Genomic DNA, 114,125 nt, shown 5'->3' on the forward strand with positions numbered 1-114,125 from the left:
AGCAAATGATACAGGAAAACTTCAGGTTTGCCTGACTACCTCTAAAGCCCATGCTCAGGTACCAGCCTACCTGGAAATCTCAGAGCTATTTGTGAAGCATGTCAGTTAGAAGGAAACCCCAACGTGGAGTAGGAAACCAAGGCAGGGGTGCCGTTTTGCATTTACAGGAAAGGGAATGTACTGTTCTGAACTATAAAGGAAGGACTATAAACAAAACAAAAGGACTCTCTCAGAATTGGTGTTAATCCTTGGTTGGAGGTTGATTTCAGAAAAAAAAAAAAAGGCCTTTTTGTGTAGCCTTTGACTAACAAGCATGACCTTCAAAACACTAAAAGTGGCAAGAGTGTCTCTTTTGTGAGTGTACACATTTTAGGTGGTTTATCTTTTCCTAAACAAATGGTTTCCTTGCTTATATCAGGTCTCGAATACTTGCTGAGCTATTTAAGAATTCCAAGGAAGGCTGGGATGAACTTTTATAAGGAAAATTCCAGAGCTGACATTTGTTGATGAAAAGTAATTTTACAAATTTGACAGAATGATCTCGGTCCTTCGAATGCCATCCATTTCAGATTTTTTTTTTTTTTTTTTTTTTTTTTTTTTTACTTCTAATTCTTTTAATCATCAAGGTAGGAAAGAAAACACCTAGAAAAGTAAGTACTGATTCATTCTATGAGATTCCAGATTCTTCTAAAACTCCAAAGAAAATCAAATGCTTGTTACTGACCATTTCAGATTTTCAACCACTTGTAGATGGAGCAGAGAGATGGAATTATATGAAGGACTCCAGTAGGTATGACCCTTCATTCAAACACAATAAATACACAAGTCAAGATCACGAAGTCTCTGAAAATGTTTCATTTACTTCAAATGAAAATGCTCATCTGCAAAAATTCAAATGTATCTTCTAATATTTTATTTGTAATGAAGGCTTTAATAACTTATAGATTCAAATGAATTCATAAGATATGCCATGAATTCATTAGTGTTTGCAACTTGTCAGTTTCTACAAGTATTATCTTCTTTAATCCTGACAACACCTTGTCAGTTTGTGAGAAGGATTCTCGTGTCTGTGGTACAGATGTGGAAACTGAAATCCAGAAAGGTTAAGTCCACAGAAGTCATCAGTGACTGAGGTCTCTCTACTTCCAAAGACAGGCTTTCTCACTTTTCTGAATAACACATCTAGCCCAATTGTACAATTACCAGCTGAGAAGCAGCAAAATTTCAGCATCACTTTGAAATTTCTGTTCCTCTGAGGCATCCAAGGAATCCTTGAGAAGAGAAAAAACATTTTTTTATGTACAAACAGGTTCCTTCTTTATTTACACACATCATCCTTTATTACCCCACGTTGCACCCAGACCCAGAGTCTACCATCTATTGTGTCTACCATTGATCACAAAACTCCCTTTCTTTAAGCTTCAAGAATTTGCCCATAATTTTCCATATGTCATAAGATTCTTAGCTTTTATTATTGAGTCCCTTCACACCCTTAGCAATGTGGAAGCTTTTGGCTTTTCAAACTTAAAGACATTACCATGAAAAAGTAAAAGTATAAAAATGTGTCCTCGGTTGAAAGATCTTCCATTCATTTGATCACAGAAATTTCTTTCTCTTCCCCAAAATCACTGGGGCAATTCTGGCAGCATTCAGGAGTAGGGATTTTATGTGCTACTGTCTGTATGTGGGGAAATGCTATCTCTTTTCAATTTCTTTTGTCCTTCCCAATGATACCTACAGGGCTTGATCCTTACCAGTGCTGACCATGGGGGTGCAACCAGAATCACAAAGAATGGATGTTAGCTGCAAGGTCGGAGCTTCTTAACCTCTTCCTCATTCACCTAACTTCGTTGCAGCTGGAGCTAAGGTAATCCAGCATGTTCTACCTGTTCTCAGGATCTTGAAAAGTCTTCCTATAATTTAACATCATTTTTCAGTTCCTGGGAGATTTTAATGACACTATAGACTTGGAAAATTCATCGAATAATCCTACTTCCTAATTCTTTCTGAAAATGTTAAATAACACCAATTTCAGTGTTCCCTATTCTCAAGAGATCACAGTGTCAAAATTTCTTTGTCTGGAGTGCATGGAGTTTGAAGATGGGAAACAAACGCTATCTTTCTTGCTCCAAAACCCAGGGAAACCGTTGTCTTAATGGGCTTCTTTAAAGTCTTTCCATACATACGTATTGCCCACTTCCCCTATGACAGAACTTATGGGCAAGAATCCTTATTCAAATAGCATGGCCTCCCTCCACATTAAAACACATTCAGGTTTGGAGCTTCAGAATACCAATCCAAAGAAAACCTGGTACAAATCTTCTGCGGTGGTTAATAATTTGCAAAGAGCCTAAGTAAGAAGCTCTTTCTTACCAGGTCAAATCCTTGGGATGAGGAAATAGAAGAGGAACTAATAGAAATTCCAGACAGCTGAAGGAGGTGGCGCAAGCCTGTAAACCCAGGAAATCGGGAGCCTAAGGCAGTAGGTTCTCAAGTTCAAAGTCAGCCTCAGCAAAGGCGAGGGGCTAAGCAACTCAGTGTGACCCTGTCTCTAAATAAAATACAAAATAGGGCTGGGGATGTGGCTCAGTGGCTGAGTGCCTCTGAGTTCAACTCCTGGTACACCCCCCCCCCACCAAAAAAAAAAAAATTAGGAATGAATTTTAAAGAATATAAGACAATCTATATCTTTTTAAAATGGCAAGTAACACAAACATAAAATGCAGACGCTTAAGATTTTTCATTAATTAACTGCTTAACACACCTTTTTTCACGCATTTCCATACATTTATTAGCTACCTATTTTATGTCATTTTTAATGAAGAGAACAGAATTATAATGCTGACTTTTCTCTATATAGTTGATCCAAAAAAAATTTTATCATTGAGAAGTTTGAGAAAGTTTCTTTCAGCTTCACAAGTTTGTTATTGATAGTGTCATATACATTTTTGGATTGCTTTCATGTTTGGGAAAACCTCTGTGGTCTTTCTTTCATGTAGGACTTGTTATAGATGCATTCACTCTTCATACAACTGTTACAGATTGTCTCCAAATAACAGAAAGTCTGACAAATTCTATTTCATAAAAATTCTATTAAAAGCTAAAAAATAAATATGATGAGTTTAAAATAGCATATTCCTCATTGCCAACGTTATTCTTAATGGGAAAGAACTACACTTTTGAATAGGCATCATTGAGAATGAAATTCTCTATTGACTTTGATGAAGGAAGAATTTCCCACTGACTAGCTGCTGGCTGCACACATTTCAAACACTGTTTCTCCACCACTCCCCACTTCTTCCAGTCCTGGTGCAAATTGCCATGTGTTCTCTGGCCCTGCACATTTATGTCTTGACACCGGGTAAATCAGTACTGTGGTCTCAGGGAGTATTCCTGGAAGTCATTCCTCATCACGATGGCTATTCATAACTCCGTCAAATTGTCTGAAAACCACATAAATATATCCCATTTAACCCAAACTAAATATATCTCCAACCATACTCCATTAAAGCAAAAAAAAAAAAAAAAAAAAAAAAAACACTCAGGACCACTCCCAACACCAACAGAAGAAAAATAGAAACAGAGAGGAAGTCAGAGCAGAAAGAGGCAGCAGTTTTCACTTGTAGTTTAAGTATCTTACTTTTGCAAATTTTACAAACGTTATGACCATTTGAACACATTTGAAAGCCTCTCCCAGGGTCTTAGAAGAAACCCAAGAAAGTCAAGGACCCTCTAGTTTAAGCATCAATAGCTTCATGGTCAGTATCCCTGCAATGCCAGAAAAGACAGAGAATAGCTGTAGGTACTATACCTCTCTCATCGCTGCTAGGCACTAAATGAATCTCCCCTCCCGGAACCCCAAGCCTCACATACCACCACATAAAAGAATGCAGAACATAACACTTAAAGCAAGGTAAACAATTGAAAAGAGGTTGCGGTTTCATTTATTTTTGTATAATAAGCTATCCTAATACTTAGTAGTATGAAGTAACAACTATTTTATCATGCTCCAAGATTCTGTAGGTCAGTGCTACAGTTTGGATACTGAATATACCCCAAAGGCCCATGTATTAAAGGCTTGGTCCCCAGGGTGGCATGATTGGGAGGTGATAGAACCTTTGGGAGGTGGGACCTAGTGAGAGGTCCTTAGGTCATTGGGGCATGTGCCTTAAAAGGGGATAGTCCACGATTGATTAGCTCATTGCTTTTCGGCAGCAATCATGGTGGTAACACATAGCAGCACAAAATTACTCACCTCATGACCAGAAAGCAAAAGAGAAAGAAACCAAAGGCCTACAACCTTCTTTGGGGGGGGGTGCCTCCAATAACCTAAATTCTGAAGTTTCCCTCACCTCTCAATAGTACTATCTTGGGGATCAAACCTTTAACACATGGGTTTTTAGGGGACATTTAAGTTCTAAGCTATAGCACAGGGAATCAGAGCAGTACAAATCTGTGATAACTAGTAGCTCTTATTTCGACCTACCCTTCACACCACCAATGGTATAACCCAGGAAACATGGCATATATCTAGAGTTCTGCTGCAAGTTTCATTTATACACCTGCCTCCCATCGATTACACAAGTTCCTTGAACCAAAATCAGGTTATATACTTATCTGTATTTCCCAGGAATTCCTATAGTGCTTGACACATGGTAGATGCTCAGTCTGTAATTTGAACGAACAAAAAAATAGGAAGCTTTAGAAACAGGTCACTGGGAAACTGTGTGCATCATGTTCCCACTGACTGGTTTTTAGCTACAATCTAGTTTGTTCTACCTGTCTGATGCTGCTGCAAGGCTGAGGTGCTTCAAAAAGTCCAAGATGTGGAGAGTAGCTTTTACTATCCTTGACAGCCACCTTGGGACACCTGAGCACTCTTGACTCAACATTTGTCTGACCCAGCTGGTCCCCTTGGTTAAGGAGCTGAGCATGGTAAGTTTGCTGAGGCAGATGAGAGAACCAGAGAGAGGAGGGCAGTGTGAGGTCTGAATGTCACAGGCATTACTTACTTCCAATCATAGGTGCAATCTAATGTAGATGTGAGGGTGGGCTGCATGATCTCATTTCTTATTACTTGATTTCATGAACAATGTGTCAAAGGAGAAGTGGTTTGGGAGTTTTGTTGGTAGGCTTGACCATAAATTTACAGTTTCATCTACAAATTCCAGGAGACTTAACTTGGACTGCCATATTTTTAATTAAATGTCTTCTTCCAAATTAGCCAGGAACCACAAACAAAGCTCTCTTTTTGACCTTTGTTTTTGGTTTATGGCTAAATGGAGAGCTAACATTTAAGCAAGCTGAATATAAATGCCTGTTGATTTACTTGATATGAATTCAACAAGTGTGTATAAGCACAAAGCTCAATGCACTGAGGAATTTTATAAAAAGTCTAGGATGGCAGAGCCTTCCACTAACTATCTAATTAGGAAAAGAGAGCAAAGTCACTTTGGAAAAAATGCAGAAGAAAAGCTAGGCTGTGATCCTGAGTGTCCATGAGTGGCCCAGTCATTGGGAGACGAGAGAAATGAGAACACTGTGGGTCAGAAGAGGACTTTGACCTCTACTGGGAGAAACTCGTGGAAAATTAGAGCTGCTTTAGTAAAGCGTGTTTATGCAAACTCTTTTCAGTGTTGACTCTCCAACTCTGCTGATAAGAGTTTCTCTCTTCTTCCTGGCATAGGATTCAGGGATACCTTCACAAAGGAATTTTATGCCTGCTTTAAATCAGAAAAAGAGAACATGGAACTCTTCCTGCATCTGCCAATTTCTAATTGCTTTCCGTCCCAAATAATCCTCATGCCAAAGTGGCAGATTTGGGGACGGCAGATTTGGGACCCCTTCAATCATGTATGTCAGCATTTGCCAGAATTAAGTCACTGGAATTCTAGCCTTATACTCTTTACTTGACTGTGGGAATATAGTTCCCAGAAACTGCCCATCAGGGATTCACACTGTGTATAAGTAAAGACTCTGAATAGTTGTGTGGTAAAGAAATCTGTTTAGATTGGTTTAAAGTTCTATTAAACATAAAAAGATCAACATCATTAGTAATTAGGGAAGTGCAAATTAAAAATAGAACACACCTTTTAGAGTGGATAACATGGAAAAGAAAATTGAACAGGGTACACCAATTGTTCATGAGGATGCTGGTCACGCATAAGCTGGGTGGAGTGCAAAAGGGTGCCATACTTTGGGAAACAGTTTGGAGGTCTTTATAGATAAAGTTGAACACACACCCTCTCAGTAACGTGGAGCTGCTATAATAAAATACCACACACTGGTTGGCTTAAACAGCAGGAATGTATTTTTTCCACAATTCTGGAAGCTGAATTTCAGATCAGGGTGGTTTCTGATGAGGGCTCTCTTCCTGGCTGGTGGATGGCCACCTTCTTGCTGTGTCTTCATATTTTGTTCATAATATACATTTACTATATGCCCAGCAATCTCACGCCTAGATATTTACCCAAATGAAATAAAAACCACATTTACACAAAACTAGAATACAAAAGTTTCAACGTTTTATTCGTCATCACCCCAAATTGAAAACAACATCAATTTCCTTCAATGGATGAATGGATATGTCTATACAATGAAATAATACAGTCATTAAATATGAACTAAAGATACATGCAACAACAGAGATGAATAGCCAATACATTATGTGAGGGAAAAGAAGCCAGACCAAAAAGGCTACATATTGTATAAGTCCATTCATGTGATAGTGTGGATGAGGCAAAACTTATAAAAACAGAAAGCTGATAAGAGGATGCCAGGACCTGGGATGAGGGGAAGGGACAAACAGACGTGATGGGAGTCTTTGGAAGTAGGGAAATGTTCTAAATCCTGATCCCTAAATTTGCCGTTGTCAAAATGCATAGAATTAATATGTTTGGAAGGTTAATTTTACTGCAAAAATTATATCTTAATATTTTAAAAAGAAGGATTAAAAAATCACACAGATAATAGATGCCAAAGGAGTAAAATAAAAATACCTATGCCCGTCCTAAGGAACTATTTTACGTGGAACAGTTTGTAAATGGGGTTTGAAAGTATAGATCCAGTATTCACACTATCACACAAGGATCCACCATTTATTCATTCATCTCACAAATACTCAGTAGAATCTACCACATGCACTGTTCTAGATGCTAGAGCATGTAAAGGCAAATAAAAAGTGGAAATAAGTGGCTTACTGCTCTGTGTTGAGAACAAGAGAAGAGACTGTTCCCCTTCTCCCTTTTCTTTCAGAATTTCTTTTTCTGTCCTTTTCAAATGTACTTAAATCTTTTTAATGGCTAAATCAGTCTTTTGCCAGTCTCATAACTCAAGAAAGTTTCTCTTGGACCTGAGAGTCATCTCTTTGAAACGTAATTATCAATGAAGGTAGTGCTGTATCTCCAGGTTTCCTGGGAGAAAATGGCCCTAACTTCAGCTGTCACTTGATTCCCAATTACAAAAGCTACCCAGGAAATGAATGGTGTGTGTTCATTTGACTATTTAAAAGGATGAGGTTTCTTTCTGTCCTTGCAATCTCTTCAGTGATGTTGGGGCTTAAAAAACAATACCCCAATATATCCTGCTTTGAACTATAAATGGAGAACCCCTGGGGGGCAGCAAATGTAGGAGAGGGCTTTTTCTGAAGTTCCCTTATCTGCCTACAGACCTTATCTGCTAAAGAAGAGCACAAATGCCTTCAAACCTTATGAAAATTTATTAACCAAGGAAAATTAAACTCAGACATCACAACCAGAGCCCATAGGAATGTTTGTGTTGGGACATTGTCTCCAGCTCACTCTCTTCATTAAAAATCATTTACTTCCCTCTAAATTTGCCTACAGCCTTTTCACCCCTGCCCTCCTCCCCTCCAAAGAGAGTATTTAAGCCTCAACCATCTGTCTCCTCTTTGAGTTTTGTATTTTATATAGCTTTTGTGCACATGTGCACATTAATAAATTTGTATGCTTTTTCTCTTATTAATCTGCCTGTTGTCAGTTTGAGCAGACTCAATTACTGACCCTTCAGAGGGACAATTTGAACTTTTGTATGACAGATTGCCTGTGGTGAGCATGATGACCTGAATTAATGCTTACGAAGTGGCAAAATCATTTTCTTTCTCTTATAAATTTGTAGAGAGGTTTTCTGGGCTGGGGGAAGATTTTTGTCTTTATTTCTCCTAACAGGCAACAGCAATAAACAAGACGAGAAAGCCTCCCCTAGTGGTATTAACATTGGAGAGTTAGGTGGTAGTGAGTACAGAAAACATTTTTTTTTAAAAAAAAGTAAATATATTACTGGACACTAATAAATGTTACAGGGCAAAGTGCAGGGAAGGGGACCAAGGAATGTGCTGGCAGGAATTTGAAATTATTAATATGTGGAGCAGGGGAGGAAAAATAATTTTCTTCTACTCCCTTTGAGTTTTTAATTGGGAAGGACCCCTGTAACAAAAGGCAGATTCACAAAAGGAAAACAGAAATTTATTAACATGAATATCTCATATAACTGGGAGGTACTAAAAAAAATAAATAAATCTCAAAAAAGGTGATTTTGAGGCTTACATACCATCTTCAGCTGAAGCAAAGAAGGAGGGTGAGGGGCAGCTATGAAAATCATGAGGGTCACCAGAAAAATCAAGGCAAACAAGGGACAGGTTTGTGATCCATATTTTCACCAGCACCTTCTCCACCAATGAGAAGCTCTGGTTATTGAGAGTCCTTCTCCTTGGATGGGTACTCAGAGGCAGACACTCTTGCACATGGATTGTATTAGGGATATTTCCCTCACCAAAGGGTAACTTCTAATCTGTTTTCAGAGCTTCTACTGTGCCTGCAAAGTCTCACAATAATCAGATCCTAATAATCCTTATGCCAAGGAAGCACGTTTTGGATACTAGGATATGTCTTCAATGGTCACAGAAGATCTCACTGAGAAATTGAAAGGTAAATAAAGAAAGATGTGAAGGAGACGAAAAAGAAAGCCCTATGGCTATCTCAGGGAAGAACAGTCTGGACAAAGAGAACAGCAGGTGCAAAGGCCCTAAGGCAGGTATATGCCTAATGAGAACTGGAACAGCAGGCTGGACACCTGGGATTTAGTCCCCGCTCTGCAGATCTTTCTGCACATGAGTCCATTGTCTTTATCATTCAGATCTCTTCCAGATCAAACCTTAGATTCCAAATGTTCAAACTTCTCCACTGTCTTCTTTTGAGACTGCCATTTATTTTTCTGTTTATATAACCCACTTGCCCTGCTCCCAAGCTTACTCTTTCTCTATCCACCCAAGAAGGCTGGAGGAACCTAGGCTCAGGACTGTTTGTATCTGCCATGGACTCATTTATGGTAATTCTGTCTCATCATCATCTTATTTAAAAAAAATTAGCAGTTTTGCTTAATTCCCACCCCTGCATCCCTTAAGCAGCCTGACAAATACTCTATATTCCCAATTCTACAATGCCATCAATTGTAAGATGCACTATCAAGGTAATAGCAACCTTTCCCTGGGAGAAAAAAAGGAAAGAAGGAAGAGAACTTGGAAATAAAAAAAGAAGAAAGGAAGGAAGGAAGGAAAGAAGGAAGGAAGGAAGGAAGGAAGGAAGGAAGGGGGGAGGAGGGAGGGAGGAAGGAAAAGAAAGAAAAAGAAAAGAAAGAAGGCAAAGAGAGGCGGGAGGCTATACTTTCATCAGATGGTAAATAATCTTCCAAATCATTTTGGATACCCACAGGTACTCACGCCCTTTGGAGACCCTCCACTGTTCAGCCAAGATCATGAGCTTGACCTCTTTAGCACACTTAAGATTGACAATGTCATTTCAGGGCATCATGGGGAATCCTGGCAGTTTACTGACATTTCCTCTTTGGTTAAACTTATAATTTTGTTTTCCCTTATTTTCAAGATAAACATGAAGGTAGCTTCTTTTGAAAATCACTAGATGCTTTTGATAGATTCAAAGCCTGAATAACAGTTTTTTTAATGGTGCATGAAGCAGTCACACCAGTTTCCTCTAGCTTGAAACTGTCACTTACTTGGTGCAACAGAGCAATGCACGGGGGCCCAGCGCATGGCAGGTGATCTTAGGCACATGTCATGGCCTTGTTTCAATACAGTAAAGCAGAGTAAACTTCGTGAAGGTGTTTTCAATGACAGTGAGGGACTGAATCTAAGTTGATAGTATGTGAAGTCACCAACGCAAATAAAACGGTGGCCTGAACAGATACTTGCAAGCAGGTGGCTAAGATTGTGTAGCCAGAGGCAATGCCAACCACGTAAGCACCTCACTCCTCTACTCAGTCCCAATTTTCTAAATGTTGACAGGTGAAAAAATAAAGTGAGACTTAAGGTGGAGGGAACATCATGCAGTCTTAAAAAAAATCACAAACCCCTGAGAGTTCCATTTAGCCTACACAGCTGGAGCTGTGTCTGTCGCCTCAAACTTTGTGTCCATCTCTTCTCTTTCTGTCCTTACAACCCCCACCCTCTCCATCTCTGATCCTGGAGATAAAAGAGTTCAAATCACTTCTTGGAGGGAAAAGCATTCTAAAAGGGAAGGAGATATTGGTTAAGCTTTTTTAAAGCTCCCTGCCTAAACTGCCAGGTAGACTAATTTCTTCTAGATCAGACTTCATTTCCAGAAGGCTCACAGGCAAAGGTACATTTTCATGGTTGTGTTAGGAGAGGAACATTCTTTTTTCTAGGGCCTCGACCCTCTTCTCAATTAGTAGTGACAGAGAGCTTTTGTGAAACACCAACCTGAATCTAAGAAAGAAACTAGGAGTTAATCCCATGAAAGTATTTTGCAGTTTTGTACATTCATGTGTGTGGTTATTTTTGCTTCTGGTGGGTTTTGTTCCCCCTTTGTGATAAAGTTATAAAGCAAACAACCTTTTCATCGCGGTTAAAAGTTCTCACACAAAAGGTCCTCCCTTCCTGTTTTACCAGGAAGAGCTTTGCGTTGCTGCCTTTGAAACAATTCCGAGTCGTTCACAAGAAAGAATAAATCCTCTAATGTGGAAATATGTGGTAAGAACCTTCACAGGAGGGCAAAACCAAACCAGGCCAATAGGCAGGTGTCTCTGGAAGGAATTACAAAGCTCTGGAAGAAAGCTTTCTGGCAGCTTGGTGCCTCTCTCACTCAGAGCCAGTCCTGCAGTGCCAGTCAATCTGCCCTGTGTGTCTTGTGCAGCTGGCTACCCCGGGTGGTATCTGGAATCCTCCAAATTCACTGGAACCACAAGACAAAGCAAACAGGACCCCAGGCCTCTTCTCACGGCCTTAGCTGCACTTTGTTGCTGGACAGTAAAGAATAACAGCTCTACCGGGACAGCTAGAAACTTTCATTTCTGAACATGGAATCTTTCACATGTATCCCCAAGTTCATGATGCAGGCTTTCAAATATATCTTCTGTATACAGCATGGTTCCTTTTATAGGGAAAAGCCTGATTTTCAACATTGCTGATATCTCTGTGTGGCAGGTGAAGATCTAGACTTTTCCATTTGCTGTCAGTCCTGTCAGCACCAAGAGCCCCTCACTAGGGAGTTCACGGAAAATGGAAATGAAAGGCATTTAGAAGAAGAGGCGTTTGATTTAAATAAAAAGTCATCACTGCTTCAACGGGATATGTAAATTCACCTCTGCACCTGCTATGTTCAATAGTCATTTTTTGGCATAGTCTTCTTAAAATAATTACTATTTTGATACAGATGCTGATACTTCTTTAGCGATTCTGCCCACAGATTTTCTTGTGGTCAGTAATGACACTACAGTTCTTTATGGTATCACAAATGTCTGCAAACGTGTTTTGCAAGTGACATATTTATCATCAGCCTCCTAGAGAATCAAAAAGACCGTGATAACTTTTTTCACTAAATATGCACTTAAAAAAAAAAAAAAAACAACTCACTGTTGCCAAAATTGATTCTAGTAAAAGAAAAAAAAAAGGAATTACCAAATAACAAAATAAGTAGTTGTGGATATAAACTTTATAATAAATGACAAAACCAACGATAGCACAAGCATTCTGTGCTCTGTATGCATTCTAAGGAAGGACTTGCTGGGTGCAGTGGTGCACACCTGTAATCCCAGCAGCTCAGGAGGCTGAGGCAGGAGGATCGCAAGTTCAAAGCCAGCCTCAGCAACTTAGTGAGGCCATAAGCAACTTAGCGAGCCCCTGTCTCTAATAAAATGCTGAGAAAGAGAACTGGGGATGTGACTCAGTGGTTAAGAACGGCTGGGTTCTATCCCTGGTACCAAAAAAAAAAAGGATTTGCAGCTTTCATTTTTCTGCACGTATTGTATATGCAACTAACTGATCATCCCCCATGTTTCCCACTGACCCTCCTAAATGGCAATATGGTGACACTGCACATCGCACAGCCACAGCCCAGACCATCAACACAACTGATTGGTATACGGAATGTCCAGCAAGAACAGAAGTATCAAAGACCTCTCTAACCAGCCCAGGGACCTGGTAGTTAACTCCTATCCCTAGACACCTGTGTAAAAGCACATTTCATTTATAATAATCCCACACATTGTGCTTAAAAGGGAGATAATAGTATACTGTGGCTGGAAAAGGTCAGGAAAGAGAACAGCATCACTTTAAAGTGACAATTGTTTTGCCTACACATGCATCTCTACCAACAAGACCATGGCAGAAGACAGGATAAAAGCAGAGGTCTCCCAGATCTACTCAGGTTAACTGAATGCAAGCAAAATATGGATATATGATCAAATTGTCAAAATGATCCAGGTACATTTGAAAAGATAACATTCTCTTTTATTAGGTTGTAATGTTGAATACATACACATAAGATTTACCTAATTATTGATTAGATTGTTTCTGTCCATATATTTATTTTCTTTCCATTCAACTGTCATGAACTGAGTATGATGTGTCCTATTGATAATGTGTTTATATTTATTTCTCTTTTCTTCTCATAGTTCCTGCTTCATACTGGTGATCACTGTTATTTGGTGCATATTATTCATAATTATCATTTCTTCATTCTGACTCAGGATTTTCAGTATTATATAGTATCCACATCATCTCACTGAAAGGTTTTGGCCTGATTTCACTTGTCTGTTATAAGAATCACAATTACACCTTCTTGTTTTTATTTTTCTGATACATATTTGCTAATTTTAAAAATAATTTATTTTAATTTGTGTGTGTGTATTGGAAGCATGTCTACTAAATGCCAATTTGAGGACTGGTTATTTGTCACTATAACAAGAAAAAGAGAAACTAGTAAAGTCCATTCATTTTATTGATATGACTCATATGTTTAGTCTCAAGTGTTATATTAGCTTAAAATTACTTCATGTATCAGGTTTTCCATATTTCTTTAATTGGCATATTTTCTTTTCTTTTTCTTTTAAAATTTCATCTATTTTGGCATTTCAGGATGTTTGCATGTTTGTTCCAGAGGTTACCTTTGTATTTCTTCCATTTCTTCCATCCCACTCCCACTTTTCGTCACGTAATTTTTATTTTTCCAGAACATATAATCTATACATATTACTTTTCAATCCTGAGGTTCATCCTTGTATAAGGCTGAGCTATACAATTAAATATATTAAATTTTCATGCAAGAAAATTACATCATAAAACACTTTTCCACTACCAGTCCTTTGGCTAAAGTTTTCCCGGTATCTCTTGATTAGAGAAAGCTCAGCCTATAAGAGAATCTTACTGTACATGTGTACAGTACTAAGTTATTGCTTGTTGAAACGGTTTTTCTCTAATCTGGGTACTTGTAGGACAGATTGGCTGGATAAAAAAATCACTAGCTCACACTCTTTGCCTTTAAGTCTCCTAAGAACTTTACCCAGGGTTGTGGGTATGGTTCTGTGATACAGCACTTGCCTACTATGCACCAGGCCCTGGGTTTGATCCCCAGCAGTGAAAAAAAGTTTGTGCTTTTATTGACTTATTTTGTGTGTTGCTCATGAGAAGTCTGATGTCATTTAATATTATTACCCGTCTGAATCCTTTGACATTTTTGACTGGAGATCCTACAGTGAGTTGAATAAAAGCCTCTAAATGACATATCCATATCCAAGTCCCTGGAACATGTGATTCCTTATTATAATAACACTTTTAAGGAGCTTGAGATGAGATTGTCTTGGATAATTCAGGTGGGTCCTACATTCAATGACAAACACTTTTATAAGAGAAAAGCATAGGGAGTAGATTGAGAGAGTAGAGGAAAGACTCCAGGATGAAGAGAAGTGATGTGAAGTCACTCCAGGATAAAGGGGAGAAGCCATGCAAAGACAGAGGCGGAGATTTGGAGTGAAGCAGTCACAAGTCAAGGAACACTGGTGTCACCAGAAGCTGGAAGAGGCAAAAAAGGATACTACTGAGAGCCTACAGAGAGCGCATGGCCCTATCAACACCTTGGTTTGTGACTCTGACCCCATGAACTGCCAGTGAATAAATTTCTGTTTCAAAGCACCAAGTTTGTAGAAATCTGTCACAGTAGACCTGGGAAACTAATACAGGTGTGAACGTGTGCGCGCATGCGCGCTTTAAATTTGAAACCTCAGATTTATGAAATGTCTCAAAATTGCTCTTTCTAAGTCAGTTTTCCTGGGTACACACAGAGTGTTTTCAATATGAACATTTTATATTTTCTCTTATTTCTGGACTATTCTCAAGGATTATAGCTCTGTTTCACTGATTATTTTTCTTCTAGAACTTTCATTGTATGGATGTTAGATCTGGACTGATACATAGAAAAGGGCTGGTGCTCCTTGCAGAATTGGTAGTGAAGAGAAAGATGGAAGTAAGAGAAGAAATTCTGAGAAATAAGAGGTCTGATGTTTTACATCATAGTAGTCGTGTCACAAGGAAAAAACCCTGTTTTTATTATCCAGGTGGAATTTGAATGTCTCAGTGCTTTTCCATTTGTAGGTACATGAGATAGTTTTAATTAATAAACTGGCTGTCCCTAAACCTGAAAGCCAAACTATGCCACCTCAGGAATTCAATAGCACTACCCCAGCCACAACTGCCACCCATTTTGAGGCTCCTCCCACCTCTCATACCTCATTTTCTCTGCCTCTGCTTATCAATCCACTGCATAAACTTCCATGCCTGGCCTTGGAATTGCTGCTGCACTTGACTGGCCACCTGCCCTACTGACTTGCTGCTCTGAGCCAAATTCTCATTCCTCAGCTAAGTCTTCTGCCTGCTTTCCTGCCTTAGTCAGTTTGGGCTGCTATGACAAAATACCTTAGACTGGGTAATTTATAAACAATAGAAATTTATTGCTCACAGTTCTGGAAGCTATGAGGTCCAAGGTTAGGACGCCAGCAGATTGTCTGGTGAGGGCCTGTTCCTTATAGTTTGCAGTTTCTGTTTCCTCACCTGGTGGAAGAGGCAAACAAACCTCCTTGGGCCTCTTTTAGAAGGGCACTAATCAGGTTCCTGAAGGTTTCACTGGAGATTAGGCTTCAACGTAAGAATTTTAGGGCAGCAGCGGGGATACAGACATTCAGATCATAACATCTACGGATGCAACTATACTCCAAAATGTCTGGGAACTTCTATTGTCCACTTGCCCCTGACCACTGCAGGGTAGAGTCTCATCATTTTACTTGATCTGACGCCCAGGCATAGGCCACCAAGTAACCTTCACCTAAGAAGGTGAAGTTTTCCATAGACTCAGCCATTCTCTCTTCAAGGCATGCAAATCCCTCAAAGCGAGCAGATGTTTTTATGGGCATTAGCAATGGTTTCAACATTGTACCATGAACAGCTCCTTCCACCTTCAGCATCTAATTGGCTCCATCTGCTCACATCCTCAGGCTAGATTCTCTCACTGGGATCTGGTCTCTGACACACTCTTCTAGCTCTTTTCCCAAGAGGCTCCTCTGTTTTTATGTTAATAGAGGTCATGTTGCCCTACACCTGGCATATGTTTGGGCTCTATAAAGCACCTGCCACACAAACTCCCTCATCCTATCCATGAGCTAGGATAAGATTCTAAAATATGGTAGGAAGATATTGAAAAAGCCCAAAAGCTTAGACGTTTAGTCCTCTGCTTTATAATTATGTTGAAATATTCCTCATTTCAACATGCTGAGTCAAAATACCATGCATTCTGTGAATCTGGTGGGAATTAAACAATGGAAACTGTATTTGCAGACCCAGAAAGAAGCAAATTAATCACTTCAATCAACAAAAGTTAATTCAATTCCACCTGGTGGTTTTATAAGGCATTTAAAAAATTTGTTTGAATCTGTTGTTTAAAAGTATTAGAAAGTTTGGAACCCTTTCAATTTCTACTAGAAAGGAATAAATTCTCTGTTCCTTTTAAGCCCAGTCAATAACAGAATTAGGCTTTTTTTACTGAAGAATAGTTAGGGATGTAGGGGGAACACAGTCTTAGCTATGTAGAGATAGGGCTCACATGTTTGAGATCAGTATCCTCACTGGTGAATTCTTAAGGTGAGGCCCTTCAAAATACAGATCTTAGCTATTTTACATGCAGATTGTTTGGTTGATAGATCCGAGTGCCTACAATATGTTCCCTACTTTAACAGCATCGTCTTGTTGGTGTTAATAGTCCCATTTTATATATAAACTTCTTCTCAAACATGAAGGGATTGGCTTAAAGTCCTTGCAAGTAAGTGAGATTCAAACACAAGCTGATCTGATTTCAGAAAACCATCTTCTTACCATTACATGATGTTGCTTTTTTATATACACTGACGTGTGTGGGATGAAGATGCATTCTCTGGATATTCTTACCTTGGGTTTTTTTAAACTTCCTGTGGTATTATTCTTGGCACAGTGGTTTCTCGAGGTGTGACAAACGTCCTGAATAGCACTCAGCACCCATTCTTATCTCCTTCTCCGTGCCCTCCTCTGCTGCACAGTTCGTATTTCTCACCCCTACTTGCAGCTGGGCTTCTAACTTGGAATTAGTTGCAACCAATGATAAGCACTTGCAAGAGACTTGGAAGTCAGAATTGAGGCAGAAGCCAACTTCCCATCAATTTGGCTGTAACCACGGGCAAAGGTGATTTGTGGAGATGTAGGAACTTTTTGCAGCATTGTCTCAATGGCCCATCACAACGTCATGGGTATTGAGAGAGAGTTAAGGTGGGGGTGACAGGGACTCTGATGAGCAGATTTCAGTAAAAGCCAACATGTTCTTGGAGTTGCTGTTTCCTGCAAAAGCCCCTGATTTCCTACCTTCTCAGTGATGGCAGAGGTGGAAGCAACCCTAAAGCCGGCCCCTCCAGCCTTCCCAGCAATGCTGTAAACACCTGCTTCTCTCTATTCAATGGCTTTCTGCTTAAAATAGCCCCTGTGGTTTTTGTTTCCTGCAACTGAGCTCTGCTGATACACACGGTTTTCCTTCTTTCCCTTTAACTACTGGCCTCTGCAGCTGCCAACCCTGCAATTGATCCTGTAAACACTAAGATGAAAGCTTTTGAATATCTGCCCCATCTCTCTTATCTGGCTTCATTTTTCTTCATAGCATTTATTATCTCCCAATGAATATTTTTATTTATAAGTTAAACGTCCCCCTCAAATTTAAGTTCCATTAGAAGCAAGGCTCTATTTACTTCTGTACAGCTCTTTAACACTTAGAACAGTACCAGCAAATAGTGGCAACACAATAAATGGTGGTGAATGAATGAAATCAACTTTTCTTCACACAACACTCCTGTGAATGTATTAGTAATAGATTCATCAACAATAATGCCTCTTCATAAAGCTTTCATCTGGATTTTTAATAGTCTCAAAAGAACACAAAATGATGTGCATCCGTGGATCTCAGCATTATATTTAGTGCAATCAACTCCTTCAGTTTTACCTGTGATGTTCCCAGTTTTGGCACTAGAAGTTCAAAATCTTGAGGACCTCTTAGTTCTGGGAAGACCAAGAAAATTTGTTACCCGAATTAAATTCAGGAGCTGCCAAAGAAAGGCACTTGGCATTGTATTACCTTAAAGCCATCTTGCAAATGAAAGCTTGAAAACATGAAGGAAACTTGAAAATAGTTTCCTTCCTGTATCAGTCTGGTGGCATGTGATCCCTGAAACCACTAGGTATAATTTGAACAACGGCTTAGGCTGTATTTTGCTTTTTTCTTTTTTCCACTAAAAACTCTCATTTGGCTATATGATGAATATTTTACAACTGAACCTATGAAATCTCTTCTGTATTTCAGTCACATTAAAAAAGCAGTACAAGGACTTCCCAAAGAAAAGATGGTGTAACTAGAGATGAATTTTAGGTTCATAGTGTTGGAGAAATGTTGTAGACTATTTAGCAATGTTAATTCTAGGAATGAAAAAGATTTTCTCATCACTAACCATAAGAAAATCATTCCCATCTAGCTACTAATATTATTCTAAATCTTTAGGCAGTGTGTTCTAGTGTAACATGTGGATTTGAAATGTTAAGGACTCTGAACTGGTGCATTATTGAGAATTTGGAGAATAAGAGCATTCTCAGATATATCTAAGACCCAAACTTCTGGCAGATATAACATCTTATGTAGTCTCTTTCTCTGGTGACTCATGTGGATGGATATTTAGATGTTTAGATTTTAAAATGTTCATCTGAACCAAAACTGAAACTTAGACATGCTATTATTGCCTTGGGTCTTTTTTTTTTTTTTTGCACTTGCAAAAACAATTGTGGAACTAAATGGACTATTTTCATGGTACAAGAAATTGCATGTAACAGTAGTGTTTCTCAGCAGTGAATGTAAGGGGTTAACTGAGCAAAGTTGCACAATGCCAGCACAATATATTCTGCAGAGCCAGCAGTCTCTGTCTGAACATGTTTATAAAGCAGATATGGAGAAACTGACCAAACCTCCAAAGGGCAGCTTGCTTAGAGGAACAAAACACACATACCACTTCTCATCTGAAGAAACTTGGTCAAAAGATTCTAGAACGTGCCCTTGCCAAACTATGTGAACTCTGAAATAAGTGTTCTACATCTTGATCCTTCCACAGCCTGACCCAGGTTCTTGGACAGACTTAACATTTTTGTTAAAACCGGCTTTTAGGCCTGACCACTTCCTTCCAGGCACTATTTTCAGAACCAGAGAGACAGCGCATCTGCACCTGTTGTTAGTGTAGCTACAAAAGAAAACCTCTATAAAATCCTCATTTATTCTCCCAGCAGGGTCCCAAGTCCAGGCAAGGGATAATACCAGTGTCCAGTGAAGTTGGCCAGGGGCTCAGAGGCGAGGGAGCCTCGGAAAGGAGAATCTCGCCCACCATTTTCCTGTATGGCATCTTTTTTTTTTTTTTAATATTTTTAGTTGTATGGGGGCTGGGGATATAGCTCAGTTGGTAGAGTGCTTGCCTTATAAGTCCAAGGCCCTGGGTTCAAATCCCCAGCACCACAAAAAAAAAAAAAAAAAAAAATATATATATATATATATATATATATATATATATTTTTTTTTTAGTTGTAGATGGACACAATACCTTTATTTTATTTAGTTATTTTTATGTGGTGCTGAAGATTGAACCCAGTGCCTCATGTGTGAGGCAAGTGCTTAACCACTGAGCCATAACCCCAGCCCTTGTATTGCAATTTTGACCTGCAGTTTTGTACAGCCAGGGCTCCCTGCTCCAGGTCTGTGGCTGGCCTCATTGCTAAGGGGCAGAGCCCCATTGTCTCGTCACTGGGAAAGATGGGGCTAAGGGAGGAGAAGAAGCTTCTGCAAGCGATTGCCTAATAGGTACCTGACCTTGTTCCACTGTTGGAATGTGAATGTGATTGAGACCCCCTGCCTCAAGAAGCTTCCGGTCCCAGGGGAGATGGGCAAACACCCTGATAGCTTTAGGGAGGGGTCTACTGCAGCCTGGACACAGAGCAGGAGCTACTTCAGATCTCCTGGCATCCAGGTTCACATCTCTGGCTCATGGAGTTTCAGGATGAGGTCGTGGCTGAACATCATCAGCTAAACCAGTTTCTGCCTGCATTCGCTTTCCAAGCCAAAACTAGTACTGAGACTTGATATCTGACTCCTGCATGCCAGGAATCCATCTTGGCTATCTGTTTGCTAACTTTTTCCTAGCTTTTTTTCTTTCTTTGCAGAAATTTGGCAGAAGAGTGGGGTTCTTATTTTCACCTTTTCTCTGCATCTGTTTGTTCAAAGGTAGAATAACAGAGGACTTTTAAAGTCTAATGAATTCGACATTGCAAGACATTCCAAGAATGAGGCAAAGCAAGTAAGGGTCTAATGTTCTATCTCATACACTCAGGGCAGGAGGCTGCTTGGGACTTAACACTTTTTTTCATTCATATGCAAAATATTTCCAACAGCACAGTTTCTCCAAAACACAGAATCCTGAAACCAAATCGATGTTCCTCATTCTTAAAATTTCTGTCTCAGTAGTGGTTACACAATAGTGTAATACACTTTACACTGATGGGGAATAAAGAATATTTTATGGTTCTGATGTCCAGAGAATTTGTATTTCTTATCCACTTATATTTCTTCTTCTCTATAAATACATTTAAATAGACTAAACACAGTCTTTGGCAGTTGCTTCATCTAAACATGGAAAAAAATGCTATGATTGGGTATGGATTTATTTAGACTTTCAAACACATTCTGGAAGCCTTTTCATCAAGGTGTGTTTGGTGTGCTGGGTTCTCCCAATTTAGGGCTGGGTGGAAGTACCTGTCACTGGATTTATAGTCCACAGCTGTACAGTGAGCTTTGTTATCAAGGGAGTGACCCAAATATTGGCTGTAGAGAATGGAAAATACCGTTCTAGGGGCGGTCACGTTGAAATCGCTACTTAAGCACACACACATGTGCATCCACAGCCAAACCCATCATAAAACCATATCGGCTCACACAGATGTGAAGCCAATGAAACACGTGTCCTAGAACTTCCTCTAAGTATCAACAACAAGGTCTGGGCCTGCGTCCCTGTGATGCCCCAACTCATCTGTTTTCCCTCCTCATGTCTACCCTACGCATTGGCTAACTGGCTTATTTTCCTGTACTACTGGCAAGTATCACTTAGAATATTTTAAGCATGATTCTATTTTTCCTGGCCTTATTGGCAACCGAGTATCATCTTTGGCACTTGAATTGACGTCTCTGAATCCTGTATTTTCGTCCACCTGGTGAGATTCAGCCAGCTTGGTGACCACCGCAGAAGAGGAAGACAATGGCCTGAGGTCTGTAGAGCTGCTGATGGAGGCAGGATGTGTGCTGGATGCTCATCCCGGGGCAGTAAGAGGGAAGCGGGCAGAGAACCAGAGCTACCCTAAACCCTCTGAACACCAGGCCATGTAACTCAGGGCCAGTTTCTGTTACTGCTTTCTTTTAAATTTAGTTAAAAACAGGATTTTGATATGTTACAAAGAAGAGAACTCATCCACTCAGGACTTACGACTCCTCCTTCCACCAAGAAATTGACACAAACACCTTCCAGGAAGGGGCTCCTCACTGAAGCAGTCAATCAGCCCCGTGTCCTTCCACTGTAGCACACCAACCCGCCACAGGCTTCAGCTGGTTTCTGTTCAGGGTGGATAATTTTACAACCGCTAATTATATCTGCAGCTACACATGGAGAGATAGGCATAAAAATAGCCCTTTGTCCTTTCATAGATCGAAGGAAACTTTTCAAATATTAACTCAGCCATCTCCTTCCAATCTCCCAGAGTTGGTAGGTAGGCAGCTAAGTTTTTATATTCTGAGGAAGCCTGAGAGGTTAAGGTGGTGGTTTTCTCAAGGTCAGGTCTACGCCTTGAAATACCAAATGGATGAAGGAGACTGGTGGTGTCCTGGAAGTCATATCGCTCTCTCCAGAGGACCTACCCTTCGTTTTGAGGGCAGGGCCTGTATCAAAGTTCCTGGTCTTAGAAAGAAGAGTGATTTACAGTTAAGTAAGAACCCACTAAAGATACCCCATTATCGGAAACTTCCCAGCTGTGCACCCAGTGTGTGACAAACACAAACCTTCAGTCACATATTGGAGCCTGTGGGTGAGAACAGGAGAAATCCAGAGGTGGCTGGAATCTGCTCACAGTAGAGAACAAACAGTGGAGTCGATTAACAGACTCCCTTCGGCCATTCCAGACTTAGGATCCTCTCATGCCCGTGACTTTTCCTGCCCAGGTGACCATGGGAAAGCACTTTATTTTAGGTCTCCTATTTCCTCCACATGCAATGGAGATAAACCCCTATTTTGAGCACAACTGTGATAGGAAAGAAGGTAATTCATGTTAGACAATCAGCATAGGGCCAGAACAGGAAGCCACTTTTAGCTTCGCAGTGGGGGGCTCCAGGGTTTCTTTGGTTAGCAAGGGGAAAAGTTTGGGCCCCAAAGAAGAAACATTTTGTTGGCCCTGTCCCAGGATCGTGCTCTAAGCAGACACAGACAAAGCCAGGAGTGATGCCCGTTAAAAATTTAACTATATATCATATTCATTTATTATCAATCCACAGGATAATCTGATTGCTACATGAGCTCATAAAAGCTTTTTTCACCTTTACAAAATTAAAAAAAAAAAAAAGTGCCACAAGGATGTAATAACAACTGCTGATAAACAAGAAAAGGAATCTTAAAATTATAAATTTGCTGTAGAAAAGATAAAAAACAATTATATTTTATTTAGAATTTTACCTTGAATAAAATATTCCCCTGTATAAAAAATAAAAAAGCTTGCTCTTGTTAGAATTAGAGTATTTTCGTCTCCAAATCTGGGAATTTGCATAATATTTCCATGATAGTTTTCCTTTGTACCGCGTGGCATTCAAGCATAGCAGATTAGAAAGATTTTTTTTTTTTTTTTCCCAAGCAGTCTTAAAATGGGACATCTGTGGAGAGGTTCCTTTTCTCCTTCTCCTCCTCCAGGATGTGGAACACAGACTTTGAGGGGAGGAAAAGGAGGAAAGGAACTGGATGGGAGGGGGCGGGAGGGGACAGGTGGAGGGGTAAAGGGCAGAGAAGAGGACGTGAATGTGCTGTGGAATAGAGCAAGATCACAAGAAGGCCTATCGTAAGTGCTTTAAGATAAGGTGCAGAAGCAGACCGCAACGTCGCTAGTACTGCCCTATGTACATATTCACAAGAATAAAAAATTCCAGCTAGTTCACATTTTCTCGTCCATTCTGAGGCATCCACTCCACCACGCTGGCCTTGACCGTAGGCAACGCAGCACCTCCACTGCCCGTGTGGCTGTTGGTCCTTGAACTTGAGGGAGTCGCCCTGGGAGATCCAGCAGGCTCTAGAGACACGCGTCTACCAAGGGGCTGGAGTCCTGAGTTAAAAAGAAGCTCCAGTGCTGGAGTTGAACACAGCAATCAATGTTCTATTGTCAAGGCTTTTTCCCTTAGATTTGTCTAAAATAGGTGTCAGAGAGAAAAATAAAATACAAACAAATAACAACACAAAGCCAAGAAATCCCAACAACCACCGGGGACAGTCAAGGGCTTAGCAGCTCTTGACGCGGGCCTGGGCGATGTCTGACGTCTTCTTGATGACACTGGCCCGAGTCTCTCGGTCCCGACTGCTGCTGGGTGTAGGGGTCACGGAGGGAGTGAGGGGGAGGTCAGGAAACGTGGGCCAGGAGCTGTTGTAAGGCACCGGACAGCTCTCCTCCTTGATGGTGACCTGGAGATCTGGCTTGTTGGAAGTGACGAAGGTCGCCATGCTGGGCAGCAGGTAAGTGCTCCGTGTCCCCATGTTGCTGAGGTACTGTTTGCCTTCAATGTTCCTCTTCCGCCAGTGTGGTCTCCCCTTTCAAAGAAAATAATCCAGATATATACGTTCTTTTCCTTCCACTGAATGCCTTTTTAAAAATGTGCCACCCAGGCTGGGCACGGTGGTGCAAACCTGTATACCAGCGATTTGGGAGACTGTGGCAGGAGGATCACAAGTTCCAGGCCAGCCTGGGCAACTTAGCGAGACTCTGTCTCAAAATAAAGTTTACAAAAGGTCTGCAAGTATAGTGCTTGCCTAGTATGTGCAAGGCCCTGGGATCAATCCCCAGTTCTCATGTGTAGGTGTTAGAACCAATTTTTTTTTTTTTATAAGTATTGAGGAATAAACAAAAGTTTAGCAACTGTACATCCCTCAACTGAAACCTATACCCAGTTCTTCGTACCCCAAATAATGGTTTCTCTTCTCTTTTTTAACAGTTCCTACTTGCTAACTCCCAGAAATATGGCTAAGGGTATTCTATGAAGGCAGGAAACTTGGTTTTTGACTCCTCTATGCTCTAGCCGCCCACACAGATCATTCAATAGGTTTCTGGCTATGATGGACAGTCTGTCAGGGCAACTTAGTCCTCCCTGCCGGTCCATTTAGATCTTTGAGTCAACCTGCGTTTTCAGAGGAAGGGAAATAAGGAACTCCAGAATAGACAGCGAGCCTGTTCAGAGGATGGCTTCATTCAGAGAAGGACGTTTCTGACCTTGAAGAAGCCAGTCTGGAATATACGTGAACGTAGACACTGTCTTCTCAGAATTCCTGCACTTTATTACAATGTGTTGAGTACACTGGGAAATCATAATTCAACAAACCATTAGCTTTTCTCTACCTCTCCTTCACCCTCTGCCCTCTTCCTCTCACCCGCTTGTCGCTTTCCATCACTATTACAGCCATTTCCTGTCATTGTGTGGGCCCAGCTATAGGAGGGAAGTAGGAAGCAGGCAGACTGGGAATCAAGATTGGACACCAGTGGCCTCTGGGCGGGCTCCCCAAGGAAGGGAACCGATGTATATGTGGGGGTAACTTTGCTAAGATCTTCCTGCTTTTACTTCTGGTCATTGCTTTTGGCCAGGCAGGACATTCTATTTCTGCTGGTGAGTTAGGATGTTTACAGTGATAAGAATATCAACATTTCCTGGCCTCAATTCCAATTTCCTTCCCCTGTTGTCATGGCCTCTCTTTCTGATGGTAACATTTTATCCCCTTTCCTCCCATTTGGTGCCCAACAATTTCACAATTCAAAATCTAGAAGGGTGGTAAATTTGAGGTTATGCAGATTTTATCAGACACACAAAAAACATCCAAAAGTAAAATGTGATCAAAAGCACAGGCACGTGGGTCAGAGCAGGAAGCAGGCTTACCTCGGCGCTCTCCTCGTCACTGGGCACACTATCGGTAGTTTCGCTTTCTGTTCAAACAGAGAAAAACACAGGACCACGATTTGTTCCTGTTGCTCAAGCTGTTTTGAGGCTCAGACAGTGTTGATAAAAGATATATCATCACTTCTTTTCCAAAAGAGAAATGGGTAACTAAATTCATCATCTCCCCCGTTTATAAGATCAAACACTTCAATGTGGGAAAAGCTGGAGTGAGTTTGAATCACTTGGGCCTCCAAGAGGAAGTAAGCTGAGAATGAAGGGGAGGCCCACTTTCCAAGGGCCAGACTATGTCCACGCAGTCACCACTGCTGTCCCCGTGACGCCCTTTTCTCCCTGCAGCTCTGGTCATGAAGCCCCAGACTGGTCCTCTTCCAGACCATGTCCGCCATCACATGGAAGTCCCAACTTAGAGTGGACATTTTCCAAGAAGTCTTCCTAGATCATTCCCATTCCACTCAGATCCTCCTTCACCCCACATCCGGTTAGTCACTTTTATCTTAATTCCTAGAGTTGCATCTTCCACCTGGGTGACTACAGGTAGGTAGATTTTAGGGTGACCCTAAGACGCTCAACCAGTGTTCATTTTTTTTTTTTTGAACCCCTTCCTCTTAAGTTTGGGTGGGACCTCTGACTTGCTTGTAACCAACAGAATACAGCAAAGGATGCAGGTATTACATGGCCATGATCATGTCACATAAGACTGAACCTGTCCTTTGAGGAGACTCTGGCTTGCTGGTCCTATTGGGAAAGTTCACAAGGCAAAAGGACCAAGGGCCATGTCTGGTTCAACAACCAGTAAAGAACTAAATTCTGACAAAAACCACCTGAGCTTGGAACTGAACCTCTGCCCAGCTGCTCCTCAGATGAGACAGCAGTCCCAGCCCACACCCTGAAGCCAGGTCAGTGAGATTCTGCTGCCGAGCACCCACCTAAGCCATGTCTGGGCTCCTGATCCTCAGAAACTGTGGGTAAGAATGGTGCGTTGTGTTAAGCCATTAAGCCTGTGGTTACAGTGTCATGAAGCAATAGATAACTAACCAGTTACCAACTTGATTCCACTTGCCAGCTGGGAGACACAGCCAATTTCTTAACTCCAGTGAGCTACATATATTTTTCTCATCTGAAAAAATGGGAGTGTTACCTTCCCTTCCACCTTCCAAGGAGGACCGGGTGATGAGTGAGCGAGAGGGTGTTTAGGAAAGGCCTACCACAGGGCCTGGCACCACACTTAGGTTTTTGTTCAACACTGAATCTGCACGACAGGCTGGATTAAGAGAGCTGAAGTCAACAGTGGTTATACATCACCCCTACCTACAATAAAAGTTTGCTAAAAAATTAACTTTTTAAATTAAAAATTAAATGGTCCTCAGCTTTTCAGTGTTCACAATCATTGCAAAATGAAAGTATACAGACTTTTAGGGATCATTCCATCTGGGTCATTTATTTGGTAGTTTGGGCTTAAAGAGAAACTGCAATAATGGATATTTGTGGAGAGCTGGGACCATGCTGGGCCACAGCCTTTGCATGGAGGCTTTGTTTAGCCTCACAAGGATCCCAAGTTAGACAGCAGTTACTATCGTCCCTCTGTATGTCGAAATGCTGATGTGTTCTAGAGCCTTCTAAACTTTTCCACCCTGTCCCCGGTGAGGGACTGACTGGCCTCCAATCTCACATCTTCCTGGTGGGACAAGGTGGCTTCAGCCCCGACTTGAGTCCCTTCCACCACCCAGAGCACTAGCCACAGAGCAGGCTCCCTATACATCATTAAAGGCTAAAGAACAACGGACAACTCGTGCCACAGCTGCATTCCTTGACCAAACAGCAAACATGTGAACCCCACAGATCCCACTGGGAGCATTCTGCATGTTTCTCAGCCACTGTTCTCCCATAGCTCTGCAAAGGTCTGGGAAATAGCTAGGACTGACCATGAGCAGCTAAAGGACAGGCCTCTGCACTGTGTGAACCCAGCACGTTTCCCCAAAGCACAGCTGGAGCAACAGATGCCAAGAGAAGGGTCCAGGCTTAGCTGACAATGATCCCAGCTATGGAGACCAACTGACAACAACAGGCACACAAAATGTTCCCAGACAGAAACAAATGAAGAGCAATGGAAAAGGAAACCTCCCTCCAAACATGACCCCACATGAGCCCAGTCTCCTGAGGAGGCAGGAGGCTGGACTGCCACTCCCAAGAAGGAAAATGAGGAACAGAGATGTTGAGAAACTTGCCAAAGTCACAGACTGAGTCAGCACGGAGGAGAGAAAACAAAACTGCACTTCTGATTCCAGGGACCCCCACCAAAAGGCAACTCTGCTTCCCCGTTGGCTCTGCCTCTGGGGAAAGTTCAAGATCCCCTTTCCATTTTTGTGCTTAGCTTTGTTTGTGCTCTGAAGCCAAAGTTTCCCTTCCTTCCACACATGCCAAGCCCCCTTCATTTTTAATCACCCTCCATAAATACCATGATCTTCTGTTCCTTTCCCTTTCAAATAAAAATGTAAACGAATGCCACCAGGCATACTTTGGGGGCTGGAGACTCAGGAAAATAAGCTATTGACACCCAAGTTTCTGGGACTCTACCAAGCCCAAGCTGCAGTTGTTGGAGGTTTTGGAAATCAGATCCTGGGTTAAGACTCCCTGGTAAGCCAGATGCTGGGGTACATCCCTGAAATTCCAGATGCTTAGGAGGCTGAGGCAAGAGGATTCCAAGTTTGAGACCATCTTCGGCAACTTAGTAAGGCTCTGGCAATTAGTGAGACCCTGTCTCAAAATGAAAAAATAAAATTAAAAAAAGGGCTGGGGATGTGGCTTAGTGGTAAAGTGACTCTAGGTTTATGCTCTGATAGCAAAAAAAAAAGGCTCCGTGGTCTCCTTGCACAGACCATGAACATGAGTAGAATGTCAATTTTCACTAAGTATCCAGTTTTCAACTTCAGGGGACAAGGTGTGGATGATGTTTCTCAGGTTCTGGACTTTTGTTTCCAACTGACACAAATGCTGGTTGAAAGATCATCATTTCTAAATTAGGGTCAACTGCTTCTGAAGTAGTTATAAAGACTCAAGTCAGCAAACTAAGTGTTAAGGTTTGGATCTTAAATGTTTAAAGGAACATGTGATGAAGATTTGGGTCCCAGGAAATGGCAGTATTGGGAGGTGGGGGAACCTGTAGGAGAGGAGGTCTAGTAGAAAGAAGAAAGGTCGCTGGGAGCATGCCCTGGAAGGGACAGGGGACCCCAGCTCCTCTTCTCTCCTTCTCCCACGCCTCACCCTGTCTTTCACTTCTTGGCCACCATGATGTTCTCAGCTTTGTTTCTCTGGGTGTTCCCCACCATGATGGTCATCTTGCCACAGTTCATAAAGACACCAAGTGATCATGGACTGAAACCTCTGAACACATCAGCCAGAATAAATCTTTCTTTCTTTCTTTTTTTTTTTTTTTTTTTTTTTTTGCAGTTCTGGGAAATGAACCCAGGGCCTAGCACATGCCAGGCAAGTGCTCTACCACTGAGCTACACCTCCAGCCCTTACATTGTTTATCTCAGGTATTTTGTCAGTGACAAAAGACTGACTAACACACTGATGTCTCTAGTTTTTATTCTCTTAAAAAAGTGGCCTTGAGCATCTTCCGCCCAGGAGATGGAGACACCTGAGGCTCCCACCTATGAACCCCAGAGTCTTCTCTCCAGACCAACAGTGGTTCTCAGGACTACTCCCAAAGGCCTGGCTCAAAGTGCTCACTTCCTCTGTTTCTCGGTTTTACTCCACCATTTCCAAGGTGACTTCTTACCAGACAAATGAGTTCACTGCTTCTACTGTTTTCAGATTCATGTTACTCTGAAATACCAACATGAGTTACTTCATTTTGCCTTTTGCCTTTTGATCAGTCTGGGTTTTTTCATACTAATTTCGAAAACAAGGGAATTAAAAAAAAAATGGAGTTGCTTTACCAGCATAATCTAATAAGATGGAAATGTTTACACAATATTCAACAGGTACATGAGTAATTCACTTGACCTTTCTGGTTTACATTCCTGAAAGCAGCTAGGGTGAGAGGCAAGGGAGCAGTATAGATCAGATAACCTCCAAGGTTCTTCCAGAGCATCAGTTCTAAGACGTGCTGTCTTAGGTTCAAATCTCCCTCAGTACAGTTTTTATCACCTCCCTGAGAATATACATTGCCAAGTCATTTCAGGAATATTATGTAAAGCATGTTTGCCCTTTATGATATCTAGCACGTTTTCTGGAAGCCTCTTGTTCCACAAAATAAAATCAACAAGGATTTCTTTCAATCATTTCCTCAATTACTTTCACTAGAAGACTCAACTGAAAGGTTCAAATTAGAATCCCCTTAGTCTCAAAGCTAATGGATCTCTGCTCCACCCGACAGTTTGAAAGCCTGATATGGTTTCCTTAAGGACCCAAAGTCCTCCCCGATGGTTGCTGGTCGGTATAATCTCCATTCTCTGGATTACAAGCAATGAATCCTTTGTATTTTGCTTCCTTCTCTGGTCTATTCTCCACCTCCTCTCCCCAAAATACTACTGGGGTGTTCTTTTACAAAGTCATCAATAACCTAATCAAATCCTGGTGCCACAGATCAGGCAAGAGGAACTGCATGGTAGACATTCAAAAGAAAAATGAGGTCTAGAGATGTGGCTTGCGGGTAAAGTGCTTGCCTGGTATGCATGAGGCCCTGGACTCAATTCCTAGCACCGCAGATAAATAAATAAACAAAATGACTATTCCTGAGAGCCTCCCCAGATTGGGCTTTGAACATCCCTTCCCAGTATAAAAATAATACAAATCAAACTAGAATTTTACATTGTCTTAAAACATCCAATGCAAGTACTTCCACTCAAGGAAACTGTCTCTTCTCTTTCTCATCATGATATTTTAGACCAAGAAGACATATTTGCAAAACTGAATGTAGTAGTTTTGTAATACTACTGGGATTATATTTCAAGATCAGTAAGGGGAAAATACAGCAATTGATTCCAACTAGTAAATTTCCTTAACAGGTGAATGAACCGTCAGAGGAGGTTGAACTGGGTTTGAATAACCTGAACAAAGGAACTCTGTCATGAAAAACAGTCCAACGGCTCATTCTATTGAGGAACATAAAGTAAAGATGAATATAGAGCTGCCCTTACTAGCAGAATGTTGGAAGACTTAGAAGGCCTAAACTAGTCATGGTCAGTAACAGATGAAGATCTATACGCTCGAGAAAAACGGCAGCAATGGAACATTCTGGCTCCATCCAATAAACTTCCCTCTAAAAGATTCTGGAGAATTCAGACAACGAAAACAATGGAAAGAACCAGAGGCCAGTCTGCAAAGCCAGGCTCCAACAGAACCTCCCACTGCCTGTCATTCTGGCATTGGAATCCTTCTTTTGAAATCTATGCAAATATCCCGAAAAGGGTAATGAAATTTTCATTTCTCTCGGCATGCATCAGCTGTTCTTGGAATTCTTCTGCTAAAGCAAAATGCCACTGCTGACACCACTGCAAGAAGAGATCTTTCCAGAACCCCCAAGGAAGACTTCAGAAAAGACCTGCTCCACAGATAAACATGAAGGTCGACTCTCAAGCTCTAATACCCCATGCCCACCAAACAACCCACTTACAGAGAGAGAGGGTGACAATGCCAGCAGCATCATGACATAGAAGTTTTTAGCCATAGCTATATAAATATAAGCAAAATGTCTTAGTCCTTCACATTTCTGTTTTCTCTGCAATATGGTTAAGACCTAAACACTCTGCTCCATGCCCTTTGGTGGCTTCCTGTGACTATCAAGTGAGCTCGGAGGATACGGATGTTATCTGGGGCAGCACTGCAGCGTGAGGGGTCAAGCTCAGGTCTTTGGCATCAGCTACACACAGATGCTCTCTGTGCCACCAGTTCTTCATCCCTGGACAGACTGCTTTACCCACCTTTGCTTTAGATTCCTCATTTTTAAGAAGGAATAATGATGGTATTCCAGCTAAGAGGGTTATTTTCTTGATAATTAAGAAAGTCAATCAACACCAAGTACCTAGTGTAGTTACCAGGGCACAATAAACATGCAACGAATAATATAGTTATTGGAAACTGCAAGACCAAAAACAGCCTGGCACATAGAAGAGTTCAAAATAGGTTTGATGAATGAACAACTGATGACAAGCTTATCACACTTGACAGATTACACATAAGCTTCCCGTAGCCAAGGTTTCCCATATTCCTTCTATATTCCTAACACAAAAGTAAGTTAGGATGTAGGCTAAGTGAAATAAGCCAATCACCAAAGGTCAAATACTATATGATTCCACTCATAAGAGCTACCTAGAGTACTGAATTTGTAGAGACAAAAAGGAGACTGGTGGTTGCCAGGGGCTGGGTGGAAGGGGGAAATGGGGAGTAGTGTTTAATGGAACAGGGTTTCAGTTCTGCAAGATGAAGAGAGTTCTAGAGACGGTGGTAATGGTTGCACAACACCATGAATGCACTTAATGCCACTGGTCTGGACACAGAAAATAGCAAATTTGTACTGCATGCATTCTACCACAATTTAAAAAATAAGTTAAAAAAGAAAGTAAGCATTCAAGGAAGATGAGGTTAATTTAGAGACTGATAATTTACAAACAACCAGGCATTTGAATTCACGCTAATTGTCATGGTGTTTCTGTGCCAATCACTGGGGTGGCACCCTCGCTGGAAGACACTCTCCTTGGCAGGATGCAGAGAACACCAGGAGGAATCCTGAACCATTTCCTAGAACTAACCGTAGTTTCCCATGAGAGGGCCTCTGCTCTTTATTTTTAATACATGCAAGCAATAACACTGCTCAGAATTTAAATTTCCTAATTATGACTGAGTTCCAAAAAATTAAACAGAGATCATTAGGAAGAGAATACCAGATGAGGTAATGTTGCTGAAGAAAGGAACCATCATTTTCTGAAACGGTTTCTAATCCTGTGACTCTGTCTGGGCAGATTCCTGAAATTATGGGACCAATTCCTTGGGGAATTAGAAATGGGTTCAGTCGTTTGGCCCAGTTAGAAGCTGAAATAAACAGAAAAACAAAAAAGGGGGGAAAACAATGGAAGTGATCGATAAACCTGGTGGAATGGAATGGCTTTAACAATGACCTTGAGGTCTGAAAGCTGAGTTGAAATCCTGGCCCAAAACATTTAATGGCTGCGTGGCCCTTAGCTTCTGAAAATAAAGGAATTGGAAAAGATGATTTCTAAGGTCCTCTCTAGCTTAATCAAATTAAGATTCTATGAATGAACATGTCATGGGCAATCATGCAAAGAATGCTGTGACCATGTTTTCCAATTGAAAACAAAAGTGACCAAGAAGATGCTGGTCAAGAAAATAAAATAAGTCCAGCAAGAAGAATTCCTAGGACATGAGGAGATACTCTGTTGAGTGGTGGGATGGGGTGAGGCTAGCTAAAGGATGGCTCAGCTCTCCTCCCCCTTCAGTCCCCAGGATTCCACCCCCCCAGCCCACTCACCTGCATAGGAAGACACAGGGGAAATCTGCAGAGGGTACAGTTCACTCATGCTGACTGGCTGCTCGTCACTCTCGGTGGTCACCTCCACAACTTGGCAAATGTCTGGTGGATTAGTGACAATTTCTTGATCTTCGATGGTGCTGTCCAGATGGGACTGTCCTACAACTTCAAAGGAAAGAGAACCATCATGCACCACACCAAAGTCTCCTGACTTCACAATTCTAGCACACTCTCTCAAGAAAAAACCTTCCCCAGCAGAGACAGCTTGCTAGCTAGGAGTCAGATTCCTGGTTACCACATTTCACCTGTCATGAAGCTGAAGAATAAACCTGAGTTCTGGGTTAATATCACCAGAGAAGCAGCCTGCAGTCACCAGGCTCCCCATGTCTATCCCCAGCGTGGCTCCCAATGCAAGGTAGCAGTGTCCTACCCAGATCAGCAAGAGTTTCAAACTCAATCCCGTCCTAGCCACAGCTGCAGGCTGCATCCAGACCTATCCCTACTCCAGATGTGACAGCACTTTGAACTTGACCTATTCCTGTTCTCTGCTCTTGATCTCAAGGAATAGCCTACGCTTATTTTCTAAGTTGTTTGGTTCAGAGACACATTATCAAAATTCAGTGAGAAGAAAAGCCATTAAAATTCACCCTACTGTGTTATTTTTAGTCATGGGAGAAGGGGGCTCTGTTCATACTCCCAGCTTCTTCCTGCTCTGAATACGACAGATTGACCAAAATACCAGAACAATGTTAGGAGTCAACGATCCATTTCTAACAAACATAAACTGCATCTCCAAAACACTGCTAAGATGAAACTGGCCTCAATATTTTTTTTGGCTTTGAAACTGCCTTGATATTTTTTTAATTAAATTTTAAATTTTGAAACAATTATAAACTTATATTAGTTGTAAGAAATAATAGAGAGAGAGTATGTGTGCCTTTAGTCTATTTCCTCCAATGGTACCATTTTATAAAACCATAATTTGATATCACAACCAGACATTGGTAACAGTCCACCATCTTGTTTGGATCTCCTCCATTTTACTTGTGCTCCTGTGCGTGTGTGCCTGTGTGTATACTTAGTTCTACACAATTTTAATCATATAAATAAGTTTCAAGTACCTACCACCACAGTCAAAATACTAATAAGTTAAGTGACAGTACTTCTCACGTTACCATATCCACTTTCCTTCAGGACCTTCGCATCCACTGTCTTCTCCCTAGCCCCTGACAACCATTAATCTGTTTCTATATTTTTGTTATTTCAAGGATGTTACATAAATGGACTCATATAGCAATCCTTTGGAATTGGCATTTTTCACTCAGCAGAATTCCCTAGAGAGTCACCCAAGTTCTTGTGTATGTCAATAGTTGGTTTTTCTTTATTGGTGGAGTGGTATTCCACAGCACGGTGTACTTCATCTGTTTAACTGTTCACCTACTGAAGAATGTCTGGGTTGATACCAGTCTTTAGCTATTATAAATAACGCTGCTATGAACGTTGGTGTTCAAATTTTGCATGAACATAAGTTTCCATTTCTCTGGGATAAATGCCCAAGAGTGCAACTGCCAGCTCATATGGGAATTGCATGTGGAGTTTTACAAGAAACAGCCAAGCTGTTTCCCAGAGTGGCTGTACATTTACATCCTCACCAGCGATGTCTGAGTCATCTAATCTCTCTGCATCCTCACCAGCATTTAGCATTGTCATTATTTTTTATTTTAGCCATCTGATAGGTAAGTAATGATATCCATTGTGTTTTTAATTTGAATGTCCCAAACACCCTGTTCTAATTTTATAGAGAATTGACCTTATACTCCTGTTGGCAGCTGATTAGATGAAATGTTCCTGAAAATTGGCTCTAATTAATAAAGAAGATAATAGCATGGTAATAAAAATATTTTCCCAAGGTCCTCAAAGCATTTTGTCACTATAATCAATGTTAAACTAACATGTGTGGAAGTTCTTTTAACATTTAAACCCATGAGAAATGACAGGGAAACCATCATTAACCTGCTAAAGATGAAAACACTCCAGCACAGAGAGGGAAAAGTGTCTTGTTCAAACTCACACAGCTTGGATTCTATGCAGCGTCCTTTGTTCCTGTCACTTCCTCCCACTTTGGCAACTACAAGATATTCAGGATGGGCAGGAAGAAGTCACATTCCTGGAAATGTTACCCATTGAGGATTGGCTCTTGGTTCGGTAACTCCAAGATTCTTATTGATGAGTTATTTTTGTTTAAACATAAGTTCCCATTGTAATCACTTTGGGGAGCAGTAAGAAGAGTATCTGATTTCTACTCAGGGAAGGTTTCAGGGTACAGTGGGAATTCATAGGTTTTGTAATAAAGAAAAGACAGCGCAGAAGAGGCTGGGGAAAGGGCTGGGGATGTGATAAAAGAGTTCAAAAAGCCACAGTGAACAGAGTGGAAGGAAAATAGGATGCTGTTAGGTTTTCCTGGCAGGGATATAATTAAAGAAGAGGAAAGCAGGCAATTTATGGCAAGCAGACTCCCAAATCCTGCTTTCATCCTTCAGACTATCCCATTTGAGGGCGAGGGCACCAATTACGCCGTTCACTAGGCTTCGACTGTGTGCCCACACGGACCTCTCTCAAGTTTCCTTTGCCATTTCTCCCTAGTCAATAAAGTGGCAGGAAAAGAACACAAAGTCCTGTCCAGTCCCAAGTCCTCAGAGCAGTTGGTGGGTGGAGACAGAAGCCAAGCAAGCAGTGTGTGCGTGCGTGCACCTGTGTGCATGTTTGAAGAGGGAGGGCACAAGGTGAAGTCTAGCGCATCAAGGCAACGAAGGTCTCATGTAAATTCACTTAAATCAAAGCTACTTCAACTTCCAATACTCCAAAACTCACTTCTTCGCACAGCCACTCCTAACAGAGACAGGGCAAGCAAGCTAGGCTCTCAACAATGGCAGCAGCTCAAGTGTCTTGGTGATCCTGTCCCTTTGTTCTTGACTTTCTCTCACTGCTTTCCCCCACAATGTCCAACTCAGCTATTCAGTAAACAAAGCACCTGCTTGCAAGGTCCCTGTTATCCAGTACCGGGAGGGGCAGCAAGAGAGCCACAGAGACGAGAGGGTTTGTAAGGAGTCTAGTAGGCCACTGGCCAGCACAGAGGGATCTAACGCTTAAGGCAGTGAATAAGGAAAAGGAGAAGCCACCTGATAAAAGTTGAGGAGGTGAAGTATTTTTTCCAGTTCAAGGAACCAGAGGCTTCAGCAAGAGAGGAAGAGATGGCGATGGGTGGTACCCAGAATGCCCATTTTCTGGAGCCTTCCTGACCACTCTGGCACCGACAGACCTGTCTCTGCTCTGCACACTTCTCACTCCCTGTCCTTGCAGCTCAGTCCAGACCACACCACGACACAACCTGGGCTGTTCCTTGACTTTCTGCTTCGTGTTGCTAGTTAATTCTGTGGATTCTAACTGAACTTTTTGTCTGCATATACCATATCTCTTCAACCCAATCACGGCTCCTGAGAGCTGAGAGCCAGCATTAGAACTTCCACTTCCTGACAGGACACATGCTCACGGGTGGAGCCAGGGAGGAGCAGAATCTCTGACCCATAAACAAGGAATGGAAGGTGAAGGCTCACTGGCTGGAGCCCGCAGAGGATCCTGCAGAAATGCACAACTTGCAAATGTGGGCCATGGCAATTAATGCTTTCTAGAACATTTCAAGATTTACAACAAATGGACTCTTTTAAACCTAAATGAAGCAATGAAGACATAGCATGGGGGCTGGGAGAGAATATGTTTTGCAGTGATGAAAATGTTCTGACTGGAACATGGTGGTCACACAACTGAGCGTATCTGTCAAAACAAAGAACCATACCCCAAAAGGGACCAGTCACACTCTACTTCACTTAATGTGTATGACCTAAGATGAAAAAAGTAGATTAGCACCTCTACCCAAATTCGAAGACTATCCCGAATGCTGGTGACTAGGACAGAGTAGTAGTAGTTTTTGTTTTCTGGGTCAAGCTCTAGAAAGCCCATTTTCATAAGTACATTATCTCTGAGGCCAGGCTTCCCCCATGGGAATGTCCTGCTGCATGCCTTAGTAAGGGATGACCACTCCTCCCCATCCGATCCTCACTGAGAGCACTTGAGGAACTTTCTAGCTTGAGACAAAGCCCACGGGAGGAACAGGGAAATCACAACATCTGAGATGCTCTCTGGATGCACTTTGACACCATCACTAATCTGCCTCCCTCTGGGGCACTCCTCTGGGCGCTGGGCAGTGACCTGACTGATAAGAAAACCTAACTTTCTGAGCACATGCCTTAGCCTCTCCTGCCTATCTGCCCCCACACCTCTCTGTCCTACACTGAGGGCTCAGTCATGACCCCCATTTTAGACATAATAAAATATAGCATGAGAGAGAACTAAATATCTAATTCAACGTCAGACAGTCAGGAAGTGGCAGAACCGGGATTCAAGGTCAGTTTAGCCTGACCCCAAGTTTCTACTCCTTTGTGACACAGTCTCCCTAAGAGATAGCCTTAATGAAGTTCTACCTGAGCTCTCTCGGCTTTCTAAGCCCCTCTGAGGGGAAAAACTTTGCGGTTTCACCTTAATGAATCTTTGGGCTCAAAACCAACAGTGAAATTTCTTTTCAACAGTTCTCTAATACTTGGAGGAGCTTGGTGGATTTCTAGCTCCTCTAGCCAAGTAAGATCAGCATATCATGCAAATTCAGCCACAGGAGGGTAATTTTATCTCAATTTAGTTGCTGAGAATTACAACAACATTATTCATGGCCGGTTACTGATGAACCGGTTTGACTGCTTGAAAGGTCATTCTTACTTTATTAACAATTGTTGACTTAGTGAAGGGCTCCACCTGAGAAAGCAGCTCACTCCCATGCTTAAAAGCCAAGACTATTCAAAACAGAAAGGCCCTGGGAGGTGGGTTTGTCCTATCGTTTTACACTTGAAAAAGCTGAAACTGGAGGCCAGGTAAATTGCCAAGGTCACCCAGGTGGCCAGAGGGTCGAGAATTAAACTTGCTAGCAAAGCTTATGAAATCAGAGCATCAGCATCAACCACAGGGTGAAATCTCCCTTAGACCTTACTTGAGAGTGTGAGAATTGAAACCATCAATACCAGCCCTGATGACGCAGCACAGATGGAAGCTACTTTTTCTACTCAAACACACTTTAATTCGATTTTGTTAATAGCATAATCATATTTACCACCTTTTACCCAGAGGATGATTTGTTCATATATTTCCTTTCTTCCTCACAAAAATCTCTGTAAGGCAGGCAGGATCAATATTATTATATCTGTTTAAATATATATTTAAATTCTGTTTAAATATCATTATTACTGATGTGATCCTGCAATATGTATAATCAGAAAAATGAGAGATTATACTTCATTTATGTATGAGCTATCAAAATGTATAAATGCATTCTACTGTCATGTACAACTAATTAGAACAAATAAAATTAAAAAATAAAAAAAATGAAATAAAATGTAAGTCTTTAAAAATAAATACCATTATTTCCATTTTATAAATAAGAATAGATGTAGTTTTTTTCAATTTTTATGTAATTTGGGTGTCAGAGAGGTTAGGGCATTTGCCCAAGATCACCCAGTAAATAAAACACTTCAGAAATAGCACAAGAAACCAAGTCCTTTAACTTCTAATCTAGTGCTCTTGTCTTTATAAAATACAGTCATGATCTGTGTTTTGTAAAATACAGCCACCACTGGTGGGAGAGCAACAGTGAGAGAGAGGAGGCCTAGCAACTTCAGAAACAGGGGTCCGTCTCTGTGTGGGCGGGCTCCCCAGGCTGCCCGCTATTCCTGCCTCAATGGTCCAGACCGGCGCAAGAGGAGGCAAGAGTGTGGCAGTTGCCTCGGGCAGCTTCACCCGTGAGAAGACACATGGCCTGCTACTCTATAATGTGGACCAAACACCGCTTCCCATTAATACCCCAGCAGAAGCCCAGCATGGTGGTGCCTATAATGCCAGTGGCTCTGGGGTGGAAGTGGGGGGGCGCTGAGGAAGGAGAATTGCGAATTCAAAGCCAGCCTCGGCAATTTAGCAGGACTAAGTAACCCAGCGAGACTCTGTCTTTAAATAAAATACAAACTAGGGCTGGGGATGTGGCTCAGTGGTCGAGTGTCCCTGAGTTCAATCCCTGGTACCCCACCCCCGCAAAAAATAAACAAATAAACAAACAAACAAACCAGCAGAGAACGAATCCGTGTCTCAGGGGCCAGTCATCTGGGTACTAGATGCGTTCGGGTGGCAACTTCACTTAGCAGTGGAATGGCCAGGGCCTTAGGGGCTGCTCCGCAATAAGGAAAGCCACCATCAAACTCAGTTTCCCTAGGGGCCACATATGGGTTGAACTGTTCAGAATAATTCTAAAAATAGGCATAAAAGTGATAGGCAGGGACCAGGAGAACTGGGGTCTTTGCTCGGGGACACTGGTGACACGGTACTACTGGCATTTTAGACAATTCTCTCTATCTGATTACGGAACGAAAGGGGAGAGAGCAAACGAAGCCCCGGTGAGAGCCACAGTACAACTAGAAACTGTCACAACTAAAAGAGATGGATTTGAGAAACACGGCGAGGAGAGATCTGGCTGTCAGTAGTGTGGAGACAGCAAGCAACAGTGGGAAGGAGAAAAGATATAAAGCCTCATAAAAAAGACAACAGCTTTCTCGATAAATTAAAACTTCATAAGATTGAAAACACAGCTGCCAAACTCCAGCAGCATGGCTCCCAGTTAGCACCAGGAGACTGTCCTGTCCGGGTGCCCAGGCTGTTGGAGGCTCAATCGGCCAAGAAAAACTAGAGTATGCTATCCCCTCTGTGTCGGAGGATATTGGGGTGACTGGATTCACTCCTCACATGCAGTTTCATATCGCCAAGAGTTTTCCATGGGTCCTGATAAAAAATGGATGCCTTGTCTCTGGCCCCTATTCCTAAATAGGAATGGCTGGGTCCCTAAAAAGGAATGGCTCAATCCTTCCAGGAGGAGTCCCAGGACACAACTGGTAACCCTCTGAGAACAAGTATGGAAGATCCCTTAAGAGGGGTGTCCTCCTTCTAAAGAAGCTACTTCCCACTCTGTAGATGCAATTTCACATCTGAAGCAACAGGAACATGGCAAAAACAGAGCACAGGGGACCATAGAAATGGAAAAGGAGGAGTCACACCTTGACAGCTGGGTCTCATTATCACCTTTGGCCATCCTCAAACCACATGAACTCTGGCTGCCACCCTTGAGTTCTAAACCTGGGAGGCCTTCCTGGGCATGCCAATGGGTATCCACATTGTGAGTCTGTTCTCCTCTCCTCCTGTCCTCTCTAATGACAGCTGGGTTTCTAGGTTGGGCAAAAAAAAAAAAGCTATTTAAACTTCACTTTAGATAAAGTTAGTCAAATTGAAAGCAACTGCCAAAACAGTGTGTGCTCAAAGGTGTACTTTGGGCAACCAAAATGAAGACAAAATTCAAAATGCACCACTTCCTAACTGCTGTGAGGTCTAGTCACTCTGGTTTGGCTATATGAACTTCAGAGTGATGAAAAGCATCCTTTGTTTCCAGGCCATCCTTGCTTTATGGAAGGGTGGGGTCACCTTTTATCAAGCAACACAATGGGGCTGTAAAGTACTGCCCAGGCAAGTCAGACAGAACGTCCTCTGCACCTGCAAACTTCTTAGGCTGGCCTGGAGAGTGTTTCTACACAGCTCAGCAAAGCACAGCTAACCTTGGCAAGAGGCCAGCGGGCACTGTCAGAACAATCCAACATGTTGCTGGCTTCTTCCATTTCCTAAACCAGAAGTCAACACACACACACACACAACAAAATTCAAAGCTAAAGAAATGTAAAAATAAAAATAAGGAGTTTTCTTTTCTCCTTCCCTCCTCTTAAAGGGAAAGCAGGGAGAGGTCTGTTGGGTGCTAAGCTTGGGCACTTAACCACACGGAGTGAAGGAACCTTCGGAGACTGCAGTATGGAGACATCGCACTCCTTTGTGGTGTGCGCAGCTGGCTAAGTCTGAAAGTACATCCAGCTGTTACAAGAGCAGGACACAGCCCTCTGAGGACTCCTGGGTGTGTGTTCCTGCTGTGCATTTCGGCAAGAATAAAAGCAAAACACTGCAGCACCGAAGCAAGAGTTCATTTGTCAGGGTGACAGTAGATTTCACATTTTACACAGTTATTCTCACAGAAAGGAAAACAGCCAACCCTGTCCAGAATAAGAATGTACTGGTGGCTGGCCTTCCACTGAATTCACTTATTGATTTTCAATCCATTTTCCTAAAGCGCTTTGAGATAACATACATACTATCACACTAAGTACTCACTTCAGCTTCTAATTTGGGGGAGGGGTACCAGGGATTGAACTCAGGGGTACTCAACCACTGAGAGACCCTTTTATTTAGAGACAGGGTCTCACTGAGCTGCTTAGCACCTTGCTTTTGCTGAGGCTGGCTTTGAACTTTTGATCTCCCTGTCTCAGCCTCCGGAGCTGCTGGGATTATCAGCTTCTAATTTTAATCTTATAATCGTAGTTCAATAAAGTAGGATAAAAACACCTTATAACTTTCATCTTGGGGCATTAACAGAAAACTGAAATGATATCTGGGTTTAGAAACACATGAGCTGAAAGCAAGAAACTGTCATTTTTAAATAGAGCATTTTTTCGAGACAGAGAAACAATATCTCAAATGCCAGAGTGGCCTTGGGATGCAAATTCCTGCGTTTCTCCTCTGTCCACAAATCACAATGCCAAAGATGGCTCATTAATAATGGCTCCACATGGGAGACTGTGGGGAAAAGGCCCTGTGAAGTGCTCAGAGTTGAGATGGTACCACAGTGAGCAACAATCACAAAGTACCCTTCTCTTTAAAATCCTTTATGGGTCCACTTACATATAATTACATACCTTCCTACAGGCCACCAAGTAATGAGAAAAATATCCTCAAACTCATTTTCCTGCTAGTCACTATTAACTTGTTATTAATACCAGGAAGTCATTTAATCCAGTAGGTGAGTCTCTAACCAGAACTGGCTATTGTCTTTGTACCAGGAAAGAGTACTGAGGCTTCTCATGCACAACAGCCCTGCGCTGCACCAATCACACAAGAGGGCGAAAACAACCTGACAGAAAACCCTGAACGCTCAACCTAAATGATTAAAAAAAAAAAACAGTGGAACTGGAGCACATGAATGCTAAGAGAAATAAGCCAGACAAATACTGCAGGATCTCACCTACATGTAGAATCTAAAATAGTCATTCGCACAAAAACAGAAGAAAGGTGGTTACAGGAAACTGGAGACTAGGGTAGGGAGGATAAGGAAAGGGAAGATGTTTGATGTGCACTGGAGGAATAAGCTTTAGTGGTCAACTGCATAAGTTATACTCCATGTATGTATAATTCACTCTACTGTCATGAACATCCAAAAAGAACAAACAAAAAATAAAAATAAAATAAAACAAAATGTTTTGTATATTTCAAAATATCTAAAAGCATAGATTCTTGCAAACTTTTTAAAAATTGTTTTTAATTGTATATGGACACAGTACCTTTTATTTGTTTATTTATTTATATGCAGTGCTAAGGATTGAGCCCAGTGCCTCACACGTGCCAGGCAAGTGATCTCCCACTGAGCCACAACCCCAACCCCTGAAAACATTTTTAAATCTCAAAAAAAGGGGGTTGAGGTAACAGATGTGTTAGTTAGCTTGAATGAATCTTTCTATAATACATGTATAAATCAAAACATTATCCTGTATCCCATAAATACACACAAGCATTACACGTCAATTAAAAATAAATATAATAATAATATTTTAAAAAGTAAAGAAAACCCCCCCGATGCAACTCTAGCTTCAGTTTGGCATATCACCTGAGGCTGACCTCACCTCATAAATGAAGGAGGACCCCCTAAAACACCAACCACTGAGCTCAAAATAAGCTGAATCTTAAGAAAACGTGCCTGGAGTTTTGGCCAACATCTTCCTGTTTTCTAGAAGGCTCAAGAGGCATGCATGTATCTTGCAGGGAATCCTGCTGAGAAAGGTAAGCAATGAAGATCAGGGGGTGGGGAGATGCAGCCACAGGGGCAGAAAAGAAGGGGTTCAGGAGGGAGGAGAGCTGGGCTTCTGGTGGGCAAATGGCTTCACTCACAGGGCCAGAGCTTCCTTGCTGGAAGTGGAAACGATGTTTGGTCTCCAAGATCCCTCCGGGCTCAAACCCTACTGTGGGACTACTGCCTCCATCTCAGTGCTAAGTCTGGGTGCTGGCACTCGGGGAAAGGCCAGGCCTTGTGTTTGTCTCACATTGCATCTTGTGTTTGTCTCACACTGCATCTCAAGATTTAAGGCAGATTCTGCATACAGTCTACTCCCCAAAACCAAGGGGAACAAGGAGATGCTGACATCTATACCCTCTGCCCTCCTGTCACTGTCAAACTGAGGATCTAGATATGAAGGTGCCTTTTAAAGCCTGCTTGTATAGCTGTGTTTGATCTAATCCGGTTCTTATTAAACATCAGGAGCCCTGTCTGGAGCAAAGTTAAATGGACCAAGAGGTCCCTGAGGGCCACAAAGCCCCAGCTCCAAATTCAGAGAAAAAAAGTCACATTGACTTCTGGCCTCTACTCTTGAATGAGGACCCCACCACCCATTCATCCCAGCATCCCAGTAGAACATTGCTAAGATGAGTTCATGGCTTGTAAACCTCCTTGCCTAAAATCCTCCAAGGGATGGCGTTTTCATCGTGCGTTGATGTAAAACATCTGGGCCTTTATGGTCCATGTCATACTTCAAATTTAAAAAAAAAAAAAAAAAAAAAAAAAAAAAAAGTTAAAAAAAAAAAAAAAAAAACGCATCCTCCAGCAAATTTGGGACAGAATTCAACCTCCTTCCCCATAGCATACGAAGGTCCCCATGACACCTCCTGAACCCCTCTGAGGGGACCTCACTGTGCTCCCTACACTATGCCACACTGGTTTCTTTCTGTTTCCCCAGGCCCTGTGGGTATCCTGCCCACCCCATGAGCCACTGCTGTTCTCACACCAGTCTGCCCGGAAACGTCACTCCTGGGACCTCCCAATCTAAATTTGGCTCGAGGTTATTCTCTCTCGTCTCTTTGTCCTCTTCCTTTGAGGTATATACTACCAATGGGAACGCTGTAGCTACCTGTGGGTTTATTTGCTTGCTATCTATGTCACTCTGTGAAAACAGGAATTGGGCCTGCCTTCTTCCCCCATCCGCTTCCTGCTCAGGGGACTCGACTCGGTCTGGTGTGTGCTCAAAAGTACCCACGAGACACTCTTTGGCCAACAGGTCTCTGTGCCTCAGTTTCTTCACCAGTAAAATGAGCACCATCTTGGGAGCAAGCAAGCCGAGGAGCAGCTGCCGAGAGAGAGCGCAAGGACAATCTCCCCTCTCCTTGTTTCCCAAGTTAAATAAATCAGACTCATTCATGTGACTAAAAGAGTGAGAACCAGTAACCATCAGCCACTGGGGAAGAAGCATTTCTCTGGATGTCACTCAGGGCCTTCTTTTTTGGGGTAGACCCCTCTAAGTTCCTTCATCTGATCCTCAAAGGCCTTTACTTTTTGGCCCTGAAATCTGGAGAATGGAAGTCGGATTTTGAGATGGTTCCAAGACCTCCTCCTAGTGACGAAGTTATTTCAAGGTCACTGGTTTACAAATTTTAGACCTCAGAGGGCTGCTCGTGCGTATAAAAAATAAGATGTCAAAACAGTTTACCTATGATGTTCACCGTACTATCCACTTCATTTTTTATAGCTGAAGTCAGGACCGCGAACTCAGGAGAAAGATCACTTACTCCATTACTAAGCCCCAAAGATGACTCAACTGGTTCTTGCTAGGAAGAAGAAAAGAAAAAAGAATTGAGAACACTTCCTTGCTCCTCCCTTTTGATAGCTTAACCTCTCCCCTCTGTCTAAGTTCTTTAATGCTAGGGTCATTCATGTTCATTTACCGGATGCATCCTCTACCTCTTTAAATTAGCTTAGAGTTAAAGCAGATCATTTCTGCTTATTTGGTTTCTTTCATTTTCCTTCAAGGAAATGGTACCTGTACATCTGGTTTGCCTTTAGGAAGTGCTTACAGCTGTGGACAAATAGCTCTGGGGTTCAGCAGAGCTGCAGAATTATCCTTGTAAAACACTGCAGTGCAGAGATTCCAAGTCCTCCTTTTTGGAGGGGCAAGTTCCATAGAAGCAACTCCTTGGCGTTCTCTTTAAGAAAGGAATCACACTACCACTTTTATAATAATTCCTTAGGAAAAACTCTCCCTCAACAATTGGCACAAGAACAGGGATCCAGTGGAAGTTGTGGATGAATTCTCCTCAGCTATGGTTTGCTGTGGACTGTGGTCACCTGAGCATCCCACACTGGGTGGGGGCTGACAATACAGGCTACAGTCACATCAGAAGCCTCTGCATCTTTGGCCTAAGTCCAGTTAGGCAACTCCATGCCCATAGATTCACATAAATGTCCTTTGAGTGCCTGAGTATCCCATCCAACACATTCATATTCATGAAATGAGAACAAATTCTTTTCCTTATTGTACTCCTGAATTTCAGCTTTCTTTAAGTGCACTCAAACTCCCTGAGAGTACCAATCAACTCCAAGAAAGTCATTCCCGAGGTTCTGATTTTCAGTAGTTCGATGAGAGTATTTCCTCAAGGTAAGATTACATTTGCTTTGATGATGGCAGTAAAAAACAGACAAAAGCCACATGGGATGATTCCTGGGGAATCCAAAAGGGAAGAAGAGGGTAGCAAAGGAAGGAACAACAGACTGGGAACAGAGGAAGACAAAACTGCACTTTGAAAGGTCAAGAGTAGTACACGGCCTAAGGCATGCTCGGTGTTCTTATCATTGTCACCTACTTATGTCCTACTTGGAATCAATGCTAACCTCCTCCCAAAATCTTAGGGAAATCACATGGGAAGGGAGATAGCCTCCTTCTTCATGATCCCATCTGGCAAACTCCGCCATGACAATGTTAAGGCATCATTTCACTGTGCAGCTGGGTTAAAATTAAAAAAAGAAAGAAAGAATGAAGAAGGAAGGAAAGAGAGAGAGAGAGAGAGTGAGAAGAGAAGAGAAGAGAAGAGAAGAGAGAAGAGAAGAGAAGAAAAAGAAGAGGAGAGGAGAGGAGAGGAGAGGAGAGGAAGAAGAGGAGAGGAGAGGGAGGAGATGAGAGAGAAAGAAAGAAAAAGAAATCAGACACTGCATGGTTTACCAGATATACTAAAGGTCAAACATTAGGACGAACCCAGAACAGCACTACTGGGCAGACTTTTAATACTGTTTTCTTCTAACATCTCTTTTAAGTTTCAAATAAGAAGTCTGACATTCCTGGGAAAATTCTTCACTTTCTGTTAACCTGAGTCACCAGTTTTGGTTTTGGTTTTTGTTTTTTCCTTCCTAAAGCCAAACCCCTGAACAAATATCTGCCTTTCCTAACCCTGCCTCCTCACCTAAATCCTGCCAGGACAAACCTATGGTCTCGATTCTACCCCATGTGCAGAATCCAGCTTCCAGGGGGAGGTAAGGACATGGGTTTTGGAATCAGACACACCAGGAGTCAAAGACTGGCTCCTCCACTTCTCACTAGTCACACGATGTTATTTAACCCCTTTAAGCTTTTCGTAGGGCACTGAGGACAGCTGTAAACTGAGGACATACTAGGATCCATGTCATAGGGATGGTGTGAGGATTAAATGAGACATTAAGTACATGGCACTTAGTATTAAGTAAATCCTCACTGCTATCAAAGGTCACCAATGAACCTCGGTTCTTCCAAACCCAATGGTCTTTTCCCACATCTCCTTCCCCAGACCCACACTCTCATCCCCAACAGGGAGGTCTGTACTGTACCTTCTTGACAGCCTGAATTATTTTACACTGCTGCATTCCCTACCTCTCTGATGGCCCCGTTCTTTCTTGATGGCTTCCTCAAACATTCCCGTTTAGTCCTTCCCTTCCCAATCATGCCTCGCATTTCATTATTCCACTTCCACTTCCTCAGTTCCCTGAAAAGGAGCTCAGTAGGGATCTGAGGAAATTATGGAAAGAACTGTTCTTTCTTAGGAGTTTCTTTAGTCATCTTTTATTTTTTTAAAAAACTCATTCTGTTTCTAGATTTCTTACCAAAGTAACAAGGCAGTCAGACTTGCATATATTCACAAACCTAAATTATTCTGACTTCTCAGAGACCTTTGTGCTTCATATGATCTACAGTTTAATTAGTGGCAAGTGATACTTTTTTCACTTTACACTTGAGAAAGTCATTACTCAGAGACTAAATTAACTTTTCAAGATCACACTCCTTGTAGTCTGATGAGATACAGAAACAATTTGGTCCTTGGTCCTGGACAAAGGTTCGATCTGGATCTTTGTGTCTTAATAAACCCCTGTACCCTATACTCATTCCAATGGAGATTGGGAGAGAATTATTTGGACCGTTGTTTTACACTACCGTCCCTACCTATTCTATAATGGAGCAGTATATTCTACCAATGGAGCTTGAGAAACTATTTTGAATTTGTTTTAGTCCTCTCTCACCTCCATTCTCAAAAAAAAAAAAAAAATCCTGACAATTTCAAAGTCTTCAGTGGGTACCATCTCATTAGTACTATCACTGTGGAAGGACAAGATGGTAAGCTGTACAGTAAATGCAGAACAATAGGCCCATGGGAGAAGGGTCTTCACAAAACTCAGTCAAAATGTTTGAAATGATTAGAAGTAGGGACATCCAACCTAAACTATATTAAATAACTCAAGGATCCAAGCTGAAAAAAGAGGTGTAAAATTCTCTATGTAATATGTGCACAGAGATAGTGCTAGCCCTCTCTGATGTCCCACTCATGACCAGTCCCAACCAGGCCTCACACTGCACCATAACCTAGCAAGGTTCATTCTGATCCAGACTACTCTCTGTTCCCTTTCTCATTTTAGGCTCTCCTACAAATCAAGTAGTCTACAGCATTCTTGGTTTCAATTCTTCTTGCCCTGCTCCAAAGAAAACCATAAAAGATCATGCTTGGGGCCAGATTCCTCTATGATGCATTAACTGCCAAATATTTAGGTTTAAGAATATTTTCTAGAATCACAAAACCTAAGGTTTGGTCTACAGTTTAAGAGACTTTAAGCAAAAGCAGACTAGCATCTGAGAGCGTTTAAAGGTAGGGGCAGCTGTCTTTAGACCTGTAAATAGTCCACCTTTGGCTGGTCTCAAGCTTAGGCTTACTGGAAGGACTTGGGGTGGATCTACGTTAGAGGACAGCAGAGGGCCTCTACTGGGCAAAGTTCGATGCCTCTACTCCACGCCCTTCTGTCTCACCCCTGTGTCAAAGTTCCTTCTCTTGACCTCCTCTCCCCTAAAGTAATAGCCATAGGTGACTTCCCACCCTTCCATACCCCAAAATGCCCTAATTCATCTGTGTAGAGCTAGTCTCCTTTAAGCCAACTTAAGGACATCCAATCTAAGGGTATGTCTAAGTCTATCAGCTAACAAAAATTGGGGCTCGATAGCTGAGCTCCATAGAGTAGGCCAGGGAATTGGACCTAGAAGTGTGTACACATCACACCACAGCAGCCACAATCTACAAAGAATAGCTCTAGTACAAAAGAGCCTGCAGCCTCCTGCCTAGTCCTAGAAATACCTTTCCTTTCTAGAATGAGTTCATCTTCACTCTCTTCCTCTCCCTCCCTTTCTCCTGGGGCCTGTCTCATCCCACAGAGCTGTCTTAGAGAAGGCATCTGTCTACCAGGTCTCTGACATCATTCTGGAGCAAATGACCATACACTAGTACCCCCAACACTTACCAGAGTTCTATGCCTGGGAACCAATCTGCTAACAAACATTTGCTTTACAGGGCTCTCTGCCACTGGACGCTCAATGCATTCAAAATTGAACCTGCCCTCTTTTCTGTAATGAGCACCATTCCCAACATCCTTTCTCTGGGCCTCCTCTTTAATCCACTCCTGTCTTCATCTTCTGTATCTCCTTCCATGCTCTGGAGAAATGTCTCATCTGCTCCATTCTCATGGCTGCCATCTTTGTCCACACTTGCTAAGTAAGGTGGTCTCTCTCTTCTCGCCAACCCTTCCGATCACTCCAAGAAAGACCTCCCTTAAATACCAACTCTATCATGCTCCAGAAATCTGTTCTAAGGAGTTCAACTGTACTTTATTTCATAAAATCATCCATACAGGCTCTGAGTAATCCCCTAAAGAGCCACCTGGAGAGGAAGGAAGAAACTAGAGTAGGTGGGATAAGCCTGATTGATACGTGTTTCGCCCAAGATAGCTAGGATTTTATGTGTTTTTCAAGTGGTTTCTGCTATGTGCTTTCATCTGATTAAGTTTAAAAACAGAAGACCTCTTCCAACTAATGAAGGGACTGTGGTACCAACAGCTAAAACAGGTGGTCACTTGGCCTGTCTCTGAATGGTGACCAAGAGCTCATGTTGCTCATGTTGCTGTTAGAGCCATCAGCTCTCTTAGAAAGTTCTGTGGACTGGAATCTGCTTTTTTTTTTTTTGCAAGCTCTGCCCATGGGTGTGTGTTGAGAACTCACACAAGCCTGTCCTACTCTTCACCATTATCTTTGACCCCTTTCAGTTGTATTTCCATCATAACACTAATGCTTTGATCTGTAAGCATTTCAGTGATAAGCATGCATTAAATCTGCAAACAACCCTCTAAGGCAGGAAGTATTCATTTATATCTGCTCTACCTGCACATCTTCATTTCCCACTGTTCCCTCACATGTGTTCCTGCTCTAATTAAGCTAGTTTCCTGATTCATTCAAGGAAGACAAAACAACAACTATAACCTCTAGAGCTTCATTCATGAAGTTTCTAATTTTGAGAAATGCTACCATTTTATCCTACCCAACCCAAAGTCCTTATTATAGATTCCAAGAGACAGAAAGGCATTTGATGAAGTGAAAAGAGCACAGGTCCTGGAGATGACTGACTTGGATTCAAGTCCCAGAGATCCATAAAGCAGTGCAACCTTGGGAAAATAACTCAGTTTCTCTGTGCCTCTTCTTCCTCAATATGAGAAAAGGGAGATGACCTGTTTATCACAGGGAGAACCAAATGAGGTAATAATTGTCACTTAAGAGGGGTTAAAAAAAAAGGCAACTAATAACTCTCTGTTTTATCTACTTTTAGCCTTATGATTATCAGTCTTACCTGAATTCTCACAGAATATTCTACTCCATGATACTTTGGAAACACATTTATGCACTGGTGATGTACAATCTAACATAGCTCTCTACTGTTTTTCCTCTCAAATTTCCTTCAATGACTAGTTACCTTCACATAGTTGGGGCTGAGATCAGGTAAAGCGTAGGATATGTTCACAAAAAGAATTCTAGAGAATGCTGAGAGGCATCATTTCCAAACCAATTACATGGCCATGAGTCTTGGGGGGAAACTATGTGCTGAGACAGCATAAAGTACAGAGGTAAATCATCTGTGTGACCCAGAAAAACTTCAGGTAATTGACTGGCATGTTCTAAACATTGTTTGCCAATTAAAAGCTCAACTTGAATTGAGAACTGGGAAGAGCTTGCTTCAATAGCAAGTGTTCATAACTAGTTACTACACTAGGCATACACTGACAAATTTTCTGAATAGAAGAAAGCTACCTAGTTTATCTAGTTACATATTTGCACAGAAAATATGAACTTGGAATTCAGGTGTTCTAAGATACAAAAAGGAAGTCATGTATTCATAGCACCATTCCAAACCATCCGGGGAATTAACTGTAGAAACCTACAGATAGGCCATGTCAAAACACTGCCTTTGGCAGCCATGAACCACAAAACCTGGGCAGCCCGCTGGCCTTACCCATTTTCCATTGCTGTGCTATAGGACATATGCAAGTAGATTTCAATTGAAAAGTTAGGCTGCACTTATATCTGATGAATCATCTGCCTTCTGCGAAGGAATGGTGTCCCTCAAGGGACAGGTTTCAGGTATCAACCAGATCTTCATTACAGAGGATTCATGATATGCACTTTACTAGAGGGAACTTGACCCACACGTTACACCTAAGGGGAGCCTCTCACTTACTTCCTGAGCCAACAAGGCCAAGCCCCACCCACAGCTATGCTTTCCACAACTTGCTCATTTTAATGGACATGTGAGAGTCACTGCAGTGCTAATGTGACTGCAGAGAACCCTCACTTAGGAGAACATTGCATGTCATCAATTCTAGGAGGCGCATTTCTTCACATTTCCACACCCCTGAAATAGAGAAGCCTTATAATCAACTGTGTGTCATGGCTTCACACACAGAAATTTTTTCCTAGAAATACATGAAATATGGGTGCCTCTTATAATCACTGGCATCTGAGATTCAATGGAATACAGTGGGTAGATATGCACAAAATGTGTTAAAAAATGAGCATGTTACACCATTCTTATTTCTCTCCTCCATGCAATTGTGAAATTAAATCTGTATCCTAATATAAAACCCCTTACTTCGCCACATATTTGTTCATGCATCTATTTATTCAAAAATGTTTACTCATCCATTCAGCTGTCAAATACGTATTAATTATTTGTTCTGTGCCAGGCACTGAGCTGGATGCTGTGAAAGAGCATTCAAGTCACACTTAAGATTGTATCAAACTTTTCAAAATCACATATTTGTGGAAAAGACACATTTTTGATAAAATAATCAAATTGCCAAGACTTAAAAAAATCCACACTGTGGTGAATTTGAAATGGCTAACAACTAGTTTTTCACAATTGCAAGGAAAAATAATTTTTTAAAAAAAGTGATATAGGAGAAACCTATAGATTAAAAAAAAACTTGACAGATATCAAAAAATCACATGTGGGTCTTGCATGGATCTTAATTCAGGTAAACAAACTATATAAAAGTTATAATAACATTTATGAGACAACTGGAAACCTGAAAACTGGCTGAATATTTGATTATATCAAATTACTACTAATGTTTTCAGGTAGGTATAATACTACTAATACTATGGCATTTTTAAAGAGCATTTATTTTTGAAAGATACATAATGAAATATTTGTGGAAGAAATAACATAGTGTTTGGAATTTGCTTCCAAATATTAAACTAAGTCATAAGAAATTATTTCAGTAAGTCATAATAAGATGAATACCTCTGATTTCATGTTGAAAGTCAGAAGTCATTTGGAGATACTAATGAAACAAAATTGGCAAGAAGCTGATTAATACTGATATTGGGGTTATCAACTCTGTAGTAAATTTTACTCACTTGTCTCTTTCTATGTGTATAAAACATTTCCACAAAAAATACTTAAATAAAATTAATTCTTAATACTGTGCTATGTTTTAAATGAGCCAGAAACTAAAAATACCAAAAATGCAACTGGAGATACCACTGCTAAAATACTATGTTTACAATACTTATTTTTCCTTGGAGAGATAAATATGCCTGAAACTTGAATAGGTTTTCTAAGTTTTTCAAAATCTAACTCTGTATTGACATATTCTGCATCTATGGATTCAACTGCAGACTGAAAATATTAGAAAAAGAAATTGTGTCTGCACTGAACATGCGCAAGCTTTTTTTCTTGTCACTAACCCCTAAACAATAAAGTAGAACAGCTATTTACATAGCTTTTATATTTTACCAGGTATCATAAGTAATCTAGAGATGATTTAAAGTGATCAGGAGGATGTTCATAGGTTCTGTGCAAATACCACAACATTTTATATCAGGGACTTGGGCATCTGTGGGTTTGGGGATAAGCAGGGCATCCTGGAATCAATCTTCTACGGATCACAAGGGATGCAGCCCTTTCACAAGCCTAATTATATATCTGAAATAAATGACTTTGCATTTTTCTTCAGATGATCTCAATTTATTGACTTGTTTTTAAACACCGTGCTTTTTGGACAGTTTGAGTCTTTTCAACAGTTCTTCTAGATTATAAATCAGAATATTTATAACCACATGATCTTGGACATACACCACTCAACTCTGCACCTCAGTTTCTTCCTCTGCAAATGGAAGCCAGTGAACTCGATCATCTCTCGGGTGGTCTATGGGTCTGTGACTGTACCATCTGCTCTTTCTTAGCCACAGAAGCTGTTCCCCAGCTGTGCATGGGATACTTATCTCTTTTCTCAATATTTAACATGGGTTATATAATCCATGCACCAAGATCCTCAAACTATAGCAGGATTCAGACAACCTCCTAAAAAGCTCATGCACATATATACAACCCTACAGAAAACCCTTGGGAGTCATGAGAAATGGTTCTACAGTGGAGAAGAAAGTAACCATTGAGAACTACACTAAGAGTGCTGGAGCTGAGCACTGTGTCCCCCACCTAATGGCCTATGAGGAACTACAGGGAAAATATGTTTAATACATTTTAATAGAAGTACATGATATTTAAGATATATTAAAATACCTTTAATCATGTAAAATACACTTCATAACAGAATATATAAACTGGCTGCTAGAGCTCAGTTGGAACTAACTAATTGGCAGATAACAGTTGTAGTGACCAGATGCAGGATTCAGACTGTTGAACACAGTGTAAATTTGTGATTTCATTCATAAATTTCTCAGTGACATTGGCTTAATCGGGAAATATGTGTACCTGTGTCTGCAAGTGAGTACATGCCCAAGCAGAGACATGTAAAGCACATAAAAAAGATTAAATTCTCCACAGAGATCTTATTATTTGTTTTTATGAAACAAAATATGAATCATTAATGTGGGCCCAATTTTGGCTCTCTCTCTGAACAACCAAAGATTACCTTGATGTGCTTAACTCTGTCTTCTTTTTCTGTCTTTGGTTTCTTTCCTGTGGCAACAAACAAGAGTTTGGGATTAATTTGTGGACAAAGAGAGAAACATTTTTCCTGCATTAAATTCTAAAACTCTGGGTGAACTTGTTACTTAATCTGCATGTGATCAAAATTCCAAATGAATTTTTTATTCCTTGGGTGCCTTGAAAGTCATTTTTCCAAGTGATGTAAGGGCAGAATTATCACCTACAGCATGAACAGGTATTCTGTCCTTGAAGTGACCACAGTTGCAGAAAAAAAGAAATCACAAAGGCACCACGGTGTGTATTGAGTGACTGTTATTTCAGTACATATCTATACCTTTCTTAGAAGGTCGTTCAGATAAGGGCAACATCCGGTATACTCTGAAGGCATTGTTTCCTTTCTTTATACTTTTATCCTTAACTTCTTCAATATCAGGCAAAGAATTCATGGCACATCGGAAATTCGCCTTCCATGTTTTTGGATCAGGTTTATCTACTCCTGGCTGATGCTTTCCTAACAAAATAGTCAGAGGAGAGAAAAAAAAAAGAGAGAAGAAGGAAAAATTAGACACAGAGTAAAAAAAATTTTGGAAATAGTCTTGCTGACCAGGTGGTACAGAGAAACCCTTTCATTCAGGGTTCCAACCTATAGTGACCAACGCTCCTGGTTTGCCTGGGACTAAAGGGAAAAGTTCTTAGGATGTGGGAATTTTATTTTATTTTATTTATTTATTTATTTTTTAACAGATCCTGCCTCTGGATTTATTTATACAAACAGCACAGGAGGACACCAGTCCCCATAGATAGGGGCTCAGGGGTCACACCAGTCCTTCTGTCCTCACATTCACAGAGGTTTTTATTAAGGAGCCTTTGCAGGGACCTGGGCACCCTTGGGGGCGGGAGCCAGAGCTGATGCTGATACTGGAGCTGGAGTTGTAGCCTGGGTCTTGGCTTGGGCTTTGGCCTTTGGCCGACAGAGCCTGCGTTCCCTGGCCATGTGGGCACAAGCACACTTCCCAAGCTTGGGATGGGCAAGCAAGGCAAGACAATCAAGTTTGCGGCTGGCACCCTTTGGCATCTTGGGCTTAACCTCCTTAGGCTTTACCAGGGCCTTGACAGCCTCAGCACGAGCACTCATGGCCTTGGCGTTGTTTGCCTCCATCTTTTTCAGGCCCTTCTTGTTGTGCTTCTTGGCAAAACACATATTTCTCAAGAACTTGGGGTCTACCCCCTTAAGAGATTCATATCTCTGTGATCGGGGTTTCTTGATTCCATTTCTGTGCCATTTTCAGGATTGGTTGTGCGTGGTATGGTTCTTGGACTTGGCCATGTCTGCACCGTAAGCCGCTGCTCCCAGAGCGGTTGAGACCAGAAGAGCGGGAATTTTATTTTTAAAACCTAGATAAACTGAGACAGGCAGGGATGGTTTCTACCAAACTGCTTGAGGGGGAACAAATCAAATTATAAAATGAAGAATGGATGCAAACTCTATGTAAGGCTGAAAGCCCGACAGGCAGAAATAACTTTTAAACATTGAGTAAAAATTCCAACTCTGTAAATAGCTCCCTACTTAAATTTTGTAATGAATAAATATATACCTGACTACTTTTGGGGGAGACAAATTCTGCCCAAGTTTATAGCTCCAGAACAAATGAGTTTATATTCCCCTGGTAACACTGGAGAATTTCTCAGAGTAGTACATTTGGGGAAAACTTAAGGACTGAGATCCTGGAGGATGGGTGGAACACCACTTCTCTGTGACATGACCATAAGTGAGGACATTTTATATGTATAATGAAAGCAAAGACAAACGATAGCACTTGACTCTACACAATACAGGGGACTGATTACCTGTATGGATGGCCCAGTTTCGAAATAGTGGTGCGTCTTTTTCTACATCCCACCCATGTCTAGCTGCATGCATCCAGGGGATCTGGAAAATCTTCTTTTCCTAGAATAACAAAGGTAAAGAAAACTGCAGTCATGGGTTTTGGCCGACCCTTGCAAAGGGTTCTTAAGTTCTAGCTACTGAGATTTCCCGCTAAGTACGACTGGGTTGCTGAGTGTTCATGGTACAATCGGCCATAACGCAAATCCACTTCCCCACCAGGTCCCGAAGCTCAACAGTCTATTCTGGTGGAGAATGAGAGTCTTCTGGAGCCTGGAAGAGTAGGAATATACTCCAGAATCAAAGGTGAGTATGTGGATGTGCCAATGAGTCCCATCATTTGTGTATGTCTTTTTTTTACAGGACCATAGATCGCTGGCCACCAACTGACACTTCTAATGCTTATTCTTACGGTTTCTTCTCATCACTTGGTAAACAGTAACTCCAAGCTCCCCTAGGTAGTTAAAAATAACACACACCCCTTTATGTTGCTAAAGGGAAGTTGAGTGTATCGGAGGTCATTGCCACAGAAACCAAGTATCTCCATCTGCTTGTGTGTTTGACAAAAAGAGAGAATTTTGCAGAGGGTTCTAATCCTCACAGGTCTACCTCCCTGCATGAAATAGCAAGAAGGGCAAACAAAAATGTAGAGATTATTAGATGACACTCATTTTCTGGTGAGTACAATCCTGTCAGATTCTCTCTTTCTTAGAGAGATAACTTCAAATTGTTTAAATCAACCCAGGCAAACACCCAATTAGAAACTAAGGCTTTAGAAACAAAGTCAGATTCACAGTGAAATTATATGTGTGTACCCTGGTCCAGCCAGTACTGTCACAGTGCCAGAAAGACAAAGGTCCCGCAGCACTGGACATTTGTCTACACACGTCCACACAGCGCTCAGTTTTCTTCTCGCAGTTACTAGCTACTAAGCTAAGTATATGTTATAATTTCCATTTTACAGGTGAGAAAACTGAGAAACAGAATCAAATTATTTAAACCGAGGAATTTATGATGAAAAATGTCTACATTCCAAACCAAGGTCATGCGATCCCATGATCATGCCACACATCATCTCCTAGCTTTAGAGTTAGAGGATCCCCTGTCCTGTGACAAATCTGTTGACCTGGTTTCTGTGAAGACTAGGGTCCAGGAACTACACTTTTTAAAGAGTTCTCAGACAGTCCTGATAACTGCTAGGTTCCGGGCACTTGCACTGGGAAGGAAAGGGACCGTTGGCAGGGATTTTCCACCACTTGGCCTCACATCATGATATCCAGAAAGGGTCCCAGCTGTCCCAAAAGGGACTCAGAACCTTGTAACTGAACTGAAAATATTTCAGAATGTTGGAGAGTTTCCCAAAAGCTGTTACAAGGGAAAATTCTACCATATTTTTAAAAGTCAGTTAATAAAGAAGAACTGAAAGTGAGAGACTTTTTCATAAACTCCTCGTTATTCATTTTGTGCCATCTGCAGCCAAGTAGGGTCTCATCTCAGGTAGGCCAAAGAGCAGAGGATCAGAAAAGGAATTTATTTATTTTTTGTTAATGTACATGAAAATCAGAGAACAAAATCCCTCAATGCAGTTTTTTTTTTAATATTCACATGAACATGAATATAAATGAAAAAGAACTGACTTCCAGTGAAAGAATTTTCCTGACCTGCACACCCACAGTCTAAAGCTTTCTGCTGAAAGACACAGACCCTGAAAATTTTGCTGTTGTACTTTTTTTTTTGCTAGACCAAGAGCATTCTGGAGTGACACCCTCTGAAGTCTACCTCAAAAGGCACAAAGCTGATAAAGGTAAGGCAGATCCTTCTAAGCAATTGTGCACATGCCTGCACACACATGCTACACAATCAAACCTAGTCTTGCAGAAACCATGTAAAAATCAGGAAATCAAATAAAACAGCTACTGAACCTTGGGATATCTACCACGGAGGGCAGGAGGTGTGGCTCGGTGGTAGAGCACCTGCCTAGCAGGCATGCAGCCCTGAGTTCAGTTCTCAGCACCACAAATAAATAATCCACAATGAATCCTCTAGAAATTGGCAAACGACCCAAATAGACGTCTCTCAAACAAATAAGCAGCACATGAAAAGATGCTGAAACTTATTAAGTCATTAAAGAATTGCAAATCAAAACAACAAATACCTCACACCCCCCAGAATGGTTGGGATTTTAAAAATTTATAAAAATGAAAAGCAAAAAAGAATATAAAAGTGTTGGTGAGGATGCAGAGAAATTAGAACTCTCATACACTGCTGGAGGGAATGTAGAATAGTGCAGCCACTGTGAAAAACGGTTTAGTCATTCCTCAAAAAGTTAAAACACAATTACCAGTTGACCTGGTAATTTTTCCCCTGGTTACATACCCTAAGACTGCAACAGGTGTCCAAACAAAGACTGATATAAAAATGAGCATGGCAACTCTACTCACAAAAACCCAAGATGCAAACAACTCAACTGTCCCTCAGCTGATGAATGGATATACAAAATACTGCATATTCAGCCACAAAAAGGAATTAAGTAATGCTACCACAAGGATGAACTTTTAAAACACTGTGCTAAAAGAAGTCAGACAGACCCTGAGGACAAATATTGAATGATCCATTTATATGAAATATCCAGAGAAGGCAAAGTTTTACAGACAGAAAAGTAGCTCAGTGGTTGCCCTGAGCTAGGAGAGAAGAAATGGGCTGTGAGTGCTTACTGGGAACAGTGTTTCCTCTGGATGAGATGAAAAAGTTCTGGAAATAGATGGTGATGGCTTGCACAAGAGCCAAATGTACTTACTCTCACTGAACTGTATACTTAAAATAGTGAATTAAAAAAAAATACTCCATGTAACTTTGACCAGATTTTCATATTGCAAAGAAAATAAACTACTAAAATAATCTATCACAGATGCCTTTTTTAAAAAGACCATGTTTAAGGGTAAAGGTGAGATGCATTTTTTAAACCAAAAGAGATTCTAATGAGCAAATGTTTGAATCATAGATCCTTGTGTTCTAAGGGACAGTGACAGTGTTGCTATGTGTCTGTGTAGACTCTGTGGCCAGTCCCACGTGCATGGTGGCTGTACACACTGTGCATGGAAGGACTGCGTGTACCAGCGTCCCTTCATGAGGATGTATGTACAGAGTTCTGTATCCGAGGGCAGAAGACACAGCACAGGCTCAGCTCTGAAAAGCACCTGTGATTTTCTTCCACAATGCAGACAAATGTTATGGCTCCTGAATAAACTCATCCAGTTATCTCCCTCTTCTTTCTTCCAATATGTGTAAGATATCCTGATTGTTTTTTTTTTTGTTTTGTTTTTTTTTTTTACTTCTCACACTGTGCAGAGATGGTCTGATGTTGACACAAACACAAGCCTGTTTCAAAGTAAAGGGAAAGTCTGGCACTGCTGGATGGTCCCTGTGCCTAGGGAATGGCCATGGTGCCTGCATCCCAGGGGATCTCCCCTCTGCACTAAAAACATCAATAACCAGAACTGGAAACAATGACCTGGAAGTGTCTGCCTCCTCCTAAATAAACGGCCCAGGGACATCACAAATTTGGACAATTCCAGAACTAGCCCGGACCCTTCAATAGTTAAGGGCAAGAAGGAAAGCAATAAGAGCATCACGATCAGAAGAGGCTTCAAGTCATAAAACCAAACAACCTGTGGGCCTTCTTTAGAGTCCAATTTGAATAAATCAGCTGTCAAAAGATATTCTGGGAATATTAAAGGCATTTGAATATGAATGGGACAGTGATGACACTGAAAATTATTAACTTTATCCAACTGATAACAGCATTGTTGACACGTAAGACACTGTCCTTAAATCTTACAGACAGACATTGTCGGAGAGTGGCTTTATAATACCTCACACACATGCATGCACACACGTGCACACAAAAAATCAAAAATACAACAAAAATTAACAGATGTGGGTATATGGGAATTCGCTATTCTATTCATCCTAATCATTAATTATACAAACCTACTATGTACATTTGTGAATACTCATGATAAAAAGTAGATGGGTCAAGCCACAGCCCTATTCATAAGCCACATGTAATACTGCTTTGCCAAACTTCCTCCTTGTTCCTTTGAAGAAATGCAAATGACCCATTCCATTTCTTCCTTGCTTCAAACTTGTTGGGAGGAGGAAATGGAAACAAATTAAGGCAGTAATTAATCACCTGTTTGTTACTAAGAATGAACTGGGTTGGAAAGATTTCACTGAAGAGGGCTACATGACAATGGTCAACCCACTACTGATAAGTCTGATAATCCTAACAGGACAAAAACACAGCCACCAGTGTTGCTCTTCCTTGAGAACACAACCTTCATTCACGCATTCACAGAACAATGCTGATGGAGTGCCTGCTGCTCGCAGGCAGTAGACCCGGACAGTAACCATCAAGACAGCCATGCACCGTATGCAGGGCCTCTAGCCGGGAGACTGCACCATCAATAGGACACATTCTGAATTCAACTGCTATGATTCAGACGTGGTTTGAGTAAATCCTGCAAAGTTTCCTTGGTCCCCAGTGTGGAGGTACTGAGGTGGTAGAACCTTTAAGAGATGAGGTCTAATAGAGGACAATTAGTTTATGAGGCCAATGCCCTTGTGAATGGACTACTGCTGTCTCACAGGAGTGGATGAGATCTGGTAAGAGTGGATTAGTTCACTCAAGAGTAGTTGTTATAAGACCAAGCCAGGCTCCTTCCAGATCTCCTCCTTCCTTGTTTACACAGTTGGCCCCTTCTACTTCTCTGCCGTGTTGTAAAGCAGTCAAGGAAGCCCTCGCCAGGACACTGGCACCATGCTACCTGGATATTCTAGCCACAACTATTGTAAGCCAAATAAACTTTATAAGTTACCCAACCAAGCTCAGGTATTTTGTTATAGCAACACACACTAAGGCATAAGTGAAACACAGAGCCCCAGGGGCAGCATCTGCTTTCTTAGTCACCGCAGTCTTCAGTGGGAAAGAGATTCCAGACTGACCTTAAACTACTCAAACTATAAACAGGGATTCTTAGGCAGAATGCTTGTGAATGAAAAGGAAATATCAGGCTCTGGATGAAATATTTATGTGGGCAGATGAATGTCAACCAGCCTAAATCAGCAAGAAACCTATTTTAAAAATTAGCATAAAACAGTGACACAGCCACATCAATGTTTATAGCAGCTCAATTCACAATAGCGAAACTATGGAACCAACCTAGGTGCCCTTCAACCGATGAACAGATAAAGAAAATGTGGTATATATACACAATGGAATAGTACTCAGCTTTAAAGAATGAAATGATGGCATGTGCCAGTAAATGGATGGAGTTGGAGAATATCATGCCAAGAGAAATAAGCCAGTTTCAAAAAAAAACAAAGGCTGAATGTTTTCTCTGACATGCAGATGCTAATTCACAATGCGGGGCAAGGCACTAGGGGAGAACAGAGTTGCTGTGGATTAGGTAGAGGGGAGTGAAAGGAGGGGAGGGACATGGGGGTGGGAATGAGAATAGAATGAATTGGACATTATCACCCTACGTACATATATGACTACATGACTGTGTGACTCTACATCATACATCATGTACAACCAGAAGAAAGAGAAATTAGACTCCATTTATGGATAATGTGTCAAAATGCATTCTGTCGTCATGTGTAACTAATTAGAATAAATTTTAAAAATATTTAAAAAGAATGCCCACAGGAATGTAGGTTTGGACAGAAGTCACCCTGACCCCATCCAAGGTCTGCAGTGACCGTGATGGCATCGCCTACGTGCACAAACAGCCACATGCCTGCTGCAGCGAGGTCCCAGTGGAACTCCTAGCTGATGGGGACCCTCAGGCCATACCACAGCCCAGAGATACCTCTTGCTAGCACTGTCCTGAGGGGCAGCAGTGGTCAGCTTCCCTTCCACCAGCTGAGTTTATGTCCAGCCCTAGCAGAAGAGCCCACAGGATGGCAAAGAAGTCCCCTTCCCTACTCCTACTCAGAAAGAGAACTCTCACACCAAGAAGCAAATGAATGAAGAGCAGGAGAGAAGGACCATCTGCGAGGGACTAAGTGTTCAGTTATGCAAAAAGATATCCATTTGCCTTCGGGTTCTAGATCAGAAAAACACGGACAGAGTGGATGGAAGAAGAGGGGTCTCCGTGGACAGTCCTGCAGAGGACAACCCTTAGAGGGTGCTGTGGTTTCCGGGAGCTACTGTAACAAAAGACTACAACCTGGATGGCTTATAGTAGTAGAAACTTACTCTGTCACAGTTCTGGAAGTCAGAGATCTGAAATCAAGGTGTCAGCAGGGCTGTGTTCTTTCAAACACTCTAGGGGAGGATCCTTCCTTGCCTCCTCCAGGTTCTGGTGGCTCCAGGAGTTCTTTGGCTTGTGGCTGTCACTTCAGTCTCAGTGTTCACTCCCATGTGTGCGTGTGTGTGTGTGTGTGCATGTGTGTGTGTATTTTATAATGACACCTGTCACAGGACTTAGGGACCAGCCAGAGAATGCAGGATGATCTCAACTTGAAGCCCTTCACTGCATCTGCAAAAATCCTTTCTCCAAATAAAAAAATCTGCATTTGCAGGTTCTGGAGGTTAGAATGGGGACATGGCCTGAGGGTGGGGGCATCATTCAACCTCGTGTAGAGGACCACCAACTGCCGCTGATCCAGTGCCCACTTGATATAGGAGGCCTGATGGCACTGCATGTCCTCCTGATACAGATGCATTTCAGAAAAAGAAAAAAAGAGAAAACAGACAACTTTCTGTGAATTCAGGAACATCTACTTTAACCTCACACTAAATCAAGACAGATCATGTTTTCTTCTTATTCAAAACAGAATCCTACTTAGCCTCGTGTTGCCTTCCCCTATGGGGAGCACGTGAATTAACACCCGTGCCCTGCTCAGAAGAGTACCTGGGAACACAGTGCTTAACAAATGTTAGCTTCTGCTCTTACTATTTATTACCCTCTGGGTCTCCAATTCCCTTCTCTACCATACCCTTTCCTTCTACCTTCATATACCCCTGCTAACTGAGCAGGCCAAGAAGAAACCAGGTTTTTCCCTGATTTCTCCTTTGTTTCTCTGGAAAAGGATAATTATGTATCTAAATCTAGAAACACAACAGATATAGCAAGCATAGAAAACTCTCCAAGACCTTAAGGCATCACAACAGGACACACAAACAAGCACCTTGTTTCAGAATGGACTCACTCATTGTATTCAAACACAGGAACACTGAGTTCAAAATAAATGGACGAGGGGAAAAGAACAAAAAGAAATAAGATTTGAGAGATACCTAAGAAGATAAAATGAAGCCAGGAGTGATATTAAAGAAAAGAAAAATAGATGCAGCCTCTTCTTCCCTTGTTAAGCAGGCCACAATCTGCAATCTGCTCTAAGCTCTTGCACCTGGAACAAAGATAAAGCCTGACCAGCTAAATTATTCATCATGTCCTTAAGATTAAAAAAGAAAAGGGTTGGGGGATGGCACAGCGGAAAAAGACATTTGCTCAGAAGAACTGCAATTTTTCCTGGTAGTAGAAGAGAAACTTCTCCCTTGGGCCGCCTTAACACAGGCATGACATACTACATTGAGTCACTTTTCTAAATTATAACTACATATTTTAGATGGTCTTTATTTTTGCATGCATTATCTCTTCCTGATTCACCCCAACAGTTCAGATTGATTAAACTGATGGTTTTGAGGTTAACCAAATAAGGGAGTATTTATGTATGCATGTGTGTGCTGAGGGAGTTGTGATAAGCAACTACTTTTTTTAAGACAGGTGGGAATACAAACAGGGCTTCATGTAAAGATAAAGAGAAGAATTTTTAAACGACAAACAAAAGTTCTTTCCGTAGAGAGCATTAGGAAAAGAATCGATATGCCCCATTCCTAATATAAAATGGTGGAGTTTCCATGCCTTTTCATCCTAGAAAGACGAAAGAAGCAAGAAAGGAATCTGGAGAAAGACAAGGGCAAGGGTCGCTGTTAGGGCTTATTGATGAGGTGTCCCTAAAAGTTCATGTGTGAGACTATGCAAGAAAGTTCAGAGGTGAAATGGTTGGATTATGATAGCTTTAACCTCATCAATGAATTAATCCACTGATATGGATTGACAAGGTGGTGATTGTAGGCATGTAGGGTATGGTTAGAGAAGGTAGCTCAATGGGGGCATGCCTTTGGGGTTTATATTTTGTAACTGGTAAGCAGAGCTGCTTCTCTCTCTCTCTCTCTCTCTCTCCCTCTCTCCTTCCTGTTTGCCATGCCCTAAGCTGCCTTCCTCTGCCATGCCCTTCCGCCATGATGTTCTGCCTCAATCTCAGACCCACAGCAATGGAGTCCACCATCTATGGACTGAGACTTCTGAAACCGTGAGCCCCCAAATAAACTTTTCCTCCTCGGCATTGTTCTTGTCAGGACTTTTGGTCACAGTGATGAAAAAGGTGACTAAAACAGTCACTAAATAAAACCACCGCAGGGAGCTTCCCGTGAAGTCTTCCAGAATCCCAAGGTGAGCTGTGACTCGGAACTCAGGATTGAGATAAATTTCTGAGCTAACGGTAAAAACATTTTTGTCATGATAACTAGATGTTCCATGACTATGGTCAGTTGGTTGGTTTTTGTGATGAATGAATCTGAAATTTTGAACACAAATAACAATTTTACTTTTGGAGGTCCACGTGGGCATGTCTCAGCAAGGCCCTCTCAATCTCAATCTCCCACACGCACGTGCATCTGCACACACGTACCTTGTTAAGCCACTTGAGCCCTGGTATTGTGTTTGAATTTATCTGTTCTTCCAGCCACGGGCGCATCCGCATCCTTTCCACCGGCATGGTACCCTTCTGCAAAAAGCAAAAGAGAAAGATAACATTAGGCATTTCTGCTGCTGACTGTCCTGTCTGCACTACAAAGCTCTACATCCCTGCTTGCTTCCCGCTTCCTCAGGGTTGGGGCTCTAGGCCAGTATATTCCAGGGTACTGTCCTCGAGCCACCTACCCCTACTTATCATTCCTGCTCATCCTGTCTTGGTGGGGTGGCGGAATGGCCCCGGCCTGCCATTCTCTGAGCTGGCTCTCAGTTTAAGGGACCTATGGACATGGTTGGCCTGGTCTTGCAGACACTCTGCTAGCTAGACGATTCAGACCCCTCTCAGTGACTGCCTCCTGCTATACTTTACCTTCTCCTACTCTGGCTATGTTTACAGCAGAAACCTTCAACATACCAGGCATTTAGAGAACCAGTACTTTAGAATATTATCCTTCCAAAATCCAGGCATGCCAGAACAAAATAGTTTTGTGATAAGGAGTTATAACAGCCAGCTGGTTCCTTTTAGGTATTGGGACCATAGAAAAGTCAAGCATCCCCAAGACTGGCACTTAAAGAGTTCTAAAGGCATCAATTAATTTGGTTGCCAAGGTTCTTCACCAACCAGCCATTTCCTCCTGGCTGTCCCTTTCCAGAGCTCACCAGCACTAGGCCTTTCTTCATCTATGCTTCTACTCTAATGCAATTTCTTATTCCTTCCTCAAGAATTCGTCCTCAGTACCGTCCTCCCCTCTGACCCGAAAACATCCCCTTCTCCTTCAACTTGACTTTCCTTTTGCAAATCACTTCTTGGTCTGAACATCTTTCCTCACCAGCCCACACTCTCCCCACTCCCCACTCCTTCCAAATTTCGTTCAAAGCCTTTCCCTCATCCATCAAAATATGGCTGAGTGGAATCACTAATAAAGCCTCTGCCACGTGGGCTACTCCTCATCTTCATTCTGTTCGTGCCTACATTTATATTTAATCTTTTTGAAAGCAAAGTCGGTGCTAATTTAAGCCTCCACATTATAGGACTTGTGACAATGTGACATTATAATCCTCTTTTCAACACTTAACTGTCCTTTGTTGGTGAAACTCGTTTCTTCTTAAAATGAGTTCTAAACGGCAATTATCAAGAATACAAGCAACAATAAGTGTTGGCGAGGATGTGGGGGGAAAGGTACACTCATACATTGCTGGTGGGATTGCAAACTGGTGCAACCACTCTGGAAAGAAGTATGGAAATTCCTCAGGAAACCTGAAATGGAACCAACATTTGACGCAATTATCCCACTCCTAGGTTTATACCCAAAGGACTTACAATCAGCATACTACAGTGACACAGCCACATCAATGTTTATAGCAGCTCAATTCACAATAACTAAGCTGTAGGAACAACCTATGTGCCCTTCAATAGATGAATAAAGAAATTGTGGTATATATACACAATGGAATATTACTCAGCCCTAAAGAAGAATGAAATTATGGTATTTGCTGACAAATGGATGGAGCTGTGAAATATTATGCTAAGCAAAATAAGCCAAAGAACCAAAGGTCAAATGCTTTCTCTGCTGTGCAGATGCTAATTCACAATAAGGGTGGGGGAAATAGAGTTACTTTGGATTAGACTGAGAGAAGTGAAGGGAGGGGAGGAGGCATGGGGATAGAAGTGATAGTAGAATGAATCAGACATTATTACCCTATGGGCATATGTGATTATATGACCTGCATACCTCTTGTATAAGTAATTAAAATAAAAAAATTTAAAGATGAGATCTGAAAATCATACTCAGTTGAATGTGCCCTACCCCAGCAAGTGCCAAAGTACAAGCGTCATGACAAGCACCATGAAGGGCCTTACCTTTACCGGTGGGGCCACCTGCCTTTTCCTTGTATCCTTCTCACAGTTCTAGTCCACTGTGCTGCAGACACCTTCTGCTCCTTGCTCATACCAAGCACTCTGCTCCTCTTTCCCGGGCCCTGCCAATCCTTAGCCATCCTCCAAGACCCAGCCTCCGCTCCTTCTTCACCCGCCTTTCCAGGCCACTCCAGTCCAAAGTAATTCCTCCTCCTCCTCCTCCTCCTCCCACTCCCACAGTACCCACAGACCTTGCCTCACTCATCTGAAAATCAAACACTGCTTTAGGGTAGCTGTTGTAAGTAAAGACTTTAATCTTATCTCTTACCTGACCTATAAACTTTTCAGCTGTGTGTACCCTCTCTACCCAAGCAAACTGTAAATTCTTTGGGAACAGGAGTTCACTCCTTACAGGTCTTTTTTATAACCCTACGAAGCCCAAATGCTGCCTGCTACACAGGATATGTTCAATATAAGGACTGGGCCAATTGACGTTCAGCCTAGTTAGGGGCTGCCGTGGGAGGTGGGTCCCATCTACGCATCTGCAGGCTGCAAGTCTCGGTTCTTTGAAGCAGTAACAGGAATCTTTGAGATATTACAAAAGGACATGAGATGGCCACAGGGAGTCCCCAGAACAGCTGCTCTTCATGGATTCCAAGGTGTTCCATTCGTTCATTCTTTCATTCCTTCATTCATCTGCCATTTAAAGATCATGGACTGAGAATGAGGTTCCAGGAACTAGAAAAGATACGACAATCCCTGCCATCTTGAATCTCAGTCTAACAGGCTGTAGGAAAGAAGGGAATTACCAACATGAAGAGCCCTATACACAAGAGGGGAAGTTACAGAAAAGCTCTGCCAGTGTTGGGCAAGGCTGTACCTAGAGGATCACACCAGGGAGCCACTGTGACGTCTCTGTCCCATAACGTGTCGTCCACCAAACCAATCAGATCCTCCCACAGGAGAAGATCTTAGGACACGGAGTGGGGGAAGAGGGAAGAGCAGGAACGGGGACAGTTACAGTAGTCCTAAGAGACAGCAACAGACTCCAGTTCTTCTCAGGGGACAACACAACATGTGTGAGGAGAGGTGCCATTGTGCCCAACCTCAGTAATGTGGAAATAACAAGAGGCAGGTGCAGGTAGCCCTGATTATGGCTCATAGTCATACCAATTCTATATTCCCTCCTCTCTCTCTTTCTCTTTTTTAATAACCCCTGTTGAAAGAAAAATAGACCACCTGGGTGGTGCATGCCTGTAATCCCAGCAGCTGGGGAGGCTGAGACAGGAGGACTGTGAGTTCAAAGCCAGCCTCAGCAAAAGCGAGGCACTAAGCAACTCAATGAGACCCTGTCTCTAAATAAAATACAAAACAGTGCTGGGGATGTGGCTCAGTGATCAAGTGTCCCTGGGTTCAATCTCTGGTACCTCACCCCCCTAAAAAAGAAAAAAAAAAAGTTTTCTGTCACTAAAACTACAGCCTGTGAGAGGAGATACAGTTATCTACACTATTTCCAAATTCTGTAAATGTGAATTTGCCTACTTACAAAAATTTATTTGTTACCACAAAATCAGTACTCATGATGTCTTGTGGTCATTGCTGATATGTGCAAAGAGGGAAAAAAAACGATTCACCTGGTGTGCACGGTCCCAGCTGATTCTGAGCAAGGCACACTACCTTCCTGTTTCTGCTCTCCTACTGCAAACAAATGTCCTTTTCACGGTCTATTTAGTGTGACATTTTCCACACTCTTGTGCTTTTTGTTGGTCATTTTGCCATTTAAAATGGCCCCTAAGAGTGGTACTGAAGTGCTGTGTATTGCTCGTGAGCAAAACAAGGCTGTCATGTTCCTTCTGGAGAAAATACATGTAATGAGATAAGCTTCACTTGGGCATGAGTTACAGCACTCTATACAGTGGCTGTGAGTTCAATATTAATCAATCAACACTGTGCATTAAATAAGTTGTGTTTAAACAGAACATACATAAAACAAGGTTATATACTGACTGGCTGATGGAAGTGCTGTGACCAGAGGGTTACAGGGTCCTGATGTTCTTATAACAAGAGGGTATTAAAGACTCAGACACACGAAGAAGAATGTCATGTGAAGACACAGAGGGCAGATGGATACGTAAAGGAAGAAGCAGAGATTGAAGCGTCTCTGTGACAAGCCAAGGAATGCCTGGCACTTCTAGAAGCTGAAGATACAAGGATGGAGCCTGCCTTAGCCTTCAGAGGTAGCACGGTCCTGCAGACACCCTGATTTTAGACTTTGAGCCTCCAGAATTCTAACAGAGTAGTTTTCTGTTGTCTTAAGCCACAGTTTGTGGTAGTTTGTTGTAGCAGCCCTAGGAAACCAACCCAGAGGGAGACACGACGCAAAGGTCTTGAGGTAGGAAGGCCAACAACAGGACAGATGACCCTGCAAGTCCTGGAAAACCACACCTAGGATTTTGGTCAACATCCCAGGACTGAAGAAAAAACTTAAGGACTGAAGCAATGAAAGATGGTCCGTCTTGTCAGTGGTAAAGGTAAGGCCTGATTATGAAATCTAGACCAGCGCTTCATAAACTTTAATGCAGTAGGAATCTCAATTCAGTATTCTAGGTGACCTGTGATTCTACTTCCCACTAAGTCTGGTCATTTTGACTGACAGATCTCCATCTATACTAAACCATCTGTATGTTGGACCATTACTTATTTACATACCATGTCTTTCTAACAAATACACAACTCAGCCAAAATACTATGTTGCTGTGGTTTGGAGATAGGTTGTCCCCCAAAGGCTCACATCCTGGTCCTCACTGGTCCTCAGTGTGGTGGTACTGAGGTGGTGTACCCTGTAAGAAGGGACCTACTGTAAGGGAATTAGGCCAGGTGACTCCACCCTCAAGAGTGAGTCAGGTCCTATAGGATTAGATTAGTTCCTGTCAGAATGGGTCGTTACAAGTGGGCCTGGAAGCTCCCCTGAATTCCTCTTCTAAACACACTCCTGTCATTCTGTGTCATCAACAGAGTCAAGCAGATGCTGGAGCCATACCCTGGAACCTTCAGAACTATGAACTAAATAAATCCCTTTTCTTCATGAAGTCCCAACCTCAGGTATTTTGTTATAGTCACACAAAATGACTCAGACGTATGGAAGTCAAATATGTATAAAAATTTTAAGAGTTCTTATAGAATTTATTTTTATGTATTTTGTTTCACATTTTACACATGATGTACATTGGAACAACCATACATTAGACTTGAAGGAGAAATTATCCAGAATTTAATCTTTCCTCTCTTTTTCTTGAAGAGTCATTTAACCCTATGTCCTGACAGATATGCCCTATGTGTTAACAGCTACAACAGAAAAATGATGAAACTGCTCATCAGTTTCATCACAGGTGGTTTCACAATCACCTATGAAGAATGTTAGAATTCTCCAATTTCACAATGTATATGAAGATCACGTTTCTTGTTAATCACAGCATGGTCATGGTTGTTAAAACAGAGAGAGTCAAATAAAGTGCCCTCCACCTCTAGTCCTACCAGAGGGTCAACCTTATGAGAAGATGTCACAGGAGACACGTTCTACCACACCTGACCCTGAGTATCAACAATGTCCCAAGTCCCCAGGAAAAACCTGGACAATCCCATCCCCACCAAAAAGAGTGATCAAGGTCAATGCCCAGTGGGAGGGACTGGTGGTCGAACCAAATTTTAAAACTCTTAAATCAGGACTGTTATTAATTACAAGGGGATTTTTAAGAAAAGTAAACAGAGCAAGTATTTAATCAAAGTAGGGGAAATCCTTAGAAAGAACTCCACTTATTTCATTTTTTAAAATAAATTTACATGAAATTACATGAAGGCATAGCCTTCTTTTTACTTGATTGTCTGCCTGGCCCCATCTCCCACACACTGGACATGCAATAAATCACTAGTAGTCTTGCTACATTACACAGAACAGAACAGAAGGTTTTCCATTGGATATTTATCAGAGGATGAGCTTATATCCTATGGCTTTCTAAGCAGGAAAGTAAAGGGGAAATTCTACCTTGAGCCTACCACCACCATGTGATTGTTAGTGGTCACTAAAAGCAGAATTTGTTTCCAGAGATTAAAAGGCTGGGCTGGCAAGCAGAGTCAGTGAGTTGAGTACTGACAAGCAAAGATGCCTACTTGGCACATATTTTTAGTTTTTATTACTGAAATGCAGGGTGACACACTGTTCTTGTTTCTGTAAGTTAAGTCCTCTCTGGGCACAAATACCCAGGCCATGTGAAACCTGAATTGAGTTGAGGAAGGCAAAAACAGAGTGGAGAAGACACTGAGGAGCTATTTTTGCCTAAGAGAACCAAAGTACACAGAAATCAGGGCATTTGTGTTCCAGTCCTGACTGCTGTGGCTGGTGTGTGCCCTTGGGTTTGTCACTCCATCTTTCTAGTCCACTCTTTGATCATCTAGAAGAAAGAGACACTTCAGAAAAATGAGTTCCAAGGTTATCTATGATTATATGAACCCTTTTGCAATATGAAGCCTCATAATCAGATTTTTTTTTAAACTTCTATTCTTGAACACTGGGTTGTTTTTAAGAGTAAAGTGATAATTTTGTATTGCTGTGAACCTAAAACATGAGTAACCTCTGCTTCAAAGGAAATAAAAGAGTTGAAATATCTACCCATGAGCCTGACAAACTGTGTTCTGTAAAATCATTGCACCTTTGTGATCTAGTGTTGGGCTCAACTTCAAAACCATGACACCTGTCTATAAATCAGTTCAGCACATGGTGGGGACATGCGCGCTCTGCCTCTATAGGGGATATATTCCAAGACTCCCATTGGATGCTTAAAGCCATGAATAATATCAAATCCTACGTATGCTGTGTTTTTTCCTTTTATACATGCCTATGATGAGTTTCACCTTTTCACTTAAAGAAAGCAATTTATGGCTTCTCTTGAGCATATCCAAATAGCCAGCATTACTGTTCTTGCCCTTTGAGGCTATTATGAAGTAAAATAAGGGTCACTTGAACATAAGCACTGCCATACTATGACAACCGATCTGACGTCTGAATGGCTATGAAGTGACTGATGAATGGGTAGCATATAACACATGGATACACAGGACAAAGAAATGGTCTACATCCCATGCAGGATGGAGCAGAAAGGCATGAGATTTTATCCCATGCAGGATGGAGCAGAAAGGCATGAGATTTTATCAGGCTATTCCAAAGGACATGCAATTTAACTTTTGAATTGTTTACTTCTAGAATTTTCCAGTTAATATTTTCAGACCACAGTTAATCCAGGATTAACGGAAACTGCAGGAAGCAAAACCTACTTTATTGTGACTATCACTGCTGCTCGGGTTGCTGCACAAAGGCATGCAAGCTACTTATTGTGATTCATGTAGCATGAATGGTCTTCCTTGAGCTTACAATGTCATTAACAATTATACTGAATTTTTATCTATGTAACTGAGGATAGGATCATGGAATAGAAATGCAATGGCTACTATCTGTTGAACACTATCTATGTGCCAGGTACTAACACTAGGGTTTTATATGAACTCTGTTAACTCTTTCAACACGGGGAAGTAGGGACTTGATTATCTTAACAAGAGACAAGGGGACAGGTTGGGAAAATGCTGAACAAGGCAACCCGTCAGTAAGCTGGGGAACCAAGACTCATCCTGGTCCATCTGATGTGAAAAACCCAGACTCATCCCCTACTCTGCTTTCCTCTTAATTTAGGAGGCCTCTGTTAGGATGGCCTCTTCGTTCTTCTACTTACTGAGACTTTCCCAACCCTTCTTTCCCACATACCTCTGCCATGTTCATCTTCCTGAAGTTTCACTTCAATCATGTTATTTCTCTGTCCTAGAGCTGTCTGAATATCCCTGCTGAATCTGAGATAATGAGATCACTGGTGGAGAGGTGGGCAGTGCTTCTAGTAACGTCAAGGTAAATAATGCAGCCCTAACTCCCATGTTGAATAACTGAGAGTCATGAACAAAACATATTTTTAAAAATCTGTTTAAAAGTATCAGAGAGCTAACAAGGTAGCAAAAAAAAAAAAAAAAAAAAAAAATTAGAAGGTAAGGTCTAGGAGAAGAAAGAAAAGCAGAACGGTAAGCCTGGTATCTGGGGATGCTCTTCTGGCCTGGGCATTGCTGATTCCTGAAGCTGAGCAGAGCTTTCAGCCTATCCAGGTGACAAGGGAGGCAAAAATTACAGATCAGTATGCAGCCAGGAAAAGGGGATCCGGAAATCACTACCTACAAAGACCAAAGACAAAACAAAATCAGAACACCCCAAACTCAGGAACCTTTCAGTGGCTGCTTAACAGAAACAATGAAAGAGGTAACAATGGAAAGAAGTCTTTATAAAGTATTGAGAAAAAATAACTGTCCACTGAAAAGTTTTCTGTCCAAAGAATATTTCCGTGAGTTTTTCTACAGGGCAGAGAATGATCTGCCTATAGAGATGCAGTTCACCAATTCACAGTAATAGTCAGCAGATGGGTCAAAACTGGGCAAAGAAGGAAAAGGGAGGGGAACTAAGTAACTAATAAAGGGCTTAACTTTGAGTCTGTGTGGCAGAAGCTGGGTCCGGCAGTGTTCTGCCCCAGTTCTGTGGTAGCTGTGTGGCTCTTGTCACCTAGCAGTCATTCCTACACAGCCATGTGCCCTCTCCTCTAATCAACCTCCAGAAATGTTGCCTCCCAACAAAATATAACTCAAATCTATTTTCATCCCTTGAACCTTCTCCACTGGACACTCCTGTCTCAGGATCCAGTCACCCAGTAACAATACGCCTAAGTGCCGTGGAGGATTCAAAGACGTTTTAAGATGTGATCACTACCCTCGGGGAACTATTAAGTTAGCTGTGGATAGGAGACATAAATCACATAAAGCTAACTAATAATACTACAATTATGATAATAAAACCATGCAATAGAGTTCAGGAGCAGTCTATGATTAACTGCCAACTAAGTTAACTAGTTCATAAGGAATATATAAATCATGATTAAATCAGTTTGTAAAGGAAAGCTTTATGGCAAAAGGAAGAAGAACTTATCAGATGGAGAGGAGTTGCCTACACAGAGAAAAGGTCACTGGCAAGTCAGACCAGGTAAAAGGTTGGAATCAGTGGCCCATGACTGAGAGGCATGTCTACTGATGTGCGCAGAGCAACTGACTTAGGCACCAACGTGGGAAGGGCTTTCCCAGTGCTACCTAGCGTGTGAGAAGCAAGCATTGGTGTTTTACATTGATCCTCTCTAACCCACTCTACAGCCCTCACCAGTTAAGTACTAGTATTTCCACTTTAGAGGTCAGGAAAAGCGTAGCTAAAGGGGTAACCCAACCCAAAGAATAATAAAAAGAAGAAATAAGAATTAAAAAGCCAGGATTTGAACACAGGTTTTCCTGGAGGGTTCCAAATACCTGGGTAAAGTCTAACTTGTCCACCTAAGCTACTAAAGACTTCAGAGTGTGTGACTTTAGATAAACCCTGTTTCAACATCTTCAACAACCAGCACCCTATTGAGGGAAAAACAGAGGTGAGGAGATATGCCAGAAATTACTGCTCTGGTTCAGGATGGTGGCTATGGAAATGTTCAGGGAACCTCTCCGCAACACACACACACACACACACACACACACACACAATGACAACACACGTACAGGACTATAATAGCACTTTCGTACAATAAGTTTTCTACGACACGCAATAATCCTTCCCCAAATATGATGATACTCTATACGCCTCAAGCTGAATATTATGTACCTTTACAGCAAAAGTAAGAATTTCCATGCAAAACATATGAATCGAGACAAAGTTGGAGATGAAAACTAAAAAATCATAATCATCGTTTTTTTTCCACTACAAACCTTCACTCCAGTGCTTACAAGGAACCAGATGCTAAGCCAAGGGCTTCTCATTCACTATTTCATTTACCTTCTAACAAGCTACAAGAGAAAAAGTATCCTATCTCCATTTTGCAGATGAGGAAATGAAGTTACTTACCAAGCTCAACCTCAATTAAATGGCAAAGCTGAAACTCAAATCCAGTCTGCCTGCCTCCAACAGGTATGCCAGAAAGCAGTGTTGTTCAAGTCTCTGGTAACAACCCATTAGAGTGTCATGGAATCAGTTTACTGGATTAAGATAAAGCATTACTGGATTGGAATCAGCACTTTTAAGTTTAAAGTACTGGAATATAGAATAGGAAATATGGGAGTATCACAAAAAGAGTAAGCATTGTTTGATGAAACTTGTTTCAGTTTTATGTCATATTATACCATACTTGGACTGTGGTCAAGAGTTTCAAAAGCATCGCACAAGACTAAACTGCCTCCCAGGGATGAATGTATGTGTGTGTGTGTGTGTGTGTGTGTGTGTGTGTGTGTCCACACATGCACGTGTGCATACATGTGTGGCAGGTAGAAGATGGTAACCGTAGAAAATGGAAAGCAGAACTGGACACAGGAAGAGGAGGAGAAGCAAACCCACCCTTTGTACCATACTGTGTACTAGGAAGAAGAAATAAAATGTATGAGAGAAACCTCATAGCATTTGCTTGACATGAGAATATCATGTTCAGAGCTAAGACAATATGTATATTAAGGAGGTGTGAGACCTTCCTATTTGGTTACACTTAATAATTTCCTTTGTACATGTCAATCTACATACCATGGTGGGACCCCTAGAGCATAAGGTCAACCACCATTGCCAGTCACAAAATCAAATATTTTAACACTTGGACAGAGTGTCCCACACAAGGGGGTATGCAGGGAGCATGTCCCTTAGTGAACATATTATCGGTACTAATACAGAAATGATTTTTTTAAACTCTTGTTAAACTTCAGGATGGCTAATAAGCAAGGGAAGTCAGCTCTATCATATTCATTACATCACTGAAATAATCCTTATTTTGTGCATGTATTAGATTTTTATTGAATTTTTAAAAGATACATGTCGTAGATTCATTAAACTTGAATTTGAACCTCCAGTCCAGTTTTTTTTTTTCCCCATCAAGGTTTTAAGAAACTGAATTATGAATTCTCTTAATAGGTGGGTTTTTAGAGATGAATGATGTGACAAGATTGCTGCAAATGGCTACCCAAAATACATTATAACCTACAGTTATAAGGACACCTCAAAAATGCTATGCAACATTATCACCTGAAGAACTTAAAAAAAAAAAAAAAATCCCTAGCCTTAACCTAACAAGAATCTCCAGGGCTGATGAACAGGAATTTCTTTTATTATCCTAGCATAATTCTAATAAGCCACTAAGTGTGCGATCACTGCCATTTAGTGCTCATCAGTCCAGTGGGCTTCCAGATCTCAGAAGTTTAACAAGCAGCTCCAACTGAGTTACGGGAAATGGGGGAAGCAAGTGGTGAATTTCAAAATAAATTCATATGAAATTAAAATTCTAAAATGGCTTCACCACAAAACAAATTTCCCATGCTGAGAATCATCCAGATTATAATTTCTCGTTTTTGCCATGCTATCACAAATTTCTTCTTAGGAGAGTTTGGTGGGTGTGCATACTTTTGGGAGATAGTCCATAACTACTTTACAAACATCACCTTGCCTCTGACCATACCTAATGTGCTGTGAATTAGCCTCCGGTAAGAACATACACTGCTTCATCACATCCATCGACAGACAGAGACTTAGGAACTCCACTGTGTGCTCAAAAGACGCCCATTTGTCCCTGGTTCTTGGTATCATGGTTGACCCATACAACAGAGTCATTCCAGAAAACAGTTCTCAATGCAGCCTAATGAGAATAGAGTTGAGAGTAAGCCTTGAAAATACAGGCAACATGCTGTGTTCGTGCTGATATACGCATTCCTGAGAGGCCTCAGCCAGCAGTTCCCTAAGCAAATTGAGGACACCCAGTTCAAGCACACTGATGAGAAAGCAGACCTCTTTCTGGACTTTGCCTGACATTCGCCCAGTTCTCTGGCCCTCCCACCTGTTGCTACTTTGGTCACTAAGCAGTGCAGCCTGCCTCCCATCCTGCTGTCCCGATGCCCACACCCTGTCCATCCTCCCAGTGCAGCCTGGTTCCGGGCGCCTCCCTGCTCACCTGTGCTGTTGCACCGTCCCTTTACTGACCATTCTGCCTTCAGTCCATGTCCACATTCTACTCGGCAACCTCAGAAATAAATCTGTGCCCATCACTCACATGCTAAGAAGCCTTTCAAGGTTTCCCATCTAGTGCCCTTAGGAAAAAGCCCTGGCACCTTACCAAGGCCTGCTTGGGCCTTTCCTCAGTTTCCTATATTTTTCCGTGTCCTTTGCTGACCTTTGCAAAAGGTCCCAGAACCCTACATCACTGCCCAATGAGTGCATCCCCCCAACTCGCCTTTCTGTGTCTTGACCTGACTTTGTCCCCTCTCCTAGAACATCTGCTCTCTGGCTCAAACTGCCTCCCAACATAGCTCTAGCACTTCACCCAAATGGGTCTCATAACCTTCCTCTTCTTACTTACTCATAATAGGCTGAATAATCATGACAGATTTATGGTCTATCACCGCATCTGGGCTTTCAAAGTCTCTGCAGATCTCCTTTGCTTTTCCCTCCTCAGCTCCCATTCCCATTTTCCACAGGAACAATTTCAGATCTTTCCATCTTCCTACTCCCTGACTCACTTCCACGTTCATCAATCACAGCAAAAGATCTTGGCTCTAATTTCACAGAAAAAAATAGAAGGTAGTAGAATTCTTTCTGGATTTCTAACTCTCCTTCCTCTTCAAACTTATCTGGACATCTGTGACCTCCTTTCTTCCTTTTTCAGAGTAGGTGGGAGGTCATATCACTTTGCAGGAGGGAATGCAGAACGCTCAAGAGGAGAGACACTGAGATTGGCTTGGGGGTCTAGCAGGTTTTAGATCTTTGAGATATCCAAAAAGAGATGCTGGATGGACAATTAGATAGGTGAGGCTGGAGCTCAGGAGAAAGATCCAGACAGGAAATGTCCACGCATCCCTCTGAAGAGTGTTCAAAGGCCATTTCTTCTATAACACCTACCCTGGCCAACTCAAGACATTTACAAGTCCCCTTTCCCTTGAATTCATAAAGCACACTACCTAGAACAGTTATTTAACATGTATCTTACACCACCTTCCAGTCTCCATTTCATTTTTATGCGTTTTAACGTATGTTAACATTGCTACATGTGTCAATACATTGAACCAGACAGTCTTGTGCTGTGCACCCAGCAGGCGCTCAGGAAGTACAGACCAGCTCTATCTAGCAGACAGTTGCAATAATGGACTCATTCTTTACCTGCACAGCTCAACATGGGAGCTGTTAGTCCCACATGGCCACTGAACACCTCATATATAACTGGCACGAATGAGGAAACCCTTGTCACCAAAAATGGAAACACAATTTCAAGGTCGGTTCTTATCTTTCCAAATCACAGTAAATGGTCATGTGTCTGATGGAAACAAAATATCAGCACAGGATGCTCCTGTGGAGTTGCCAAAGAGCCAGGTACCACCTGACATTGAAACTGTACTCTATTAAGAAAAGCTTAGTTTTAAAAGGCCTGACTCATGGTCTGCAGCTTAATCACCTTTGGAACACAACCTGTTGGTAAGTGGGGACCTTCCATGTGGGTAACTACCTGATCCAGGTCCAGATTATGAGGCTGATGGGGACAGAGTATCCCCATACTACACCATGACGACATTTACCACAGCTAACAAGTGGTAGGTGCTTGTTAGGCAAGTTCTAAGCACATTAGGAAAATCAGCTAGCTCACTTGATCCACCATAGTCCTATTTGGTTAGGTTCTGTTAAGCTACCATTTTATGGATGCCGAAGAAGTCATGGCACTCAAGACTAAACAACCTGCCTAAGCTCACAGAGCTATCGAGTGGCAGCACTCAGATTTGAGCAGGCATCGGTGGCTCTTTTTAGCCTCTGGATGAAGCATGCACAGGCAGGCCAAACTGGACTCCCCATTAAGAGGCACAGAGGGCAAGGCCTCTGTCTGCTCAGGCATCTGCACTGGGCCTGTGCTGAAGGGGCCCCAGCCAGGGAGGGCCGAGAGAGCCTACAGGCCAGCAGGCACTGTGCCTGTGATAAGCAGTTTCCCAACCTCCTTTACCCAGCCCCCCTGTACACCCACACTTCCTGCCCCTTTCAGTGCCTTCCTGGCAAGTGGGAATCAACAGAACATACTGCATATCCTGACCAACCAGTCTTATTTTTGTAGCTTGCACTAGGAAAACAATATTTCCCCACACCCATACTCCAAATAAAAGTATTTTCCTGCTCTCCACCCCCTACCTCCCTCCCCTCTTTATAAAAGCAACATGAAAGAACCAGCAGGGACTTTTTCCTCTTGCATCATTTGAGTATATTCTCCAGTTGTTTCATTTTAGTTCCTGCTTCTGCAAAAAAAAAAAAAAAAAAAACAGTCACCTGCCCCAACACATAGGCCACCGGGTCCTTGAGGGGTCTTTTGAAGCAGAGGAGGAGGAAAGTGTGCCCTGCCCAGCCTGTTACTAATTAACCTGCAGAACTATTTCAGGAGCACAAATAAATCCCATTGAAAGCTAATGTTCCACTACCTTAATGTTGATTTCACATTAACATTTATTTAAGGTGCTGAAAACCACTGAAGGACTAAGCTTTTAGTATTTGTCCAGTCCCACCTCCTGCTATTCCAGTGTATATGAAGAGCAAATACAGAGCTCTGAGCCGTTTTGCTTCCCACTCCAAAAGCAATCTCAGTTTTATTATCAGAACCTCTTAGGAGTGTCAAACTCCCATGCCCCAAAATTCTACTCCAACCTACTTAAATCTCTCAGCAATGTCTGTCCTGTACTTCAGGGGACAGTTTTAACACTACCTTTACAAGAACGCTTTCCCTGACCAATGCAGATTCAACTAGTACCACAACCCTTACTTATGTGACAGTCCTAAGAAATTCTTGGATGTCAGTGACAACCAGTCCTGCCTGGCTCTTTTATTAACTTGACAACATGAAACTTCTTAATGTCATGACCTCCACAGGGCCTAGCATTGCCCTTATTTATCGTGGATGGCGGTCACCACACAGGATGGCACTCCAGGTCTGAAGTCACCATGCCTTCAAGACGGCACAGCACCCACGGGCAGGGTGGGGACCAGGAAAGACCTCCTTGGCTCCTGTGTCCATCACAAGTGGGCAGGGCGTGGGCCTGTGGCCAATGCCACATCTTTTACCAGGGTACTTTATATGAGATGAGGACCGGGGATTTGTGACATTAAATGAGAAATCAACTTGCCATTTCCCTAAAAATCTAAGAGATCCCCTTGTCTCCTCCCCTCTCTCTACAACCCTAGAAGCAGCTGAGGTCTGGTGGAGGCTGTGAGCAGCTTTACTGGACAACTAGACCCACCTCCCATGCCACTGCTTCAGGGACCAAAGGCAGAGGGCAGCAGAACCCAAGATGAGGATAATTTCCTCAGAGTTTATGGTAAAATTTAAATGAGATGATGTAGAAGGTGGTTAGACCAGTATCTGATCAGTAGCTGATACTTAATAATCAGTTTCTGCAGACACAAAATTCATGGTCAAGGATGTTTAAAGAGCATTACTTGTAATAGCAAAATATTTGAGATGACCCAAATACTCAGTAAGAAGATGTTTAAATAAAATGTGGCAGAGTCAAATAAGGGAATATTAGGACTATAGAAGCATATTTAATTCATATGGGAATGCTTAGAATATAAAGTAAAAAAAATTAAAAAAAAAAAAAACTGGCAAGAGGGATGGTTTTTAAACAATCAGGGTAATAAAGAGCCAGGCACAAACTAGCCGGGTGATGGGGGGCTTCCCATGGACGGTGAAGTCCCACAGTGACAGCTGTTTTCTCCGCAGTGCTGGGGACAGCTCACCCATCCACAAGTGCTCAGGTGGAATGGCACTTATGCATAAGGGCACACGCCTGGCTGATGGCATGTACCGACAGAGTTGTTGGGCCTAGAACCTGGTAGCCAGGAGATAGGGGTGGGTTGTGCTCCAACCCTAGAGTGGCCTGTGCAGAAGGTGCAGATACTTCTAGAACCGTTAGAGTAAGGGGCTGCAATGCTTTTACAGCAGGGGGTGTCCTGAGGGATAACGTCCAAAGTACTCACAATGAGTGTGAGCCTGAGCTCACGCGAAGTCCTAAGTCGGGAAGTCAGCACGGTGCCCTAATTTTAGATGGGAAAATAAGAACAATATGGCAATAGAGAACATTCTTTTCAAAACAACTGAGAGAGTTTCCTTCTACCCTGCCTCCCTCCTTCCCTTCCTTTATGACCTCATTTGGCAGAGCAATGTAGATGTACTTGGTCCAGCAGGGTCCCCATCACCTGGAAGTCTACCCAGAACATATGAATGTGACCTTATTTAGAAACAGGGTCTCTGCAGATGTAATCAAGTTAAAATGAAGTCATAACAGATTCATGGATGGACCTATAGGGAAAGGAAAAATGGTTTCCCTAGGTTCTTTGGCTGAGCTAGGAACTAATATGACATAAGACAGATTAACAGGACAAACCCCCTATTTAATTACATGTGTATGCTTGGGAGTCCCACAGAATGCGAGACTACAACAGTCTGGTGACTGAAGTTTGTACAGCATCCTGAACTACAGAAGGAACATGGGATGGGGGCTTCTGGGGGCTGGGGGGCACAGAAGTTACTGGGGCAAGAGAAATGCATGGTGAGGAAAGTCTGTCTTATAATGCAAATAAAGTCTCTTAGGAAATAAAAGTTCTCTGGAGCAAATTTCTTCCAGAAACAAATACTCTTACTAATGTAGATTTCTTTTATAGATGAAAAAAATAATTTTTCTTTTTACAAGCACAACTTTCCAGAGCTACTGCTGTATCTTCAGTTTCTGAGGAAAATCTGCTCTAAATACAAAGAAGTGTATTTTAGGGTGACAAGTTCTAGTTTCATATTCATTTTTTGAATGGTGTATTCTAAGCCCCAACAGGTCCTAAATCCAATATGACTTACATTCTTTTAAGAGGGAAATTTGGACATTAACACACACAAAAAGGAGGAAGACACTTGGGGACAGATCTTGGAGTGATTCATCTACATGCCAATGATTGCTAGCAACCACCAGAAGTCATGAGAGGGGCACCAAACAGATTCTCCCTCAGAGACCCCAGAAGGAACCAACTCTGCTGACACCTGGATTTGAGTCTTCTGGCCTACAGAACTGTGAGCAAATAAATTTATGTTGTTTGCAGCTGTCCAGTCTGTGGTCATTTCTTATGGCAGCTGGAGGAAACTAATACAGTAGGCACTGGTGGGAGAGAGGGCAGAGAAGCAGTGAGTGCAGAGGATTGGTGTAAAAGGGGCATCCACCAGGCTGGGAGGGATAGCAGCCCAGAGGAGGGTGGCCGGGCTTTATGCAGGCATCAGCAGCCCTGCATAGGGGGCAAGAACCAGAGGAGTGAAGTGCGAGGGTGTCCTCACTCTGGTGAGGCAGTAATGGGGATGTGAGAAGAGACAAATACAGAAAAGAAAGAAAACTAGAATAATCCAAGGTGTTGGGTTGGAAAGTAGGAATGGGTTTGAACTCATGGTTTTTCACCTATCTCATTAAATACAGAAGTAAATATAGATGGAAAAATATAATAATATATTCTCAAACTCTGTCCACTAAGAAGGTCTGATAATAGCAACACACCAATAGAATGAGAACGTGGAGTGTTCTAAATATCCGTCTCCACTAAAATGAACTTGACATTCTTAAATGGCTGATCCCAAGGCTGAGACCGGGAAATCAAAAAGACAACCCAGAACCAGAATGCTTGCTTACTAATTTTGGGCCAGAGAGCAAGGAAGTCCTCAAAGGATGACAGAACATATCAAAAGGACACAGCAGTCAACTCGACATCTGGCAGGAGGGGCACTATGGAGACATTTGGCAAGCCTGAATGGGGTCTATGGATTAATAGTACCAGTGCACCAGTGTTAATTTCCTGATTCTGATGGTCGTGCTGTGATTGTGTTGGAGAGCGTCCTTGTTGTAGGAAAGTCACACCCAAGCATTCAGGAGAGACAGGATGTCACTGTTGGCAAGTTACTCTCCAAAGTTTCAGAAAAAAAAAAAAAAAAATTCTCTGAACTATTCATGCAACTTAGTGTAAGTCTGAAATTAGTTCAAAAGAAAAAGACTTGGCAAGAAAGACAATAGCAAAGTATGTAAGTGATTTACAGTACAGGGAGGAAAATGATAGCTTTTCTGCAAATACAACAAACTCTAGAAAAGTCCCTTTGTGGTGCTTAAATTAAACTGCTGGCAGTTTATTCTTAATCCCAGCACCGGGACTCTATTAAACACACATACATCAATCACTTATCCATCCATCCATAAGGGGCGGCTCAAGCAAGCAACAATTATCTGAACAGGAGCCACCAAGTTTCATTTCCTGGGGAAGAGGGGCAGAGATGGTCCATAATTCATTAAAATTGTTTGGTTACAAACAATCTAAAAATAAGATGACCAAAGAGCTCGCCTGCATACTTTAGAGAAGGATCTCAAATTTAGGCATCAAAGATTTACCTCTAGTCAAACTTTTGTACTAATATTTAAGTGAGGTTTTTTAGATTTTAAAACACAAAGCTGGTTTCCCAGCAGCATTGCCCCAGCTCAGGTTAAGGTGGCAGCAAAGGAAAAACACCACAAACACCCACCCCCAGGCTGCCACCAGCTGCATAGTTTAGATATTTGCCCTTCAGAGGCCCCCACACCACTGAATAGCCAGCAGAACATTTCTGAACAGTTCCAAGTATTCACCAGAGTCCCCCAAACTGGCATTCCCAGCATAGTTTCACTTTCTAGCATGACAATAGTTCCCAGTCCCATGGCCTTTCAGCACTTGGCTCAAAAAGGGCCCACCATGAGTAAGGGTTTTGCTTTTTGTTTCTCATTTACAACTTTTCCCATTTGCAAAAGACGGGAGGGAGCCTGAACAAACCTCCAGTTCTACTTGCTCCAGCCTGGCTGCAAATTGCAGTCACTCCTTGGCCTCAGAGCACCACGCGGGGCACATAGAACTATTGTCCAAGAGAACAGCTAAGATACTGTATGAATGAAAGTGAAAGCAGGGGATCCAGAACTGCTTCCTCCTCCAAAGGCTGTACCAAGCAACCGTTCTGACTGCTCCTCACCACCCCCAGCCCTGACCAAGCACTGTTCCTCTAGCAGAGCCCTCTCTCAAAAGTACAAATAAGACCTCGACAGTGCACCTGTGAATGGCTGAAAGCCCCACGGATGTCGCAGCACAGGATCCCATTTTTCTAGCTCTGCTGTCCTGGCTCCACCCACCTCCACCAGAGGGTCTGCCCAAGGCCCTGTCCCTGTTGTCCCTCAGCCTCAAGTGCGTCCCATTCACCGCTGACTCTCCCCTCATTTTCCAGATCTAGCATCAAAATTACTTCCTCGGCAAGCCTTCATGGTCTCCCTGAACCAAGCCAGGCAGATTCCCCAAATCTGATTGCCCTGCTGCATGAGAATCTTCAGGAGGACCAAAGCCGATTCTGCTTTGTTCATCACTCTGTCCCTAGGGCCTAGAGTTTGGCCAAGTCCAATGTTCAATAAATATTTTAAATAAACAGCAACATTACAGCAGTCCCCCTGGTCACAGTTTTAGTTACTCAAGATCAACTGTATTTTAAAATATTACAAGGAAAATTCCAGAAATAAACAATTTATAAGGTTTAAGTAACTCATTAGAGTGTATTGTTATAATTATTCTATTTTATTATGGTTGTTATTAATCTCTTTTTGTGCCTAATTCCTAATTAAACCTTATCATAGGTATGCAAGAATAGGAAAAAAACTATATAAAATATAAAAATACATATGTATGCCATCCACCTTTATTCAACTACCAACAGTTTCAGGTATCCACTGGGAGTCTTGGAAAGTATCCTCTGTGGATAAGTGGGGACTACCATATACACAACAGGCAACATGAGAAACAGAGAGAACAGAAAGAAAGCTTGCAGCCTAGTAAGAGAAGGTTCATACATACACAGTGGTAATGAGAAAAAAATGATGTACTGCCATAAGAAGAAATATATATATTTCTATTACACATACAAATATATATATTTATATACAAATGCTGCTGTGGATAATTCTGCCTGGAATGGCAGAAGTGTATATATATTTTAAATTATTATTTATAAAAATACTTGAAATTATTTTAGGTTTGAAAAATATAATCTGGAATCTTAATTCAAAGTTTCATATTTAGGAATTCACTAGAAACTTATCAATGCTCACTAGTACCTTGTTGCATACTACCAAGAACTCATAGGTGGTTAGTAAGGCTACCATGTAATTTGTTGACCAAAATGGGACACTTTTGAGTGTGAACCGGGTCTTATTAATAGTTATCCTGGAAACAGATATAAAGAGAAACTATCCTTAGAAAAACCCAGAGGTGAAGGTTCTCTGACTGCAGGAGATACCACTGGAATAGGCCCACCATCTTTTATTCAAAATCTTTGGGCCAGGGATAGTTCAGCATTTAAAAATGTTTGGATTTAGTGAGGGAAGATATGGTGCATAAAACACCCCCAGCAGTATCTAGGGCAGAACCTCTTAATCCAACACAGTAATATTTTTGCAGCAGAACATGTACATTCATACTGATGGGATAAATAAAAGCTATGAATAGCATCATGTCAATTCAGGGCAGACTATACTGCCAAATGAGTCATGTTAATAACTTTCAGTTTTCAGAGCTTTTTGGATTACAAATAAGGGTTTTTAGTCCTGTGGTAGATTTCAAGTTGTTTCTGTCCTTGGAATGTATTATTGTTATCATGCTATGTAGGAAAATCAACATCTTGTTCCTTAAACCACAGTGACATGACAAATTAATCTGGCACACACCACACTTAATTTAATGAATAATACCATTTTTTAGTTCTGAAATAGAAAAGTTGAATGCAGTGTGGGGAAATATATTTCCTGAATGTTTTTATAAAATTTGAAATCTTAAGTAGCCATTTAAAATTATTATTTCCTTTAAATCAGGTCTACCTAGCAATGAAAGTTAAGTGCTCCACTACACCAACCTAATGCATAAAATATTTATTTATTTATTTTTAATTTCTTGAGTTGTAGATGGACACAGTGTCTTTATTTTATTCATGTGGTGCTGAGGTTTGAACCCAGTGCCCCACGCATGCAAGGCAAGCACTCTACCACTGAGCTACAACCCCAGCTCTAAAATATTTATTTATAAAATAAGAAAATATTTAAATAAGACTTAAAATGTCTTTAAAATACCCTCTCCTAAGTTTCCTTTACAATGACATCTGTAATGCCATTGTTCTTTCTTCTTTGACATTTTAAATATTTGGTTTCAAAAATTAAGTCTATTATAAAGACTACCATTGTAAGTATTAAATCACGTCTATTATTTGTTTACATATGTACTACGAATGAGATCTATATCATTTCTTGAGTTTTGGACACAAGCTTCTGACCACCTTCATATGCCCTACTCCTCTGTGAAAGCCACGGCAGGGCACAAGACCAAATATGTGAAGTGGTACAGTGCAAACTGACACAAAAAAATTTGAAAGTTGACCACCTCCATTTCCTTTATCAATGAATTTTGCATGAAAGGACAAATACATCACTGCGACAGGAGAAGAATGGTATGCATTGAACCACCTGGGTTCTATGACACTTGGATTGAAATTCAGTTCAGAGATCTCAGCACACACTTCCTCCTAGCAGTATAAAAAGAAAAAAGAAAAAAAAAAAAAAAAAAACACTAAGGCTAAAGAGGGTCAAGGTGAAGGAGTTCCCAATCTTCCTACCATGAAGGCCAAAATACTCAACTGATTCTTACATTTACAGATACTGAACTGAACTGTTTATAAACATATACATGCAAAAGTCAAAACTTGCCTCAAAAAACAAAACAAACAAACAAACAAAAAGCTGTCCTGCTTCCTTGGGGGGATGATGGTGGCTGTGGAAATCATGACTGCAATGACAACTGAGCATCTAGATGCACTTGGCATTAAACTATACATTTTCTCATTTAACTTCATAGTCACCCTATGAGGGTACCGTATTGGTACCTATGAGGTTCGTATCATTAGTACCCTCACTTTAATAGGGCACTGTGGCTTAGTTCACATGCCAAAGCTGATTTCTGGTCACCAAGCACCATTATCATAAAAACCAAGTAATCAAAATTGAGTTTCAACTTTTAGGGGGTTTCTTGGTAATAGAAAACCCCTGGGAAATAGTCTTTTTCTACATGTGTCCTTTGGGTCCTTAAACACAGGCTAGTAAATTGGTGTGCTTGGACATTTGGCTTTTCTGGCAGTTGTCTCCTTGCGTCAGGAACATGAAACGTAAATTTCCCCCAGGCCCACAAATCAGAAAGAAAACACAAAACCGGAATGTTCATTGTACCATTTCCCAACACTTTCTGCTTGATTCAATCTTTGTTCCAAGAGAAGGACAATTAAAAATACAAATCACCCACAGAGGAAGATGGAACAAGAAGATAAGTGAGCTGCCTGGGACTTTTCCTAAAAGAGGAAGTCTTTTGACTGTGTATGACCCAGGGGGATGCCGATAAAAACAAACACGGTTTTTAAAAAAGCTTTTTATGCAGTCCATCTCAACAAATCCAGCAGCAGACATAATCAAGAGTTTAACCTAAGCACTCTAGAAAACCCTGGTGCCTCTATTTGCTTTTCCTCCTTTTGTGACGCAAGGAACCAAGAGAGGCCCCCAACATGCACCCTTGCACATAGCCAAGTCCCACCCACACCTGGGTGATGCAGAATGAGACAGGAAGAGGGGTTCTAAGCGTAAATATTTAGCATGGTCTCTTTGCCTTTCTGTGCCAGACAGCCAGCAGAAGCAAGGGGCATAGAAGGTAGGGGCAGCAAGTAAGAACAGAGCAGAGGGGCTCAACCTCCAAAGTGTCCACTGTTTCTCTCTTAAAAAAAGAAAAAAAAAAATTTTTTTTTTAATTTCTCCAAATTTTAGTTTCATAAAGAATGAAAAGAGCAAAGGCTTTGCCCCAGGCAAATTGCTCGACACCTATCCTACCGGATGAATGCAGAACAAGAGTTAAGGAGGTCAAATCCATACCTAGGGGCTCAGAGCAGGATAACAGCAGCTTGGTCATACATGTCAAAAATTTACATGGCACCCTTGCATTCAGCCAAGTCACTTCTAGGAATGTTTCCCAAGTCATTTAGTCATGTGTGAAACATGCTTTCTTTAAAATATGAATAAATAAATCTGCACTGATCCGTGGCAGATACAAATGTGATCTTTTCTGAAAAAAAAAATAAAGCCATGTAAAGTTGCACAGATAGAGAATTCTCTAGATACATCTAAATTATGAAAATCTAAGAGTATTTCCTAATCCATCATCTTTTTATTTTTTTTTTGGGGGGGGTAGTGCTGGGGATTGAACCCAGGGCCTTGTGCATGCTAGGCAAGCAATCCACCAACTGAGCTATATCCCCAGCTCCATCATCTTTTTAAAGATTATTTTCTAGAGCAATTCATATAAAGCATTTACTACCTAAAAGGGTGGACTAACTTTAGAAATTTAAAATTACACTGGGGCCACTGGGTCCTCAACCTAAACGGCACCATCTTCTGCAACTCAGCAAAGCAAGATCACAGAAGGATTTCCAAACATAAGGATGGACTCAAGTTCATTCCAAATTTTCAGACCTTCTTTACTTATGGAAAACAGGAAAAGAAGCAACTCAATTTCCCCCCTAATCAGCATGTCCTCTGGGCACAGCTTCTGCTTCTGGGAGTTAAGTAGGAGGGAGTTCATTCAAGATTGTCCTCCTTTTTCTTTCTGAAAGGTTGGTTGGTATCCAGGAGCCATCCTTCTAAGACAGAATTTCGGAAGCCCACAAAAAACTTCCTTGTCCTCGTGTATACTGGGTTAATACTGTTAGGTAATCCAGCTTCCCAAATCCACCTGTCAATCTGCCGTTAAGCCCACCTTTCCCGTTACAGGAATTTCCGGCTTACATCACTGTAACCTTCCTGCCTCCCACATTACGTTCCAATATGTCATTGGTCCATCAGTCAGTCTGTAATAATCCTCCTCCGTGATTGGTTCCTCCCAGCCCGCGAAATTCCAATACAAAGAACAGTGCGCCATCTTCTCTCTCTCTTTCCCTTTCCCCTTTCCCCCGAGCGGACACGTTTTGTCCGCTTAAATAAAAGTTCCTCGTGTGAGACCTGTATCTGTGGAGCGTCTTTTTGGGAGTTATCGACGAACCAAAACTACTCCCCGTTACATCTAACTAACAAATACCAGTAGAGTATTCCTCAATTTGTGATGGGAGTTCATCCCGATTAAACCATCATAAATTGAAAAAAAAATCTTAAGTTGAAAATGCATTAAAGGCCGGATGCAGTAGCATATGGCTGTAATTCCAGTGGCTTGGGAGGATGAGGTAGGAGGATCACGAGTTCGAAGTCTGCCTCAGCAACTTAGTGAGGCCCTAAGCAACTGAGAGAGACCCCTGTCTTTAAAGAAAATATAAAAAAGGACCGGGATGTGGCTCAGAGGTTGAATAACCCTGGGTTCAATCCCCAGGGGAAGGAAGGAAGGAAAGAAGAAAGCATTTAATACAGCTAACCTACTGCACCTCACCGCCTAGCAACACAGCACGCTGGTCCATGGCTGACTAGGAGCTATGGTTCCTGCCAATGCTCAGCATCACCAGAGGATCCTGCAGCACAGCTCAAGCCCAGGAAAAAGATCATCAGAAAGTTGAAAAATCATTTCATCAAACCATCCTAAGTCAGGGATAGTCTATATGTGGGAAAAGTTTAATAAGAGGGAGCATGTGGGAAAAGGGCAGACATGAAGTGGATGATTTAGATGGTGCTGGAAGAGGAGGGACATGTTGGGAAATGGGCAGGACCTGAATCGTGCCAGTGGTTCTTGTCCCCGGCTAGTTTCCACTTCCTTTTTACACTTGAGAGACCTATAAGAGATGTTTTACCGCCCTAGAAACACAGAAAAGATGAGGGGACATGAGGAGAGGGAAAATGGAAATTTCAGGACTTTAGTTAGAAAAGACAATAGCAGGGATTCTTCAATGGGCCAGCAGACTAACAAAGAAAACTATTTGCATGAAATGATAAAATTGTTTGCTTTCATCTGAATTTGAGCCTATCACTTGCAGACTACTTTGAAAACCAGTGCCTTCCCCAAAGTGTTGGCTGGGAGGAAAAAAAAACAAAAAACACTGAAAAAGGATGATTCCTTCCCTCACTCCACATCCCATCTGTCCCTGACCATCTCCTTCTTGCTGCCAGTTTTCCTATGAGGACTTCCTTTGCGTTGTCCTTCTGCAGTAAACTTGCAATAAGAGTTACATCATCATCATCATCATCATCATTCCATACAATTCAACTTTTAGTGTTCAAATCAAGTCAAGGTCCAACATATAAATTATAAACTTAGTTCTATTCTGTTCCTAGGATAAACCACCCTGATTACCAATAAATCCAACTGGAAAGGAGAGCCAAAAATTACAACTTACTCTGAGTACAGGAATACCTCTGAAGCAGGAAAGCATCTCTCCCCTGTAAGTTACAGGATTGTCTTTAATTGTTTTTAGAAGAGATTTACTGCCTCACAACAATTTCCAAATGGTTGCCAGAAGTCACATTTGGCATCTATTGTACTGTCTGTTTCCTCCTCTCTGCCATCCCTTTCAGAACCACAATGGTTTCCTTTCCTCTCCTTGTTGAAGCGTATGCGGTGGACATTTGTGAACTCAGGTTTGGTAATCTTACCACTTACAACCTGTAATTTCTCTAAACCATAGTCTCCTGGTCTATAAACAGAGACCTTAATAGCAACTTGGCAGAGCTACTATGAGAAAAAATAAATAGAAGGTAGTTTATATTAGTAGGACAAGAACGGGATGAGATTGCATTGGTTTCCCCTAAGAAACTTCATATGGTACGACCTGTGCTCTGCCTAATAGCAGAGAAGGCGAAGCCAGATTATTCCACAAAGAGCAACAAGGTATCCATGGTCCATTTTCTGGAATAGAAGTATATTCCCCACCCTGCACAAGTGTCCAGATAATCTCCCCAAACACCTTATCAACTTGGTCAAAATTCTTCAATGACTTCACAATGCCCACTAAATACAATCTGGAGTCCTGGCCGCCATAATTGATCTGCATTCACCTTTCCAACCCTTCTCCCACCTTCTGATGCAACCAAATTTCATAATTTCATGTACTTGAAACTGGCTTATATCTGTATAAAGTTCTTAAAGCAACAATCCCATCTTAAACATCTTTGAACCTTCCAAATTATCAAGCACAGCACCTTCCACACAATGCTATGTAGTCATTATTCATTGATAACAAAGTGGGTGAGTCCTTCCTAGAGATCTCACTGGGGACAGGAGAAAGGGGGAAAAGACAGAAGATAATAACTACAAGTCATAATGGATAACCATTATGAACAAGGGATAAATAAGGGAAAAATAATTACTGCAAAAAGCATGCAAGGTAAAAGAGAATCATTTTACTATATTTGAGACATTTTCCAGGGAAATCAAGCTAAGTATGTTAACAAACTTTTGAATTAGATTTATTCAACATTTCATTCAAAAAAACCTTACTGAGCCAAGCACCGTGAACAGCATTATGTGCCAAGCATTAAGAAGAGCTAGCTCCGTGGAGGACAGAGAACAAAGACAGGATCTGGATCAACACTCTGAACAATTACTACTGAGAAGCTGTGCTATGGGAAATCGGAGGGATGTGGTGGAGAAACAGTTGGAAGGCTTGACTGAGGCCAGCTAGTTAACAGAGGACCAACTGTCCTTGCATCTTGGGAAAGGTCCCTGTTGACTGGGGAGACACCTAATACACCACAGACATGTCTCATGTGCCTCCCACCTGCTGTCTAGTCCTCAGTCCTCATTAGAAAACAGCTCATGATGTTTGTGATTGCTAATGGCCAGGTCTACATCTGGACAGGAAATAACAAATGAAGAATGAAGACAGTCATTACAATTGAATTCAACCAACATTTATGGAGCACTGCACACACACCGATCACTCTGCTGAGCCCTGTGAGAAACGCTTCACTGCACTCCAAAATTCGCCATTGGTCAGAAAGGCAGTTACTTACAATAGAGTGTAGAGTGTGATACACTGAAACAAACCCTAGAAGGATGTAGGACTTTTGAATAAGATCTTCACACCTGATTCCTAAGGAAATGTGAAGAGTCCAGCAAACATCCAATAAATGTTCTTATTGCAGCCAGGCAGCCCTGGGTCTCCACACCCATGGTGGCAGCGTCTCCACCTCCGTCTTACTTGGGGAGGCAGACCAGAAGAAGCCGAAGTATGGCCTAGCCAACCACCTGGGCTTCCTTGGGTCTTCCAGGGTCCCTCTGGTTTAGGCCTGAACCTAAACCAGCTATGTGGCTGGGCAGGGTGGGGGATGTGGCTCAGTAGTAGAGTGCTAGCTTGCATGAGGCCCTGGGCCGGACTGTCAGCACCTCAAAATAAATGAATAAAAGACACAGAGTCTCCCATGGTTATATTTTAAAAGGAGAGGAGGGGAGGGGACACAACGGGAAGGGAGGGGAGAGGATGGGAGGGGAGAGGAAAGGAGGGGAAAGAATCTTCACCAGGCCCTTCTATGGACTTCCAGGGAGTGTAGGGTTGAGAATTTCAGGAAGAGCAGCTTCTGCTGGAAAGGGAGGCTGGGAACGGCTCCCCTCCCAGTCAGGGGGACGTCCAGTCCTAAAAATGTCTACCCTGCTACATTCTCTTGGTTCTCTAACTTGGGTTTCTTATCCAAATTACTGTCCTTTCCCCTCTTCACTTACTATACATCTATCCATGATCACTTCATCCCCTTTATAAACCAAATGGAAACAAATGAAGAAAGTCCAAAATAGTGGGGGTTTTGTACCTGGGTACAGTAGAACTTCCTGTTAGAAACCTTCCGGGGTGGAGCTCAGTGGTAGAGCGCTTACCTAGCACGTGTGAGGCTCTGGGCTCCATCCCCAGTGGACGGGAAGGGGAAGGGAGAAGGGGAGAGGGGAGGAGAGGCAGGGCAGGGTGCGGACCAACCTGAGCCGAGCCAGGCCAGGCCTGGTTATTTTCAAAAGCACAATCCCTTCCTTTCAGCAATGCCCATCCTGTCAATGGACTACAAATGCACACCCCCTTACACTGCAGGTGCACAGCTGGAACAAACACAGCTGCTAACAGTCATTATCCATCATTTTCTGAAATGTAAAGGGGGAAAATGTTCCAAATGCTCAGTAACACCTTGCTGTATCCCCAGAACAAAACCTTTCCTTACTGGGAAACAGGAACACATGCCCTCAATCAGATACCGGATGCCACCAGAGGTGGGCTCCACCCCCCATACTCCCCACTGATCTTTTTGCTCCAGCCACCCCAGAGAGCCCACTAGGAACCAGCAGCATAAGGAAGTTTCTCAACCTTTCTTGTCTTTGCTTTTTGCTGTTCTTTCAACCAAAAATGCCTTGCTCTCCCTATGCTACCAGCTGCCACTGCATCCCTCCTTCCAAAAGTCTGCATTTCTCTGGTCCACGAGATGCACCCTCCTCTTCCCTCCAGCCTTTTCCTTGCTGTGTTTCTCTGAAGCCTGGATTTCATTATTTTTGTTACTGCAGCTGGTTGTTTACCTGCTTGCCTCACGAAATAAACTACAAGCTCTCTGGGCATGCGGATTGGAAATTTTCAACTTTACATCTTCACAAACCAGTGCCTCACACACAGCTGTTCAAAAACGTCTGTTGAAGGAATTAATTCATCTGAGGGTTATTTAAAGTATTTGTTTGTAGAAGAGTCTTCAATTTAATTTCCTTGCTATCATTTGTTTTCACAGTACTTACAGGCAATTCTAAGGACTTTCTTTGTCCCAAGCCTTAAGGGAATACAAATTTTGCAATTCCGCTTACTACTCTGTCAAATAGATATTATGTATCTTTTCCCCAATTATTAACAACTCACTCTTCAATTCCAGATGTTACCTTGCCAACCGGTGTTATTCAATAAGGACCAACTTTTCAGAAGATTTGCATGGAATGAAAAATTTGAGCAGTGCATAAAAGTAAACCAACAATAAATTTACTACCATACAAGTTGACGTTTCCCTCAATTTCTTCATCTACTGTATTTCTTATCAGAATAAAAAGTTCCCTGTTCTGTTGATAATTCACAATAAATACACATATAAATGCTTTTAATCATTTTACTTAACACATCTGTTATTACAGCAATAAATCGTTCCCATCCACTCAAGTAGTAATACCGAGAGGACTGTGTTGAAATTCCTAAGCCCCTCGTTGTTATCCTGAGGTGGACCTGCTCACCTTTACCCTGAGACACCACAAAAGCAAGGGGCCCCTGAGGGTCTTTCGCAAGAGTTCCCAGGCACAGAGGTTAACCTGTAAGTAGCTGCTACAATTAGTTCTCTTCCATATTCAAAGCTCTGCTGTTCTTCCTCTCACCAGAAATATCAGGATTCAAAATACAAAAGAAAACAAAATTATTTACTATGTTTAGTAAGTAAGTTAGTTCAACAACACCAAGAACTTAATCTGCCCACAAAACCTCAGTTTACTTGATTTCAACTGGAGTCACTGAGGAAACTTCAATTCTAACATTCTCTTATCTGAGTTCCCATTTACCAGTGCACTCTGGTTCACCTCATTCCAGCATAACTTAATTCCCCAACGTGTGTTTTATCAGCTTCACAACGTCAAAATTCAAATTTTGAAAATGATGAAACTGTGGTACATTCTACATATACTATAATGAGGGAGCATCTTGGTTAGTTTTTCAGACCATGCTAGTATGTTATTTTGGAAACCACAAAGAGAATGACTCGATCCAATAGCTCAACAACCAAAAAACAAACAATTCAAAAATAGCCGAAGGACTCAAACGGACATTTCTCCTCATGAAAAGATGCTGTACGTCATTAGTTACTAGGGAAGTGCCAATCAAACCCATAATGAGATACCCTTCAGAGCCATTAGGATTGCTCTTACAAAAAGAAAGAAAGAAAGAAAAGAAAAGAACAAACGTTTGGTAAAGATAAAGAAATTGAAATCCATGTCATTGCTGGTAGGAATGTAAAATGGTACAGCCACCAGGGAAAACAGTTCGGTGGTTTTTCAAAATGTTAAACATAGAATTACCCAGTAATTCCACTGGGTTGAAAGAATTGCAAGGGGGGACTCCAACATTCCACACCCATGTTCCTAGCAAAATTACTCCCAATAGCCAGAAAGTAATGACCACCCTAGATGAATGGATTAACAAAATGTGGGAACGTTATTCGGTCTTAAAAGGGCATGAAGTTCTGACACATGCTAGGACATGGATGAACCTGGAAAACATTCTGCTAAGTGAAATAAGTCAAACACGAAGGGACAAAGACTGCATGATCCAATTCTGTGAGGGACCTAGAGTAGTCAAATTCACCGAGCCAGAAATGGAATGGGGGCTGCCCAGGGCTGAATGTGGAGAGAGTCACTATTCAATGTGAAGGGAGTTTTTGGTTAAGATGATGACGAAGGTCTGGTAGGAATGTAAAATGGTATAGCCACAGATGGTGGTTGACAGTTTCAAAATGCTGCAAATTTACTTAGCACCACTGGATTGTACACTTAAAGATGATTATAATGGTAAATTTTGTTAGGTAAATGTTTTCACAATAAAAAATTTTAAAAAGACACCACATGCATTTATGAATTCCCTGCTTGCTGTCACTGTTTCCTTCAATCCTCTTATGGATGATAATTACTCTTTAATTCAGGCAACTTGGAAGTATTCACTACAGCTACAGGCACACAGGTATCTGCACACAATAATGTGTTTTTAAAAGTAACTCAGGGACAGTTGGCCCTTCATGGTGGTGTCTGCTCAGTCTCCACTAATCAGGCAAAAAACCAGGACCTCCCAGCCCCTTCCTTCAGGGAGAAATTTAGGGCAGAAATATTTACTGAGCAGCAGGGCTGGTGACAGTGTCTACCCTGCGGGAGAGGAAAGGTGGTAATGGAGATAACTATCAAGACCGAGCCACATCAGTTTTCCTGAATGACAAAAGACGTTCTACCTATTAACCTGAATGTGGAAGAACCCTGGGAAAACACCAACAAAACAAATATGTTGTTTTGTACCTATTTTATAGTGTATCAAGAATTTGTTTTTTCAAAAATAAAATGTATTATTACTCTAGGTCAAAACTGTGTCACACCTGTTGGGTGCGGTGGCACACACCTGTAATCCCAGTGGCTCAAGAGGCCCAGACAGGAGTTCAAAGCCAACCTCAGCATCAGCAAGGCACTAGGCAACTCAGTGAGACCCTGTCTCTAAATAAAATACAAAATAGGGCTGGGGATGTGGCTCAGTGGTCAAGTGTCCCTGAGTTCAATCCCCGGTTCACTCACCTCCCCCCAAAAAATTTGTCACACTGGCACTGAGGTTTCCCCCACAAAATGGGACAACTTGGTGCAGCCCCGTGTAAGAGGGACTCTCTCTGAAGGGGATTCACAGATAATCAACCATCCCTGCTTGAGTTATCTCTCAGTTGCCTGATGGCTTGATTCTGTTTTCTCTATCTGGATAATTTAGGTCCCTAACTATGAGGAATGGAGATCACCCACCTACTGAGCAAACTGAAATCCACACTGATTACTTTTCTTCCATTTTATAACTCCCTCTTCATATAGTTAGCACTGCAGAAAGACCCGCTGAATGACAGAGGGCATGATTAGAATAGCTCCTTCAGTTGAGCACCCTCCTGTGCCCCACCTCCCAAATTATAAACTGACCTTCAGGAATGATGGAGTCATGATGCATTCAAAGCACCTGTAAGAGAAGCAAATCTCCTACAATACTTTCAACTCACCCTGAGTTCACACATTATCAATATGACCCCATGTCCAAAAACAGGAGAAGAGGTTCATCTTCATTCACTACTAGGGCATCCTTCATTCTACAAGGAAGCTAAGAGCAGCAGTAGCACTACTGTGGGTCCCCAGGAGTAGCAGAACACACCACATCCCCAAGCACATCCTCTTGAGTCTCATGTCTGACTTCTCTATCCCTGCTCTTCCTTACTAGTGAGTAGTCCTTACCTTTAAAGGTAAGCTAAACACTGCATATGAGTTAAAATTTCCCCATATGAACAAAATCCCAGCATCTCAAGAAAGAATCAACAAGGACTTGCCTTTAGGATTATTATTTTAAAGTGAGATTATACTTTTCTGTTCTTCTGTCAGTTGCAAATCCCTAAACCTACTAGAATTCACTTAAAACTAATCTACTGTGTTTTTATTGGAAGAAAGTAATCAGGAAAGCTCTGACCCACTGAGCAGCTGGGAATTTCGTTGCTGCAGGTTTGGTTTAGTCTTTATTTTTCTAGCTGCTGGCCCTGCTAACATGATTCTGTGAAGGTCGCATTTAATCTTGCAGAGGAAAGCTACCTAAGCAGTTCTTAGGTAGGCTTCAGTAAAAATAAATTGCCTTGGCTCTATGGATAAGTCTGTTCCTTCAACCCAACAATTATAGTCAAGGAGAACAAATGAAGGCAACTGTAAAATACAGCACTTGATTTCAAAGGAATTTCACTGCACAATATGTTATGGACTCAAAGTGTTTGTTCATAACAATAACAAAATTATTGTTAATAAGGAAGTCATGGAGAAACTAGCAGCTCTCAAATATGTACTTCCAGTTTGTCACCAAATATAGTTTAGTTATTTGTACCTGAGGCATCCATATCACCATTGGGACTAAAATGTCAGAGGAATGGACTAGTAAAATTATTTCAAAGATCTGGGTACATGGGAGAAAAGTCAAACAATTTTTCACCTTCTGGGTATTGAACCCTTTATACAAAGTGACAAATCCTAATGCAAAGTGACAAATCTCAATGTTCAAGCGCTTAATACATATTCCATTAGGTTTCTAACACAAAGCAGATCTGTGCCGCTCCTCCTGAGCTGGAATTCTGCCTTCCAAACCAAACTTTGCTTGATAACTGAAAATCAAAGCAACAAATATTTATTCAGTTCTTTCTGAGTATCAAGTACTGGTGGGACATAAAAGAAAGAGGACTCACTCCAGGCTCTCAAATAACTTGCTATGTAGGGACAGAAATGGAAAACTCCAAGAAATCAAAGATTTTCACAACAGACCAAGAGGCAAGGAAACATCCGTAGCACATACAATGTGCTGCTTCTGTGGGAATTCAAAGCATTTTATTGTTTTAGGTTAAAGACATCAGGTAAGGTTTTATAGGGAGGGGTAAAAGGAGACCCATGCAGTTATAACCAAAACAACCACTAACTAAATTCCCCAGATTTCTCTTTACATCTTATTTCATTTCCTAATCCTACACCATTCACGAGGCAGCCACTGGCCACATGTGTCTATTGAGCACTTGAAAAGAGGCTAGTGAAAGACACACGGGATGTTAAAGCCTCATTATGAAAAAAATGAACGTAAAATAGCTCATTAGCATTTTTACATTAATGACACTGAAATGATAATACCTGGATATAACAGGTTACTCTTAAAATTAATTTACTGCTTCTTCTCACTATTCTAGGTATTTGTATGGCTCATGTTGTATTCTTACAGGGCAGTGTTACCTGAATCAATTCTTTTTTTTTCTTTTGGCTGTGCTTTGAGCATTTGGTCTCTGAACTCATAATGGTTACACCCAACCCTAGTTTCACAACAATCCAAAAATATCTCCATATTCATAAAGAGAGCGAAAGTGCTCTAATTTTTTTCTTTTTTTTTTTTTTTTTTCAGAAAACAATGAGGCATTTGGAGTCTTCTTCATTTGTGAGAAATCAGAGTTCACAATCTGATTAAGTCTTTCTAAGTCAACAGAGGGTCTGTAAAGGCGGGAAAATGCCCCAGCCTCCTGCAACATGGGAATAGACAACATAAAATAGGGAGGGTATAGGATGTAGAAATAGGGACCGCTGGCTAGGAATATTTGGCTCTTTACATACCATGAAAATTAGATCTGTAGCCCTTTGTCTAAATTAATTGCTCTCATCCAAAAGGATAATAAAACCTCTTATCTCCTCAAGAGGATCAAATAGCTACAGCCTAGACTCGGTCCCCTGGTTAAGGTCCCAAGGTGCTAGGAATCCCCCAATCTCCCTAGGTATAAATACTTCAAAAGGGATTATGGCCAGCCCTGGGAGACATCTCCAGAGTTTTAAAGTCATACATCCTGAAAGGTTTGGGTAAGAACTCTGGATCCTTTTCATCCGGTCTCAAGAGCTAAAGCATGGGATCTCTCTCTCCTCGAGAGAAGGGCACTTGCTTTGTCCCAGTCTATGCAGTAAAAATGACACCAAGGGTCTATCAGTTTTCACAGCACTGCCTGAGAATCTAGGTGGCGGGTACCAACACTGCAGTGTCACTGATTGTTGACCTCGTTGTAAACATCAATAAGCAATTCGCTTCTCCCGCCCAGGGTTGTGTTTCTGCAGAATTCATATTTACTGTGAAAGGGGGCAACATGTTGGGGGAAGCTTCGCAGTTCTTGGCAAAACAGCTTGTCCCAACCTTGCCAAGTCCCCATGACTTCAAGTAGCAAGAGCTGCATCAGGACAGCACTGGCTAGGAAAGCCCTGATTCTAGGTCCTGGATCCACACACAGAGGCAGACAGAACTGGAAAGTGTCTAAGTCCACACAGGACAACATCCAATTTGCTTTTCCTACTCTGACATTTACCAGAGGTGGGGTCAGAGGGAATATTTTAGCATTGTCTTCAGAACATTCTTCTGGTGACAAGATTAACTGTGTTTGTTTTAAGTTTGGAAAATACAAAGTGTTTCAAGGGGTAAAAAAGGCAAACACCCACAATTCCACCATCAAAATGATATGTTTTCTTCCAGGTTTTTAGAAAATGTTGTATACACAAATACACACATACGATTTTAAAATAAAACTAGAGGCACGATTTAACATCCTTTCTTCCCCATCTAACCAACACATATCAGACATCTTTCCTCATCTTTAAATGCAATTTGAAAACATGAATTTTATAAGCTACCTATACTCTGGATGGGCCATATTACATGGGTCCCTACTGTTGGATATTCAGGTTGTTTCCAAGTTTTCATACAACAAAAGCTCATTCAATAAACATCCTTATATATAAATTTTTGTGCTGGGCATGGTGGGGCATGCCTGTAATCCCAGTGGCTTGGGAGGCTGAGACTGGAGGATCGTGAGTTCAAAGCCAGCCTCAGCAATGGCAAGATGCTAAGCAACTCAGGGAGATCCTGTCTCTAAATAAAATACAAAATAGGGCTGGGGATGTGGCTCAGTGGTCAAGTGCCCCTGAGTTCAATCCTCAGTACCAAAAAAAAAAAAAAAAACTGTTCCCACCTCCAATTACTAAGTAGGGTCCTAGAAGCAGAATTACTGCAACTGAGTTTAATATTTTTAAGACTTTAAGTACATTCCAGAAGGTTTCTTTCAATATATAATCTCAACTACAGTATAGAGTACCAAGCTTCCAAATAGTGACCAGAAGGTCCCCATTATGGTACCCCCAGTTCAGCCTTAACCTGTGCCATTTATTCTTTAGGAAAACACAGTATCGATTCATTCTATTTTTCTGATTTCCTACATACTTCCTGCAATCTGACCAAAGTAAGATGTCACCAAAGAAGAACAGCAGGGGGTAATGTGGAAGACCTAAGAGAGCTATTATGGTACTTCTGAGTAATTTTATTCACACAGATCTTCCTCTCGGGCCTGTTTACTGCCTTCAAGGGCAATTTTAGATGGAGTTTGGGGCCTCACATCATGGGTAGCAATTCTTCCATCTCCAAACAATATTTCAACCCCCAGTACCGCTAAGGTGACTTAAACCAGGCACAAGGGACAACCCCTCACAACTTTGTGTTTACTTGTATGAAGTCAGCTGATGCCTCCCAGTTTTCCCATCAGATTTTATCCTCCCCAGGATAAAAAAGATCTAACCCCAATGTCAAGTCAAAAGCAGAGGACCCTCCAGTATTTCCACCAGTCCCTGAATTACTATTAATTAACTACCAACTTGGCTTTCCTCACCTCCAAATCCTTCAGTGACATTCCTGCAAAGAGGCTCATCTACCTGATCTACCTACCTGATGACCTCTTCTCTCTCTTCCATTCAAGGACTCTGAGTCACTAATCTGCTCTCCACCTGGGTTTCTAGTTCATCACCCATCCCCCAACCTTCACACCCTCCCCATCCTATTCATCACCTCACTAACACCATTTCCAGGTGTTAGGACACTCACTTTTCCCTGCTGTAATTTTTCTCACCTTCTTCAGTAAATCTAGGGTAAAGAGAAAAAAAATACTCTTTCAAAAATAATATGTTAGATATCGCTTGAAATCAAGCAATTTGTATGCAGTTTTGTCTCACTCAAAATGTCAACCTCATGAAATGGAAAAGTCAGAAGGCTTCTGAGCTGATGGAGCCAGGACAGCATTTTCTATGACAAAGCACTTCTTTAGATCCTCAAAAAAAAACCCTGATATTCATAAGCTCAATAAGGACAAATTAAAATATAAGCTCATTTTCCTTTGATCACATTAAGTGTGCAAGTATCAAATGCTGTTACACAGAGCAACAGATTGCTAAGTATGCTTGAAAGAAATTATTTATGAAAATTACATAGCAAGTAGTTAACTCTCAAAAATGTTTGTTTAATGAAAACGACCGGACTGACTTTTATCACACAAAATCCTAAATTAAGATTTTCGTTGAGCAAAATTACTCTTGCCCTTGAGATAAAACTGCTTAGAACCCAACATCAGAAAGACCCAAGCAAGTCTCTGTTTCTCCTCTGAAGATATTCTTTGCTCAACTCTAGTTCTTCCTTGTTTATGGAGCTGAATACTAAGCTGATAAAGGGACCTTAAGCCAGAACAGAATCAAAACAAACCAGAAAACAAAACGCAATTCTCTATGGCCTTCCTGGACAAACTCATAAAACAAAGTCCTTCTTGCCTCTCTTCAAAATGGAGAATGCAAAGTATCACAACCATATCACAAATACTATTTTTGTAGGACAAACAAGATCAACATGGGCAGAGCCATCTGTTCAAAGCGCTAATTCAAATGTGGAAACATGCTTTCCTGTAAGGCATGGCCTCCAAATCAATGCAAAGATCAAAGATTTGGCCCTGGGAAGAGATCCTTGATTCCGTGGTCCTCTAGCCTTGCTCTGGTTCACGTACCTGAGGGAGAGGACACTTAGGGATCTGGCATACACTGGGGAAGAAAAGGCCCACAGTGGGAGCAGGAAAGGCCCCTCAGGAGGGGAAGGGGCTCGACTCAGTCTCACATCCATAGGGCTCTTCGTGGTTTCTAAAAGCACTTTGATAAGACACACATCTCATCCCGTAAGATCTCTAGTCACATTTTACAAATATGAAAATGAAGGTCCCAAAGGAGGAAGTGGCTAGGTGGTTAATAAAAAGGACTAAAAAGTCAACTCCAGGCTTCTGAGGTCATGCATCTTCTACTACACGAAGCAATTTGGTCGTCAACAAATATTTAATAAATAAATAACCGCACAATGTATGCATGCTTTCATTTAACAAAATGATTACCTGAGTTGCCGCATTTAGCAAATTAATTACACACTTAAAATAATTCATAGCGTCCCTGGATCCCCAGTAGAACTAAAAAATTTTGAAGGTAGGTCCTCCACGGGTTTCAGTACCGCAGGAAGGCTAACAGGATGGAGTTTATCTAACACAGATCTGCCCAGACTGTCTGACATTCCAAGTCTTTATATCTGGCCGGAATGGGACACACTAGACTTGTGATACTAGTTTGCTCACATCAAAACAGGAGTTCAGACCAGAAGTCATCTGTGTCTCTGAGTCACAAAAACGGGCACATAAAGGCTTCCTAAACAAACACAACTTCTTTCAGGGATAGTTTGTCAAAAGATGGAGTTCATGAGGGGTTAATCAACTGAAAGGGCTCCCAGAAGGTAAACAGGGGAGAGAGTACAGGCCTGCTGCTTGCTCTGAATCCAGAGAAGGCCAGGGAGCCTCAGGACAAGGTTACTGCTCAGCATCAACAGTCCAAGGAATGGATTTTAGGATTATATATTTCCCTCAGCATTTTATAAAAAATATTGGCTTCAGGTTAAATCTGAACCCTGCCAATCAATCATGCATCATCCTTTGTGAACAAATCAAAGTTTAACCAAACTTCCTCGCCCATTTTCCACCAGCCACTCCCATGCTGAGAGCCAACTCCTCAACACAGTCACTGTGCATTAAGCTGACATTCTATACCAGAGATTGATCCACCAGGGCCAAAAGGAGGGCAGAAACAGGGCAGACAGAGATGGAAAGTCCTGACCTCCACTCTGGGTGGGAAGGAACACGGTGTTCAATACATATGAAAAGAGTGGATTATTAATAATCAGTTATCATTAATAATAACTGAGTTTTTATTAATAATAATTGGTATTTCACAGTTTTTTATTTTTATATTTTTTTGTGGTTTTTATTACATGTCTTAAGAGCACACTATTATATTTATTTTCACATGTTATCTCATGTTATTTCCACATATTACAGTGCTGGGCACACAAGTAAATATTCAATAAATGCAAGTTAATCAAGTCCCTTTAAAGATGGTATAGCAAACTAGTGAAATCAGCTAAATGCATAACTATAATAGCAGACAATGAATTGAAGAGTCTGACACAATGGTGAAGAAAATTCAGACCAAAGCACAATGATGCTTGGGAAGATGTTTTATCTGATATAAAGAGGGAAAATACATGGATCAAATCACTGTTATTTATGTATCACTTCGTCTCCATGGATACTACCTAACTTTTCTTCTGCCAGAAAAATTTCACTGATATTTTGTCACTAAATAATTTCCTAGTACTTTACATATACTATTTATCCCATGTTTAATTCTTTACCATTACTTATATATTCTAAGAAGTAAAATGCCTTTTTACTGGAAATTCTATAAGAGAAAGTTAACATCTGATTTAGTCATGATTCCCTGGCTTTTTCTGCCTTAATAATAATCAGATCATTTTGAAAGTTAATGCTTTACACACTTATAGATTGCTGTAACTTTATGCAGTGTGGTTTTATACACAGTATCGCAAATGCTCCTCAAAGCAACGCTATAAATATATAGCTAAGTATTATTATTACCTTTCATAGAACTAACTCCAAAAGGTAATTACTGTATTTATTTTTGTTGCTGTTGTTGATTGATAGCTTACCAACTGGAAGGCACTGGCTGTAGAGTGTAGTGGTTGGCTTTCTTGTTTTCAGTTGAATCTCCACAGCCTAGTACTGTGCCTGGTGCACAGTGAATATTCTATGAATATTTATTAAATGTATAAATAATCCTTTGACTACTTTAAGCTCTTTTTGGTAGAAGGCAGATAAGGGAAACCATGACCCAGATACCACACTTAGAGTTCAGTGGTCTGTTCATTATCAAAAGGAAATTATGTAAAAATGCTCTAAAAACATCAGAGCTTATACTAGATAATGCTGAGAATAAAAATGCAATGTCCTTCCTAGCACAAGAAAATCGATGCACATCAAATGTTGAACATCCAAAGTTTCAAATTTTCCACTACTAAGTTCAAACCACTTTAACTATCTCTGGGATGTTAAATATTTGCCTAATAGAGTATTTCAAGAGGCAGGTAAGAGAAAAATAGGGCTACAGTTCCTAGAACTGTCAGGGCTCTATGAGAATTTGTTTGCCATAATTTGCTTCAGATTTAACTAAAAAAACCTTACTTTTATTACGATGACATTTTTACAGGTAAGTCTGAAATATGTAAATTTCTTTTAACTTTTGAAAGTCAACAGAAAAGAAAAAACTGAGAATGAAATATGTAGTTGTTTAATTTTAAGAAGCAGTTACAAATCATAACAGACAGGAACTCTTAGATGTAAGAGGCCAAAATCTAACTTCTTACACAACAGGCAAAATTATAAATTATAATCATTCACTAATTACAGTGAATTCTGGACTTTGCCACATCAATCAATAGATGTTCCAAGGTTACACCTAGAGATGCCTGTTTAAGTCCTAAATATTCCATCTGCAGAAGTTACCTTAGGAAAAAAAAAACAAGTTTTTCCAGAATATTTTAGGTTTCTATTTTTTCCCTTTCTTCTTACCCCTTCGTCCCCCCGCCGGCAAAAAAAAAAAAAAAAAAAAAAAAAAAAGAATGAATGAGGGTTGAGAAAAATCAGAGAATCCTGAATCTCTGTGATAAAGTTAAACAGGGTCACCCTGGGATCCCAGGCAAGGGAATAGTGCATCTGGATGACCTTTCACAGGCAGTCTGTTACCAGACCCCTGTCTGCACCTGTCCTAAACCACCAAAAAGTGCAGCCCGCTTCGTTCAAATGTTACTTGCAGTCGTTGTGGAAACCAATAAATGCTGCAGGCTTGACAGCAACCTTGGTGATTCCTGAAAATTCACAACAGGAAATGTAACTATCCTCCACCCTCGCGAGCCATTCATCAAAAGCAGACCGAGTCACAGCCACGGGGAGGCCAGTGGCAGAAGGCAAAGGCCACCCCCACTTTTCCTCATCTAGACAGACACTGCATTTTCTTATTCCATAACCAAGGACAAGGAGCACTACCCAGTGCCCACACTGGAAGGAGGCTGAAGGCGGAGGGAGCGGGTTAATATGTCCCCAAGTTTCAAACGCTACGGATTTGAAAGGAGTGAAAGCCACCCCGCTAATATGTGGCGACCTCGGCTGCCAGTCCCAGGAGTCACATTTACAGTCGATCACAAGGGTCCTGCCTCCACCGGCTGACCCGGGCGTCTCACCTGGTGCCTGAGCACAGTCCTCGCGCCCGGCTCGGGCTGCTAGCCCTCCTTCCTTCCCTTTCCTCCTTTTAAGGGGCGAGAGGGCGAGGGTGGCAAACGCACCGAGACCTGGGGCCAACGGGAGACGCAGCCGCGTCCCGGGGAGGGGATGAGTTACACCCAAACCTTCGCACTTGGAAAGGCTCCCCGAGCGGCGCTCGGGTGCCGGCCCCCAGGCCGTGCAGCTGGGAGCGGGCGGGCGCCGCGATTGGCCGCGGCCGGCATCGCTCGGTGGGCGAGCCCGGCCGGCGAGGCGGAAAGGAAGTGGCGGCCGCGGCTTTGGACCAACCATGTTCGGCCGGCGGGCGAATGTCACCCGGCGCCCAGAGGGGGTCGGAGGGCACGGGGCGGGCACTCACGTACCCACCCGGCCGCCGCCCGCGCCCCAGGACCCCGAGGGGACGCTGGCCCCGTGCCTGCCCGCAGGGCGCCACTTGGTCCCCGGAGGCTCCCCGCCCCCACCTCGCCCGCTCCGTAGCCGAGGCGGGTCAGGCCCAGCGCGCGAGGCCGGCCCGGGGGCGCCTGCGGGGACCCGGAGGCGCCCGGTGCTAGGCCGCGGCCGGGGCCGATGACCCCTCGGCGCGGCGCCCTCCCGGGACGCGCCGCCCGAGCCCCTCGCGCGCCGGGACAAGTGCAATGACAAAGCCCTAGAGCCAGGCCGGACGCCGGCCGGCGGGAAGGAGGACGCGGCGTCCCTCCAGAGTGGCGGCGGCCCAGCCCCCAGGAAGCCGGGCGCGTCGGCCAGGCCCGGCGCCCAGCCCGGCGCGGAGCCTGCCCGCCAGCTCCGGCAGCTGCCATCCGACGTCCGCGACCCTACCCTGAGCCCCGCGAGTGAGCGAGCCCGGGGACCGCCTGGAGGCGACCCATTAAGTTTCCTCTGGCCGCGGCAGGAGGCGCCCCTCCCGGCCCCGGCGCGGGCAGCGGGCGACGGCGGGTGCCTGTTATTTACGCTGGGGGCTGCCTGGAGAGAGGCGCCGCGGCCGGCACCGGCAGGGACCTGCTCTCCTCCTTGGGATCTGGTGGCGGCGGTGGCTGTAAACACACACACAAATTTTGTTTTAAATGAGGCCCGACTCCTGCGGACATGTACCCACACACATGACACCTGGGGCGCAGAATCGCACAGAGCAGGTCTGTGTCCATGGAGCCACCTCTCCGCATCTGCAAATCCAAAAGTGAAATTAAACCTCCACCAACCTCCTCCTCCTCCTCCTCCTCCCTCTCTACCTCCTCCTCCTTCTCCTTGCAGCCTCAGCAGCCCCAGTAGCAGCAGCAACAGCAGCAGAACCTGCTTCCCCTAAAATCAGATGATCCATAATTGCGCCGACTGTTCCTCCAAAAATCGGTATTAATATTTATGAACCCCGGCATTTTCCGTCTGCAAAACATCGTGTCAAAGCATCAGGTCACGCATACACACACAGCTCTTTCCAGTCCCCATAAACATACCCTCGAGAGAAACACACGCACAGTCACAACTATTATTTGAAAAATGTTACCTCTCAGTGTGCTTTTTCACGCTACCAATACAATTCCGCAAGGTATAAGTGTTGCTAGGGTGTGTGAAATGGAAATGAAAGCCCGTCAGTTGAATAATCGCAGGAGCAAAACTAAAAGTTACTCCCCGGCTTGCCTGAGAACAGTCCAGATCGAAAGCAAAACAAGGAGAGGAAACTGCGAAGAGCCGAGGCTGGAAATCCCCCCGCCCCCCGCCCTCCTCCCTGCCTCGCTCCCTCCCTCGCCTCGCCTCCCCCTCCGCCCTCCTCCCTCCGCCCTTCCTCCCCAGTGTTTGTTTCAAGCTTGTGCAACCGGGAGGTGGAGGCAGAGGGAGGGCGCGAGCGGCCTGGCCGCGAGGTGCGGAAGTTCGCCGCCGCTGTTCATTGGCAGGCAGAGCCGCTTTCATCATTTCTCAGAAAAGTCAATTTCATTTTCACTTCCCCACGGCGCGGCAGCCGGAGCAACAAGCGGCGGCGCGTGAGTCTGTTGCTCGCGCACTGGGGCGCACGCCCGCTCCAGGGAGGGCTCCGGGGGTGGCGGGCGCAGGCTTGGGTTCGGGCCAGAAGCCGGTGGCCGTAGAGGAGGAAGGGGCGTGCCTGACTCTCCATCCAAAGGGTTACCTGAAGGTAGGGGAGGAGCATACCTGGGGAAGACAAGGGGCTGTTACTGTCCCGTTAGTAGTTAACTGGTTTTTAGATCCGCTCTTCGGGCTGAATAAAAACACATTTTGAAACCCTGCTCTCCTCCAAGAATGAAAGAAAAGACCGCGTTTCTTGCGTCCTTACCTTATTGGAACCCTTATCAGTGATTGAGGGAGTGAGTGGTTTAAGGACCAGCCCTCTCTGACACCACCTCTGTTTGGGAGCTAGGACAATCCTGAATGCCTCTCACTCAGTGACATCTGTGCAGGTGAGTGGTGGGCTGTAACACAGAGAAGTTTCATTAGTGCAGTATGAGATGGACCAGGGGGTGAGTTAGTTTTGCTTCGAGATGTCTTGATCTATTGGTACTGGCCCTGGAGGGAAGTTTTATACTGTAGTACTACCATGCAGGTTCGGATTTGGCCTTCTGAAATTACTAGATGACCATCCTCGGCCTGTTTTCCATACTGTACAATAAGAGATAAAAGAGAGAAAACAAGAATACAGATATGCATCTGTGACAGGTGCAGCAGCTGTCATCTGTTAGCTCAAACTAGTACAGTTCACTTGGGACCGACCCCTTATTGGTCACCTACTTTATAGGATTTACATTTAGTTCCGTTTCTTCCCTCACTTAGGAAGTTTCATCAGCCTTCTACCTACCTTCTTTACCCACCAGAGAAAGCCCCTTCTGGGAGGCCACAGTCATCTATATATGTAAACACTAAAAAATAACTCCACCACCACTCTTTGTCCCAGAAATACTGAATTCTACTAACTGAAAAAGGAAAGCTTCCAAATATGCATGTGTGGCAAGGAAATAACTGAAGGTTTCAGGCTGTCTTATGGCCATGGTCTCCGAAATAGATCTCACATGGGCACATTATTCTTTATTCCTTCTATAATAACACTATATAACTTGCTCTCATAGTTCATACATCAATCACTGTAACTATGTATAATCTGTAGGATGGTTAATACTCTACTCATTTATTAGTCATTAATCATTTTTTTTCTTTATTTTCTTCTGTACCAAAACCATTGTCTTATTTTCCCTGGACGGAAAGGGGAGTGGAGAAGAAGGGAAGATCTGCCTGGTATAAGCACCATCCTTTCCTTGTTTCAATAAAGGGCACTCCCCTAGTAATGATCTTTGATAAGCAGAAAGAAGTTGCTCACAGATTCCCCCCTACCAGGTATTCTTGATGTTTTCCTTCCCATAATATACATCCAATCAGTTGTATCCATAATATACACCCAATCTGTCATATCCTATTGACCTGTTGATGCTATGCACATCCATGTCTCAGGGTCTGGCCGGTCCCTGGGGAACTGCCATCATTTGTTGCAGTTCCTAGGAACCATGCCTCCTATCTCTCTCCTTGGACTCTTCCAGGCCTGAAGCCATTCTGCTTCCCTTGTAGAAAGTATAAACTTCAGTGGACAATCCCTATTGGGGATTTTACTCCTGCAAGAGTTCTGTTTCTATTCATGCTTGAAAAAAATCCTACCTCTTTCACTCTTGAAGAAAAAAAAAGAGAGAGAGAGAGAAAGGGAAAAAATGAACTTCAGGTAAAGCCCAATTCCAGCCATCTCTTTGCCCCTTAAAAACCTCTCTGCAGCTTTCAGAATAAAGCCGTATTATTCAACAAGACACATAAAGTCCATTGTAATCTGGTGGCAGAGTACTTTTGCAGCCTCATCCCCTGCCACCGAATTCTGCTCAAGCCTGTCACTTGCCCAACCAGCTGCTTTCCTGTTTGTGAAAAAGCAGAGCCATTGCTCATTCTTTGTTTTATCCTTAACTTGGGACCCAGCACATAGGCACTCAAAAGCTTGTGAGTAAATAATTACTTGCTCTTTTCTTCAGGTTTTCACAAAATATTTTAGGCTTTAGCTGAGAATTTGTTTTATATTTTAAAAACTTTTTAACATAAATGGAACTGGTATTGTACAGAATTCCAAAAATTTGGAGAAGTTGAAAGAAGACAGTAAGCCGACTGGGAGTAAATCTATCGATATTTGTACACATTTCCTACTAATAATTTTTCTAAAGGGCCATTTCCTATCCTCATCTACTCAGTTTCTCTGCATCATTTGATAACGCTGAATGTGCTTCCCATTCTCTGCAATGCTTATGTGACATCCTTCTGTCCTGTTTCTTGGCTGGCTCCTCTTCAGCTGCCAGCCCCCTCAATTATGGTGTTTCCAAGCATTCCATCCCCAACCCTCTTATTTTCTCATTCCACATGCTTTCTCTTTTTGTGCTCTCATATACGCCCAAAGCTTCAAATATAACTACCAACTAACTGTCCCCAACCTAAAACTATTCTACTTATGATTTTTCAACTATATGATGGCAAGAAAGTGATAAACACTCAGGAAAAACCAAACTTCAAATGCTGAATGTTGATCTTATCCCCAGACTAGTGATATGTGGTATGCTGTTCTCACCATGCTGGGCAAAGGTAGCCAGCCCCAGATCCTAGTCAGCCCCAGATCATGAGGGAAAAGGGTCGATTCCCTTGCTAAGCTCTTAAGGTTCCATAGGTTAGGCGTATCAAAAGCATTGTTAACATACAGAATTTTCAACTTACGATAAATTTATCAAGACATAGCCCCATCATAAGGCAAGGAGTATGGAGTATTTGTATTTGAAGATGACTCCAAAATCCGGTGGATATTTTGCTTATTTGTTTTGCTACGGTACCAGGGATGGAACCCAGCAGTGCTCTACCACTGAGCTACATCCCCAGTCCTTTTTTGTTGTTGTTTTTCATTTTGAGAGAGGGTCTCCATAAATTGTCCAGGCTGACCTTGAACTGAAAATCCTCCTGTCTCAGCCTCCAACTACCTGGGATTATAGGTATGTGCCACCATGCCTGGCTAAAATCTGCAGCTTCTGAGCTCTGGACACAGTACCTTCTAGACATTCCTCAGATGCTAAAAATTATGTGTGTCTAAAACTAAACTCATAACATCTTTCCCCCTAACTTTATTTTTGTCACTTCATTAACTAGTCAGGAGACAGACTCCCTGTTTTCCCAAGCCCCTGGAGTTTCCTGAAGTATGGGGCATTGCTCTCTATTTTCCAGGCCCCTGAAATCATAAAAATAGAATGAATTTCATTCTGTTCTTATACCTTTAATGACATGTCACTGTAAACCAAAGATGTAAATATGACCCCAAACATCCGCATGGTATTGATATATATAGTAAAAAAGTATTTCTTAGCTCTTTGATGAGATACACAGAGTCCTAAATTTCTATGGTAAAAGGATCAAAATAGCAAAATATAAACTTCTGAAGTGTGGGAGGAAAGCACATTTGCCATTCAAAGATATCTGACCAAGCACCTTAGTCTAATGTAAACACTGTCTTTTAAACAGTCTTATATAGTGAAATTAGAATGCTCTCATGGGTACATCATGTTATATTTCACCTGTGGAACGGAACATTCTAAGAGACCTATGCCGATGTGTTAAGACTAATTTCTTTTCAGGGAAGTTAGGTAAGAACTATGATTACTTGAACAAGTTTAGTGATATATCTGCCCAGCAGTGGATCTTAACATGAAAAAAATATAAAGATATACTCAGAGTGAACTTTTTACAAATGGGCTTTTACATTTTTATTTTTCTAATAATAATAGTTTAATAAAAGAATCGTTCAAGTAGCAAACATTTGCCAAGTGCCCATGAAGGCTTCTCCCCACCTGGTATAATAACAGTGAACAAAATGAAAATTGCTGCCTTCCAAGAGGTTTGTTTTACAGTCTAGTCAATTGACATGTTAATTTCCATTGTGACATCCCAGGAATGGCCCAGACATCACCTCCACTTTAATCACAGCCTTTAGGACTGTACATTAAAGTCAAGAATATGTAATATGATGGCGTACTAACTCAAGTGCAAGCATTCACAGCTGTGATTGAATCAGGGACCCACATTAGTTTGTCAGCTGCTGCTCTGGTTTTCCCCATGGTGCCACTGGTACCACGTCTGTCCTGGCCACTGGGGCTCTCCTCCATGGTGCTAGAATTCTCGGGACTGTAAAATCATGGAAAATCAGTTTTTCACACTTGCCAGAGCTATTGACCACTAGGAAGCCACAGATAATAATCCTGCATTGCAAGGAACATTATTGTGAAGTCCAAATTGAATAAAAAATATAGAGCCAAGTTAAATTCTATTTGAGGCAGTAGAACTGTGAAGTTGAAAAAGCCTTTAGTCAAAGTTCAAGGATCATTGGCATCAAATTGCAGAAATTCTTGAGCATGTTTGACCATTACGTCATTTAATGATTCCTTTTCCATTTTACTAGGAACTTTGAAATGAGGCTCATTTTGCTGCAATTATTCTCTGAAAATCATGACTTTAAATTGAGTAATATATTACCCAATCCTTAGAAATAAATATTCATTTTGTCCTGTTCTCCTGAAGGAAGGAAAAACATACACTCTAAAATTGCCAAGATTTCCTTACTTATCTGTGGCGTGTGGTGGTAGTGGTGGGTGGCTGTGGGTGGGGATGGGGGTGGGGTGATCATTTTTCTTGTCCAAAGGGAAGACTTTCAACTTTGAAAGCTTCATGAATTGTTTTTGGCATAAGTTCTCAAGTGGCTATGAAATATTCATTTTCTCCGTAGTGACAAACTATAAAGTGTTGCTTTTACCTTTAAAGATAAATGGAGAAAGTGTCTATCACTTTATCTTGAAGTTCTTTCAATACTCTTAGGTATTGAAGATACAGATTTCAAATGTAGAAACCTAAATTCAAGGAAACCACTTGATTCACTGGTCACCAGTATATTTGAAGAATTTGTGAGCTTTCCAGCCACAGCACATAAAGCTTGAGGCTTTTGCTATGTTTTCTTCTTCCCCAAACTTAGTAGCATTTTGAATGATACACCTTTATTCTCTTTTGCACATTGAAAATTGGCCAATCAGAAAGGCAGATGTGACCTAAAAGAATTGAGACTATTTTTAAGTTCTCTGGCACCCTCAAAGTGTCTCCACTAAATTCCCAAATGTGCATGACAGTTCACACACAGTGCTCAGAGCTGCCCCCTCGACTTTGGTGCCTCTCTGCACATCCTTTCCCACCACGAAGCATGCAGGATCCCTGAGCTGCTACGAGACCAGAGGCAAGAACAAGACAGCACCTCTGTTTCTCCTGCGGCTCATGTCTGGTGGGGGTGAGGGCAACAGACGAATAATAAGCAAACCAATAAAATAATTACAGATTTGTATTTGTGTTTTGAAGGAAAAAACAAAGCTCCGAATGAAAATACTGGGCAATCTAGTGGTTGGGCATTAAGTTTTCTCTTAGCCCTTCCCTCCAAAAAAATGTTTTAAGCCACCACTTGAGGTGGAGGAGAAGTTTCAGTATTAGTCTCCTAGGTTGCTGGAACAGTACTACAAACTGAGGGGCTTAAATGAGCAGAAATGTATTGCCTCACAATTATCAGAAGGTAGAAGTGGAGGCTCCAGTTGTCCAGTAGACTGAAGGGAAGAATCTGTTTTGTGCCTCCTGGATTCTGACGATTTGCTTGGGTATTCCCTGGCTTGCAAATCCATCACTTAAATCTCTTGCCTTGATGGCCACAGTGTGTTCTCCCTCAATGTCGTGCATGTCCAAATCCTCTCCTCCCCCTTTAAGGACACTTACTATAATGGTTGCCTTGGATTAGGAGCGCCCCCAACTCCAGTATGACACCATCTTAACTAAGCACACCTATACTGATCTTTTTTTTTCCCAGTAAGGTCACATTCTGAGGTCCTGGAGGTTAGGACTTCAACATATGAATTTGGGGGAGGGGAGTACAGTTTAACCCATAACCAGTACCAGTATGCAGTGAAAGACCCAAGCAGAGGAAAGAGTGGGGACAGATTCCCTAAGAAGCAAAAGTGTCTGCACGTAATCTAGGAACTGACAGAAAGCAAGTGTGACTTCAGAGTTGAGGGTGAGGGTAAGGAGGACGTGGAATGTGGGGGACAGGTGGGCAGGGGTTAGATCAAAGAGTTTGAATTTTATTCTACAAGCAGTGGGAAGATTTTGAAGGTTCTAACAGGATCCACCTGTGGTCTTAAATGATCACCCTATAAATTTCTGCAGCTGTCTCCTCAACATCAATGAAATGCAAGTATTTCTTAATTTGTTGACTTTTTTAGAGGAATTTGGAACTGTTCGTTGTCTCTCCATCCATTACATGATGAATGTGCTAAGAAACAGAGCTTTATTTATATTTAGTCTTTTTTATTCTATTTTTGAATACCTAAGTCAAAATATTCATTCTTCTTTAACTTTATCTCTGATTTCTATCTCTACAAATAAATGATGTTAACCAATTTAATTAATGTCTTTTTATCATCCCATCCCTCCAGGAAAAAAAAAAAAAAAGACACTTTTTCTTTAAAAAAAAAGAAGAAGAAGAAGAAGAAGAAGATATATTCAGCTGTGGATTTTCAGACCCACACTATTTTCTTCAGACTGTTTTGAATGAACAGTGATGATTTTCAGAGATTGTGTAACCACAAAATCAACATTCATTCCAAAATTATAATGATTTTGAATGTATTTCACTTTTTTATTTTTAAAAATTTCAGATTTTTTTTTTCTATCAGAAGAAACTCCCTATGTGATCATCTTCTAAAACTGACTTTTCATTGGCCAATCAGTAAAAGTAAAATTTCATGATTTGCCTAAATGTTTTGTAATTTGAAAGTAAATATTAGTTTAAATAGCCCATTGCATACTTTTTCAACTTTAAACTGTGGATCTTGGCTTTAGGCTCCGTTCCTTTCCAAACAAAGAAGATCCACTTTTTTCGCTTTTACATAGTGAAGTTCTGAGTGGGATGTCATTTGGGAGAAAAATATTCTGTTACTTAAAAAATAAAATAAAACCCGAGTGTGGTGGTGCATGCCTGTAATCCCAGTGACTCAGAAGGCTGAGACAGGAGGATCGCAAGTTCAAAGCCAGCCTC

At 41.9% G+C, this 114,125-nt stretch overlaps 2 protein-coding genes and 1 long non-coding RNA gene across 8 annotated transcripts; 1 reads left to right on the plus strand and 2 right to left on the minus strand.

Annotated features, from left to right (window-relative positions):
- Positions 1-22,710: 22,710 nt before the first annotated feature.
- On the minus strand, positions 22,711-106,675 carry Irf2 (interferon regulatory factor 2). Of its 6 annotated transcripts, XM_047550156.1 has the most exons (10): positions 106,500-106,673; positions 106,228-106,378; positions 64,082-64,177; positions 55,285-55,384; positions 53,771-53,947; positions 53,420-53,466; positions 44,367-44,484; positions 32,599-32,763; positions 25,086-25,132; positions 22,711-23,751 (listed from the first exon to the last, which is right to left on the minus strand). In XM_047550156.1, exons 3-10 carry the CDS (start codon positions 64,166-64,168, stop codon positions 23,446-23,448), a joined length of 1,047 nt encoding a protein of 348 aa, XP_047406112.1. In that variant the 5' UTR covers positions 64,169-64,177; positions 106,228-106,378; positions 106,500-106,673; the 3' UTR covers positions 22,711-23,445. The 6 variants fall into 6 exon arrangements, with proteins under 6 accessions (XP_047406112.1, XP_047406116.1, XP_047406111.1 ...); XM_047550160.1 differs by lacking the exon at positions 106,228-106,378 and having other exon boundaries at positions 32,599-32,757; positions 106,500-106,675; XM_047550155.1 differs by lacking the exon at positions 106,228-106,378.
- Positions 54,182-54,801, minus strand: LOC124983163 (60S ribosomal protein L29-like). The gene has a single exon (XM_047550161.1). It carries the CDS (start codon positions 54,635-54,637, stop codon positions 54,293-54,295), a length of 345 nt encoding a protein of 114 aa, XP_047406117.1. The 5' UTR covers positions 54,638-54,801; the 3' UTR covers positions 54,182-54,292.
- Positions 106,676-106,947: 272 nt separating the features above from the next.
- LOC124983969 (uncharacterized) lies at positions 106,948-108,511 on the plus strand. The gene is made up of 3 exons (XR_007108513.1): positions 106,948-107,123; positions 107,248-107,406; positions 108,206-108,511. It is a non-coding gene; the product is annotated as an uncharacterized LOC124983969 (long non-coding RNA).
- The last annotated feature ends 5,614 nt before the right edge of the window (positions 108,512-114,125 follow it).

Source organism: Sciurus carolinensis, chromosome 4 (genome assembly GCF_902686445.1).
Source record: "Sciurus carolinensis chromosome 4, mSciCar1.2, whole genome shotgun sequence".
Taxonomy (NCBI): Eukaryota; Metazoa; Chordata; class Mammalia; order Rodentia; family Sciuridae; genus Sciurus; species Sciurus carolinensis.

Coding starts and splice junctions, on each gene's coding strand:
- LOC124983163 (XM_047550161.1), bottom strand. CDS start 54,637: ATGTGTTTTGCCAAGAAGCACAACAAGAAGGGCCTGAAAAAGATGGAG.
- Irf2 (XM_047550155.1), bottom strand. CDS start 64,168: ATGCCGGTGGAAAGGATGCGGATGCGCCCGTGGCTGGAAGAACAGATA. Junction 25,133..32,598: donor CCCTGTGTCTTCCTATGCAG/GTGAGTGGGCTG, acceptor CTGTTTGAACAG/AAAGCGAAACTACCGATAGT. Junction 23,752..25,085: donor GTGACGAGGAGAGCGCCGAG/GTAAGCCTGCTT, acceptor TTTCTTTGAAAG/GGGAGACCACACTGGCGGAA.